This window comes from Pelophylax lessonae (genome assembly GCF_965119305.1).
Source record: "Pelophylax lessonae genome assembly, chromosome: 1".
Classification (NCBI taxonomy): Eukaryota; Metazoa; Chordata; class Amphibia; order Anura; family Ranidae; genus Pelophylax; species Pelophylax lessonae.
Window position 1 is genome coordinate 227,105,717 of NC_138768.1, and position 134,864 is coordinate 227,240,580.

A 134,864-nucleotide genomic window follows, 5' to 3' on the forward strand; every position below is an offset into this window, starting at 1 on the left:
TAAGTCTTATTTCTGATACTGTATTCTGTTAGCCATGAAGGTGCATTCTGTCATGTTTTATTAACATTACAGTCTTGGTTACTATATCCCCCGTTTCCTTTGTGAAAACTGAGGAGAAGGATGCATTTAAAACCTTTTTGCATTCTCTTTTGTAACCATATTCTGTTCATCATTTAATGTGTTCTGGTCTCACTTTCTTACTGTTTATATATTGGGGTTTTTTTTTTTACTCTCTTCCGCTATGACTTTCGTGGTCTATTTTAGCTGTCCTGATTGCGCTCTTACATTTTTTGTTGCATTCTTTGTATTGTTGGAATGCTGATAATGACCCCTCAGCCTTGTATTTTTCAAAGGCCTTTTCTTTTGCTTTTATATGCATTTTTAGGTTAGTTTAGCCGCCCAGGATTATTTTAGCTCTTTTAAATGTATTTTTCGTTGGAATGCACTGGCCAATACCTTTTATTTAGGATACTCCTAAAGCACTCTCATTTTTCCTCTGTGTTCTTTCTTTCTAGGATTTTATCCCATTTAATATCATCTAACAAAGAGCGTAGTTTAGGGATGTTGGCTCTTTTGAAATTCAGTGTCCTTATATTACCTTTGTGCTTATTTCTGTGTGTTTTTTACTGAATCGAATTGACCTGTGGTTGCGGTTTCCAAAGTTGCCTTGTATTTTCATATCCACAATCAGGTCTGTATTGTTTGTAATCAGTAGGTCTAGTAATGCAATCTCTATTGATGCATTCACCAACTGACCCGTGACGTTATCCTGCAAGACATTTAGGAAATTGCGAGTCTTAGACAAATGCGCAGTTCCTTCTGCCCAGTCTATATCTGAATAATTAAAATCCCCCATTATAATACATTTCCCAGCCTTGCCCCCATTCCAAGCTGTGATAGGAGGTCCGACTCCCCCTCCTCCCTCAGGTTCGGGGGCCTGTGGCATAAGCCCACCATTACTTTCCCAATATTTTCCTCCTATGGAGCTCCACCCACAAGGGTTCTACATCCTCCTTTTCTCCATTAGTGATGTCATTACTCATGTTCATTTGCACATCATTCTTGATATACAGGTATGCCTCTCCCCCTTACCCTCCCTATCTGTACGATATAGGAAATCCCCCTTAATGGTTGCCAGACAATCATGTGAGCTGTCAAAGTTTCTGAAATAGGGATAAGACCAGCACACAGGGCAGTAATCCAGGCACAGTAGGATAGGCAGCAATGTGTCAGCAAGGTTTATGTGACTCACTAGCTAACAACAGATACAGATAGGGTGTCAGGGAGAGGAGATTCAAACCCCTATGGCCAGCTTTACCCATTTCTTTGGCCAGTAATGTGCATTTAAAAGCATACTTTAATTGCAACAGGTACACTCCATTCAACTAATTATGTGACTTCTTAAGAAAACTGGTTGTGCCAAAAAATATTTAGGGACTTCCATAGTAAAGGAGGTAAATACTTGCTTAATCAAGATATTTAAAGTTTTTTTTTTTTATTCTTGTTAATTACTTGGAAAACTACAATCCCAATTTAAAAAAAGTTGGAATGCTGTATAACATCTACAAAAAACAATGCAATGATTTGCAAAGCTCATAACCCCATATTTTATTCCCAATACAAAGAAGAAAACAAATCAAAATGTTTAAACTGAGAAAATGTACCATTTTAGGGAAAAAATAAGAGAATTTGGAAAATTGATCACAGCAACACGTCACAAAAACGTTGACAGGGCAACAAATGGCTGGAAAAGTATGTGGTACTAAAAAGGAAGAGCTGAAAGATTAACTAATTAGGTTAATTGGCAACAGGTCAGTAACATGACTAGGTATAAAAAGAGCATCTTAGAGAATCCGGAGATGGGCAGAGGTTCACCAATCTGAAAAGCTGCATCCAAAAATTGAGGAATATTTTTAAACAGTTTGACAATGTAAAATTGCAAAGACTTTAAATATATCTTAATCTACAGCAGGGGTGTCCAACCCTTTCACCTTCCTGGGCCAAATTGGAAGAAGAGGAATTGCCTTGAGCCACACATGAAAGCTAGGTGTTGGGCGGTCCAGATGTAGAGCTAGCCAGCATGGAGCAAGGCTGGTAAAATTGGGGGCATTTGTGATAGGATGACTAGAATACCAAAGCCCAAGGTAAGTAAGTTGGAAAATCCAAATTGCAGCCTCATAACTACTAACAAGGAAACAGTATGCAACAGGACAAAATGAAGAGGCTTGTATACCAATGCTAGAAGTCTAGCTAATAAGATGGGAAAACAGGAGCTGCTAATGTAGGAGGAGGATTTCAAATTATATCTTTCTCAAAGAATATCTTTCTATTCTTCCCTACATCTACTATTATTATGTGGGGTGATCCCCATTTATTTACCCTACTTTTGTTACTGCTACCATTACTATTATCACTACTACTATGTTTTTTAGGTTTCATCAAGGAACTTACACCTGTAGTAGTGGACATTAATTAATCCTATCGATCAGACCCCTTGCACATGCAATCTGTATTCTATCTTTCAAGTAAGATATAATTATTTCTTGCTCTTATAAGGTATCTCCCATTTCCATATACCCCTCTATTACTAGTGTATCGTTAGTATGATACAATATACATGATTATACCTCTTTGTTGTAAAATCCTTATACTTGATTATTATATATACCTTCTTTTATCTTACATCGGTATAGATAGCGACCGGTGTTTTGGTTCCTTTTTATCCCTTGTGTCTGCCCAAAGCCAAATATTTGTCTTGTTTGCTTGGAAGAGCTTTGTCATTAGAGTTATATTTATGTGTACTTGTCTTTGTATATTGCATACCATGTGATATTATGTATAATTACTAATATGGTTTTTGTTTATTTTAAGAATATAATTGTCTGTATACGGTCCTGATGAAGCTTACTGTTAAACACGTCGACCTTTGAACAAACGTATTCTCATACCCACGCACTTGTTGATATGTATTTTATTTCTATTGTATACATGACTCACAATCAATAGTTATGTTCATTTGCATATATGCTTGGTGATCTGGACCTTCTTCTTGGTCAGTCTCACCATTTTATTGGTTATTGGTTTTAATAATTGCATTAATAAAGATTTTATATACCTTATCTACACCTGTCTCATGATGTGCCCTTAAAGTCCACACATACTTACTGTTGTTTCATACAAATGGCCAGGCGGAGCCTGGAGTTGTGGGAGGGGGAGGAGCCGCCTATTTAAGGTCAGGCCCCCCGCCTCTTCTGGGCTGCTGCAGGGTTTGTCATTCATTCCTGTCACGCCCACTGACAGGACCTCCAATACCTGGCTCTCCCTCAGCAAGAGCACCAGGCGGACGCTTCCGGGTCGGCCAGCAGGCACCCGGCATCCAGGTACACGGGGGGAGGCTGTGGCTCGGTCTCCCCCCCCCCCCCCCCCCCGCTTTCATCATCTCACCACCTGCCGCCCGCCATCCTCCCTCGTCACATCCCCCATTTCTCCTCCCGTCTGTGCTCATTTGTACCTGCCAAGAGACAGTCCGTGACCTCCCCCGTGGGGCAGGCGGCGCAAGGGGGATGACGTCATCCCCGGGTCCCCGCACGCATACCGCTCGGCCATCCGTCACTTCAGTCCCACTCACCGCTCTCCTGCAGCAGCGGTCAGCTCCATACGTCGCTCTCACAAGCAGCACCACCAGAAGGACGCTTCCGGGTCGGCCAGCAGGCTCCTGACAACTGTGCAAGTACCAGGGGAGGCTGCGGTTCGCGCCCCCCCCCCATCCCATCCATCCTCAGTTCAGGTGCCTGCCAGGGACAGTCATCTGCTCGGCCATCCTTCTGCCAGGTGGTGAGGGTAGAGGCTCGATCCGCCCCCCCCCCTTTTTTTCAGTCCAGCACCGTCAGCCACACGTCATCCCCGGGAACCAGGTCTCCGCCCCCCCGCACACATACCGCTCGGCCATCTGTCTTCCAGGGGCCATGAATGGCACAACAGCATGACTTGGAAACGTGGTCTGAGTTGACATTTGCATGTTTGCAAGATGACACACTATGCTATCACTCTTTAGCTCAGGTAGTTCTATGACATTTAAGCTTCCTCAAGCCATACCTGTACCTGCATATTCAATTGTACCTTGCAACCCTGCAGGCACTGTCTTATTGCAGCCTGGTGGAGGATCTCTGTGTTCACATCCTCCCCCTGCATGTCTTCCTTTGATACCGTGAGCAGTCCGCTTTGCTCCCTGTTCTCCAAATTAGCAGCCCTTCTGCGCTATCAGACACAGCACCATTTAGTCGTGGTACCAGATTCCACTGCATGGCCAGCATCCTGGCTGCGTCACCATCCCCACTTTACCTGTCTCAGTTGTAGTATCCTCCGGAAGTATCAGGTGTTGGTGGGGGGTTGCATGGTCTCTCAGTTCCGTTCCCCCAGCAGCTGTCCTCGTCTTCCCGGGTCACTTCCAGGGACCAAGTACACCTGCAACACAGAAGTTACCCAGAGCAATTACTGGGCAGCCACATCACAGATGGGGGGGGGGGGGGGCCCGATACCCGGCGCTGTGCCGACCACAGATCAGGAGAATCATGGGAAGACTCGGTAATCCTCCTCTGGCTTTTCCCCGCCATGACCATCCGGTCAAGTTTGCTGCTTTAAAAAAAAAAAAAAAAAAAAATTCTTCAAGCAGCCTCTGTGCCTTTTTTATGGTTACATCGTTCAGACTGGCACCTGCCTCATCCCTGCATGGTCAGCTTCCTGACTCGGTCACCCTCCTCACTGACCTGTCTCACCCCTGCATTCCCTGGGAGGGTTTACCAAGTACAGTCTTTCATGCTTTTTGAACAAACGTATTCTCATACCCACGCACTTGTTGATATGTATTTTATTTCTATTGTATACATGACTCACAATCAATAGTTATGTTCATTTGCATATATGCTTGGTGATCTGGACCTTCTTCTTGGTCAGTCTCACCATTTTATTGGTTATTGGTTTTAATAATTGCATTAATAAAGATTTTATATACCTTATCTACACCTGTCTCATGATGTGCCCTTAAAGTCCACACATACTTACTGTTGTTTCATACAAATGGCCAGGCGGAGCCTGGAGTTGTGGGAGGGGGAGGAGCCGCCTATTTAAGGTCAGGCCCCCCGCCTCTTCTGGGCTGCTGCAGGGTTTGTCATTCATTCCTGTCACGCCCACTGACAGGACCTCCAATACCTGGCTCTCCCTCAGCAAGAGCACCAGGCGGACGCTTCCGGGTCGGCCAGCAGGCACCCGGCATCCAGGTACACGGGGGGAGGCTGTGGCTCGGTCTCCCCCCCCCCCCCCCCCCCGCTTTCATCATCTCACCACCTGCCGCCCGCCATCCTCCCTCGTCACATCCCCCATTTCTCCTCCCGTCTGTGCTCATTTGTACCTGCCAAGAGACAGTCCGTGACCTCCCCCGTGGGGCAGGCGGCGCAAGGGGGATGACGTCATCCCCGGGTCCCCGCACGCATACCGCTCGGCCATCCGTCACTTCAGTCCCACTCACCGCTCTCCTGCAGCAGCGGTCAGCTCCATACGTCGCTCTCACAAGCAGCACCACCAGAAGGACGCTTCCGGGTCGGCCAGCAGGCTCCTGACAACTGTGCAAGTACCAGGGGAGGCTGCGGTTCGCGCCCCCCCCCCCATCCCATCCATCCTCAGTTCAGGTGCCTGCCAGGGACAGTCATCTGCTCGGCCATCCTTCTGCCAGGTGGTAAGGGTAGAGGCTCGATCCGCCCCCCCCCTTTTTTTCAGTCCAGCACCGTCAGCCACACGTCATCCCCGGGAACCAGGTCTCCGCCCCCCCGCACACATACCGCTCGGCCATCTGTCTTCCAGGGGCCATGAATGGCACAACAGCATGACTTGGAAACGTGGTCTGAGTTGACATTTGCATGTTTGCAAGATGACACACTATGCTATCACTCTTTAGCTCAGGTAGTTCTATGACATTTAAGCTTCCTCAAGCCATACCTGTACCTGCATATTCAATTGTACCTTGCAACCCTGCAGGCACTGTCTTATTGCAGCCTGGTGGAGGATCTCTGTGTTCACATCCTCCCCCTGCATGTCTTCCTTTGATACCGTGAGCAGTCCGCTTTGCTCCCTGTTCTCCAAATTAGCAGCCCTTCTGCGCTATCAGACACAGCACCATTTAGTCGTGGTACCAGATTCCACTGCATGGCCAGCATCCTGGCTGCGTCACCATCCCCACTTTACCTGTCTCAGTTGTAGTATCCTCCGGAAGTATCAGGTGTTGGTGGGGGGTTGCATGGTCTCTCAGTTCCGTTCCCCCAGCAGCTGTCCTCGTCTTCCCGGGTCACTTCCAGGGACCAAGTACACCTGCAACACAGAAGTTACCCAGAGCAATTACTGGGCAGCCACATCACAGATGGGGGGGGGGGGGCCCGATACCCGGCGCTGTGCCGACCACAGATCAGGAGAATCATGGGAAGACTCGGTAATCCTCCTCTGGCTTTTCCCCGCCATGACCATCCGGTCAAGTTTGCTGCTTTAAAAAAAAAAAAAAAAAAAAATTCTTCAAGCAGCCTCTGTGCCTTTTTTATGGTTACATCGTTCAGACTGGCACCTGCCTCATCCCTGCATGGTCAGCTTCCTGACTCGGTCACCCTCCTCACTGACCTGTCTCACCCCTGCATTCCCTGGGAGGGTTTACCAAGTACAGTCTTTCATGCTTTTTTTTCCTCTTTCTTTCCATATACATAGTTTCATTTAATTCACTGTTTCGTCATCGTCATGTTGCTACGTGATCATTTGTTTGTTCTCATGTGTCTTGTTTTTACGTTTCCAAAGGAAAAAAACAAAAAACCAAACCACCTCTTGTGGTAGATAATTCCACAATCTTGTAGCTCCAACAGTAAAGAACCCCCCACGTTGCCTGAGATTAAAACGCTTCTCCTCTAATCGCATTGTATGGCCTTGAGTCCTCATGCAATCCCTTCGACTGAATAGTTTTTTAGGGTTGGCGTCCACAGGGCATGTCAGCGGTTGAGTCAGGTGCTTATGTCATCTCACTTCAAGGCGCCAACCACTCGTTCACACATACAAGCGGCATGCACGATCATTGGGACGTTCAGCCAGCCTTTCAGACCCCTCACAGGTTATCACAGGCATGCTGTCTCACTTGGTCATACTCCTTCCATAATCACATGGCTTGGGGGGGGTAGTTAGGCAGGTCACTTTCACAGCTAGCCCGAGACCAACACCCATCCTCACGCGGAGGTACTACGCCCATCGGCCCAAATCATAGCTAGCGTCTCGGTTACCCCGCTAGTGTAGAGAGGGCGTCACCTTCCAGAGGCCCACATCCCGCCATTTCATTACTTGGCACAGCTCAGGGCCAACTCATAGACAGCGCCTCTACCTGTGGTGGGTTAGTCAGGGCCTCATGTCCCACTCTCTAGTACCGGTCCTCCGGGGAGAAAAATAAAAAAAACATGGGGGGGAGGGGGTCATGCCCGCCAGTGAAACATTTTCGTCTGCTTATGTCCCATGACCTTTTTCCTTCATGTTTTCCAGGATCTCACGTACTCAGACATAGGGGATAGTTCCTCCCCAAGTCTTGACGAGCCCTAGCCCATCAAGGTCATGGTCCTTCCCAAAGATCGCTGCCAAATTGAGATGGGAGAAGAAGTCAGTTTCCGGCCACCGCCGGGAAGGCTGTACCTTTTTAAGGATATTGACGACCAGTCCAGCTCCGCAGTCTGGGTCCGGCTCGCGGGGCAATGTGCACGATGCCTCAGCCCCGGACAGGGTATTGTGCACATCACACGGCATGGCATCCACCTCGGCATCCATCTCGTCGTCCATCATCATTTGCTCAATCAAGGATAGAGTAATTAGAAACTCTGGCTCCCGCTCCCTTGGCATCCTTGGGTTTCCCTCCCAGGTTGTCGCGCTTGCTGTCTCCCAGCGTGTCGTCGCAGGCACTCTTGCCTCCCTGGCCTCCATGGCTCACATCATCTCACCAACTCACATGGTCCCTCTCAGCGTCAAGTAAGACATCTGGAGGGCAGGGACGTTAATCCCATGACCCTGTTGCTTGCACCCCAGGACGTCGTAGGAAGTTAGACCTGTAACCGCGGTGACCTCTCCATGGTAATCGAGGCCATTGACCCCAGGTTGGACAAGGAATGGTCCATCCCTTGGACCATACAGGGACACGATTGATTTTCTTTTCCCAAGCCTTAGGGAGGAATTTGCATTCGTATTTGTACAAGGTGGTTGATTTGGGGCACTAGTATGGGGGCCCGGCTTTCCTATAATTACCATAGTTTCCGGCCAAAGCGGTCGCGTTCACCCAGTTCAACACCTGGGCAGACTGGGGTTGTTCTGCCGCTACTTCGCCGGGCTCGCTCCACCGGCCTGCGCTAATGGTGCCCCCCCCTTCTTTCCACCCCACTGGAGTGGCATATACTTGTTCATTCCACCATTCACAGACCACTCTCCAGTGTCCATGGACTGACGCGGCGGGCCATGCCGGGTTTGCGATTTTCTGGGGCAACAGGTGGCTCAGGGGTAGTTGACCGCCAGTAAACCTCAAATCTGCCATCTTTCAACTCCACTTCGGGCCCCCTTTTGAGTTTTCCCCCATTGTGGCAGCTGCCAGGGGAAAGGGGGGGTGCCTTTTGGTCGGGCCAACCGTAAGTGCTTCACCGACAACCTGACCACAGGCGTCCCCTTTAAAGATGGGTGGTTCTCCTCCCTCACCTTCATGAGTCGTGTCAGGAGGTCCTCTTGGCTGGCCTCCACCTTGCACTTCCACTTGGCTGCGAACACGTGCCAGGCATTCTCAACACAGCGGCTGCTGGCCTTTCTCGTTCCAATTTATAGGTCTTCTTCCAGGCACATCCCACGGCAGAGGGAGTCCAGAACGTTCTACCACCGTTCCAGGAACTCATCCTGGTTTAGCTGTTCTCATGGCCCACCGGCACAGGCTAGTCCAGTTGGCACTTTGGCCAATGCCAGACGCACTTTCGCGTGAGTCTGACCATCTTCGTCAGGTTCATCACGGAGGTCATTACTTTTTTTTTTTTTTTTTTTTTTAGGATTCATCGTCTTTTAAAGCATCGTCGTGGCATTTTTCTTCTTTTGCCATTTAAATCTTAAATCTGGTGCACAGTACCATTAAAACTCTACCTCTCGGGAGTACAGTTTTCATATCAACACGTACCTCCGGTCACGGTACATTCATGGCGCCAAGTCCCATCAAGAACTTTTGCAAGGCATCCTTCGGAAGGCCGCAAGCCCACGTTTTGTCAACCTATCGACGGCAGCAGGTTCCGGGCTTTATCCAACGTGGTGGTCACTAGACTGTTCAAGGCAGGGACCTACGTTACCATCAAGACAGTCATTCATCCACCCTTCCACGCGTTCCTGCAGCCAAACGAGTTCACCGGGAGGAACGTGCTCGGTACCACCTCATGTCACGGAGGGCAGGCGTAGTCTAGATGAACGAACATTTTTGTCCTGACACTTCTACAGTCCAAGACTACTCAAGCTGGGGCCACCAGTCAACATATCATGATGTCCCTCTCACCATGATTGGTGCTCTGTCCAGTTGCTGGGCCATCCTTATCCAGGTTGCCAGGGTAGGTCAGGGTCGCTCCCCTGCTGAGCCTTCACTGCAGGCCTCTCGCCATGCCCAGGTTCATCAAGTGCTTGAGAACCCCGCAGGGCAAGTGGGGGTGCGATCTCGCCTTCACCAGTCATTCTTTTCTGCTTAGGGGCAGCATTGGTGGCCTTCAGCCACAGCATTCCAGTGCACTTCATCAAGAGGCTGGGACGGTGGAAATTGTCCGCTTACAGCTGTTATGTACCCAAAGCAGACAGCGAGCTCAGACGTTCAGAGTTTAGCTGTATAACCTTCCGTTGCGTCACCTTTCCCTTGGGATACGACGCACTTGCATACGATGCACTTATATTCAAGGTTACTTACACACTCTCTCTTTTGCCCTCTTTATTTTACAGGCCTGCCCAAACAACGGTTTTGGCACGCTACAACCGTAGGTTATGTTATGTTAAATATGTTATGTTAAATATGTCATGTTCTCCATCTTGGCTCCGTTCCCTGACCACAACTGTTGTTTTTTGCATGTATGTACTTTACTTATACCTATTTACAGTCCATGTCTGGTCATGTGATCCAGCTCGCTGATGTCAGCCAGTGGTGGCTGCAGGGGAGAAGAGGGTGTGTCAACAAAGGGTGGGCCATAGAAAGCCTATGGGTGGGTGTCACCGCTCCAGGATATACTAGCCATTGTTAAGTGCTCTCTCACCTGCTGCCTGACACAGGGAAGGTCAGATGATTGGAAATGGCACATGCCCTGAAAAGAAGTAAGTATATACATCTTTCTTACACAGGTTTGCAAAGGCGTAAGGAGTGCTTTTAGGATTAGTTAGGTTTATCATAGAGTTCAATTTAAAGCTGAATTCCAGGTTTACTCTAACTTTAAATAGTTTGTTTGGGCTAAGGTATTATAGAGCACACACATCGGACGCAGCGGTTAGTAATGGAAATAGTTTGTGAGCCAGCTTGGCAAGAATTAACTATTTATAGTAAAAAAAAAAAACTGGAATTGAGCTTTAAGCTGCCATCAAATGCATGCTTTAACAATATAAAATATTTTGTACTTTTTGTACATTTTGTGATGTGCAAATTGTATGGTAACAATCCCAATTAAATCAGTTTTAATACTAGGTTGTAAAATATGAAAATGTCATGGGAAAATGGGAATAGTCATGCAAGTTGCATCAACCTTGCATGTAAGTATTGTGACAATTAACCACAGCACTATTGAAAACCTTTATATTTCTGTTCTCATAAGGAAAAGTACTGAACAAAGGGTATATTAGAAGGTATAATGTGTCTCCGTATTTCCCTTTCAAACCAAAAGAGGGTAGCGTTTTTTTTTGGGGTTTTTTTGGGGGTTTTTTTGTGTGGTTTATACATTCAGGAGTGGTTTTCTTAGAGTACTTTTGTCTTCAGGCAGAATTAAAACCATTCACAGTAATTCTTCTCCCTCCCCCCAACATACGCCTCCCATTGGCCTGCTTGTGCTTTTTGGTTAGTCACTGTTGGTTACTATCAACAAGTTGCTAAGATCAGGCAGCCAAGAATGTATTTTGTTCAGATGCTCTTGCTAGATGTTGTTATAGTTAACCTCTGCTGTCCACCTCTTTTTTATATTTAATGTGTCATATATCCTATGTAGTAATGACAATGAGGTTGATTTACTAAAGGCAGATATATTGTGCACTGCAAGTGCACTTTAGGTGCATTTGCTCTAGATCTGAGAGGCAGCTCTGTCGGTTTCTATCATCCAATCATGCACAAACAAACATGCAGTTTTTTTTTATTTTCCTTGCATCTGATTGTGTATATTTTGCAAATTGAAGTTTTACCTCATTTACTAAGATCTGGAGCAATAAAGTACACAGTTGCAATGCACAGTATATTTGTCTTTAGTAAATCAACCCCAATGTCTGAGTTAAATATGCAGTATGTAGATTTGTAATCTTTTTTTGTGCATAGACTGGTCCTTTTGCTGCCTTTTTTTTTTTTTCGCTCTTTTTCCCTGTTTGTTCCTAATGAGTAATAGCCTTTCTCCACGTTGCTCAAAATATTGACATATACATGCTATTTGAAATATTGTGTATCAGAGGTAAAAATGTTTTTCTTTTTTTAAATCTGCATTTGCTAAACCCCCGGTCTCTTCTAGAACACAGGTCCACATGCTGTCTTGGTTTAAATGCTGCCTATAGAGAATCGAGTGCACTTGTTAGCTAGCTCTTCCTTATATGGTTCTTTTCAGCAAGGCAGTCGTTTTCCATAAATATTTGACACACACACACACACACACAAAATCTTACTATATATACCCTTGCTGCATGCCCAGGAAAGCAATCTTTGAAAAAAAATAAATAGATTTTTTGTTTTTATTTTACTTCTAAGCTTCTTATTAGCATAAATTAAATTTATAATCCTAAAAGGTAGGCTAATTAAGCATATACATCTCAACAGAAAGTTTATATACAGTATCTCACAAAAGTGAGTACACCCATCACATTTTTGTAAATATTTTATTATATCTTTTCATGTGACAACACTGAAGAAATGACACTTTGCTACAATGTAAATTAGTAAGTGTATAGCTTGTATAACGGTGTAAATTTGCTGTCCCCTCAAAATAACTCAACACACAGCCATTAATGTCTAAATTGCTGGCAACAAAAGTGAGTACACCCCTAAGTGGAAATGTCAAAATTGGGCCCAATTAGCCATATCATGTGGCTCATTAGTGTTACAAGGACTCAGGTGTGAATGTGGAGCAGGTGTGTTAAATTTGGTGTTATCGTTCTCACTCTCTCATACTGGTCACTGGAAGTTCAACATGGCACCTCATGGCAAAGAAATCTCTGAGGATTTGAAAAAAAAAAATGTTGCTCTACATAAAGATGGCCTAGGCTATAAGAAGATTGCTAATACCCTAAAACTGAGCTGCAGCATGGTGGCCAAGACCATACAACGATTTACCCGGACAGGTTCCACTCAGAACAGGCCTCGCCATGGTCGACCGAAGGAGTTGAGTGCACATGCTCAGCATCATATCCAGAGGTTGTCTTTGGGAAATAGACATACGAGTGCTGCCAGCATTGCTGCAGAGGTTGAAGAGGTGGGGGGGTCAGCCTGTCAATGCTCAGACCATATGCCGCACTCTGCATCAAATTGGTCTGCATGACTGTTGTCCCAGAAGGAAGCCTCTTCTAAAGATGATGCACAAGAAAGCCTGCAAACAGTTTGCTGAAGACCAGCAGACTAAGGACATGGATTACTGGAACCATGTCCTGTGGTCTGATGAGACCAAGATAAACTTATTTGGTTCAGATGGTGTCAAGCGTGTGTGGCGCAACCAGGTGAGGAGTATAAAGACAAGTGTGTCTTGCCCAGAGTCAAGCATGGTGGTGGGAGTGTCATGGTCTGGGTCTGCATGAGTGCACTGGGGAGCTACCGTTAATTGAGGGAACCATGAATGCCAACATATACTGTGACATACTGAAGCAGAGCATGATCCCCTCCCTTCGGATACTGGGCCGCAGGGCAGTATTCCAACATAACGACCCCAAACACACCTCCATGACAACCACTGCCTTGATAAAGAAGCTGAGGGTAAAGGTGATGGAATGGCCAAGCATGTCTCCAGACCTAAACCCCATTGAGCATCTGTGGGGCATCCTCAAACGGAAGGTGGAGGAGCGCAAGGTCTCTAACATCCACCAGCTCCGTGATGTCGTCGTGGAGGAGTGGAAGAGGACTCCAGTGGCAATCTGTGAAGCTCTGGTGAACTCCATGCCCAAGAGGGTTAAGGCGGTGCTGGAAAATAATGGTGGCCACACAAAATTTTAACACTTTGGGCCCAATTTGGACATTTTAACTTGGAGGTGTACTCACTTTTATTGCCAGTGGTTTAGACATTATTGGCTGTGTTGTGTGTTGGGTTATTTTGAAGGGACAGCAAATGCACACTGTTATACAAGGTAGCAAAGTGTAATTTCTTCAGTGTTGTCACATGAAAAGATATAATAAAATATTTAAAAAAATGTGAGGGGTGTGCTCACTTTTGTGAGATACTGTACACATGAAATCTATTTAAATATGAGCATGAGTTGAAATTTAAATGTAATAAGGGAAAGCCTTTTTAACAGCTAAGTTGAAATGAATAACTACATAAGGTAAACAAAATATACAGTAATTTTGGTCGTATTTATAAACCGAACTTTTGCTGACTAGTGTAGCCATTTAAGTATCTTTTGGGGGCAAGAGCAAAAAAAGAAACCGGTTACCTACCAGTGTGGTTAGTCAACATACTAACATTTCCACAGAAACAACATTACTGCAGTCATACAATCTAACACTGTAAACTGGGCAAGAAAATATACATTACAGAAAATATTTGAATACTGCTCTACAACATCCTTTGGACATTAAAACTTCTGAGAGAGTTCCTTTCTGTAAACTTCATCCTCATCTTCACTCGATGTTGCCAGACTGTATAATAGCTGATTAGACGTATTATCTTGCTTCTCTGATGAAATGGCTCCAAAGAATAGTGTACAAAACTAAAAGAAAAAACAACAACATAATGACTTCAGCGTAGGCACTAAATTACAGGAAGACAAGCGTTATCCACTAGGTAGAGGACACAGGGGAAATGCCTGAACTGCATTTGTGGAAGTACCACTAGATGCTGCAAATAGGAAAAACAATAGCAGATCGGAAGTCCAAAAGACACAGAAATTGGTTGATATACAATTTTTTTTCATCAAATAATCTTTATTCTCCCATATGGACAAAGAAACCTACAGGTCATTATGTCAGCTATGGAACCATTTCGGTCTCTAACAGAGAGTGCAGTTTGCCAAATGGATCCTGTTAAGAAATTGGTACCTGTGTGTAATAAGGTTCTGATGGAAAATGGGAGAGAGTTCAGAGGATCTCTAAAGAATAGTTTTTGAAGCTTATAACACAGTGGTTATAAAAGGATTGTAATGACTGGCCTACAGTAGATGTGTCTACAGTGAGGAAGAAAGACGACACAGCTCCTGTCATTTTTGACCATTGGGTTATGCTGCCCCCTACAGGAGTGGGACACTAGACAGAAAAAAACTTCTGGCTACACCAATAGGCAGTCCCAAGGGGTATACTCCCTCTTCCTGCTATAGTCACTCAGTTTTTTTTTCTGCCTAGTCAGGAATAAGGTCCTAGTTCCTTACTGGGATCTTTGGTCCTGACAAAATATTTTAGATAGAAAATTTTTTCCTCCTGCATTTTTCCTGTGAGATCTACTATCAACTGTATTACTGGGTGATGGGCTGGATAATCGAGATCCAGTGGTCACCCCAGTCTGGCCAGCGAGCGTGTGCAGGCCTCAGCTCTGCGCTAGGTGGGACACGACATAGCCCCACTGGACGGGAGCTGGCCCTGCGAGTTAAACGTCTCGTGAGGTCGCATAAGACCTGGCCTCGACCTGAGTCACAGCGTTCTTCCTGGCCAACAGCCCCCCCAATTTGATGGAGTGGAGGATCTGTCTGGAGCGGTGCCCACCTGGTTCCTGGTATGGTTAGTACCTGTCCCCCTCTCTATCCCTGGAGGGTTTTGAGGTGGACGTGGGCCCCTCCTTGGCATGGACAGACCACCCGGTTCCCCTCCTTCCCGTAGGCACTCCCCCTTGCCAAGTTTCTCATCCTGCCCCCCTCCACATATGCTGGGGATGTATTTTTTTGTGGTGGTTTAACCACTTTCCTGGGGTGGGGGCAGGACACAAACTGGCAATGGGGGCGGTGACTGGATCTGTCCTGAGGCCTGGTCTCTCAAATTCTGGGTCCCTGTAGGCCTCGTGGCACCGTGCGGAGCTGCCATTTTGTTGTAACCTTGTGTATACCTATATACGCTGTGGTCAATCTGCATTGAATGGGGGCATGCTGTGGTCTCTCTGCATTGAAAGGGGGCACGCTCACACTATGGTCAGTCTGCATTGAAAGGGGGCACGCTGTGGTCAGTCTGCATTGAAAGGGGGCACGCTGTGGTCAGTCTGCATTGAAAGGGGGCATGCTGTGGTCTCTCTGCATTGAAAGGGGGTACGCTGTGGTCTCTCTGCATTGAAAGGGGGCACGCTGTGGTCTCTCTGCATTGAAAGGGGGCACGCTGTGGTCTCTCTGCATTGAAAGGGGGCACGCTGTGGTCTCTCTGCATTGAAAGGGGGCACGCTGTGGTCTCTCTGCATTGAAAAGGGGCACGCTGTGGTCAGTCTGCATTGAAAGGGGGCACGCAGTGGTCAGTCTGCATTGAAAGGGGGCACGCAGTGGTCAGTCTGCATTGAAAGGGGGCACGCTGTGGTCACTCTGCATTGAAAGGGGGCACGCTGTGGTCACACTGCATTGAAAGGGGGCGTACTATACCTTGATTACTGAAGGCCCCTTTCACACTTTTGTGACCTCAAAGTCACGCAATTTTTTTCAGCATTTTTTGCCGCAAAGCAATGCCTATTATATTTATGCATACATTTTGTACGGCCCCCGAATGATGTTACAAAAATCCAAATGGCCCTTGGCAGAAAAAAGGTTCCCCACCCCTGTGCTAAAGGATAGAGGTTTGTCTGAGTCGGTGATTCCTACATTTTTAAAAGCTAGGAAATCTACCGTTAGGAAGATCTACCATCGTGCGTGGAAGACGTACATTGCGTGGTAAGAGTCTCTTGGGGTTCATCCTTGTTCCTTCTCGGTGGCTCGTATCCTAATCTTTCTTCAACGTGGGGTCGAATGGAATTTGGCCTTGAGTACCATCAAGGGCCAGGTCTCAGCCTTGGCGGTCTTTTGCCAACAACCTTTGGCCACACACTTCCTGGTGCGTTTCTTTCGTCAGGGTGTCCAACATTTGGTTCCTCCAGTGCGGGCTCCGTTGCCGCCTTGGGATCTTAATTTGGTGATTTCAGCTCTACAGAAGCCTCCCTTTAGAAATATTCAGAAGATTACCCTGCTTAGGCTGTCCCAGAAGGTGGCCTTTTTGGTGGCTATCACTTCATTGCCCAGGGTGTCAGAACTAGCAGCGTTATCCTGTCGCTCACCTTATTTGGTGATTTACAAAGATAAGGTGATGCTTTGCCCCTGTCTGTCATTCCTTCCTAAGGTGGTCTCTGACTTTCATTTGAATGAAGACATTGTGTTGCCTTCTCGGTGTCCCAGGCCTGAAAATCTGAAGGAAATTGCCTTGCATGCCTTGGATGTGGTCTGGGCAATTCGGGTGTACCTGGCAGCTACAGAATCTTTCAGGAAGTCAGACTCTCTATTTGTGCTCACCGATAGACCTCGCAAAGGGTTGTCCGCTTCCTCTGTGACCATTTCCAGATGGATCAGACAGACGGCGGTTCAGGCCTATTCCATCAGGGGTCAGGATCCTCTCTTCCCTGTCAAGGCACACTCTACTAGGGCACTTAGTGCCTCTTGGGCCTTCAGGCGTCAGTGATGCAGGTTTGCAAGGCAACTACCTGGTCGTCGGTGCACACTTTTACAAAGTTTTATAAAGTGGATGTGTTGGCATCTGCGGATTCTTCTTTTGGCCCCAAGGTTTTGCTGGCTGCTGTTAAGAGGGCCTGATCCTCTTTGAGGGTGTATTGTTTTTTTCAGGTGGGCTCCAGTTGTTTTTGTTGAGCCCCTGTCGCCGGGTTAGCTACTGTTTAGCCTTGGGAATTTTTTCGCTGTTTTCCAACCCTGTTTGTTACTGCTTTAGGACGCCCCAATGGTCAAGAATGACAGGAGCGGTGTCCATCAATGAACGAAAATGGCATTTTTGACTTACCGTAAAATCCATTTCTCTGATGTTCATTGACGAACACAGCACCCACCCCTCTGTGGAGTTATAATTCTGACACTGCTGAGTGACTATAGCAGGAAGAGGGAGTATACCCCCTGGGACTGCCCATGGGTATAGCCAGACGTTTTTTCTGCCTAGTGTCCTACTCCTGTAGGGGGCAGCATTACTCAATGGTCAAGAATGACAGGAGCTGCTGGTGGGTGCTACAATTTTTGTCACATGGTTTTTGCGCAGAGATTTTCCAAACGCAATTTTTTGGGAAAAACAAAACACTTTTTTAAAATGTAATGCTCAAATACACTATATATTTCCCAATTGTTTGGTAAAATATAAAATATGAGTCGAGTGCATAGATACCAAACATGACATGCTTTTTTTTTTTTTTTTTTTATAAATTTAACATGACATGCTTTAAAATTGCGCACGCCTGTGCAGCGGCAACAAACTTTTTTAAAAGCCTTTACAGGTTACCACTTTAAATTTACAGAGGAGGTCTACTGCAAGAATTACTGCCCTCGATCTGACGTTTGCAGAGATACCTCACATGCATGCTGCACTTGCTGTTTACATATGACACCAGACCGATGCTTGCGTTCGCCTTTGCACGCAAACATGGGGGGACAGGGGTGCTTCAACTTTTTTTTTTTCATTATTTATTTTGCTTTTTTATTTTTTTTACACCTTCCCTTTAATTGTTTTTTTTTTAAATAATTGTTATTGTTATCACAGAGAATTTAATATCCCCTATGATGGCAATAAGTAATGACAGGTACTCTATCTGAAAAAAAATTGGGGTCTATTAGACTCTAGATCTCTCCTCTGCCCTTAAAGCATTTGACCACACCAATATTGATGTTATAAGATGCTTTCTCAATTTCCCAATGGCGCTGCTTATATCTGGCGAAACAGAAGTCATGACATGCTCGTAACTTTCGGTATCTTAGGCCATAGAGATGATTGGAGTCTCCATTCAGCTCTATGATCAGCTGACAGAACCACCGGCTGTAGTCTTGCATTACCCGGTGGGACAGGAGAGCCCGAGAAAACTGTGGAAGGCGGCGGAAGGGGAAGGTAAATCCAGAAACTACAGGTGTAGCCTATTGCCCTGTCACAGAGCTTATATATCATGACCTTATATCTGGCACGATTGCTGGGGAGAAACTGTTTGAAAAGAAGGCTGCCAGAAAATGTAATCAGGGACTCATCAACACAGACAGCTTGTCGGGGTGTATAAAAGGCTGCAAACTTCTGGTTGAAGTGATTTTCAAGGGGCCGAATTTTGTGGTGCTGGTCATATCCAGGGTCACCCCGAGGACGACAGAGTTAATTTTCACTGAACCGCAAGATTTACTCATATCTAGTCCTATCCATGGCAGCAGAGAGAACACGGGCATATGATTAATTGGGTCAGTGGACCAATATGACCGCAACTCACTCTTTTTAGTAATGCCCATGAGGAGGGATAGGGCCAAAAAGGTTTTAAATTCGGAAACAGTGGTACGTTTCCATGAAAATTCTCTGGCAAGGGTCAAATCTGGATTTGCAGTGATTAATTGATCGGCATATAAATTGCTTTGGTCCACAATAGATCTGTACAGATCTCCTGTTAAAAACAGCTCATAAAAAAATCAATGGGAGCACAATCGGCTGTTTCCACCTGAATTTCGGGTTGGCCAGTGAATGCGTACATACGCTGCAGAAGTGGTTGGCACCCAATCAGGATTTGCAAGCACATCAGGAAAGAAACTATGGGCTCTACGGGCCTGTCTTTGAATTATAGGGGGCTGCTGGAAACTACTTGTACTAGCCACCGCATCAGCTTGAACTGCACTTATGGGACTCGCCAGGTCACCAAATGTTACTGCAGTGCTGGTTTGACTATGTACTAGGTAACTGGTGCTTGCCAGTTCAGCAAAAGGTTGAGCGGCATTAGTACCGACACTCTGCTGCATACGAGAACCCTGCGGTTGTTGCACCTCAGCAACAGAAGAACGGGGTCGGGTACACCTGACCTTAGCAGGGACCACTACTCCTTCATCAGAGCTATCTGTCAGGGTGCCGCTGCTCTCTACAGGTTTGAATACTGAGCCTGATTCTGACAGTGAGGCTACCCCATCGCTCCCATCTATCATGCTCAGCATTGTGTAGGCCTCTTCACTAGTGTTCCTCTGTTCGGACATTTTGGCCAATAAATTTATAGGTACCTAGTGTGACTCACAGGTAAAAAGTACCTGGATGTCAAGGACTGTTTGAAGCGCTACCAAAAAATGTACCTGCTAGTGTTAGCAGAGATCAGGCCTGACTCTGCTAACGCTGTGGTTTAGTGTGCTGTGTATTGGAAGTGACAGTAATCTGCTGATTCTGCACTTTTTTTGGGGGGAGGGGCTAAACGCAGGTGCTGGCAGGTATTGTGGCTGATCCTGCTAACGCTGCATTTTGGGAACACTATACTAAACTATTGGGGACGCTAGTATAATTCTGATGAAATCAAAGATATTGATCCATTCAGACACTATACTAGTAATGGAGGTGTTTAGTGTGTGTGTGTGTTTCACTGGCAACCAAAGGGTTAAAATGTATTACTAAATATGCGGCGGGCAATCTGACGCTATTCTGTATTGACGCTAACTAACGTTAACGTAACTGATGTCACCTGTGACCCTAATACAGTGATCAGAAAAGAAAGATCTGTACACTATAATAGTGACACTGTGACAGTGCCATGAAGGGGTTAACTGGGGATGATCAGGGTGTTAAATATTTATTAGGTTTAGGGTACACACCATATATCCCCTAATAAAGATTTAACACCCTGATCATCCCCAGTTAACCCCTTCATTGAACTGTCACAGTGTACACTATATACAATATACAGATAATTTACTGATCCCTGTATTAGTGTCACTTGTGACTTCAGTTAGTGTGAGAGACAGTTAGTGGTAATTAGAGGGAGTCCCAGATAGGTTTAGGGTACTCACCATATATCCCCTATCTGGGACTCCCTCTAATTACCACTAACTGTCTCTCACACTAACTGAAGTCACAAGTGACACTAATACAGGGATCAGTAAATTATCTGTATATTGTATATAGTGTACACTGTGACAGGGAGTGAAAGGGTTAACTGGGGGTGATCAGGGAGTTAAATCTTTATTAGAGGATGTATGGCGGGTACCCTAAACATATCTGGAACTACCACTAGCTGTCTCTCACACTAACTGAAGTCACAAGTGGCACTAATACAGTGATCAGTAAATTATCTGTATGCTGTATATAGTGTACACTGTGACAGGGAGTGAAAGGGTTAACTGGGGGGGGGGGTTATCAGGGGGTTAAATGTGTGCCTATGTGTACCGGTGTCAGTGTAGTGCTTGTGTACTCACAGTTGATGTTCTCTCTTCTCATGTTGGAACCGAAAAGGGCTCCAGGAGAGAAGATTGCATCATTTCCTGTGCCTGTGTTTACATTACACAGACACAGGATGTTCTGCAATCGGTCAGAACCGATCACCAGGTCCAGGCCAAAAAGCATTGAACCCAATCAGAACATCGCAGGGATGGTGGGCGCGCCCCATAGCCCCATGACCAACCGACGTACAGTTACGGCGGTTCGCACATCCAAGCCACCTTGTTGCAGTAAATCTGCGGCGGGCGGTGGGCAACAGGTTAACTTGCTGCCACTGGTGGAGTACCATGCAAGCTCCATGATCTGTAAAGTCTTCTTACAAGTAATTTTCACACTTCCAGCATGGCAAAATATTGTATCAGTACCGATAAACAATCAGTAACCACCTTTTTATTTAAACTAAGGAATACCTTGTGATAAGATAATGTGTGACGCGGCTTCTCTTGTGTGTAAAGCCTGCCTGTGTGTAATTTAGAACTGCAGGTAATAGGTGGCTGCTGACTCCTAATACGCCCTGATAGGACACTTTGTTCATTGTTCTCGTCTACAGTAGAGCTTCCTCTACATTCATTTAATATTGAAGATGACCTAAATGGAAGAAAGAGAAAAAGCTTCATCAAAAGAAAAGCAACATTGCATCATTGATATCTATGCTTTTGTCACATGAGCATAGGGTAATCCAGGCCACTTCCAAAATGCTGTTACTGTGTGAGATTCGAGGAAGCTGATTCCTATTCCCATACTTGTGTGATACTAAACGGGGGTACCCAATAATTAGAGGAAAATTGTGAAATTAAACATAAATGACCAGTATTATTGATCAGATACAGTCATTTTGTGATCTTTGGTCATTGTAGATTCTAAAAGTTATAATTTGTTGTACTTTAGTGCTTCTGAATTAATCCAAAACCTCTTTAGCTTTCACACAATTTCACTGTAACATATTTTATAGACCAATGAGCTAATAACATACCACCACAATAAAAAAAAAAAAAACAATAAAGCTGCACTTACTTGGGGGAGTTGACAGGTGATTTCGGAGAAGTATTATAATTTACGTCTGCTAATGTTGCCAGAATAAAACTTGCTTCAAAGACTATATCATCTAAGCTGAAGACAATTGGTCTACATATGGAATGAAATAAAAAGTGACCAATTTACTGACGTATGGAAACTGAAAAGTAAACCCCTATGCAGCCAAATCACAAAACCTTTACAGCACACATTTTGCTTTAATATGCATTATTTGATCACCTGTGAAAAGAACACATTTAGGCGTTTATAAATCAGCTCATTTACAGAAGTTATTACTGTAATGATATCCTGCGCTGGATATACGAAAGCAACCATTTTGTTCAAGCAGCCATGACAGTTTAACAAAGCCCCTCACTCACCCAGCCCCCTCCTCGAATGCAGAGGGCTTCGACTTCAAAGAAACGGCCCTTCAAAGAACCTTATCTCAGCACAGACAGAAATCCTAGCAGATAGTGTTTAACAGGCCGGTCCTAAATCTGAGCAAATCAATTAAGGCTGACCAGGCTTGTGGCATTGTGGTGTCGTAAATGCCACAACAGCCAAGCTGTTCATTAGAACATCTAACAATCCATACCCAATTCATAAATGCAGACAGGAACATGACACATTAACAATAAATATATATTTGGACGAGAAATGTCATACTGATCGAATTAAGACCAGGCATGACCACCCTATCACATATAGAATAGAAGCTAGCTGTCAGACGCCTTACGGGTCAGAGGTTATTAGGAGATAGGCTGTGTTTGGTATCGATGGATATAAAATTCAATGCTGCACAATAAGCTATCAGTTTCAACAAGGCAACTGGTAGATGTTGGAAGATATGAATTATGTTATAAATCTGTCTATACGGGAGGTTCCTTAGTATTGTCGTAAACTTTAGGGCCGCCCATGGCCCCTGTGTTTATTGGTCAGGGACCTCTGTTAACACCCCCTGTGGTCTCAGAGAAAAAGAGAGAAGCAGATGGGGTTGGAGAGTTCTCATGGTAACATCAAGAAAGGAACATCTATCAAGTTTGGAGAACCGATCACACTGGCTCAGCTTCTGAAACTCTGATAATACTCAGGACATTGAATGCAAGTATACTTACTTCTCAATCCTATATCTTACTTTTCTAAATTGCTCAATTATGTCGCTATTTCTTTGAAACACTTTTTTCTGTAAATATTTTATTTGGACCAATTTTAACCTTTTTTTTTTATTAAACTTTATTTTGAAAAGTGTTATGCTTGTCCCTAAGCTCTTAATGCAAACTAACAACGAACCTGTCTCTTGAAGAGTGCTACTGTTTAGAATAAATCCTCTGAACTTTCCTGTCTGTTGTGACAGTGCGTGTTACAGATGATTATTCTTAAGTCATAATTGGTATTTCTAAAATTAAGAGCATCCGCTGGGCTCATCATAACATAGCGGTGGTGGCAGTGAAAGGGTTAATTGCTTAATTAGCCCGGTGACAATCGCTCTCAGCCTGCTGGCATTTAGATTGTGGTCCCGCAAGCTGGGAAATCTATGTGCCAGGTGCAGCTGAGAGTGGCATTGTTACGCAAGTGACGGTAGGGTGTGAGATTGCCTGGTTCTTGGTCACGAGTTAGTGAGAAGGGCTGGGATCTGATACCCGCCACCGTCACAATTACCCCATAGTATTAATGTAAACAGCACATGCAGTATCTCTTGGGCCCATTCACATATTCTTAAATTTGCCTATTCTTTAAAAAATCTGCTGTATAAATGTCTCAGACATTTGCGCAGATGTCACAAGTTTTGCCTGTTTATTTCCTATGATCATCCACTAGTCTAGTGGCCATAATGCGGTATTTTTCTGAAATACCTCAATCAGGAAAATACTTGAGTATGCCTACTAGAGGAATACTTAAAATATTCACACAGAATTGTTTTTTAAATACATTCCCTTGTGGGGGGGGAGTACACTGGGGACTGACCAGGATCAGTATGGGGGGGACACTGCCCAGAATCAGTATGGGGGGAGTACACTGGGGGCTGACCAGGATCAGTATGGGGGGGACACTGCCCAGAATCAGTATGGGGGGGAGTACACTGGGGACTGACCAGGATCAGTATGGGGGACACACTGCCCAGAATCAGTATGGGGGGGGGAGTACACTGGGGACTGACCAGTCCACAAGGTTTAGGAGTGAGTCTATGGGAATATTTGACCATTCTTCTAGGAGCACATTTGTGAGGTCAGGCACTGATGTTGGAGAGAAGGCCTGGCTCGCAGTCTCTGCGCTCTAACTCATCCCAAAGGTGTTCAGTCGAGTTGAGGTCAGGACTCTGTGCAGGCCAGTCAAGTTCCTCCACCCAAAACTTGCGCTCATATGTCTTTATGGACCTTGCTTTGTGCACTGGTCCAAATTATTTGGTGGGGGGGGGGGGGTTTATGGTATGGGGTTGTTTTCCAGGGGTTGGGCTTGGCCCCTTAGTTCCAGTGAAGGGAACTCTTAAGGCATCAGCATACCAAGACATTTTGGACAATTTCATGCGCCTAACTTTGTGGGAACAGTTTGGGGATGGCCTCTTATGCACTACTGCATAAACTGGCACCAATACAAGGGCTTATTAATGCGTAAACTGGCACCAATACTAGGCTTATTAATGCGTAAACTGGCACCAATACTAGGCTTTATTACTGCGTCAACCAGTATCAATACTAGGCTTTAATACTGCATAAACTGGCATCAATACTAGGCTTTAATACTGCACAATCTGGCACCAATACTAGGGGATATTACTGCGTAAAAAAGAACCAGTACTAGGCTTTATTACTGCATAGACTGGCACCAATAATAGGAGTTATTACTGCGTAAACTGGCACCAATACTAGGGGTTAGTACTGCGTAAATTGGAACCAATACTAGGCTTTATTACTGCATAAACTGGTACCAATACTAAGGGTTATTACTGCGTAAACTGGCACCAATACTAGAGGTTATCACTATGAAAACTGGCACCAATACTAGGGGTTATTACTGCACAAACTGGCACCAATACTAGGGGTATTACTGTGTAAACTGACAAAAATACTAGGAGCTATTACTGTGTAAACTGGCAAAAATACTAGAGGTAATTACTGCATAAACTGGCACCAATACTAGGGGCTATTACTGCATAAACCGCCACCAATACTAGGGGCTATTACAGCGTAAACTGGCACCAATACTAGGGGTTATTACTGCGTAAACTAGCACCAATACTAGGGGTTATTACTGCGTAAACTGGCACCAATACTAGGGGTTACTACTGCATAAACTGGCACCAATACTAGAGGTTATTACTGCGTAAACTAGCACCAATACTAGGGGTTATTACTGCGTAAACTGGCACCAATACTAGGGGTTACTACTGCATAAACTGGCACCAATACTAGGGCTTATTAATGCATAAACTGGCACCAATACTAGGCTTTATTACTGCGTGAACCGGTATCAATACTAGGCTTTAATACTGCATAAACTGGCATCAATACTAGGCTTTAATACTGCACAATCTGGCACCAATACTAGGGGATATTACTGCATAAACTGGCATCAATACTAGGCTTTAATACTGCACAATCTGGCACCAATACTAGGGGATATTACTGCGTAAAAAGGAACCAGTACTAGGCTTTATTACTGCCTAGACTGGCACCAATAATAGGGGTTATTACTGCGTAAACTGGCACCAATACTAGGGGTTAGTACTGCGTAAATTGGAACCAATACTAGGCTTTATTACTGCGTAAACTGGCACCAATACTAAGGGTTATTACTGCGTAAACTGGCACCAATACTAGAGGTTGTTACTATGAAAACTGGCACCAATACTAGGGGTTATTACTGCACAAACTGGCACCAATACTAGGGGTATTACTGTGTAAACTGGCAAAAATACTAGGAGCTATTACTGTGTAAACTGGCAAAAATACTAGGAGCTATTACTGTGTAAATTGGCACCAATACTAGGGGTTACTACTGCATAAACTGGCACCAATACTAGGTTTTATTACTGCATGAACTGGCATCAATACTAGACTTTATTACTGCGTAAACTGGCATCAATACTAGGCTTTATTACTGCGTAAACCGGCACCAATACTAAGGGCTAGTACTGCGTAAACTGGCACTAATACTATGGGCTTTTACTGCATAAACTGGCATCAATACTAGGGGCTATTACTGCATAAACTGCCACCATTACTAGAGGCTATTACTGCGTACACTGGCACCAATACTTGGGGCTATTGCTGTATAAACTGCCACCATTACTAGGGGTTATTACTGCACAAGCTGGCACCAATACTAGGGGGGCTATTACTGTGTAAACTGGCACCAATACTAGGAGCTATTACTGCATAAACTGGCACCAATACTACGGGTTATTACTGTGTAAACTGGCACCAATTCTAGGGGCTATTACTGCATAAATTGGCACTAATAGTGGGGGGCTATTACTGCATAAACTGACACCAATACTAGGGGGTATTACTGCATAAACTGCCACCATCACTAGGGGTTATTATTGCATTAAATGGCAATGCCAATACTAGGGGCTATTACTGCATAAACTGGCATCAATACTAGGCTTTATTACTGCGTAATCTGGCACCATTACTAGGGGTTACTGCGTATACCGGAATCAGTACTAGGCTATATTACTGCCTAAACTGGCACCAATACTAGTGGTTATTACTGCGTGAACTGGCATCAATACTAGGCTTTATTACTGTGTAAACTGGCACCAATACTAAGGGCTAGTACTGCGTAAACTGGCACTAATACTAGGGGCTTTTACTGCAAAAACCAACACCAATACTAGGGGGTATTACTGCATAAACTTCCACCATTACTAGGGGTTATTACTGCATTAAATGGCAATGCCAATACTAGGGGCTATTACTGCATAAACTGGCACCATTACTAGGGGCTATTACCGCATATACTGGCACTAATACTAGGAGCTATTTCTGTGTAAACTGACACCAATACTAGGAGCTATTTCTGTGTAAACTGACACCAATACTAGAGGTTTTTACTGCGTAAACTGACCCCAATACTAGGGGGTATTACTGTGTTAATTTGCACCAGTACTAGAGGTTATTACTGTGTAAGCTGGCACCAATACTTGGGGTTATTTCTGCGTAAACTAACACCTATACTAGGGGCTATTACTGCATGAACCGGCACCAATACTAGGGGCTACTACTGCATAAACTGGCACCAATACTAGGGCTTTTTAATGCGTAAACTGGTATCAATACTAGGCTTTAATACTGTGTGAACCGGTATCAATACTAGGCTTTATTACTGCATAAACTGGCATCAATACTAGGCTTTATTACTGCGTAATCTGGCACCAATACTAGGGGTTATTACTGCGTATACTGGAACCAGTACTAGGCTTTATTATTGCCTAAACTGGCACCAATACTAGGGGCTATTACTGCATAAATCGACACCAATACTACAGGCTATTACTGCGTAAACTGGCACCAATACTAGGGATTATTACTGCATAAACTGAAACCAATACTAGGGGTATTACTGCGTAAACTGACACCAATACTAGAGGTCATTACTGCGTAAACTGGCACCAATACTAGGGGCTTTTACTGCATAAACCGGCACCAATACAAGGGGCTATTACTGTGTAAATTTGCACAAATACTAGAGGTTACTACTACATAAACTGACACCAATACTAGGGCTTATTAATGCGTAAACTGGCACCAATACTAGGCTTTATTACTGCGTGAACTGGTATCAATACTAGGCTTTATTACTGCATAAACTGGCATCAATGCTAGGCTTTATTACTGTGTAATCTGGCACCTATACTAGGGGTTATTACTGTGTAAACTGGCACCAATACTAGGGGTTATTACTGTGTAAACTGGCACCAATACTAGGCTTTATTACTGTGTAAACTGGCACCAATACTAGGGGTTATTACTGCATCTACTGGCACCAATACTAGAGGTTATTACTATGAAAACTGGCACCAATACTTGGGGCTATTACTGCATAAACTGGCACCAATACTAGGGGCTATTACTGCATAAACTAGCACCAATACTAAGGATATTACTGCGTACACTGGCACCAATACTAGGCTTTATTACTGACAAAATTGGCATCAATACTAGGCTTTATTACTGTCTAAACTGGCTCCAATACTAGGGGTTATTACTGCGTAAACTGGCACCAACACTAGGCTTTATTACTGCATAAGCTGGCACCAATACTAGGAGTTATTACTGCGTAAACTGGCACCAATACTAGGCTTTATTACTGCGTAAACTTGCACCAATACTAGGTGTTATTACTGCATAAACTGGCACCAATACTAGGGGTTATTACCTTTTGTCTAGACAAGCGCATAAAACGGGCCCCATGAACACACTCACGCAGTCACACTCAAAGCATCTCTCATATGCACTGTGAAATTTTAGTGGTCAGATCTGTAGATGTTTGAAATATCCAGGGATGGCTCCCAATTTGTTCAGACCTTGGCTTGGTTGAAGGACAGATTCAGACCATGTGCAGAGTGATGTCTAGCTATGTCTGAAACTGTTTAACTGGAACAAACGTTTATATAGTGTCAGTTCAATGACTGATTATAGGGGGCTTGGTTCCACCAGTGAAATGTAACCAGGATGACGGTGTAAATGAACCACTGGGGTAAGATACAAGACCTTGTTGATCTGTGGCCCAGTCACTCCCTAGTCAAAGTACAGGGAGGCCAAGTTCTTTAGATAGTGTATAATAAGTCCCAATATTACAGAGATAATTCCAGTCAGTCAGACACTGTATAGACTGGCCACACTGAGGTCTCAGTGAGTTATTATGGGGTAGCAAAGGATATCAGAGTATAGGTTTATTGGATCCAGGGTATCGTAGGGTAACTCACCCGTCTTCCAGACCCAACCTTTCTCCTACCTTTGCTGTGTCCCCAATCTTACTGTTACTTCATTCCCATCTTTGCACGTCTCTTTTGGCAAAAGTGAGTGTCCCACAACTGTGGCCGAGAGGTATTGTTCTTGAGTCTTTAGACCGGTTCACTGGTTAGCGGTGCGCCGAATGGCAGTATAAGTCTATAGGCTGGTAGACGTGGAACGCAGGTTGGAGCACAGGGGCCCTTCGTGCTGCTTATGTCAACGCGATTCGCATACGTTGCATACGTTTCGTCAGGGCGTACCGACGCTGTTCACTTCCTTCAATTTATAGTGTAAATTCTTTTCACTTTATTCCAATCAGGTAAATGACAGTATCGGTAAGCATCATCTAGTGGTGATGGTTAGGAACCTCTATCACATTTCAGGAAACAGAGAAATAATTAACCAATCACAATGCATTATTCATCACGTATTTTCTCTATTCATTCTCATCACATCAACCCAAGCAGGCATTCATCCAGAATAATGGCAATAGTGGGGGAGATACCTCAGTCTCCTGCTATGTACAGCCCCCAGCTGTACTATCCTAAATCAGGAGAAAGGGGAAAAAAAGAGAAGAGGGAGGTATAGAACACACGGGAGGGGAAAAGAAAGAAAAAGAGAGAGAAAAAGGCAGGAAGCACAGAAAGGGAGGTCAACACGTAATAATTGTTGAAAACCTCACAAGATTATCTCCATGTTTATATTTAGGTGATTGGAGGAGCAGAGTAAATGCACGCTTGCCCTCCAATACATGCAATTTTTATATTGTAAATTGACCTCTTCAACGTTATAACTGAATTTTTAAAAACTGCTTTTGAATAAAAGGGATGTATTACACTATGTTGGATTCTATCTTTTCTGTTTATGAGCCATGACCCTGTAAGGATACATAGGAAGTGACCCAGTCTCCACTTAGCAGAATAAACTTGATAGACCCACATGCAATACTGTTAAGGGGTCCACATTATCTGGTAAGTGCAAGCACTTTTGGGGAGTGGCGCACCAAGCACTGCATGAGAAATATAAGAATTTTTTTCAACATTTCAACACTTTTGCACAGAAGCACCTTTATACTTAAATATTTAATGGACTTTCACTGGCTTCTTGCTTGTCATGTAATATTGGACTAAATTTTGCACATTGGAATCACATATTTTTTGCACTTTATATTGATGAACTTAATGTTATTGGCTGGATTATAGTTTTAATAGCCAATGCACTTTAGCACTTTTGGTTACTAATAAGCATCAGCACGCTGATTGCAGAACCTGATACAAAAAGTTTTTTTGTTTTAATGACACTGCGCTGCGGTTATAAGATTTTTTGATATTTTCCATGGGTGATGAACAGCTGCAGCAGAATTTATATATATATATATATATATATATATATATATATATATATATATATATTTTTTTTTTTTTTAAGTGTTAGGTTAGTACAATAAAAAAGGTATCATTGCATACTGCAAAATTCTCATATTTTGTAACCTTATTTATATATGCACTTTTGTTTTTTTCAGTTGTATGATATAGTGGTGAAAATTATGAGTACCCCCCCAGTTTTGACTGTGGCATCATATGTGCCCCCCCTATATATTGTTCCTAGAGTCGCCACTGCCAGCTATACAGTATAGTTGTGCTGGGCTTTGAATGAAGACAAACGTAGGAGAAGGAAGCTGGACACGGTGGGGGTGGAACTGTCAGTGTAGCTGGAAGTGCTTTGGGGTTTCAGCTTACAGTCTACAATAATCACTATACAGACAGACTAGTACAGGCAGCCATACTAAGTCTACATTTACTAGTCTGACTTGTCATTTGACTTTGGACACACAAAGTCGTATGACAAGTCACAGCCCATTGATTTCATCAGCACCCGTTTCCATCGATGCGACTTTGAAAATCAGCGATTTCGAAAAGGTACCTGCACTACTTTGATGCAACTTTTGATGGGCTTTTGATCCAGAGAGTGGAAAGTTTGATCAAAGTCGCACTCTAAATCGCAATAGTGTAAACATAGACTAAAGTTTAGTTTCCACTAGTGTGACTTGTCATGCAACTTTGGACACACAAAGTCGCATGACAAGGCACAGCCCATTGATTTCAATGCCACACATTCTCATCTATGGGACTTTGAAAATCAGCAACTTTGAAAAGGTACCTGCACTACTTTGATGCAACTTTTTATGGGCTTTTGATCCAGAGAGTGGAAAGTTGGATCAAAGTCACATCAAAGTCGCACTCTAAATTGCAATTGTGGAAACAAAGACTTAAGCTCAGTTTCCACTAGTGTGACTTGTCATGTGACTTTGGACACACAAAGTCACATGACAAGTCAAAGCCTATTGATTTCAATGGCACCCGTTCCCATCAATGCGACTTTGAAAATCAGCGACCTTGAAAAGGTACCTGGACTACTTTGATGCAATGTTTGATGCAACTGTGATCGAGAGAGTGTAAAGTTGGATCAAAGCTGCACTCAAAGTAGTCACACTCCAACGTAACCCCCCCCCCCTCTCAGTAGAAGCTGCTAGCCTAAACGAGTTATGAACGAGCCTAAAACAAGGCTATGAAGACAGGAGGAGATCATGTTCTGTAAAGGGTAGGAAGGATGAGGACGGGGCTGTGCAGGTCTAGGCATGGCTACCTAAAGGCCAGTACACACGATAATAAAATCGGAAGTAAAATATCGTCCGCCGAACGATCTGCCGATTTTCGGATCGTTAGTATGGTGCTTTCGATAGCTGATTACGAGTTTTCGGATGACAAAATCTGGATGCAGTGGCGGCCCGTCCATTACGGGTGCAGGGAGCCGGATGCATGGATTTCAATAGGGGTTTTTTTTTTTTTTTATGAAGCACGTGATTAGAGCCAGAGGCTCTAATAGGTTTAAAAATAGGGTTGACTCTGGGTGCAGAGCCCACCCAGTTGTATGGCAATAGCGAATAAATATTTGCTATTGTCACACTGATTCTCCTCCCAGCCAATCAGGAAGAGGGTTGTGAGACCCCTCTGCAAATTGGCCAACAGTAGAAGTGATCTTACTGGCCACTGGCCTGGAAGAGGTTGGAGACACACGGCTGGAGGAGAAGCACAGAAGCTCAGCCATCCAGCACTCCCGGCTCGGACAGGCGGAAGGAGGAGGTAAGGAGGCAGGCCGTTCGGGGGGGGGGGGGTGGGAATATGGTGTGTTGTTTTACCTGCTTGCCTGCCTGCCGCCTGGCCATCCTTCCATCCGTCAGGGGGAAGGGGGGATGGTGGTGCGTTGGTTTGCCGCCCCCCCCCCCCCCGAATTACCGAGCACCAGCCGCCACTGACTGGATGTGCAGGCTAGTAAATTTTTATTGTACGTGAACACAACATCCGATTTTCATTTAATTAGTACAGTTTTTGTCCGAGAAAATTGTAAGAGCAAGACTGCGCATGCTCAGAAACGAAAGAATAAATTACAAAACAATACAACACATGCAATCACTTTGGAAGTTGAATTCTGTTGTTAAAGAATTTTCGTATGAAAGTAACCTGTTCACTTTCGGTATGAGACTGGCATGCAACAAAAAATGAAAGAAAATTCGTCTGATAATCAGATTGTGTGTACAAGGCTTAAGAAAGGAGACAACTTTTTCAGGAACTGAAAGACAGCTTAGCAAATTCAGATAAAGGGAGATAGCGTTGTGATTGAAGAACAGGAAGACGCTATTTGTCTAGCTTGGATAAAACTTTTTAAGCTACACAATCATGTAACCAGAAAATAAATAATATCAAAGATAAAGTTATTTAACATACTATTAATAGGAAAATTTTAATTTTTGATTGGAGTTTGGCTTTAATGTACCTCCCAGCGAGGGTCTGTTAGTGATAGATTGCCCCCCACACTGTCAAAGTCCCACTTTAAGTCGCTGATCACCACCATTACCAGTAAAGCAGCAAAGCTGCGTAAATTCCAGTATATGTACCATTGTTTGTAGACTATAACTTTCACACAAATATACACTTATTGTTTTTTTATGTTTATTTTACCAAAGACATGTAGCAGAATACATTTTGGCCTACATTTATTTAGAAATGTTTATTTTTTTATTTTTATTGGATATGTTTTATAACAGAAAGTAGAAAATATTGTTTTGTTTTTTTCTGTTTTTTCTCGTTTATATAATAAAAAATAAAATAAAACCTGTGGTGATCAAATACCACCAAAAGAAATACCAATTTCATTTGCATACAGTGTTGCATGACCGATCACTTGCTAGTTGAATTAGCACAGTGATTAATAGCAAAAACTGCTCTGGTCATGAAGGGGGTAGAACCTTCTGGAGGTCAAGTGGTTAAAATGGATGGTCCAGCCTATAGGACATAATATAAGGGTTACCTGCTGGTTCCTGACCCTCCAAGATTTTTCTTTCAAAGAAGAGCAGCGGGGGGATATAATCAGAAAAATTAGAAGAACCCACTGGTAGCTGGTATTCGAACACACGGCTTCAAACAGAGGGAGAGATATGTGACACATATCCCCTTTCAATTACCGATGTAGAGTATTTACTACATACATTTTTGCACTTTTGAGATAAATGGATGGCAGTAAAAGTCTATAGTAAGATGTAGGGGGTTAAAGTGTTACTAAACCCAGATCCTGTATTCACTATATCTGGACTTCTTCAGTACAGAGAACATGGAGATGCAATAATTTTAGTAAATATAAACTGATAATTACCTTTTCTCATCACCTGTATATAGCAATTAGAGCAATCTTGTGACTTGTATCACTGAGTGCTGATAGATTGTTTTCATTTCTCCCATGATTGTCCTATCAGGCTTCAAGACCCTTAATTCTCTGTCTGAACATGTCTGGACAGTGCTGATTGGCCCTGTGCTGATCACATGTACCCCCCCCCCCCCCAAGAAAAAAAAAACATCCCTGAAACAAGATGTGACATTCCACCCACTGTGTTCTTTTTTAGTTACTGGGCATGGAGGAGGAGGGAGGGACTGGGCTGTCATTTCGGATCTTTATAAATGCCCAAATGCGTAATGTTAATACCATGTGACCTGAATAGCTCAGCTAAAACCAGGAAGTGTCCTATCCAGCAATAGAGACTAAACTGAGCATGTGCAGCTGAACTACACTTACTGTTCTTATCTGGACTTGTCCAGAGTGAACTTGCAGTAGGGGGGAGGATCTGTGCATACAGGATCACACGGCCTTTTTACACAATGCAGAGGATTAATCACTTAAGTTACACAGTGATTACAACAAGCATGCTATTCTGCATCTATAGACAGATTTTACTGTTGTGGGTTTAGTAACACTTTAGGCTCTGGCCACACCTTGTTCCCCAGGGTATAATTTGTCTTTTCCCTGGGTTATTAGTTGGTTGTTGGGAAAGAATGCAAGCAAGATGTAACGAAACTTGTCTGCAGGTCTGAAGCAGACCTACTAGCCAGGAGGCTTAATATTTTTTCTGTTGGCTTTTGTTTTGGACTGTGACTATTACCCCTGCGAAGGAACCTTTTGTTTTGGGTCCTGTTTTGTTAAAACATTGATCAATAAACATGGGCAGAAAGCCCTTAAACCCACTTGACACTTGGATTACCTCTCTTTGAGCTCCCTGCTTGAAGCTGAACCAAACTATATATAACACAATGCAGAACGGCTTCATACCTACTTTGCGCAGCCACAGATGAGCCATGTGTACAAAGGCATTGTGGTTGGCATCTGGCACAGGTTGCTTTGCCCCACTACTAATATAAGTGACAGCAATACACCCTGTGAGGTAACTGCTGTCAGTAACTAGGGTGAGCAATAGGGATGGGCTCAGGCGTGTTTGGATCATAGTCCCAACCCATCTGAGCAATCCCACCAGGAAGCCGTCACTGCACACCGCCTATCATAGGCAGCATGTGTATGTGCAGCTATGGGCCGGGAAAAGCCTCACTGCCTATGATTGGCAGTGTGCAGTGAGGCTTCCTGGCGGGATTGCTCAGGTGGGTTGGGACTATGATCTGAGCACGCCTGAGCCCATCCCTACTGAGAAAGTAAAAATCACTCCATAGGCACATCTTATTCTATGACTGCATTCTATGAGCCATTCAGGCAGTGTAGTCACTCTAGGTCAGGAAGTGCCAGTGTAGGATGAAACTGCAAGGATCACCAGGTCAAAATAAAGGAAAGGGAAAATAAGATCATTATGTACAGATACGCCATTATTTGATGACATTTAATTTTAAGGTTTAAATACATTTTACCTCTATGTCAAAAATACCAATTCCACGCTAATTTGATAATTACTGTATGTCTGTGAATTAAACATTTTAATGAGAGGTTTTATGATGGTCAAATAACGTAAATGTTTCTGTAAACGGACTCAAATGTTTCTCAGAAAGAATTTGTGAGGGATACTTGAGAGCTTTATGTAATATACATTGATCGTAAATATTTATGCACATACTCTCCCGGCTTGCTAAAGTGAATCATAATCAGAGCGCTGGTTGCCTCTGCAAAGGACAAGAATCCCTAGAAAAAAAGCAAAATAAATTAGTGTGTACACAACTTTTGCTTTGATATAACATACTGCTTCTTTTATTAGTAAGATCCAGTGGAAAAATGTGACAGAGCATATGAGGGTACACTGGAATTTGCCAGTTTGCAACATGACTAGATGTAGCCAAGCATTATTTTTGTTAAAGCAAAACTTTTTTTTTTTGCTCATTTTGAAAATTCCCTTCATGCGTATCTTTTTTCACTGAATTCTTCTGGACAAACACATAAAGTCCTAAGGTATTCTTTCTCTTCTTTTTCTTGCAGTGGAGCTTGGTCATCAATACTGCAGAGAGCAGCACTGATGTTATAACATCGGCACAGTTCTGTGCTGTATTGTAATATGAGCCCAGGCCAACCTGGTGATCCACCCCAAAAGAGTGAGTCTATGCACAGCTTGAATTTCGACTGATTCCTGGTGAATCGTTCGAATTTTAAGACACGAGTTTCCCTGTCGCAGCTTGACAAACTTCAATCGAACAATTGAAGGAGCACGGTGGAAAATTGTCAGCCAAACAGTGACTACATCCAATCAGATGCAGTCAATTGTATTTAAGGTATTCAGGTATTCAAACAGTTGCCAGCTGTCTGAATACAATACCTGGCAGGGGAGATTCCTCCATCCATGCTCGTTAGCATGTATGTAAAAAAATCTATTACATTTTTCTCAATCAGCCCCTGAGAAATCCATATGCAATATGGTTAGACTAAATTTAAGCAAATAATCTGATTCTCCATGTGAAATCCTGATGCACCTCCTCTCCCACACCCTCCAAGATCATACCCTGTGAAACTGCAACAATATGAAGAAACAAAATGAAGATGGTCCAATAACAAATGATCTCCAGACTCCAGCTAGTGTTTTTTTTTTTTTTTTTTAATCAAATGTACAACAGTCATCTAAGACAGTGTTTCTTAACCTTTTTTCAGTCAAGGCACCCTTTGAAATTATGGACAGTCTCAAGGCACCCTTTATAATTATGGACAATCTTGAGGCACCCCATTTTAAAATGTAAAACTATTCTAGTGGTTTTACATAATGCAGCAACAACATCCACACACGTAGGACACCCAACATCAGAGGTGATTTATTCTTCTAAAGCAAATATACTTTTGCAAACTGGTACTGACTAGTATTCTAATGTTTCTCTTCTCATTCATTTTTTCCCATCACTCAGCTATTGTGATCCCAGTGCTGACAGAGAGGGGCAGAGGAGGGTCCAAAAAGGATGCCGTGTAAGTGACCAACATCATCCTTATCAACTAATAATGTAATTGGTAGTTAGGATGCCAGCAGCTAGAAAGTCATAATGGTGTACAATGAAAATCTGTGACTTTGTGTAACTTTAAGGCAGGCTTCATCCATTTGCCGGCTTGTAAACATATTTTGGGAAACTTTTAGGCATTTTGCCAAGACACCTCTGAAGAGACTTCAAGACACCCCAGTGTGACTGGGCACCCTGGTTGAAAAAGGTTGATATAAGAAATGTCTTGAGGTGCCTACAAAGTAAGAGTGTCGAGTGATGCTTACTTAAGTAACTAAATAAACCCACAATAAGCATAATGTAAGTCCAGTTATATGTCTGCTCAGATATTTGTTTGATGTGCCATAATGTGTAGGCAACAGCTGGTGAAAAACATTTCTAAGAACTAGTTATGTTGCTTGTGTCAGACAAGTGTCAAATGTTTTTATTTTTTTACATGCACACGAGATCTGGCAGCTGGTGGCTAGGGCAATACATCACCTTCAAAATCAAGCCTTTAAAGTATGCAGTTGTAGTCATTGCTACAATATAAAATTCATTTTAAATTTATTGAATGAATAGAACAATGTTTAATCCCTCCTTGTACTTACCCTAAGTTCCTTTAAGCAAAATGTTACTTCAGAATCAGTTCCAATTTGGAAGTTAATAAATTCTTCAGGATTTAAATACACTTCAGTATGCATTACTTTTGAAATACCTAGATTAAATAACAAGGTAATTATGAGGGCACATATCTGCAACTCATATAATAGATCAAGTTTGGCTGAGAAGATTCAAAGTCAGGAAAAGAACTTTCATTCATATAAAGTCCCTTGAAAAAGTATTCACACCCCTTAAATTTTACACACTTTGTCATGTTTAAACCAAAAACATAAATTTATTTTATTGGGATTTTATGTAATAGACCAACACAAAGTGGCATATAATTGTGAAGTGGAAGGAAATGATAAATGGTTTTCAAAATTTTTTTACAAATCAATATCTGAAAAGTGTGGCGTGCATTTGTATTCAGCCACCCTGAGTCAATACTTTGTAGAATCACCTTTCCCTGCAATTACAGCTGAAAGTCCTTTTGGGTATGTCTCTACCAGCTTTGCACATCTAGAAAGTGAAATTCTTGCCCATTCTTCTATGAAAAATAGCTTAAGCTCTTTCAGATTGGATGGAGAGCATCTATTAACAGCAATTTTCTTGCCACAGATTCTCAATTGGATTTAGGTCTGGACTTTGACCGGGCCATTCTAACACATGAATATGGTTTGATCTAAACCATTCCATTGTAGCTAAGATTAGCCTGTATTTGGCTTTATCCATATTTCAATCAATTCTGACCAGCTTTCCTGTCCCTGCTGAATAAAAGCATCCCCACAATATGGTGCTGTCACCACCATGTTTCACGGTGGGGATGGTGTGTTTCAGGGTGAAGTGCAGCGTTAATTTTCCGCCACACATAGCTTTTTGCTTTTAGGCCAAAAAGTTCAATATTGGTCTCATCTGACCTGAGCACCTTCTTCCACAGGTTTGCTGTGTCCTCCACATGGTTTCTCGCAATCTGCAAACGAGACTTCTTATGGCTGTCTTTCAACAATGGCTTTCTTTTTGCCACTCTTCTGTAATGAAACCCCGGGTGTGAAAGGGGTTACAGTCGTTTAGGACATTTCATTCCTGAACACAAAGGCAGCTACCGGACACTCCACTCAGCCGAACAAGAAACCCATACGAATAATCCCCCCCCCCCCCAAGTACAAGACGAGGCTCTGTATTGAGGGTCAAGCCGGAATCAGACTGTTTACTTAAAAGGAATACACGCTTTATATACACGTTAGAAGTAATGCAGTCACTACATGAACAATGACCCAAATCCAGCCTCCAACATCACACAATGGTTACATAAAGAGTCCCCAATACACATTACTCTGAGTGTAATCTGCTCTACACTGTGCTGAGATAACATTACTCTAATTCCCCAGCAGCAATCACAATAGTTGTCAGCGGCATCTCACTGCTGCACTATTTTGATGATTGTCCCAGGCATCGCAATGGCCATTGGCGGGATTTTCCTTACTAACTCCATGGCAGCACTTTTCCTGTGGAGGAGTCATCTTCTCTGGCAACGTCCAGTTTTCCTTCCAGAACCAGTCCAACTGTCTTAGAGAAATCTCAGGCCAATCAACCCTCTTCAGACTCTTCCAAAAAAGGAGATGCTGTTGAGGATGACTATGACTCTTGCTTTAAGTAGCCAGAGATTATGAGGATGGAGTAGCTTCTGGTCTTGGATTCTGATACACAACATAAATTCCTCTTCCAGTGGTAGGTGTGGCTCTTTTACTCCTTCTATGAAGCTTTGAAACACAAATTCTAATATAATAATCCTCCTGCTTTGTTATCTCATTGCCTAGAGATTGCCTTATCCTGTAACTATAATATGTTTAAAATTCCAAATAAATAGATAGTTCCCAGACCAGACCTTTATCCCTCTTTTGTCCATCCTTCCACTTTCTCTTTTCTTCTCCTTTCCAAGCCTTTCCATCCCAAAGCAGTTTAAAAGAGTGTTTCCTAACAATTTTACTAGGAAACGTTCCTGCTCGCTACTATGTCTCATACCTGACAGTCTGCAATTTCTGTTTAGTAATGTCACAGACTATAGACCCTCCCAATCGTGTAATATCTTTTTTTGTTTTTGTATTGTTCTTGGACTGTACTTTACACTTTCTTATTGCACTCTGTACAGATTTGTATTTCTTTGTACTACTTCCATGGACTACTCTTGACAAAGATGACAAGGACCAACAGGTTGTCACAATTTATTAGGCATGTGGTCATGGCACTCTAAAGAGTTGTTTTCATTTGCATTCACCCTGTGCAGGGGGCATCTACTCCAGCAATGTCCCTTTTCTGGTTTCAGAGGCTTCTCAGGACAATCAAGCCCCTATAGTAGGGATCGACTGATATCTTTTTTTTCATTGCCGATATCGATATTTTGGTCATCGCGTATCGGTATCGGCCGATATTTTCGTACATTTAAAATTTTTTTTTTTTATTTGTACTCTTGTGGAGGGATCTGGGGGTCTAAAAGACCCCAAACCCCTCCTCTGCACTTAAAAGCATTCAAAATTTTAAGTTTGGCTGTTTTGAATGCTGTTATTTTTTTTTTTATTCTGGCGTCAGTACCTGGAAGTGATGTCATGACATCACTTCCGGGTTTTTGCATGGAGACCCAATCAGAGCCGAATGCGGCTTTGAACGGGTCTTCGGCGGCCGTGCAGGCTGGTTGCCCGGGCCTCCCGGTGGAACGGAAGACCCGGGCGAGATGCGGAAGGCGGCGGGAGTGGGGAGACCTCTCCTTCCGCTCCTTGTAATGACAGCCGAGTGGCTTCTCAGCCGCATCAGTTGTCATTACAAGACAGCCGACCGTCAGCTATGGACGCTGGTACCGGGGTGATGCCTCTATCTGCAGGCATCACTCCAGTACAAGCACTTTCTGAAATATCAGTAATATCGGCCACCTTGGTGGCCAATTCCGATATATCGGGGAAAGGTCATATCGGCCCTCGCTATATCGGCTTTGCCGATAATCGGTCGATCTCTACTCTATAGATATTACATCAAGAGGCAAGTGGGAACCTGCAGCCTTAGTCTATTCACAGAGGTAGAGTTGATCAGGACCTAGGCAGAGAGGTATCTTTCCAACTTTTCATTAATCTACATACCAAGGATTAAAGCAGAGTTCCACTCAAAAGTGGAACTTACGCTTATCTGATTCCTCCCCCTCTCAGGTGCCACATTTGGTGGGGGGGGGGGAGTGACAGGTACCTTGTCCCTACTTCCGTCGGACCTTGCCGTGGTGAGGTACGACAGCTGTTTAGCCCCCCTCCTCCTCCCTCCTCTGCTGCCGGGCCAGTAAGAGAGCGGAGCGCGCTTCGCGCATGCACAGTAGGAAACCAGCTGTGAAGCCGCAAGGCTTCAGTGCCGGGTTCCCTTACTGGCAATAGCAGCGGCAGCACCCGACAGCCGATGGAAACATCAGCTTGGGTGTCGACATCGCTGGATTCCAGGACAGGTAAGCGTCATAATATTAAAAGTCAGCATCTACAGTATGTACTCCGCTTTTAGGAACTCGGCTTTAGGAACTTCTAGGAGGACTCCATATTCCATGTCCCTATTGAACAATGAATGGTCTCTAGGAAAAAAAAAAACCCTCATATGTGGGACTTTCAACAGCAATGAGAAGTAGAAAAAAAATGTATGCCTTAAGGTACAGTCTGAAATTTAGCAAAAACCTACCGTTAGTTCACCGGTAACGGTACTTCCGAGCCTTCCAGGACGGCCCAACAGTGAGAGAAGACAGGCTCCTCCGTACCGGAAACACAATCAATTAAGATTAGTTAAAAGGCCCCACCTTTCCCTCTGGCCCTCAGTTGTAATAGAGTATCTTCCACAACCAATTTCGAGGGAAATGTTCTAACAATTTTATAGGTACTTATCACCTACATCTTTGCACAATATCATACACCCTTTTAACAAGGGCGGGTAGGCGGGCCGTCCTGGAAGGCTCGGAAGAAAGTACCGTTACCGGTGAACTAACGGTAGGTTTTCTCTCCTCCCCTTCCAGGACGGCCCAACAGTGAGAGGATAATAGAGATCCTTTTTGCCTACCTTAGGGTGGGACCACTGCCTGCAAGACTTTTCGGCCAAAGGCTAGGTCTTGTTGAGACAGTATTTCAAAACGGTAATGCTTCAGGAAGGTGTCATGACTAGACCAGGTGGCTGCAGTACGGATTTGTTCCCATTGAGCTCCTGCCTTCTCAGCCCATGATGTGGCAATGGCTCTTGTTGAATGCGCTTTTACTTTAGTTGGAGCAGGAAGACCTGATAACTCATAAGAGGTGGTAATTGCTTGTCTAATCCACCTGGCTAGTGAAGGCTTAGAGGCCTGTAATCCCTCCCTAGGCCCTGAATGAAGGACTAGGAGGTGGTTTTATCTCCTGAAGGTTTTTGTTCTTTCTAAATAAGCGAGAAGAGCTCTTCTCACGTCAATACAGTGGAATTCCCATTCCTTCTTGTTTTTTGGTTTGTCACAGAAAGAAGGTAGATTTATCTCCTGAGTCCTATGGAAAGAGGATGCTACCTTGGGTAGATATAAAGGGTCTGGTTTGAGGACTATCCTATCTGGGAAGACCAACATAAAAGGTTCTTTAATAGAAAGAGCCCGTAGATCGCCTATTCTTCTGGCTGTGGTGATAGCTAACAAAAAAGCTATTTTTTAAAGACAGAAACTTAAATGAAATTTCCTTTATAGGTTTAAAGGGGTCCTTAGATAATGCCCCTAAGACCCTGTTTAGGTCCCAAGGAGGGAACCTGTTTTTAGTAATAGGAGTAATCCTGCTCCTAGCCAACAAAAATCTTTTAATTAACGGCTCTTTTGTCAGACTGGTGTCCAAAAAAAACGAAAGAGCTGCTATCTGTACCCTAAGGGTGTTAACAGCCACACCCTTATCTACTCCATCTTGCAAAAATTCCAGAATAATTGAAGTAGAGGTAGAAGCAAAATCCTTTTGCCTCTGCCAGGCACAGAATGTTTTCCATATTTTAAGGTAAATTTTTCTAGTGACTGGTTTCCTACTCAGTAAGAGGGTATCCACCACTCTGTCTGAGCATCCCTTTGCTTTAAGCAATTGGCGTTCAGTAACCAGACTGTCAGTTGGAAGAATCCTGGATTCTGACACTGTACTGGTCCCCGAGACAGAAGGTCTGGGGAGATTGGGAGATGCCACGGGCAAGCCGCGGACATTGTTATTGGGAGTGGGAACCATGGTCTTTTGGGCCACCAGGGAGTAGACAGGATTAGTTTTTGCCCCTGAAATCTGCTCAACTATTGGAGGACTCTGGGAATCTGCATCAGAGGGGGGAAGGCATTGGCCAGCTTGTACTGCCATTGTTGGGCTAGAACTCCCAGCCCAACCATCTCTTTTGTCCTGGTTATGGGGAAGGAGTTCTTCACCTTTTTGTTCTGGGGTGATCTCTCGCCCCAATTCCCTTGGGCTTGCGCCCCTTCTGGGTGGGATCCCCCGCTTCTTGCTAGGTTGTTTTGGTTGGACAACCACTCCAGAGAGTTCTGGACCTGTGGAGTGAGGGTGAGTATCTCGTTTAAAGAATCTATTCTTTTGTCCCAATAGTACAGGTGGAAGAATAGTAGTTATTTTGCGTGGAATTGAGCCCACATAGTGGCTGGGATGCTTCCTAGCTTCCTCAGGTTTACTATCCGGTGATATTTTCCTGAGGGTTTTGGTACCACTAAGACATGGGAACAAAACCCTTGAAACCACAGGCCCTTTGGTACTGGGCCAATTACCAGTAATTCTGCTGGTTCCTGAACCTCTGGAAGCAGTAATAATTGTCCTTTTGCAGTTCCCTTGGGGACATGTGTAAGGATTACTGTTGGAGGGGTATTAATGCAGTTTCTAGTCGGTAGCCTATTTTTAGGATGCTGAGGGTATATAGAGGGACTGTCATTTCTTCCCAGCTGGGAGGAAACTGATTCAGTTTGCCCCCTACTTTGATTTTGGAGTCATTTTTTGTCCCTTGCGGTTGAGGTGGAAGAGGAAAAAGAATTGTTTTTTGATTTTTCCTTCCTGAGATTCCAGTTTTTTGTAGGTTCCCTTCCCCTACTTTGCTGCTTATTATCCCGGGGGCCACAAAATTTTTTTTCCTAGTCTCTTTAGGCTTTGTGGGAAATTGTACTCCTTATTCTGATGATTTGGAAAGGACTTCGTCAAGCCCTGAACCAAACAGGAGGGACCCCTCAAATGGAAGGCCGCAAAGCTTGGTTTTGGACGTGAGGTCTCCTACCATTCCTTAAGCCAAATGGCTCTTCTGGCTGAAGTCATGAGAGCCCCTGTTTTTACAGCGGCTTCTAAAGATTCTAGTGCAGCGTCTGCCAGATAGGCCACTGCCTTGGTTATCACCGACAGGGAATCTTGGATATCCTGTGTTTTTGTCTGGAAAAGATTTTTATTCAGTTTTTCAATCCAGAAAAAAGCATTTATTGCCACGCAAGAGGCAGTTAGACCTGAAGCCATTGCAACTGCATTGGAGTCCCAAGCTTTCCCCAGTAATGTCTCTGCTTTTCGGTTCATAGCATCCTTGATGCTACCAGCATCCAAAAAGGAGAGATCTGATTTTTTGGAGCCTTGTGCGAGGGGGGCATCTAGTTTTGGTCTTTTTAGGAATGTGCTTGAATCCTCTTTCTTAAAGGGGAATCTTCTCTTCCAAGAATTCCCTTTATTTAACCTGTTTTCAGGTAATTGCCATTGTTGAAGGATCAGATTCTTCAAAGAATGGTGAATATGAAAAACTCTAGAAGGGCTTTTCCCTATCCCTTTATAGAGTTTATCTTGTGCCGTAATTTCTTTAGGCAAATCAGGAATCTCCTCTGAAGCATATATGGCCTGAAGGAGACCCTGCATATTCTCTAATCCAAACAGGTTTTTTGCTGACTCTACCTCCTCAGAGGTATCTGAGTCCCTATTTCCCTCAACTTCTGAACAAGACGGGGAAATTGAGCGGTTATCTTCTGCAAATAGTCTATCCTCTTCTGTGACCTGTGCTGGGGGAAGAATTTGTATAACAGGTGTAGTGCCTGAAGGTCCTGCTCTAAGCAGAGGGCTTTCCTGATGCGAGGTCCCTTCCATTGAGGAAGGGCCTACAGGTTCCGCTCTAGTAGATATACCTAGGGTATACCGAACTGTCATCATAGTAGACAGCATTTCGTCTTGCATACTCTTAAAGTCTTTCATGAACTCTGAGGTTTCCCTTCCTGATAGTTTATGAATGCACCTATAGCAGAAGGGTTTAGTGTGGGAACTGGGCAACTTATCTGAACAATAACCACACTTCTTATGGACAGCAGGCCCTTGTAATGCCGGGATGGATGTAGCTTCTTGTGAACTGCTCTGGGACTCTGGAAGACAGGTAGACAAGTATTGCTCTTCCTTAGAAAAAAAAAGTATAACATGGGGACCATAGAGAGAACATAGTACGTTCAACTAAGGTCAGGGAAATGATACAAGTTCCAGGTACATTTTATGTCGGTAACCAGCAGACTTTTTTTTTTTGCATAGCCCCTTAAGGATACATGTTCAGCACTTACCCTGTTCCAACCTGGGTTTGGCTGCCGACACCTGGAGCTGTCTCTCCTCCTCCTTCCCCGTAGGATGAGTCGTGGAGGACTTAATTTCCACAGCAGGGATCCGAGCTCCGATAGCCTTAGATTCTGCTTTAACGCTAACGAGCAGCTCCGGCGTCTCCTCCATGTTCCTCTTCTTCCCCATGTCGCGCGCGTCTGACGTTGCCCCGGAAGTTCCGGTTTGAAGGCGAGGCTTGGAGCGCCCGCCCGGCGGGAAATTCAAATCTTCCGTGGAGGAGAGCTGCTGGTGCCGGAAACAAGACCTGGAAACACAATCACAGGTGACCGAGGACTTGTTCTGTGGGCAACCTGTGAGTTCCCCGGAGGGGAGGGCAGGAACTGCTCCGCTCGTAGGGTCCCCCAAGGGGAACCCGTGGCCTTCTGCTGAACCTGGCTCACAGGGTACCTTTCGACTCTAGGAGTCTGCAGGTAAGATCTTAATCGACGTTTCTCTTGTAGGAAGAAACACAATCTAAACTGAGGGCCACAGGGAAAGGTGGGGCCTTTTAACTAATGTTAATTGATTGTGTTTCTGGTAGGGAGGAGCCTGTCATCTCTCACTGTTGGACCGTCCTGGAAGGGGATAAGAGAAAAACTTTATTCACATCATAGAGTATATATACAACATATTACACAATGGTTAAAAAGGAGAAAAGACTATATTCCTAAAAAATGTGTATACATGATATACTCAGATTTCCATTATGGATTCCTGGACAGGGCACACCAGATGTTAAACACTCAACATGTTTCTAAATTCCCTTTTTATATTCTTTTTCAGGGGTGTATAGACATTTGGAAAATGGAGTTACTTTCTGTCTAAAGACGCTTGGGAATTAGGAAGATAGACTTCATTAAAAGTAAAAGACCTCATATACATATTGTCCTCCAAACATCCACCAAGGATTGAAGGGACCAGAGGTCCAATCTATGAGTGACTGGGTCGACCGGGCCTGAGCAAAGGAGAATTGTGAATCGAGTACTACATTCACATTGTGCATGCAGTGTCAGTCATTTTGAGCAGTTATTTTCAAAAATAGCTAAAGTCAGTAACTGTTGCCTATTCCTTAATGGGGTGCTGTATCTTAGATTCCAGAGGAAGCTAAGACTCCTAAAGTGGGATTTACCACTTGCCCTCAACCTCCTTGCCAGCTCCAGCTATGATCACTTTCAAGCAGGTAAAGTAACAGTGATTCATGAAGACAGTCTCTCTAATGGCTATCACCTCCAGCCAGGAAGTGTGCAGAGATCAGGACCATAGGCTACAAGTTCCCTTTTTGGTGTTCTGCCCAGCTTGGGTATTCCTTTACCCATTAAGGCAAACTATCCCAAAAAAAAATTAGTTCTCTCTGCATGCAGGACTACTAAAGATGACCAATTCTATTTGCTGGATGTCAGCATACTTCAAGTTTACTCGCAAGCTTTGGCTTTGTTAGAAATTTAGGCCATCTCATTGTCACTGACATGGCCCTCCACTTATACCTTTATGGCTCACTGTAGAGTGAAGCTAGCATCCCTATCCTGTTAATCTTGTATTAAAGTTTCTGTTAGCTACAGCTGTGATTGAAACCTTACTTTTTCTGCATTGCACCCTTGTTGATGGCTAATGGCTAGTTAAGCCAGCCATAGATGGTTCTTCTTGAACCGCCCGAGATTGAAACCATGTATGGGCAGGCTGAATGTACCCAAGTTGATCGATGTGATTATCACTAGCGGCTCTTAAAGCCGCTAGCAAAATTCACTGTGTTCTCCCAGCGGTTGCAGGTAAGAAATTTGCTCCATCTATGGAAAACAGAAAATTTGTATCAAATACTTACCCTAAGGCTGGCCATACATTATACAATTGTCTTGTACAATTTTCCTTTAGATTTACCAAAACCATTTAATATGAGGTCAAACCTAAACGCTTTCAATTTGTCTGCAGTCAGGCAGGCCCTTGCATTACACAGTTGGAGCTTAATTATCAAGGAAATTGAATAAGAAAGGTGTATAATGTATAGCCAGCTTAAAGCGGTACTAAAGCTTCTTTAAAAAATAAAATAAAAAATGTTCCCCCCTGCAGGTTTAAGCCACAACGTATTAGTATGTAGCGCATACTAGTACATTATGAGAGACTTACTTATCAACAGAGCTCTTCAATGCTGGGTTGTCATGGCTCTCCCGGGTCCCCGGAACTTCCATGTTAATCTGGATCTCCTTCCGAGTTTAGAATCTTTGACCGCTTGAATGGCCAGGCTGCGCTGACATCACTCTCATGCATGCACACGGGAATCACTTCACCCTGGCAAAGGTAGCAGGTCATAAATGCGCTCTGATCTGCTCATGGCCGGCTCAGATTGCATTACCCATGACAGGCAGGGGGGTATTTTATGACAGTAGAGACATATAGGGCCTCTTCTGTTTTAAAAGCCCTGCCTGTCAGCAGATTTTTTAGTGCTTGGGTTTACTACCAGCTTTCATTTACTGATTAACCCCATGGCAGAATAAGATATCTCTCATTTGCTGAGTAGGCTAGTTATGAGACATGTGCACTAGATTAGCCTCAACATTCATGGGAGAGGGGTCCTATGGGGTGGGAGCAAGGGTGCTACTCGTATGCTGCCAAGTTAATTAAGGAAATCTGCAATAAGTATTTGATAACAATTTTTCAATTTATTTGATGTCAGAAGTGCCGGAATGCAGCTGCCCAAAAGACATGAAAGACTTAAGGCTCCATTCACATGTAGGCGTTTTGAGGCGTTTTTGGGGCGTTTTTCTGCTCTAGGATCAGCTCTCAAAACGCCCAACAAGACAAATCCTATTCATTTCAATGGCCCCTGTTCACATCTGAGCGTTTTGAGGCTGTATACAAAACGCCCAACGCTCAAAAAAGTACATGAGCTTCTTTTTGGGCAGATTACAGGCGTTTTCCATTGATCTCTATTCAATCTAAAAACGCCTGCACAAAAATCGCGGTAAAAATCGCGGTAAAATCGCGGTAAAAATCGCCGCAAAAATCACGGTAAAAAACGCGCGAAAAACGCTACGCTCAGGTGTGAATGTAGCCTAAAGCATCTGAGCATCACAAACCAAAAACTCTGTTTTGTTTTTTTAATAATCTTTATTTTTATTGTTTATATAAGCAAATAACAAAAGATACAGTAAATAGAAAAACATAAAACTCAATCAGAACAGATAAGTAGGCTGATGAAGACCCGCCCTCAAAGGCTTACAAGGCAGTAGTCATTGTCATAACAAAACAGATACGTTTCAGAAGGAGGCCATCTTTCATGAACAAATGTAGATAGCGTACAAAAGGAGTGCAGTGGCCCCTCTATGGGAGCCGGCTGCCTAGGTTCATCCTGGTGCTTTAACAATAAGTAATCCAGCCATACAAGAAGGCACGACTCAAGAACTTGAAAGGGCGGGGAAAGGAGAGAAACCAAAGAAGGGGGAAAGAGAAGGGAAGGGAGAGGAAAAGGGGTAAAAGAGGGGGAATAAGAAAGTAGGAAAGAGGGTGGGTAGAAAAGAGCACTACGAAGACACAGACAGACAGTAGAACATCCTAGATCAGCGCTAGCAGTAACAGTAAAATGGCAAAATTCCTTCCCACAGGGGTCCACACAAACTAGTATAGGAAGATAGGTAAGTGAGACACAAAGGTAAGCTATTCCTCAAAGACTATAAGACACTGCCTGGGGCAAGACTAGGGCCCCCAAGAACGGGGGTAGACGTCGTGGCAGGAGCTCGCTGGGGCATCGGCACAGTGTCCGAGTGGATGCATAATGAATCCAGCTGGCCCATATACTGTAAAACTGCTCATAACGGTCCCTGCACTTCGCAACCCACTCCTCCGCCTCCGTTATACTATTAACTAGTCGGATCCAGTCGGACCGAATAGGGACCCAAGAGGACTTCAAATAGACAGGAATTCAGCAAATGAGGCAGGACCGACTTACGATAATGGCGCAGAGGAATGGCAGGTACATGAAACAAGAGGTGCAGAGGGGAATCATCCATCTCAATATACAAGACAACCTTAAACTGCTCTTGAACATCCTGCCAGAAGGGGCGGAGCAGCGGGCACTTCCACCAAATGTGGAGGAATCCCGCACCCCCGCCAGCAAGAGTCCGAGAGTGCTGGGAAAATTCTGGCCGGAACGGCTGGCACCCTATACCATCTAGTTAACAACTTATAACTGTTTTCTTGCATCTTAGTATCAACCAAACTCTTATGAGTAAAACTATACAAGTGACGCAGCTGGGTCTCTGTGAACGTATACTGCAGGTCCCTCTCCCACTCCCGAATGTACACAGGCTTGCCACCATCGTCAAGAGCCTGCAAAGAGCCCATACAATACCGAGATAGAGTGAGGGATCGGCTCAGCCGATATACACAGTTTCTCAAACGGGGTCATGGAGGACAGGGGTCTAACTGTCTGAGTAAGGCCGGTGATCAAATGGTGCAGTTGTCTATAGCGCCATTCTTCCATCGGAAAAAGACCGAACTAGTCACAAAGCCAGCGCAGGGATACCAGGCCCCTGCCTTGCACAAACCTCCCACAATGTACCTCGCCGTCATCCATCCAGGATCTAAAGTATGACACCTGTTCCCCAGGGGGGAACCACGGGAAGCCTCCCAGAGGTGCGAGCGGGGACACTGGCAGGGACAGCTCCTCGCGCGTGTTTAAACTATCCTACTGTTTAAGTGCATGCACGGTAGTAGGCAACACCAGATCTGAGAGACCCCGAGAATCACGGGGCAGCCAGGGGGCATAAGATGGGTTCCTATCTGCCAAAAGTTTTTCAAGGGGCACCCACGCCTTGGATCTGACATGATGGTGCCAGTCCAAGATCCCTTGTAGAGAGATGGCCTCGTAATATCTCCTAAGGGAAGGTACACCCAGCCCTCTCATCCCCTTAGATCGCTGCAGCACTCGAAGTGCTATGCATGGGTGTTTCCCCTGCCAAACGAATTTCAAGAACAAGGTGTTTGTTATGAGGCAGGTGGAAGCCTGTGGAAGCCTGTCGTGCAGAGAAGGTTTAACGTTGCCGGTGGGCGGAGCTTGGTTGGAAACCCGAGGTGAGTAGCACAGGCTAACCTGAGGTGTGGGGTCTAAGCGTCCACTGGTCTTCACCAGAGCCTCTGATGGTGAGGATGGATTTGGCTGCAGGTGGATACCAGGTCGCGGTCCCCAGGGTCGCCCCACCAGGGGGTAACTGGTCAAGGTCCGAAGGTGGATGAGCCGACAAGGAGAATCCAGAAGAGTAGTCAAAACGAGCAGGGATCAGGACAGGCAGCAAACAAGCGAAGTCAGGGACGAGCCAAAGGTCAACAGGTATCAGACAGGAAATCAACAGGAAGCAGGTTCAGAACACAGGAGAGCTGAAGACAACACAGCAAAGTGCAGTGCTGCTGAGCTGTTTAAATAAGGCAGCCTGTTTGCCAATTATTGCAATTAGTCTGCTCTAGGTTAACCCTTTAGGTTGCAGACTCATGACAGCACATGCTCAGGAAGCGTTCCTAACAGTGTTGAAGGCTGAAAAGAAAGATCTGGGAAGGGAGATCGGTATCATTTGCAAATAGAAAAGTACTCTCGGCAACACATTCATCTTCAGTATGCTGACTCGGCCCACCCAGGAAAACGTTGTGCGATCCCACCGTTGTAGATCAGCCCGTATCTCAGAGAGCAACGGCGCAAATTTATGAGAATACAGCTGGGAAGTATGGGGGGTCAATTTGATCCCAAGGTATTTCAGGGAGGAAAGGCACCATTCGAAAGAAAAGGACACCTGTAGCTGAGCGCGAAGTTCTTCTGAGACATTGAGGGGGAGAATTTCAGACTTGCTATAGTTTATTTTGAAATTGGACAAGAATTGGAACCCCCTCAACTCTGCCATAATATTAGGAAGTGAGATTTGCGGATAAGCTACGTAAAAACTGCACGTCGTCAGCGTACGCAGACAGTTTATGCTCTGTCGTGCCGACCCGGAAACCCTGTATGTCCTGGTTTAAACGAATCCTATTCGGGAGAGGCTCGAGGGTGAGTGCAAAAATGAGAGGGGACAGGGAGCACCCCTGTCGCGTCCCATTCTGTATGGAGAAGGGGTCAGAAAGAACCCCATTCACTCTCACACGAGCAGACAGGGAGCTATACAGCGACTCCAACCACCAAAGCATAGTCTGGCCCAGTCCCAACCTTGTCAAAATGGCATGAAGATATTGCCAATCCACCCTGTCGAGCGCCTTTTTGGCATCGGTCGACAACAGAAGACAGGGATGGCAGTCGGGCTGAGATCTAGCCCGGTTAGAATTGTCCCTAGCTTCCCTCCCAAGCATGAAGCCCATCTGATCGGTATGTATGACAGTCCATACAACGGGTGCCAAGCGGTTTGCCAGGACCTTCGCCAGGATCTTAATGTCAGTATTTAGTAAAGAAATGGGTCTACAACTACCAGGTAAGGAGGGATCCTTCCCAGGTTTCGGAATGGCCGTGATGTGGGCGGTAAGGGCTTCCGGAGGGACGAGAGTAACCGAAGCAAGGGCAATAAAATAAGTGCACTTTTGGCCAGAAAGGAGGGGCAAGAATTTGCGGTAATACGTGGCAGTAAAACCATCGGGGCCCGGGCTTTTGCCGTTTGGGAGGTCCTTAACGACCACCTCTATCTCCAGACCAAAAACTCTGTTTAATTAATTTTTAATTTTGAAAGCAAACTTACCTATCCACTCATATTTCCATGCTTTATTTTTCTTCTCAATCACTTTGAAAAACACCCCTAAGAATTTCTGGCAGTGGCCATCTTAAATAAGGGAAGATGATTCATATAGCATTTACTTCCTGGAATCCATCTCCCCTTAGCTCAGGCACGCAGGCAGGAGAGTGTGATTAGCTGAGAACCCCCTTTCCTGAAGACTCCTGGAATTTATGGCATAATTTGCCTAGGCCTGGAAACCAGGAAGTAACTGAAAAAAAGTAAAAAAAAAAAAGTTAAAACAAGTAAAGGTGATATGATATGAAGTTCACTATGTTAGGAGCTAACTTATCTCGTAAATTAGGTGCCTTTCTAAAAATTAAAGTGGGATTGTCAGGTAAAACAGTATTTAGGCCAGGATCCTTAGTAAGTATATTCAAATGCTGTTTAATGATGCATTTAACTTCCCAATGTTGGGTAGAAAAGTTAGTTATAAATGGACATACTATATTTTTATTGGTGTCCTTTGGTTTATTACCCAGTATTGAAGTCCTATGAGAAAGTTCTACCTCTCTCATAATACTATCGAGATCTTCTTCCTTATAACCCTTCTGAATAAAACGTTCCTTAATTAGTTAACTCTGGATACGATAATCGCTCAATGTAGGGCAATTCCTTCTCATCCTAACCATCTGCCCTTTAGGGATATTTCTTAACCAGATGGGGTTATGACAGCTGGTCAACGGAATAAAAATAGTACAGTCAGTACTTTAAAGTATGACTTTGTTAATAGTTTATTATCATGTACACTGATTGTTAGATCTAAAACGTTAATTACTAAGGGGGTATAGGTATGTGTCAGTATAATGTTGACATACTGTAATTGTCATTGAGAAAAGTAAGAAATTTATCTAAAGAGGTAGAATCACAGTTCCAAATAAATAGTATATCGTCAATATACCGTTTGTAAAATAACAAAACAATGTTTTCCATAAATCGTGTCATGTTCCCATCTTGCCATGAAGAAATTTGCAACACTGGGGGCAAACTTTGCTCCCATTGCTACACCCTTAGTTTGCAAAACAAATTTACTATCAAACCAAAAATAATTATGTGACATAGCAAAGTCAAAGAGATGTAAAATAAATTGTATAATAGGAAAGTAATCAGCAGCTTGGAAATAGAACTCGACTGCTTGTAAGCCATTATCATGCGAGATGCTAGTATAAAGAAAGGTTACATCTGCCATGACCAGATAGGCACCTGAATGAATGGTTATAGTCTCTAGTTCATTAATTGCTTGTTTAGTGTTTTTAATATATGACTGAGTATTAGCGACCGACGGCTGTAAAAAGGTGTCTATGTATTCCCCTATTATTTATACAAGGGAATTAATGCCACTAAAATTAGGCCTAGCTGGTGGTTTAGTGATACTCTTATGTATCTTTGGTAAATAATAAATGATGGGTATCCTCAGTGAATAAGGGACTAGATAGTCTTTCTCCTTTTTTTTTAGTATTCCATACTGAAACCCCCATTTAACTTTCTCCTGCAGTATCACTTAATATGTTATACATTTCAGTCATATATTCTACTTTATCCAGAAGAACAATACCTCCTCCTTTATCCACAGGTCTAATAATTAATTCTTTCCTTTCAGAAAGACTTTTAATACTGTGACAGGAAGTCAGGTAAATCTGTGGATGTAGTCACAGACAGGAGATACATTTCCACCTGGTTTAGAAAATTCACCAATTACTATAGGGTGTCGGCTGCAAAGGTAGCCAGGACAGCTTAAGGAAGTTGAAAGGCCTTCAACTGTTCGAAATGAGGAAGTTAAGGCCTCTATAATTTGTCCAAAGGAAGTCTAAGGATTGCTGCCTCCTGACGCTGTGTGGGCTGGGGAGAGGAGGACAGTCAGATGTGTGCCTCCCGACGCTGTGAGAGCCTGGGAGAAGGATTGCTGCCTCCTGACGCCGTGTGGGTAGCGGAGGACAATCAGATGGGTGCCCCCTGAAGCTGTGTGAGCATAGGAGGGGAAGACCTCCTGGAGCGATGTGCGCTGAGGAGGGTAACAAGTGTGAAGACTACTCAAGGATCGTTTTTATGTGAAAAGAAACCAATGGACATTTCCTGTGTGAAGGGGAAATTAATTAAGACGGCAGACTACTCCAGGTGAGGTCTTGGACTATTTATATGTGGAAAGAAATAAATGCACTGTTTGCTATGTGAAGAGACAAGCAAAGGAATGGTTGCTATGTGCAGAGACAAACAAAGGAAAGTGTTCTATGTGAAGAGAAAAGGGACATGTTAAATGGACATTTGTTGTGTGAAGAGAACAAACATGGACTATTGAGTGTCTGCTGTAGGATCAGCAAAGCTTGCCCAACAGTAGGCTGGAGACAGACTCCGTAGGTAGGTTCCTGTATGTGAGAAGGTAGCCGACCACAGTGGCAAGGATTTATTTTGTGTTTTATTTTATTTTGGATGTTTTTGCTGCATGCACTTGTTTGAAGAAAATTGCATGAATAAACCAAACTGTTTGCAACCACTTCTCGGCTATCTCCCTGTGTAAATGCACCCCCCAAAGGGGTCATCCATACCCGCCACCGAGCTAATCTCCCACAATACCTAGGGAGAGAGATCTCTCCTCATGAGTCTTTCTGAAAGGCATATTGTCTATATCCCACATTACCCAATCCTTAAAGACAATAATGGCAAAATGGCCACCCCGCCACTTCTGGTCACGGCTTTTCATGCAAAAATTAAATCCTGCAGATTAGGGACACAGTTATATAAAGGTATGCATCGATATCGGTGCCAATTATCCCTGTGACCATGTCCATTGGGACGAAACGCATCAGGGTGACTATTTGGCACTGATGTCCCTGCTGCTGTGCGATTCCGAGTCACCGTCAGCATTCCATGTGAGTGATATGTGATTTGCTTTTGTTTTGCACTGATTTTATGGTTTCTTTTAAATAAACGTACTGCACTATGATTGTATCTTCTGGCTCTGGCTGAGCTGCTTCATTCCTAGTTGGATATTTTTGTGGTGATTCAGCGGAGGTCTCTATTCCATCTGACATCCAGAACGATCCCTGGTCATATACGTTTAAGGCATTTTAGCTACTGTAATGGTAGTCATATTATCTGGTGAGTGTCCAATCTCTCTGGTGATGGCAGTGATTCACGAATGATATTTTCTACTGCACCTTGAAGTGATAGTCATCACATTTAAGATTTTCGCTTTGGACACTCAATTGCTTGGACTTTTGATTAAAAAAAAACAATATATATATATATATATATATATATATATTGTACTTATAGTGCGCTACACTGTTCTTATTCTTGTATTACTTTATGCTGGTTGAGTACCCCACATTAGTGTTAGCTGCTTAGTTCTAACACACAGCGCAGAAATGTTTTTTATTGTATTAAGTAAATGTGATATACCTTGCTCTTTATTTACTAATGCTAGAAGCATAAGGATTACAAATAGTCAATGTTGATTGAGACAGTAAGGTTCCACTTTAGGTGCCGGTTCACACTTCAGCAATGTCAGACATTGCATGTGATTCGCAGCGCACTGCTCTGTAAAATCACATGCGATGTCTATGCGTTGCAAATTCAGCCATACAGACTGTATGGCTGAATTCGCATCGCATGCAGACCAAAGTCGCACAGGACCCTTTTTTTGGTCTGCACCAAACTTGGGTGTTCACACCTATGCGATCCGATTCATGCCCGAACTGATAGTTCACACTGCGATATGCGAACTGATCTGGGCAGACTTGTATAAAGTACTCGAAATTTCTACTTTAGTAAAAGTACAAGTGCTCGATCAAAAAGTGACTTGAGTAGAAGTGGAAGTGCTCGCAGAAAAAGTTACTTAAGTAGAAGTACTAAAGTATTCAACATTTTTTTTACTTAAGTATTGCAAGTAGTTTTTTCAAAAAAATTGCTACTTAAGTACTAAAAGTAAAAAGTACCAGTAGTTTTGAAAAAAAATTTCTACTCAAGTACTGAAAGTAGAAGTACAAGTACTGTGTTATGTAGTTATTAAAGAAAGAAATCAAAAGTTTGAACATCATATTGTTTTTATTATTTCAAATGATTTATTCAAATGATTAACCTAAAGGACAATCACAATTCCTTAGGCTGTAACTTTTTGTAAACAAAAAACAGATAAAGTATGTCCCTCCCTTCCCCTTTTAAAGCATCCACCTTTTAAAGCCAGGGGTGGTCTCCTTCCTGAGCTTCCTCACTCTCACAGCCAGGCAGATCACTTGAAGTTGAAGGGCCAGGGGTGGAAGGTGGTGTTTTTGGTTCGTCCATTTTTTCAGCTGATCAAAAGGCAGAACAGGAGCATGCGCAGTCTTCTTAATCGCGTTTTGATTTGATTTGCTCAATTGAAGATGATGTGCCAGGCCAGCTTCATCAAACCTACAACGCTTAAAGTGAAAAATGCATCAAAAACTACTAACAAAGTGGCTGTGCTAAAAATGCTAATAAAGTGCCTGCAATTATATATATATATATATATATATATATATATATATATATATATATTGTGAGGGATTAGCTCGGTGGTAGGCGTATGGGTGACCCCTTTGGGGGTGCGTTTTCACAGAGATAGCCGATTAGAGGTTGAAAAACAAGACTGATTTATTCATGCAATTTACTTAACACAATTGCAAGCATCAAAACAGCCAAAATAAAATAAAAGACAAAATAAATCCTTGCCTCTGTGGGCGGCTACCTTCTCACGCTGGAACCTACCTAAGAAGTCTTTCCAACCTACTGTTGGGCCGACACTGCTGATCCTACAGCAGACACTCAAATGTCCATTTGTTTGCTTTTCACACAGCACAAACATTGTCCATTGAACATGTCCCTTTGTTTTCTTTCACACAGCACATGTTCATTTATAACAGGATCCTTTACTCTTCAGATTCTTCACATTGAACACAGTTCATTTAACAGGTCCCTTTACTCTTCACACTCTTCACATGGAACACTTTGTCTTCTCACCTTTGAGACGTCTTCACTCGTGGTTACCCTCCTTAGCTTCACATCGCTGTAGGGGGTCTTCTCCCATGCTCACCAGCTTGTCGGGAGGCACACATCCGACTGTCCCCCTCTCCCAGCCCACACGGCAACAGGCGGCAGCAGTCCTTCTCCCATGCCCACACGGCGTCGGGAGGTACACGTATGTCTGTCCTCCTCTCCCAGCCTACACGGCGACAGGAGGCAGCACTCAATAGATTTTCTCTGGACAAATTATAGAGTCCTTGATCTCCTCATTCTGAACAGCTGAATGGTTTTCAACTTCCTGCTGGCTCTCTCTGCAGCCAACACCCTATAGTATCAGTGAACTTTCAAAGCAGGTGGGAATGTGTCTCCTCTCAGTGACTACATTCCCAGATTTACCTGACTTCCTGTCACATACCCCCCCCTCTTGTTTCAACCCTAGGGTTGGGACACATATTTCCAGGCACGCATGTGTCAGGCACTGCTGACTCACTGATAAGCCTCCTATTATCCTCAAGCTTCCGGATGAAACTGTTTTGTCATCTTCATTGACAGATTTCTCATAAATGCCACACAGTTTGTCTCTCATCTCATATACACATTCTTCAACTGCATTTTTGGCATCATTTTGCTCCTTCTCGTTTCTGTCATCTTCATTGACAGCTTTCTCATAAATGTCAGACAGCTTGTCCCTCATAACCGTCTGTCCAATCCACCATGGAGGACCGTGATCCATAGGCAACTCAATTGGGCTAGTCTTAATGTCTACAACATTCTTAAGACGCCTCTCTCTGCAATCCATAAATGTTTTCCACAAAACTTTGAGAACCTTTGCTTCACTAAGCTTTGTTCCAAGTAGGGACTCTTGACATCCCTCTGTGACTTGAGTTGCCTCTCCATACATCTGTACACAATCATTGACTTTTTGTTGTAAAAGGGAATGATCTTCCTTCTTGAGCTTTGCTTGCTCTAAGATGCTGTGCAGAGGATTTTCCAATTGAGACAACAGGCTGTCACACATTTCTTCAAAGTGACCCCTGTTCCTTTTCCCAGAGATATCAATATCATTCAAACATTTCATATTCATAGGCAGATCTGAAGCATTTGCACTCATCAACTTCTTAAACTTTTCGCCCTCCTGAGCGAGTCGCAGTAAAGGCCTACTATTTGATTTGATATTCAGTTTATATTTCTTGCCAAACTCTTCACAGAAGTAGCCAACCAGAACATCATCAACTTTCCTTCCACCAACATCGGGGTTAAAGGCAACAACACAGTTGAACCCAGCGATCTGGGTGGTATCCATTATAGACCTCCTCTCTGCATCAGTGAAGAAGCATGGAACTGCAACACATTCTTTTACAGGTTTCTTCAATGCACTTTCTGCTGAACTATTTGACCGCTCAAGGTCACCTAGTTCCTTTTCTCTATCTGAATTCCACATGGAATGCATCTCAAGATCACGATCAAACTTCTGCCACCCGTCTTTCACCAGTTCCATTTTGGAAACACTCCCTGAAAGGCACTTATTCATTTGCTTCACGTTTTCACCAACAGCCTTAGTTTTCTCCACTAGGTTTTCAGCCTGAACTGAGAAATCATCACATTTCTTACTCAGCTCCTTTGTTTGCTGAAGTTCTAATGATACATTTTCCAATGCTTGAAGTTTTTGAAGGAACGGTTTATTCCAAAGGGGTGATTCAAGCCACATGTCGTCACATTTCTGAGGCTCACTCAGGACAGACCCCAAAACACTGATCCTTTTAAAAACTGCATCAGGCACACTATCCCCTCTTTGGGACAGATCCTCTGTTGCCTGGAATTCCTCTTCCAGTTCCTGCAACGGAATCTTCATCTCTTCTACTTGCTGTTCTAAGGCTCGCTTAGACTTTTCTAGCTCCTGAACTCTTTTCACAACATCATCCTTGGAGCTGACCAATTCTTCCATTTCTGTACGCAGCTGTTTGTTAACACTTTCTAGTTCAGCCTTACACTCTAGAGCTTCCTCCAAAGAGCGAGCCAAGAACAGGGCTTTGCTCTCGTTATCACGCACCTCCGTTTCTGCACGGGCGCGTTCTTCTGCATATTTTGCAGACACAGTCTTCTCTTCACCAAGCATCTGATCAAACTTCTTTTTCACATCTTCAACACACTGTAATGAACCAACGCTTTCTTCCATGCGTTTTTTCATATCCGCTATCTGAGCTTGCAATGTTGCGACTTGCTCTGATAGGTTTTTCTTTGCTTCCGCCTCCTTTTTTAATTGTTCCAGGAAGCCATTTTTCTCATCTTCCATTTGTTTGAGCTTTGTGCTAAAACTCAGCCTTTGACACCTCTCTTCCTGTAAGAGTTCCTGCGTGTCTTGCAGTTGCGATTCCAAGATAGAAAAATCTTCCGCAATTTCTCTAGATTTGCTGTCTGCTTGAGAAAGCTGATTTGTAACATTGTCCAACTCAACCTGCAGTCGGTTTGCCTTCTCTGACAGCTTAGCACACAATCGGTCACCTTCTGACACCTTGACTTGCGATTCCAGAAGCTGTGCCTCTACTTTTTCCCTCTTATGTTCACAATCTTCTTTTCCCTGCATAAGAGCCTTCACCTCATTGGCTAGCATCTGGGAATAAGAATGTAATTCTGCCACACAGGCTTCTTTCTCCTTTAACTGCTGCTGGATACGTTGGGCTTCCCCTTTCCAACTTTCACAGTCCGCACGCCATTCATTTACCACATTGCTTAAAGTAGTGAGCTCATACACAGTACTCAGTAATTTAGCCTCTCTTTCACTTTTCTCTTTGTCGTTGAGAGACAATGTCGCTTTCAGAGCAACATTCTGTTCCTGCGACTCCTGCAGGTCTATTTTTGTAACTTCCAAACACTGAAGACTTTTTTCCAGCTGATTACGCAACTCCAACATATCAGCCATACTTTGCTTCTGCAAAGTCTGAATTTCACTTTCCTTTTCCATGAGGATGGTATCTTTCTCCATTATAGTCTCTCTGCGTTTTTGCAACTCGACCAAAAGAAGAGCAGTGGATTCTTCCCACTGTAACACATGAGACTTGAGTAGTTCATTCATTTCCTGCAAGTTTCTATGCTCCATTTTAAGCAATTCCAAGGCTTGTTCCTTTTCTTCCATTTTCCGTTGCAAGGCATCCAACTCAGCCCTGCACACATACTCGGTTTCCTCCAAACCGATGGCCTCCATTGGCTGCTGGCGTCTCTGTTTCCAGCCTGCCATGCTCTCTTGATGAGCCTTTTGTTGAGCTGCAAAGCTCCGTTGTTTCAGCATCTCCCCCATTTTGGGTTTACTTTTCATCTGAGCACACTGCGTCTCCATAGCAGTTTCATCAGTGTTGCTAGGGACAACAACCTTCCTCTTTAGTAGACTCTCTTTAGGCATGGATGGGGCTGGTTCAGACGGTAACATCCCCTCCATCCATAGAATCCGGTCTCTCATTTCATCTATCTTTGCATTTTTCAGGCGTTTGGATCGCCCCATCTTCAATAACTCCACAAATTTTTCACAGTCCAGCAAAAAATTTTCAGACCACTGTCTCTTTAACACATGTAGTTTTTCTCTCTCTTGCAAGATCTCTTTTCCTGCACACACAGTTTGTGCAATCACTTGCACCAGACACAGCAAAGTTCATCAAATAATTTTGAGACCGCTGTCTCTAAAACACTTTTTTTTTTTTTTTTTTCTGTCAGGATCTTCTCTCCTGCACACATAGATTGTGCAATCTCATGCACCAGATAAAGTTCATCAAACATTTGCACTTCCTTGCAGGGATCTCTGCTTATGCCCACTGCATACCTCCACCATATGTGAGGGATTAGCTCGGTGGTAGGCGTATGGGTGACCCCTTTGGGGGTGCGTTTTCACAGAGATAGCCGATTAGAGGTTGAAAAACAAGACTGATTTATTCATGCAATTTACTTAACACAATTGCAAGCATCAAAACAGCCAAAATAAAATAAAAGACAAAATAAATCCTTGCCTCTGTGGGCGGCTACCTTCTCACGCTGGAACCTACCTAAGAAGTCTTTCCAACCTACTGTTGGGCCGACACTGCTGATCCTACAGCAGACACTCAAATGTCCATTTGTTTGCTTTTCACACAGCACAAACATTGTCCATTGAACATGTCCCTTTGTTTTCTTTCACACAGCACATGTTCATTTATAACAGGATCCTTTACTCTTCAGATTCTTCACATTGAACACAGTTCATTTAACAGGTCCCTTTACTCTTCACACTCTTCACATGGAACACTTTGTCTTCTCACCTTTGAGACGTCTTCACTCGTGGTTACCCTCCTTAGCTTCACATCGCTGTAGGGGGTCTTCTCCCATGCTCACCAGCTTGTCGGGAGGCACACATCCGACTGTCCCCCTCTCCCAGCCCACACGGCAACAGGCGGCAGCAGTCCTTCTCCCATGCCCACACGGCGTCGGGAGGTACACGTATGTCTGTCCTCCTCTCCCAGCCTACACGGCGACAGGAGGCAGCACTCAATAGATTTTCTCTGGACAAATTATAGAGTCCTTGATCTCCTCATTCTGAACAGCTGAATGGTTTTCAACTTCCTGCTGGCTCTCTCTGCAGCCAACACCCTATAGTATCAGTGAACTTTCAAAGCAGGTGGGAATGTGTCTCCTCTCAGTGACTACATTCCCAGATTTACCTGACTTCCTGTCACAATATATATATATATTCTTCTTGTATTCAAAATCATCGCCCACAGTATCAAAAATAAAGTGATATGTCTGTGCTAAATGCAGTGCAAATTATTCCCACAATGTAAATTTAATTCGTATAAAATATATATGACAATACCACAATAAAATAAGTTGTGATTGTGAATAAGTTAGGTGCAAGTTTAAGTGTGTAAACTAAACTTTATAACAAAAAGTCCATAACTGAATTCCAGTGTGCAATCTAAGAAGTGCTTGTCACTTGCTGTCAGATGCTTCCACCTTTCTTCTGTGATCTGCTCAAGTAAAGTGGTGGACTGGATAGCCTCTCTCTCTGCCTCTCACCTTAGTAGCACTGGCACTGCACTGGTTCAAAAAGCTGTCTATATTATTTTCATTATAAGAACTTGTCAGAACATGCTTCCACCACCTGTCCTTCACACTAGTAGTGCTCATTTGCTTTGCTCAAGTCAAGTGCCACTGCCAGTGGCCACTGCAGTGCGGGCACAGCCGCACAGGCAGAGGCAGGCCGCAGGAAGCACAGGCACCACCAACACAACACTTATGGTCCATGGACCATGGATGGTCGGATAATCATCATAGCCGTCAGTCTCACTCTTCTTGGTTCAAAAAAGCCACCCATGACCCGTGTGTATATAATATATTAATATTTTATATTGATTATTTGATTCTCAAATGGCACATTTGCCATGGCAAGGATAAGGCCCTCTCCACGGTCCACCTCACTCACCTCATAGAGAAGAAGATGAGATAACGAAGAAAATGCCCCGAGTCCTGCTCCCGCGTCCCGCCGCCCGTTTCACAACTCCTCTCAGTAAGGGCCCTAAGGGGTGGAGTCTGAGTGACACACAACACGTTTAGAGGCGGAGACCTCGAGCGGGGAGACGGCAGTACGGCTCCTCCAGTGTGGTCTCTTAACTTGATGATCATGACAGTGATTCTGCGGGCCGCGGCGCGAGCGAGGCTGTGGGATTGATTGAATTGAGTTGTGCTGCCTACTGCTACACGCTACCTACTACTACTACTACTAAATTGTGAGTCAGTATATTTTATTTCATTTTTATATATAAAAGCGGTATTGTTGAGCACTACTAGCCACTAGATCTCCTGGCTGTCACTTTGTCACATGTTGGGGAATCACAGCGGCTCGGCTCCAGAAGTGGCGGGTGTCCCCGTCATCCTGCCAGGGCCGCCTAATCTTAAGTTATTAATATCTTATGAGGAGAGGACCTATGGGATTGAGAATTGAAATAATTAAATATATATGGCTTTTTGAACCAGTGCAGCCAGTGCCACAGTGCCACCCAGACGCTATCCACCAGTGCCACCACCATTAAGTGTGTTGGTCGGTCACTCGAGCACTGAAGGAGGTGGAAGCATCTGACAAGTGAAGTGACACTTTAGATTTGCACACTGGAATTCATTTATGGACTTTTCGTTATAGATAGGTTTACACACTTCAACTTGTTGCACGCACCTGACCTAACTTATTTCATAACTTATTTTATTGTGATTTATTGTCATATTTTATATGAATTGAATTTACTGTTACATTGTGGGAATAATTATTTTCACTGCATTTAGGCTTTAGCACATTCATGTCACTTTATTTTTGATACTTTGTGGAGTGTGGGCAGGGCACTGGGGGCAACGATGATATTATATCGATTGCACAGGCACTTTATTCGCACAGCCAAGTTGTGTTTGTTAGTAGTTTCTTGATGCACTTTAAGCGCTGTAGCACCATTTATTTGTTTGTTTCATATTTTCTTTTTATTGGAAAGATTTGGTATAGCAGCTTTTATTATACACAGCCTTTATTTTCGCATGCGCTGATTTACAAATGACATTATACACATTTTTTTGAGCTTTATACAACCTGCCATCTACTGTTCTGGCAGTGGTAATTTTTTTAAAAGTAATGAGTAACGATGCAGCACAAAAAAAAAATATCGGAGTAGAAGTATTGAAATCATCGAAAAAATGTAGTGAAGTAAAAGTAGAAGTAGGAGAAAAAAATTCTACTCTAGGAAAGTACAGATACCGCATTTCGGTACTTAAGTACAGTACTTAAGTAGTTCTACTTCGTTACTATACATCTCTGGATCTGGGGGTGTCGTTAACTTTGTATTGACACCCCCAGCGATTTGCATATGTCAAGTGGATTCGCAGGGTTCCTGCATTGCATATGTGTGAACCGGCACTAAAGTGATTGTAAAGTCCCATTTTTTTTTATCAAACTAAAAAAGATGTTATATTTAAATGCTCTGTGCATTGGTAATGCACAGAGCGATCCCTTACCTCCTCTTCCGGAGTCCCCTCCAGAGCTGGAACAGTTGGGGGGAGTTTTTTTATCATTAATGCAGGAAACACATTAAGGTAAAAAAAACTCTTAGACTTTAAGACTACTTGCTTACAGTAGAACTATAGGCAAAACTTTTTTTCAGTTTGGATAGAGTGGTTTAAAACCCCTTTGGGGTTTGTTTTTGCCCTCTTTGTCCCATTGGAGAGATATACTTTCACTTCCTGTCCCATAGCCAAAACAGGAAGTGAGAGGAAATCCCTGCAAATGAAGGGAATTTCTTGGGAACCCCCAGGTCACCAGAACTAGTGTCCTCTTTGGAAGATTTTCCCTCAAATACATTTCTGGGGACAACCCAGAAGATTTTCTTACGTTCACTTTCAATGATAATGGTAAACAGGACAAACAGAGAGGGTGCATCCCCTTAATGCAACTGCAAAAAAAAAAAACTGACAGGGGTTCTAATTCATCTCCACTCTACTATCCAAAAATAAAAAAAAGTTTTGCCCCTAGTTATACTTTCAATAACTCGATGCAGCTTTCAAAATACTAGATGCAAAATTAGCATCCATCAGAACATTTTTTGTTATGGGAATAATTTTACAGTTATATACAGGGGAAAATATGTGATATTTCCAAGACGAGGCTGTCTATTTCTGCTTTAGGTTTCATCGTCAATAGAAAAATACTTTCCCCACTTGAGCAGGATAAAAAAGACATTCTTACACTATTTTCCTTTGACACAGCACGTGATTTTCTAGTGGGATTTCAAGTCTTAACCATTATAATTTACTCATATATAGGGCTGTCATTGTGGATTTCATTTTAAGCTTCAAGGCTGACATCCCAGGGCTACCCTTTATAATGATGCATAAATAGTGAATAGGGTATGGGTGGGTCAAAGCAGTCAACAATGAAGTTTGCTCCTATTTTCAAGAAAAAAAGTCCTAGGTCCCTCTGCAGACAATTCACAATAGCAGTTAAGAGGCGCTTGCCATAACAAATTTCTATTTAAAGTGACACTAAACTCTGGCTTAAAAAGAAAAAAATGTACTTAAGTATGTATTTCTAACCTAAAAAAGGAAATTAAAAAAGCTGCTGTGATCCAACATCCTGTTAAAGTGTGGCTATGACTTTTCCACATAGTCCCACTGTATGAAGGAACATTGCCACCCAATGACTTGCATTTCTCTAGATGGACTAGGGACTATGGGATGTGTAGGGTGCATAGAGCAGTGCACATGATTGCAACTAAACGTGCACTGCTCTTTCCAAAAAAAAAAGAAGTGAGAGGGAAAAGGAGATGTTCAGGAGATCACAGAGTACATTACAAGGCAGAGACACAGTAAAAGATGATTCAAAATAGTGAATGTGCATGCATAGTTGCCAACATTTGAAAAAAATTTCCAGGGACACTTTGCAGCGCAGCTATCAATTACTTACCACACCCACTTCCCTGAAGCTCCGCCCACTCAGCATAATTAATCTCCGCCTACTTATCAGATTATAAGGTCTACTTCATAAAGATTACAAGGAAATTGAAAAGGGAATTGAAAACTTGAGGCCAAAGTAGCACGTTGGAATAATTCTCCCATTCAGCAGCACTACTTCTGCCTAAAGTTTAAAATTCTCATCACAATTCCCTGCAATTCTAAAATGTGAAATGTGCTCAGGTCTGACTATACAAAAAATGTAATATGTAAATATAAATATAAATAAAGTGCAAGGTGTAAATAAGTATGATTATACTATCTGGTATAATTAGATTTTATCGTACTTATTTACACCTTGCACTTTATTTATATTTATATTTACATATTACATTTTTTGTATGGTCACACCTGAGCACATTTCACACTTTATTCACCTGTCTTTGAATTCAGCCCTCTGTAGGGTGATCATTTTCATTTACATAAAACAATGTGGCATCCTTTCCTTCCTAACACATTACCCAGTCCATACCAGTATAGATCCTAACACATTACTCAGTCCATACCATCCTCACACATTACCCAGTCCATACCAGTATAGATCCTAACACATTACCCAGTCCATACCATCCTCACACATTACCCAGTCCATACCAGTATACATCCTAACACATTACCCAGTCCATACCATCCTCACACATTACCCAGTCCATACCAGTATAGATCCTAACACATTACCCAGTCCATACCATCCTACACATTACCCAGTCCATACCAGTATAGATCCTAACACATTACCCAGTTCACACCAGTATAGATCCTAACACATTACCCAGTCCATACCATCCTAACACATTACAGAGTCCATACCAGTATAGTCCATACCAGTATAGATCCTAACACATTACCCAGTCCATATTATCCTAACACATACCAAGTCCATACCAGTATAGATATCCAGCATGAGATTTTTCCCATTGAGGATTAAGGTCTGTTTTCATTTTTTTGAGCAGTATATATATATATATATATATGCACACACATACACATACACAGATATGTACACACATATCTAGAGCTAGAAAACTATATATATGTATCAATTAACAGGTGTAAAAATTATATCTATAAAAAAACATTATTAATAGTAGTAATTAATGGAGTGTGAGGCCTCCAGCTTGTCGGAAGGTGCTCTGCCTCCCCCTGCTGGCGGATTTTGGAAAATGCACCATGCTGACACCCTGCCTCCGGTGACACGTTAAATTTGCGACAGACGGGAAGAGTTAGTGGGCACAGAGAGAGAGACAACCTGCTGCCAGAACTACAACACCTAGCTGGGGTGAGAGCGACTCTGTGTGGCACAAAATAAAAAAAATTTTTTTTTTTTTTTTTAAATGATTTACATTGTCCCTGATTAACAGGGACAATGTAAATTACCCGGGACAGGCTCCTATTTGCCGGGATTGTCCCGGGAAAAACGGGACAGTTGGCAGGTATGTGCATGGATTATTTATGTAAAAAAAGATATTGTTTATTGTCACTTTAATGTAAACTACCCACAGGTTTAAAGCAGTGCTAAATCCAAAAGCAAACATTTATTATACTGCACTTTACCAATCCTTAGATTGGCCATAGATTATGCAGCGTTCTTTCCTTCAACCACAGATTGAAGGAAAGAAAATAGCAGTAACTGTGTTATCGGGAAAACCATCCTGTGGCGCTATTGTATTCTAAAAGCGGGAGGTTTCCCCGCTGTTAGAATAAAATGATCACTGCTGAAGGCTATAGCTGGCAGCAGTGATCACATTAAAAAAAAAACAACAGGCTGGTTGTACTGAAGTTGATAAATAGATGGACTTCAGTAGAACCAACATGCATATAGATAAATCAAAATGTAGCTGGTTCCTGCTGGACTGGCCAAATTTCGATCCGTCTATGGCCGGCTTTAGATGTGGTGGCTGTATTCGTTTTCTTTTTTGAGCTTTCTTTTGATCATTTTCACCTGGTGATCTGGCCAACAGGTCTGGTGTTTTTTAACTGAACAAGCTGTCCTGCAGATGTAGCAGTTAGAGGGATGAGGCAAACGATTTACTACTGACAGGTATGCTTAAAGTGATCAGCTTTATTTATTTATTTAAAACCGTTATCCCAAAAGGAAAAACAAAACTGTGGCTGTAACTGTTTATAGAGGGTGAGCTGGAGTTTGGCTTCAATTTATTAGTGTATCTATAACTACTAGTACATCTGACACTCCCCTCCCCCTACAGACTGAAAAAGTTGCCCCTGTACTCTAAAGCCTCGTACACACGCACCGATTGTTGGCCGACCGATCGGCCGACTTTTGTCCAGTGTTGTTGTGTTGGTTGAAATGTGCTCTAGACTTTTTCGGCCAACAACAACCAACTTCAGAAGTGATGTCACGTGATGGTTTACTTTCCGTGTGTTTTTTCTTCTCTGAGCATGCCCAGTCTTGCTCATCTGATATTTGTCGGCCGAAATCTGTACTGACTGACGAACAATCGGCCGTTCTGTTGACGGCCAACAAAAATTTTATAGCATGCACACCAGATTTTGTTCGGCCGAAAAGTCGCAGTCGGTTGTCGGAAGCATTATACTAACAAGCCGACAATCGGCCGATCGGACGTTGGCCGAAAATTCACGGCCAACAATCGGTGCGTGTGTACGGGGCTTAATACAGGAGATGTGTAACTGGCCAGATCACCAGGTGAAAACAGAGGGGAAAAAATGCTGTAAAAAGAAAACTAATACAGCCCCACATCTAATGATTCGGAATCTGTAATATAGTATTGGAGGTATATCCCAGAATGCACTGGGAAACCAATAAGTGAACCATGAAGGCATCAGCCACTTACAGTTCATGTATATATATATATATATATATATATATATATACTGGGTATGTCTGCTGCAGACATCACATCTGGTGTGCAGCAGGAAGATGAGCAGGGACTGGAGAGAGAGGAGGATCAGCAAAATGGAGGATCAGCAGAGTTGGGTGATCAAAGCAGGAAAAACTAACAGATGTCACATGTGGCACACAGCATGGGAGCAATATAGCGGAGGTAGAGCTGCATGATTAATCGTTAAAAAATCACGATCTCGATTCACCAATCCCCCCCCACGATCTTAAAACTGCATTTCCTCAATTCTAACAGAGCTGTTCTCTGCTCAGCTGTCAAAAAAAAAAAAGGCTGTTAAGGCTTCTGGATACGTAACTACGTAACTATAAACACAATGCTTTACGATGTATCTTTTCATTCCTTTAGATGAAAGGAATGAACTTCCATCTGTAAGTGCCAGGTCACATATTTGCAATGCGGGAACCCTGCGAATCCACTGCGGGTTCCCGTATCGCATTCAAATCGCAGGCAGTTCACACTGCCATATGAGAATCGCTGGTGGTGTCAATACAAAGTTAATGAAACCCCCAGATCAGTTTGTATATTGCAGTGTGAACTGACAGTTAAGACATGAATCGGATCGCATTGGTGTGAATCACCACGCGATCCGATTCTGCTGCGGACCCAAAAAAGGGTTCTGTGCTTGTTGTGTCCGAATCAGATGCAAATTCAGCCATACAATCTGTATATCTGAATTCGCATCGCACAGACATCGCATGTGATTTTCAGAGTAGTGCGCTCCGAATCACATGCAATGTCTGTCATCGCTATAGTGTGAACCGGGACTAAGTGAGGGCAGTTTAACAAGTGTCTTTTCTGACACTTGTTGCTTACAAGTTAAAAATCAGTATTTTTTGCTAGAAAATTACTTAGAAACCCCAAACATTATATATATAACCCAATTCCTAAAAAGTTGGAACACTGTACAAATTGTAAAAAAGGAATGGGCTAATTTACAAATCTCATAAACTTATATATTATTCATAATATAATATAGATAACATATCAAATGTTGAAAGTAAGACATTTTGAAATCTCATGCCAAATATTGGCTCAGTTTGGATTTCATTAAGAGCTACACATTCCAAAAAAGTTGGGACAGGTAGCAATAAGAGGCCGGAAAAGTTAAATGTACATATAAGGAACAGCTGGAGGACCAATTTTCAACTTATTAGGTCAATTGGCAACACGATTGGGTATAAAAAGAGCCTCTCAGAGTGGCAGTGTCTCTCAGAAGTCAAAATGGGCAGAGGATTCCCAATTCCCCCAATGCTGCGGCGAAAAATAGTGGAGCAATATCAGAAAGGAGTTTCTCAGAGAAAAATTGCAAAGAGTTTGAAGTTATCATCATCTACAGTGCATAATACCATCTAAAGATTCAGAGAATCTGGAACAATCTCTGTGCGTAAGGGTCAAGGTCGGAAAACCATACTGGATGCCCGTGATCTTCGGGCCCTTAGACGGCACTGCATCATATACAGGAATGCTACTGTAATGGAAATCACAACATGGGTTCAGGAATACTTCCAGAAAACATTGTTAGTGGACACAATCCAAATTCGCCGTTGCCAGCTAAAACTCTATAGGCCAAAAAAGAAGCCATATCTAAACATGATCCAGAAGTGCAGGCATTTTCTCTGGGCCAAGGCTCATTTAAAATGGACTGTGGCAAAGTGGAAAAATGTTCTGTGGTCAGACGAATCAAAATTTGAAATTCTTTTTGGAAAACTGGGACGCCATGTCATCCGGACTAAAGAGGACAAGGACAACCCAAGTTGTTATCAGTGCTCAGTTCAGAAGCCTGCATCTTTGATGGTAGGGGGTTGCATGAGTGCGTGTGGCATTGGCAGCTTACATCTGGAAAGGCACCATCAATGCTGAAAGGTATATCCAAGTTCTAGAACAACATATGCTCCCATCCAGACGTTGTCTCTTTCAGGGAAGACCTTGCATTTTCCAACATGACAATGCCACACCACATACTGCATCAATTACAACATCATGGCTGCGTAGAAGAAGGATCCGGGTACTGAAATGGCCAGCCTGCAGTCCAGATCTTTCACCCATAGAAAACATTTGGCGCATCATATAGAGGAAGATGCGACAAAGAAGACCTAAGACAGTTGAGCAACTAGAAGCCTGTATTTGGACAAGAATGGGACAACATTTCTGCTGTATTCCTAAACTTGAGCAACTTGTCTCCTCAGTCCCCAGACGTTTGCAGACTGTTATAAAAAGAAGAGGGGATGCCACACAGTGGTAAACACGGCCTTGTCCCAACTTTTTTGAGATGTGTTGATGCCATGAAATTTTAAATCAACTTATTGTTCCCTTAAAATGATACATTTTCTCAGTTTAAACATTTGATGTGCCATCTATGTTGTATTCTGAATAAAATATTTAAATTTGAAACTTCCACATCATTGCATTCTGTTTTTATTCACAATTTGTACGGAGTCACAACTTTTTTGGAATCGGGTTTGTATATATATATATATATATATATATATATACATATATATATATATTTAGTAGAGACCCTAGAGAATAAAATGGCGATCGTTGCAATCTTTTATGTCACACTGTATTTGCGCAAAAGTCTTTCAAATGCAGTTTTTTGGGAAAAAATACACTTTCATGAATTTTAAAAAACTAAACAGTAAAGTTAGCCCAATTTTTTGTATAATGTAAAAGATGATGTTACGCCGAGAATCGTGACCTTTATTCTAAGCAAAAAAATTGTGATTCTTATTTTTCCAGAATCGTTCTGCTCTAGCGGGAGGTGAGAGTTGTCACTCTGGAGAGAGGGAAATGAGCGGCAGAGAATCAGCAGAGGTGGGGAACTAACAGGCGTTTGCCAATTTTCATTAACGCTTCAAAAACACATAAAAAAAAGGCCAAAACACATAACAAATGCAAGTTAAAGCGGTAGGCCCTTTTATAGATGTTACTAACCAATGCAAGTGTAAATGAGCTCTAAAGAGGTCGGTTTACTCTTTCTTTCAGGACTGAGTGAGTTGCGATGAGTTCCAATAAATATTAACAAATACTTGTGGTAGGTAAAGGGAGCGCCCAATATTCAATAAGAAGAAAAATGAGGTGAATATGTTGTTGTTTTATTGAAAGTAGCAAAACATGTTGCTGTGTAACTCCGGCAGTGGCAGTGTAGAGACAGCAACATTCTCATTTTGTGGTGTCACAGATACATCAGTGGGGTTACATCCTCACTCACCATTAGCTTACAGCAGCAACCCTGAAGAAAGGGTAGTTTTTGTTCCCCCAAAACACGCTGGCTTCATCATGTTTTGCTACTTTCAATAAAACAACGACATATTCACTTCATTTTGCTTCTCATTGGATATTGGGCACTCCTTTAACCTACCAACACAAGTATTTGTGGAAACTACCTTGAGGCCGTACCAGAGGTAGTAGCCCAAGCCCTTCAAAAGGGCTCACTGCCACCTTTCCATCCAGTTGGGCCAGATCCATCGGGAGCAAACTCTCCCAATCTGCCCCCACCATCACCCACTCACAGACCCTCTACTGAGCAAGTCAGTCCAGCGCTATCTTCAACCTTTAAGAACTAAATATTAACAAACATCTCTACCACTCTACCATGTAGCTAGCCAAAAAGCTGTTCTACAAACTCATAATGGTGAGGAAACAACATTCCCATGTTTATACCATAGCCATATTCTTCATACTTTTCAGTCCATATTGAAAAGAACAAGTTCAGGGAGACTGCATTGTTTAGAAAAGTAAGGTATTTATTCTTACCGATATCTTCCTCACTGTAGCTCTTTAATGTAATTTTCATTGGTGTTGCAATCAGAGTAACTTCCTCTTGGCAAAATGGAAAGTGAATTATCACATCAGATAAAACCCTGTAAAATAATTTAAAATGTTTGTAGGCCTCTCTATACCCCTATTCACCCTCCTTTTCCACTCTGTTTCCCCGTGAATTGTTTTTTTTTTTTTTAACCTGAGACTTTCCTTACTTTCCCATAACCCCCTTCCCCACTGACCCATCTTCACACCACCATAAAATTAATTTGGTATCTTCTTTTCCACAAAATGAACCTTCTGACTGAAGGATAAGATAAGAAGAAGATTAAAGTGGTTGTAAACCCTATTCATGAGTTCTACCTGGGTACATACAGTATCTCACAAAAGTGAGTACACCCCTCTCATTTTTGTAAATATTGTATTATATCTTTTCATGTGACAACACTGAAGAAATTACACTTTGCTGCAATGTAAAGTAGTGAGTGTACAGCTTGTATAACAGTGTAAATTTGCTGTCCCCTCAAAATAACTCAACACACAGCCATTAATGTCTAAACTGCTGGCAAAAAAGTGAGCACACCCCTAAGTGAAAATGTCCAAATTGGGCCCAAAGGGTCAATATTTTGTGTGGCCATACTTCATGTATGGCTGGCCTTAGGTCCCTTTCACACAGTCGAGTCCTTTCTGGTCAGTGAGGAATCTGTAAACAGGAATCTGCTACTGCAGAGCTTCCATGACATCTATGTCAGTTCAGGCATATGCTCCTGCCTGAAACTGGACTTATGTTAGATCTATGGGCAGGACAATGTAAACGGACGTGCTTCTGTTCAGATTCGTTCGAAAAACTGACACATCTAATAAGACCACCTGTGTGAAAGGACCCTAATGATGGGTACACATGGGCTGAAAATCGGACGAAAATGGTCGGTTCGGCAGGAAACGACCAACTTTTAGCCTGTGTGTACAGCTCCCTGTCCGACAGAAGTCTTTTGTCAAATGGACATACTGGAAGACCAGCATCCGATTGGTATCCAATCAGCGCTGGCAGCCAGTAGCAAGCTGTCATTTTTATTTTTTCATTCAGCCTGCTGGGTTTTAACTGCATCCCCTGACACCACCAAGAAGCCACATATAATATCAATTTTACATAATACTACTGAAGACTGTCAGAGACTGCAGACATACAACATCAAATGATTACAGTCTTTGGTCATGCAACTAATGTGGTTGGGGACACATTATATGAGATAGGAAAAGATCACTGGTAGTATAGCCCCTTTACAGTTCAATGCTTTCTCTTAGGACTACTAAGGACTACTGGGGTTAAGGGGCCACACAACAAGTACCAATGGGCTGCTGTTGGGGCACCAGAGACTAATATAATAACTTCATGGTGAAAAAAAAAAGAGAAATAGCCACGCTTGGTCACTAGGAGGTAGCCAGTACATGGGTAAATCAGACCAAATACTAAAATAACAAAATTGTGTACAGCGCCAAAACAATATAAGAAAACATTTAAATGAAAACTTAGTAGAAAACAAAGTCCATAAAGTCCATGGATGAGTGCATGAAAGCCAGTTATTTGTAGAAAAAGAAGGAAATCCAACACCAAAGAACTTCCTATCCATTAATTCCTACAGAAACCACGTGCTCTAGTGGAGATGTCTCCTTTACCGGAACTCTTGACCCCCAAGCTCAGGTTGAACGAATATCTCCAATGGTAAATGGCACCAGGTCAGACACACTCGGTCCAAAGATAATGGTATATCCAAATATTTCCATGGCAGCGGCTGTGAGCGTGTCTGCGTTCGGGCCGACGCACGCAGACACGCCCACAGCCACGGCCATCTTGATATCAAAGTTTGAGTCATCTACCAACATGTGAGTTTTTTATCCTGTATTGTTGATTTTAAAAAAATGAACGTACTACACCATCCGAGTTCCATTTGTTTTTGGAGGTATATCCTCAACCATCCTTGCAGAGGAACTCAGGAGGAGTGGAAATATTTGGATATATCATTATCTTTGGACCGAGTGTGTCTGACCTGGCGCCAGTTACCATTGGAGATATCGTTCAACCTGAGCTTCCAGTCTGGTCTATGCCTGTTTGACCTCTCTTAATTGGGGGTCAAGAGTTCCGGTAAGGAGACATCTCTACTAGAGCACGTGGTTTCTGCAAGAATTAATAGATAGGAAGTTCTTTGGTGTTGGATTTCCTTCTTTTTCCACTAACAACTGGCTTTTTATGCACTCATCCATGGACTTTATGGACTTTGTTTTCTACTAAGTTTTCATTTACATGTTTTCTTATATTGTTTTGGTGCTGTACACAATTTTGTTATTTTAATATCTTCATGGTGCCATATCATTTTGTACACTTATTGCAAGTACCTGGGGGAGTCCCCATTGGCAGAATACAATAGCGTGGCAGGGGAGATCCTTGCATCCGCATTCAGCTCGCTGGTTTAGCAGAAAAATAAAAATAACTCCCTGTGTATAGTGTATACCCTGCTTAATACAGTACTAAATAGCAAGATTGACAGAATTGGTGTTCTAAATCTTGCTGAAGCAATGTGAAATTTGGGGGTTTGGTATTTAAAAAGTTTATAGCTACCCTTAGATAAAATCCAATTTATCTATAAACAAAATGCATTTATAATACATAAGCAAAAATATACCTGGATGGAATTTTGAGTACATTAGGACACGATGTTTTGGAAAACACAGCTTGTTGTGACTCGCACTCTTCATAGGCCAAGTTATGAGTTTTAGTAAGACCTTTAAAATATGTTAGACACAGAATAATTCCAGAACTGCAGTGCCTTTTTATCTATTATGATCATATATATAGATATATTTATTATAGGATTTCTTAACGTCAGTTTAATTGCATGCAGGGCTGTGGATAAGGGAGTACCACCAGTCCTCTTGACAGGGGGGTCCAGGCAGCTGGGTGAATGTGGGCAGGGAGGGTGAAGAGGCAATTACTGAAACCAATCTCCTGTATAGCTTTGTCTGCAGCTGCTGAAAGCTGGCTTGTCCTCCTCTTTCACCCCCCAGCTTTCACCTGCTGCAGAGAGAGCCATACAGGGATCGGTTTCAGTAATTACCCCCTCCCCGCCACACTAATCACCCTCGCTGTGCACCATAAGTTTCCACTACTGCCCAGGCCCCCCTGTGTGCCCCAAAACCCCAACCTCACAGTGCTGCCAGCTTCCCTCCTCTCCTCATAGGCAGCTGCAAGCACACAATAGAATTATTCAGGATGGAGAGTGTCACATTTCTCAGCCTCTTCCTTTCTTGAATGAACACACTGTTCATTGAGTGATATCGGTACTGATCATTTAGTGTTTTTATTCATAACTGAAGCATAGTAAACTTTGTTTTTTTTGGGGGGTGGGGGGGTGGGGGGCTGTCAGGTTGGCTGTATGGGGCCCTGTGGTTCTAACAGCAGCCCTGATTGTATGTTATTTGTAAAAAGAAATACCATAGATTTAAATGTGTTCTACCCAGATAGCAAGCAATTGTGCTGCAAGGTTGAAAATGACTTGCTAAGCAATTGCTAGACTTGCCAGGCTTCACAAGTTTGTTGCACAATTGCAGCAAGTCCGCATTGTATGACTCCAGATGAACTTTCTTTCAAAACTTTCTGCAAGTCTGCTGCAAGTTCTGGTCCAGTTATGTTGTGCAATTGTCATTCCACCACAGGGGTCGCTGTGGCTGACTTTTCATACTGTAGACTTGCAGAGCTCTTGCTGTAGACTCAGCTCTGCAACTTTGCTCTTGCTAGAGACTTGCCACACACATTTGCTACAAATTGGAAAAGTGTCAACTAGATCTTGCGCTTCAAGTGCTCTGTAAAGGCCCGTACACACGTACCGATCGTCGGCATACAAACGTCGGCGGACGAAAGATCTGCCGATTGTACGCGTGTTAGTATGGTGCCTCCGACAGATGTCTGCGCACAATCCGCGGACAAAAGTCTTTCGTGCAAACATGAAAATTTTTGTCTGCGGACACCAGAACGGACGATTGTTCGCCTGTCAGTACAGAATTCGGCCGACAGACCGCAGATTTGCAAGACTGGGCATGCTCAGAAAATTAAAAACACAGGGAAAGTTAACCATTACATGACATCACTTCTGCAGTCAGCTGAAGTCTGCAGACAAAATTCTTGTGCTGTCCTTGTGCTGTCTTTGCACTTTTCAACAGACACCGACATCCCGGGGAGAAAAGACGAACATTTGTATGCCGACCATCGGTACGTGTGTACGGGGCTTAAGTGTACAACTTATCAGTGAAAATGTGCAGCAAATTAACAGACTTACAATTCAACACTTCGATAAATGAGTGGCAAGATATCCTTGATATCTGGGTATTGCATAGCTCCCATTTGTCCCTGATTTCAAGGGACTTCCCTGATTTAGAACAAAGTCCCTCTGTCCCTCTTGCCTCCTCATTTGTCCCTCATTTTGGTCTGATCTATATAGTTGTATTTAAAATGTACTATTTATCTTTCAAAAAGTGTTTCCCAGTGCTAAACTTATCATCCAATTTCTAAATTGCTGCATCTGTAAATGTCAAAAGCCAGTATAAAGAAATAGTAGTGGTAAAAAAAAGCACTAGTGGGTTTAACTAATATATATTTTTTGTATAATTATCCTTTATTATAGGCTTACTGTAGGTAAAAATCACAAAGCGGGCTTTACTACCACTTTAAGGGGACGTGGCAGGGGCTGTGTCCTATGCCCACATACTTTTGCTAATAGGTGTCCCTCGTTCCCATTTTAAAATGTTGGGAGGTATGGTATTGGCCTGCTACAAATTGGTTAAAATTTAAATATGACCAAATCAGAGCTACCAGGTTTCTCTGCAAAAGTGTAACTTCACAGTTTTTAAATAAAAACACAAAAATGTATACAAACACAAAAATAATATATTAAGCTGTCAAGGCTCTTTCATTTCTTGGCCTTCTAATGTTATTACTGGGTGAACACAATTGGGTTTATTTACTAAAGCTAGAGAGCGCAAAATTAGTCACATTTCTGCACAGAAACCAATAAGCTTCTAACCTCAGCTTGTTCAATTAAGCTTTGGCAAAAAACCTGTAAGCTGATTGGTTTCTGTGCGAAATTGTGACTAACTTTGCCCTCTCTAGCTTTAGTAAATAAACCCAAATTTGTCTGGCACTTCTGATATGGATATTTCAACCTTTGCAGAAAAGATCAATGCTCAAGGTACTTTAGGATTCATATAAAAACTGCTTACCATGTTTGCAGAAAAAACGGAATACCATATGAAATGAACTGAAATTTAAATAAATTTGGCATTTTTCCACATTCTTGTCCAATATGTTGAGATACCTAAATACATGCAGTAGTGACTGTAAAATAAAATGCAGTAGGTTGTTATTTTTTTGCTGATCAGTATATTTAAATATGCAAGTTGGCCTCATTCCTAGAGAAAAAGAAAATGTGTTACCCATGGATACAGTAGGCCAATGACAAATAACATGCTCGACCACAGCTGCCAGTACCCATGGAGGTGCAATGGAGGGGCCAGGACCCAACATTAGATGTTGGGGCACCTGTAAAGGCTGCAGAAAGGGTGGTAAAGTTGAATGTAAGGCTGCAAAGACATGGTTGACATATGCTACTGACTGCTGAGCTGCACACAACAGGATAAAGGAGATGTCTAACTGTCCCTTTGTCTAAAGCTCACATCAAAGCTCATTAGTGTAAAAGATGAGGAGAAGGAAAGGAGGAGGATATGCCACTGATTAACATGTATATTTTATACATGAAATATAAGTGCATATGACCCCTGGCTTGTCTGCTATATAAACATGATTTCCTTAAAGTATTCACTCCAAATGTAACTTCTGAAATGTTTTGCAAAGTAAGCCTTTCAGGGGGTCTCACGGCTGTTAAAGGGTAAGTAATCATTTAGCAAAGAAAAAAAAAACAACCTTTCTTCCACCCTTCCTATCAAATTTGCCAATAGAAGTATACACCCCAACTGCAAAACAAACCTATACTATCGTCCTCCACTTTTTTTAAGCCATCCATATGCATCTCCACTGCCAATAATGACTTTTGGTTGTGTAGTGATCCTGACCTAAACTAATATGTTTCTAAGGTAAGATACAGAGCTGGACTGCAAGCAAAATGTGTACATTTTAACACTTTTCCTGAGTGCCTGTGGGGACCACTTGGAACCTAGTGCTTAATAAGCGTTCTCTAAAGCTGCCCATACATTATGCACATTTTGTCCAGCTTCTGGGTTGTGTGACATACTTCTACTGAAAATTGTTGGACAAACAGCACCTGTATCCAAATCAGATGCAAAAGCTGTTCGTGTATTTTGAAAGCTGGTGAGGCCGGCTGTCAAAATGCAATAGCCAAAGAGATTTGTCCATGAATAGCATGTAGTATTAATGGGGGATTCTGTTGGAATTTTCAGGCTGCTTAAAGAAAAAAAATCTACATGAGTGTGGCCAGCTTAACAAAAAGGTTTTCTGCATGGAACTTATAAGGAGACATTAATAAAATTCTCAAATGCTAAATATGGAACAATTTCTCCACTGTTTTGTTACTAATTGTGTATTTATTTTTTCTGAGAACATATTCTTTACTTTAATTGATCTATTCTGCTTAATAGAACATAAACACAATTGTATGTTATAAATAATGCACAATTCACAAAAAACACAGATGGGCTAAATTATGAAAAGTGTTCTATAAGACAGTAGTACTCCACCAGGCCAGAGGCAGATTCCCTAACCTCACGCAGTTCACCCCAGCCCCCAAAGTGCCCCTCAACCCCCCACATTGCCCCAGGTCACCTAAGATCTCATGCCTCAGCCCCCACAGTGACCCTCAACTTCTCACAGTGCTATCCATCCTTCCACAGTGTGTGCCAGCCCCTGCAGTGCCCCCTAGCTTTCCAGAGAGCTTCCACTATCCCCAAAGTGCTCCTAACCCCCCAATAGTGTCACACAGTGCCCCCCCCCCCACCACTGTACTGCCCTCTAGTCTCCCGCAGTGCCTCTAAAAACCCCCTTAGCCTCCTGGAGAGACGGCTGTCCCCCTCCAAAGATTCCATCCTTCACAGTTGCCCCCAGAAACCTTATTCCCTATAGGGCCACCAAAGCTGCTGCAAATTCTTCTAACCCCATCCCTCTTATTGTGTGAGTATAAAATTTTTTTTGCTGTTGGGGCATGAAAGGCTTTGAAAGAATTTACTGGGCACTGGTCTCAGGAAGGTTGAAAAGCACCGCTATAAAAAAAAATCTCAATCAGCTACAATTGTCACAGGTCTAAATTTACAAAGCATGCACTTTGCCCTATTTTCAGCCTGCACTGCTCTATACATGTTACAATTATTTTAACTTTATTGAACATTCAAGTGATTGCTTTCAACATGTCATTGACCAGTAACACATGAACAATTTAGGATTTAGTTACCTTTAATGAAAATTTGCAGTTCAGCTTTAAAGGAACATCGCCTTGGCCTTGTTCATGAACAAATGGCCTTTGATAGTTTTGAAAAAAGAAGGAAGAAAAGAAGACGTAGGCGTATGCAGATCTGGAAGAATTGAGCACTCTCAAGGCAAGCTAGATATATAGAAAGAACCTAATGTTAAACAATGTATTTATGAAAGTTGTAAAAACAGCTATGTGATAATGGTAATGAAGCATACTAAGATTTGGGATTCTTGGTTATTTTTTTTAATCTTTTTAACAGAAATCTATAAATAACTGTGATCAGCCATACATTGTTAAAGGTAATCTGTCACAACAGTTTAACAGTTTATTTTTGCTAGGAATTTTTTTTGTTTATGGTAACAAGATCAAAATGGCATACAAAGACATTTCAGGCACTGGCTTGCTTAAGGAAAAAAATAGTAATTAGAAAGGTGCTCTGTCCTGTATTTTTCATTGTCGACATGTCACCTCCTCATTACTGTGTGATTTAACCCTCTAAACACAGCTCCACCACACCACAATGAGTATATGCATGCTAGTGTTCAGGGGGGCCTTACAACCATGGCTCAGCCACCTGGTTTTACTGCTCCCTAGCCCTTCTTGTGAATGAGCACCAGGAGGGGTTTGCCCTCACTATGAAGAGATTACCACTCGTTTCCTGTTGTGTCTCTGGGACAGAAAGTGAATGGAAATCTCTCTAACAGGGTGGCCAACTCTTCAAAAAATTAACAAAAAGTAAGCATGAATTGAGTGCTTTAAACTCACTTTTGAGAACTGAGGTCTAGCCTGCTTTTTTTATTCTATCTTTGTGGTGCAGGTAATCAAACCTGGGAACTTTATTAAGAAGTTAGTGAGCCTGCAATTGGATGCTGCATAAAAAAAGAATAGTGGGGCATGTAGATTCAACAATTGAGGAGTGCTAAATGCATCAGAGCAATCTGAAGAGTTTACTAGTGGAGCACACACAGTAGCATGCCTCACTGAGATATGGGTCTAACAGTGGCAGAGGAAAAAAGTACCCCAGCATTGCTGGTGTTAGTGGGAGGGAGACACAAAGGAAGGGGGGTTTGGGGGAAAAAGTGATAGAAAGAAAGTACAGGGAGAGACATATAAATGATAGGAAGAGAGAGAGGGAAGCTAAGCATTAGAATTTACTGCTGTATTTTCATTCAAAAACATCCAGATGCATTTTAAAATATATAATAAGCCAATAGATAAGTGATTATCTTATCACAATACAATTCTCACTACAATCAACCCAAAACTGAAATATCATTTTGGCTAGACTGGCTCTTTAATATGCCTTGGGGCCCCTTTACATTTTTACAGCACAGTAACCTGCATTATATTAAAGCAACCCATAAAAAAGTGTTTTTTTTTTTTTTTCACAAGCTGGACCAATGTACCTACAGTATATATAAAATATCAATACATAGAAGTCATCTTTAACCATTTCTGGACCTGAAGGTTTTACCCCCTTAATGACCAGGCCATTTTCTGCAATTTGGTACTGCATGGTTTTAACTGGTATTTGTGCAGTCATGCAAAGCTGTACCCAAACGAAATTTATGTCCTTTTTCCCCCCACAAATAGAGCTTTCTTTTGGTGGTATTTGATCACCTCTGTGGTTTTTATTTTTTTGCGATATAAAAGAAAAAAGACTGAAAATTGTAAGAAAAAATTACATTTTCTACTTTTTCTTACAAAAAATATCCAATTAACTCAATTTTTAACATACATTTAGGCCAAAATATATTTAGCTACATGTCTTTGATTTAAAAAAAAAAATCTCAAAAAACCCCGGTTCACACTTATGCGATGCGGGAAGGCTGCGAATTCGCAGCCTGTTCCCGCATCGCAAACGCACCCCTGGCAGTTCACACTGCCATATGCGATACGCTGGGGGTGTCAATATAATCTTAACGACACCCCCAGTTTGATCGCATATCGCAGTGCGATCTTAAAGTTCGCACAGGATCGGATCGCACAAGTGTGAACCACTGTGCGATCCGATCCTGATGCGGCTGCAAAAAAGGGTCCTGTGCGTCTTTGCTGCGGGTGCGGTGCGAATTTAGCCAAACAAAGTGTATGGCTAAACTCGCACCGCACAGCCGATCGCATGTAATGAAGGAGCAGTGTGCTCCCACATTACATGCGATCGCCGCAGCCGCACTAGTGTGAACCGGCACTAACCGTATGTTTATTGGTTTGCGTAAAAGTTATAGTGTCAACAAACTATGGTGTACTGTATATACTGGATTTTACGCAGCTTTCACTTTCTTACTGCCTATCTCATTTCTTTAATTGTTAAAATGGCAGGGTAGTACAACCCCCCCTACTTACCCCTTTTTGGAAAGCAGACACCCCAAGGAATTTCCTGAGAGGTATGTTGAGCCCATTGAATATTTAATTTTTTAAGTTGATCGACAGGACAACGCAGCCAACTCCGATATCCTACGTGCAGAAGTAATAGCAACCAAAAAGGCCACCATTGAGACAGAGTGAGCAAAGGAAGCCCCGACAGTACCAAATTTAGATCCCATGGAGGTACCAGGGATCGCACCAGAGGAGCCAGATGGAGAACTCCCTGCACAAAGGTGTGAGTCAGGGACTTCACCGTCAACAGCCTTTGGAAAAATATGGCCAAAGCGGAAATCTGGACCTTGATGGTGCCCAGAGCCAAACGTTGATCTACACCCAATTGTAGAAACTCCAACAGGCGAGACACAGAAAAGGAACGGAGAAAAACCCCCCTGGGACTCACTCCAAGTAATGTACGCCTTCCAAACTCGATGATAAACCTTCCCGGAAGGGAAGGCTTTCAACAGTGTTGGAATCAATGACTTCGACAGTCCTCTGTCCTTCAACACCTGGCTTTCAATAGCCAAGACGTTAAAGCCAGCAACTGTAAAACGGGATGGAAGATTGGTCCCTGAGACAGAAGATCTTCCCTGAGAGGACGTTTCCAAGGAACGTCTGCTACCAGCCTTACTAGGCCTGCGTACCATGACCGGTGAGGCCAGTCTGGTTCCACCAGAATGACTGGAATCCCTTCTACCTTTATTCTGCGTTGCAGTCTCAACAGAAGTTGTATTGAAGGAAAGGCGTAAATCAGACGATACTGACCCCAGGGGGCCACCAGGGCATCCGCAGCGTCAGCCAGAGGATCCCGAGACCTTGACATGAACCTCCGCATTTTCCTGTTAAGACGGGTGGCCAACAGGCCTACATTGGGAGTCCCCCACCGGAGACACACTTGATGAAACACCTCTGTATGAAGGGACCATTCTCGCTGATCCAACGTTTACTGACTGAGATAGTCTGCTTGCCAATTCTCTACCCCCGGAATGTGCACAACAGAGAGGAACGGAACATATAGTTCTGCCCACCTCAGAATGCCGGCTACTTCCCAGACAAAGTCTGATCGCCCGAATCACCAGGATGTTGATCGGCAGCATGCACTCCTCTTGAGTCCAAATACTTTGAGCCGAGTATATTCCCAAGACACCTTCCCACCCAGACAGACTGGCATCCATGGAAATCACTGTCCAATACAGAGGAAGACAGGACTTTCCTAGGTGAAGTGGCAGGGAGTGGAGCCACCATATCAGAGACCCCCTCGTACCCCAACTTAACAGGATCAGATCGTCCAGCGACTGCGGATTCTTGTTCCATTTGGCAAGAATCTCTCTTTGCAGAGGTCTGGTATGAAACTGAGCAAATGGAACCGTCTCAAAGGTGGAGACCTTTAGACCCAGCACTTGCAAGCAAGTTCTGAGTGACGAACGACGGTTGGAAAACAGGAGCCGAATAGCATCCTGCAACTTCAGAAGTCTCGTCTGAGGAAGAAACACTCGGGCCGGCGCTGAGTCCAGCGTCAGACCCAAGTAGTTCAGCTGGGTGGACGGAGTCAAAGCCGATTTTTGAAAATTCAGTGTCCATCCGAATTCCTGAAGAGTTCGCATAGTAATGTCCAAGTCGGCTTCTAGAGCCGAAGAAGACTCTGCACACAGAAGCAGATCATCCAGGTAACCCAGTACCACTTCTGCCGTAGCAAGGCCAGCACTGGGGCCAAAACCTTTGTGAACACCCAAGGAGCTGAGGCGAGACCCAAAGGTAATGCCACAAATTAATAGTGCTCCTCGCCCACGGCAAAACAAAGAAAACGCTGATGTCCGACATATATTGGAATATAAGGGTAGGCCTCCTTGAGATCGATAGAAGCCAAAACATCCCCTTGATGAAGGAAAGCTACTACCATGCGGATGGACTCCATCCGAAATTTCTGAACCTGCACAAAGTGGTTTAGAGCCTTGAGTTCCAAAATCGGGCGAACCTTGCTTTCCTTTCTGTGAACTTTAAACAGTTTTGAATAAAAACCTTGAAAACATTCCGACTCTGCAACCAGCACAATGACTCCTTGTGAGAACAGGTCCTGCAATGCCCATAGAGGCCCAGTAGCCGATTGTGAGACAGGCGCAAATTGGAAGGAAAGGAAAGGACCGAAACTCGATCTTGTAACAGAACGGAATCAACTCATGGACCCATTTGTCCTGAATGAGCAAGGTCCATGGGTCTGGAAAAAGATACTCCCCACCCCAGATGCGGGTGAGGGGGCCCCTTCAGACTGGGGAAGGTTTGTCTGCGGAACCAGCAGTGCCTGCTTTCGACTTATCATTCCAGGGTCTTTTGGAGCCTCCCGCGAAGTAACGGGTGGATCTCGAACCCTTTTCCTGTGATCCAGATGGACGAAAGTGGACCAATATGACTGCAACTTTGTAACGCTTCTGCGTTTTCTGAAACAAGATGGATTTGCAGCTGCAGAAAAACTCCACTCAGCAGTCATGTAGAGATACGTTGAAATACCAATTCCAACTCCCAAGACTCATCACTGTGGTCTGTCTGATTCAGCATACAAATATACACACTCAATAAGATGTTCCTTATGTGATAGATGTATATAGCAGTATAGTGGTGATGAGCTGAAGAGACAGGTATGAACAGTGACAATAGGTGAATAGCAGTTGAGAGAAATGTTCATGAGAGCATAGATGGTAACAGGTAGAATGCAGATAGGTTAGCAATCATGTATGGTAGTAGGTGGTAGGATAGCAGATGACATACAGGAGAGACTAACCCAGTGCAAGGATAGATGTTAGTAAGCTCAAGAGCTAGCAATCTAATTAGTGCAGATGATAGTAACAGTCCTTAATATGCAGAGCTAGATAGTGTAAGCTTAGTAGGAAGGTTATGGAGGATTCCCCTGCGGGGTACTTATCACTAATAGCAAGCAGTAGTAGAGAGGTTCGGTATGAGCGAGTGATCCGGTAGCGGGATACAGGGATCAGTAGCGAGGTTCCGACAGCGAGGTACGCTTGCAAGCATATGAGCTTCAAGGCAGGTCAGCAACAAGGCACATTGAACGAACATGTGAGTGAGAACGCCGGCGGTTGAAATAGCCGCTCTGCAGCGCTCAGTGATGACAGCATCGGTCTTAAAGGTGTATGCGCACCTACCAGAAGAGAATGGTGGGACGCATACACTGAAGTGGAAAGTGGAATAGGGGTACCAGAGGTACCAGAACATTACAGTACCCCCCCCCCCTTAAGGCCGGCTCCGGAAGGCCTCTAGAACTGGTTTTTCCGGGTATTTCGCGTGAAAATTGCGAATCAGCCTAGGGGCATGTATATCAGAGGTATCCAGCCAGGTGTCGTCTTGGGGCCCATAGTTCTTCCATCGTACTAGATATTGGAGTCTTCTTCTGTGGATACGAGAATCCAGAATCTCCTTTATCTCATATTCTTCTCCGCCTTCAACTTGTACAGAAGGTGGAGGTGGGATGGTAGGCCTTATTCCTTGGTCAGGAACATGGGGCTTCAGTAGCGACACATGGAAGATGGGATGTATCTTGAGGTCTGTTGGTAATGTGAACTGTACTGCAGCCTTTCCAATAAGTTTCCTGATTGGGAAGGGTCCCAAGAACAGAGGCCCAAGCTTTTTGCTAGGGATCTTTAATCTTAAGTTTTTTGTTGATAGCCAAACGAGGTCCCCAATAGCATACTGAGGAGAAGGTCTTCTACGAAGGTCATAGTACTTTTTTTGTTGACTATGAGCGTGTGAGATGGTAGTATTAAGTAAACCCAGAGAGTCTTTTATTTGGGAAAGATAGTCTGAGGCTACTGGGTTACTTGATGGAAGGATGCGTGGTGGAAGAATAGTGGGATGAAACCCATAGTTCAAATAGAACGGACTCTGTTTGGTCGTACTGTGGGTTGCGTTGTTGTAGGCAAATTCTGCCAGAGGGAGGAGATCCACCCAATCATCCTGTAGGTATGATGTGTAGCAACGTAAATATTGCTCGATGCACTGGTTGACTCTTTCAGTCTGTCCGTTGGTCTGAGGATGGTAGGGAGAAGTGAGCTTTCGCTCAATTCGTAGTATGTGACATAGTTCTTGCCAAAACTTGGAGATGAATTGTGATCCACGGTCAGACAAAAGAGTTTTTGGAATTCCATGTAACTTAAAGACATGTTTCATCAGTAGTTCCGCTGTTTGTTTGGACGAAGGTAGTCTGCGAATAGCAACGAAATGTGCCATCTTTGTCAGATGGTCCACTGACACTAAAATGGTATTAAATCCTTTGGAAGGTGGTAGTTCTACTATAAAGTCCAAGGACACAACTTCCCAGGGAGTCTGGGGTATTGGTAGACTGCATAGTAGACCGGATGGTTTTGTAGTGTCAATTTTGGACCTGGCACAGACGTTGCATGAAGAGACAAATTTTTGTATAGATGTCTTCATATCAGGCCACCAAAACTGCCTTGTAAGCAAATTAAGGGTCTTTGTCATACCCATATGTCCTGCAATAGGCACATCATGTGACAATTCCAAGATCTTGGTGCGCATAGTAGGGGGTATGTAGAGTTTGTCGTTGTAGTAGAGGAAGCCTTCTGCATCAGCACTTAGTTGTGGTGGAGGTGAATCCAAACCTATACTGTGTAGAATCTCTTCCTTCAAGGAACGGACAACCCCAATAATACGCTTGTAGGGTATTATAGGAACGGAAGGGATTTCGGAGCAATTATCTTCAGTTAATCGTGATAGCGCATCCGCTTTTTTATTCTTGTCTGCAGGTGTGTAGGTCACTAGGAAGTTAAATCTTAGGAAGAATAGTGACCATCGTACCTGCCGGTGGGAGAGGGTTTTGTTAGTCTGAAGATATTGAAGATTTTTATGATCTGTATATATGAGTATTGGTAATCGGGTGCCTTCAAGTAGATGTCGCCAATTCTCCAGAGCCAGTTTTATAGCAAGCAGTTCCTTTTCACCCACTGGGTAATTCACCTCTGGGCTGCTTAGAGATTTAGAGAAGAAGGCGACTGGATGGAGTGGTGAAGTATTCGTTGGTCGTTGGGAGAGTACTGCTCCTACTGCCATATTTGACGCATCTACTTCCAGAATGTATTGGAGGGATGGGTCTGGATGGCGTAGTATGGGAGCAGAGGTAAAGCTTGTTTTTAACAAGCGAAAAGCTTCATTTGCTTCATCTGACCATTTGAATGGTTTCTTAATACTTGTGAGTTGTGTGAGAGGTCTCACAATGGCAGAGAAGTTCTTGATGAACTTTCTATAGAAGTTTGAAAATCCAAGGAATCGCTGTAGTGCTTTGCGGGTGGTTGGATATAGTCCAATCCTGAATACAGGATATCTTACTCATATCCATCTTGATTCCTGTTTTGGATATGATGTATCCTAGGAATAATACTTCTTCTTTATGAAATAAGCATTTTTTTAGTTTCACGTATAGATTGTGTGTGAGTAATCTGGATAACACAAGTCTTACATGTTTTATATGTTCAGACAAGGATCGTGAATAAATAAGTATATCGTCCAGATATACCACAACACAGACATCAAGTAAGTCTCTAAAGATATCGTTTATGAATTGTTGGAAGGCTGCGGGAGCGTTACATAGCCCAAATGGCATTACAAGATATTCGAACAATCCGTATCTGGTTCTGAATGCTGTCTTCCACTCATCTCCATCACGGATTCGGATTCGATTGTATGCCCCTTTCAGGTCCAATTTTGAAAAGTAGGTAGCTCCACGCACTTGTTCAATGAGTTTAGGGATAAGCGGCAAAGGATAGCGATCTTTTACTGTAATGGCGTTCAATTGCCTATAGTCGATAATAGGCCTGAGACTTGAGTCTTAATTGCGGACAAAAAAAAGTCCTGCAGCTGTGGAAGAAGTGGAAGGTCTAATAAAACCTTTTGTCAAATTCTCATCCAAGTATTCCTTGAGATGGGAAAGTTCATCCTGTGAAAGAGGATAAACATGACCAAAAGGCAATTTACTATTTGGGAGTAGATCAATAGTGCAATCATAATCCCTATGGGGAGGCAGTACTTGAGCATTTTTCTCAAGAAAAACTTCGGACAGATCCTGATAGCATAGTGGTGCAATCTCATCTGACACCACAGACAGGATCTTTCCATAAGACGGGAGGTTACACGTACTCTCGCAATAGTAAGAGAGGAAGGTTAGGGTCCGTTTCTTCCAATCTATGGTTGGTTGATGTGTGTGTAACCAGGGAAGTCCCAAAACAATGGGAAAATGGGGCGAAGATAATAGGTCGAAGGTAGTGGTCTCCGTATGAGACTCGTTAGTGGTGACTAGGAGTGCTTGTGTCTGATTAGTGATTGGGCCAGAAGATAACGGAATACCGTTAATAAGACTCACAGAGACAGGCTTAGGTTTTGAAATAATAGGTACTTTATTTAAAGTAGCAAAACGTATATATCGATATAATTTCCGCAAGTTCCTGTGTCGATCATGGCTTTAGTGGTAATCCTAGTCTGGTCCCACTGCAATGTCAAACGAACAAAAAGATAAGGGTTAGTAAATGAAGTTGTCAATCCCCCTAGGAGGACATGTGAACACTCACCCTCTTTTTTGCGGACAAGGGGACAGACGCTTATCATGTGATCCGGGGATGCGCAGTACAAGCAAAGATTACTGGATCGTCTCCTGGCTTTTTTAGTAGTTGATAAAGGTGGGCGTATGGTTCCTACCTCCATAGGAGTAGGGTCAACGGCCGAAATCCGAGAAGGACTGGACAATGGCATTCCCATTTTTTCAGCCTTTCTTTCTCGCAGCCTCCTGTCTATGTTGATACTGAGTTGTATCAAAGCATCCAGGGTGTCCGGTAAATCCGCTCGGGCGAGCTCGTCTTTAACGGCTTCTGATAGGCCGAGTCTAAATTGAGTTCTCAGAGATGTATCATTCCACCCTGAATCAAGGGTCCATCTTTTGAACTCTGCTACAAAGTCTTCTACAGGTCTCCTACCTTGTTTCAAGGACCTCAATTGAATATCGGCAGTACTCTGCCTATTGGGGTCATCATATAGTCTAGCGAGTTCCGCTAGGAATAAAGCATAGGAGTTGAGAAGCTGATCATTTTTCTCAAAGAGAGAGTCTGCCCAGGCCCGTGGATCACCCGTTAGGTATGAAATAATAGTACAGACTTTGATATGATCAGTAAGGTAGGTACGAGGTTTTAGCAAGAAAAGTAACTGACAGGCGTTTTTGAATTCACTAAATTTTTTGCGATCACCTGTAAACACTAGAGGAGGATTTATTTTGGGTTCAGGGGGCTGAGCAGCGGCAAGTTGTGATAGACGGGTTACCTGCTGCTTCAGAGCCTGATTGTCTTCTTTTAATTCAGTAAGAGCGTGTATTAACGCAGTCACTCGTTGTTTTAATTGTGTCACTTGAGTGGGTAAATCTGCTGAATCCATTTTAGGTTCGTTCAATCCGTAACGCTCCTGCGTTTTCTGAAACAAGATGGATTTGCAGCTGCAGAAAAACTCCACTCAGCAGTCATGTAGAGATACGCTGAAATACCAATTCCAACTCCCAAGACTCATCACTGTGGTCTGTCTGATTCAGCATACAAATATACACACTCAATAAGATGTTCCTGGAGTGATAGATGTATATAGCAGTATAGTGGTGATGAGCTGAAGAGACAGGTATGAACAGTGACAATAGGTGAATAGCAGTTGAGAGAAATGTTCATGAGAGCATAGATGGTAACAGGTAGAATGCAGATAGGTTAGCAATCATGTATGGTAGTAGGTGGTAGGATAGCAGATGACATACAGGAGAGACTAACCCAGTGCAAGGATAGATGTTAGTAAGCTCAAGAGCTAGCAATCTAATTAGTGCAGATGATAGTAACAGTCCTTAATATGCAGAGCTAGATAGTGTAAGCTTAGTAGGAAGGTTATGGAGGATTCCCCTGCGGGGTACTTATCACTAATAGCAAGCAGTAGTAGAGAGGTTCGGTATGAGCGAGTGATCCGGTAGCGGGATACAGGGATCAGTAGCGAGGTTCCGACAGCGAGGTACGCTTGCAAGCATATGAGCTTCAAGGCAGGTCAGCAACAAGGCACATTGAACGAACATGTGAGTGAGAACGCCCGCGGTTGAAATAGCTGCTCTGCGGCGCTCAGTGATGACAGCATCGGTCTTAAAGGTGTATGCGCACCTACCAGAAGAGAATGGTGGGACGCATACACTGAAGTGGAAAGTGGAATAGGGGTACCAGAGGTACCAGAACATTACAAACTTACACTTTTTAGTAATGCCCATGATGAGGGATAGGCCCAGAAAGGCTTTAAATTCGGAAACAGTGATACGTTTCTATGCAAACTCTCTGGCAAGGGTCATATTTGGCTTTGCGGCGATTAATTGATTGGCATATAAGTTGTTTTGGTCCACAATAGATCTGTACAGATCTTCCATGAAAAACAGCTCATAAAAACCAAGGGGAGTAAAATCGGCTGTTTCCACCTGAATTCCGGGTTGGACAGTGAATGGGGGAAGTACAGGCGCTGCAGAAGTGTTGGACTCCCAATCAGGATTTGCAAGCGTATCAGGAAGGACACTATGGGCTCTACGGGCCTCACTTCGAATTATTGGTGGCTGTGGGACACTACTTGTGCTAGCCACTGCACCAGCTTGAACTGCACTTATGGGACTCGCCATGTCACCAAGTGTTACTGCAGGACTGGTTTGACTATGACTAGGATGTACTAGGCTGCTGGTGCTTGCCAGCGGTTGTTGCACCTCAGCAACAGAAGAACGGGGTCGGGTACACCTGACCTTAGCAGAGACCACTACTCCATCTTTAGAGCTATCTGTCAGGGTGCCGCTGCTCTCTACAGGTTCGAATACTGAGCCTGATTCTGACAGTGAGGCTTCCCCATCGCTCTCATCTGTCATGCTTAGCATCGTGTAGGCCTCTTCACTAGTGTACCTCTGTTTGGACATTTTGGCCAATAAATTTTTGGGTACCTAGTGTGACTCAAAGGTAAAAAAAAAGCACCTGGTTGTCAAGGATTGTTTGAACCGCTACCAAAAAATTTAACTGCTGGTGCTAGCAGAGATCAGGCCTGACTCTGCTAACGCTGCGGTTTAGTGTGTTGTGTATTGGAAGTGACAGTAATCTGCTAATTCTGCACTAATTCTGCACTTCTTTGGGGGGGGGGGCGCAGGGGCTAAATGCAGGTGCTGGCAGGTGTCGGGGCTGATCCTGCTAACGCTGCGTTTTCACACACTAAACTAAACTATTGGGGACACTAGTATAGTTCTGATCAGATCAAAGATATTGATCCGTTCAGACACTATACTAGTAAAGGAGGTGTTTAGTGTGTGTCACTGGCAATCAAGGGGTTAAAATGTATTACTAAATATGTGGCGGGCAATCTGACGCTACCTTGTTTTGATGCTAACTAATGTTAACGCTAACTGATGACATATGTGACACTAATACAGTGATCAGAAAAAATATCTGTACACTATAATAGTGACACTTTTAGAGGGCAATGAAGGAGTTAACTGGGAGTGATCAGGAGGTTCAATTTTTATAAGGAGATATATGGCGTGTACCTTAAACCTATCTGCGACTCCCTCTAACTACCACTGTCTCTCACACTAACTGAAGTCAAAAGTGACACTAATACAGTGATCAGTAAATTATCTGTATACTGTATATAGTGTACAGTACACTGTGACAGTGAAAGGGTTAATGGGGGGGATTAGGGGGTTAAATGTGTGCCTATGTGTACTGGTGTCTGTGTAGTGCTTGTGTACTCACAGTTGATGTTCTCTCTTCTCACGCTGGAACCGAAAAGGGCTCCAGGAAAGAAGATTGCATGATTGTGTAATGTAAACACAGGCATAGGACATTCTGCATATGGTCAGAACTGATCACCAGGTCCAGGCCAAAAATCTTTGGCCTGGACGTGATGACTGATCAGTACTGAACCGAATCAGAACATAGCGGGGGGCGGCGGGGGGCACGTGCGTGCGCCCCCTAGCCCCGCACGTGACCGACGTACAGTTACGTCGGTTTGCGCAACTGAGCCACCTTACCGCAGTAAAACTGCGGCAGGCAGTTGGCAACTAGTTAAAGATTTCTGTAAAAAAGCCTGCAACTAAAGAAGTCAGCGAGGTCTTGCTTTAAATCTAATTTACTGCCTGTTAAGAAATTGTAAATATTGTCCATAGCCTGGCTACAGATTCATTTTAAGTTTGTACTGAACAGCTGGTCTTTTATTCACACCATTACCGAGTGCCCTATACTACTCCTGGATACTACTATGGCTGTGTGGCTACCACTGCAGGAATACCACATATTCCAGGGGAATTAAATAAGTTTTCTGCTGCAGATTCCTGCCAGGTATGACCTCGTCTTACCATATGTAAGCTGTCAGCAGAGAACTCATGTCCCTCTCTCTGCCTGTATAGTGATTCCATTACAGGGTAATAATCCTCGCCATACACTTTGAGCTAAGAGATCAGAGCATGCAGCTCCAGCTTTCATGTTCTTTGTGTTGCCTGTCACAGACATGGCAGAACAGAGAACTGATCATACCAAATTAACAACCCCTTTTGTTAACTAGAAGCAGCATATGCTTCATGTTTAGAAGAAATGGTGCAAGCATTTGCTGTATCATCCCATTGTGTGCAATTAGCTCTCCTTTATTAACATTCATGGCCACTACTGTGTACATCATAATCTGTGTAAAGTACATAAAAATTCCTGAGGATCTCAAAAGTAGATAAGAGTATTACAGAAGGTAACACATTCAGTTTGATCACACTATACATGGGGTATTACTGCTGATGCATCATAATGTAAATATAAAGACCATTGACAATTTGACATGCATTTACTCCCAGGGCAAGCCCTCCAATGAAACAGAAAAAGGCCTTAACTCTACATGCATGAATCTGAATCTAATTCTAAACATTTCTGATTAAAAAATGTAAAAGAAAGCTGTAGTAAAACTTACACCATTCTCCAGTGGGTCAAACCACAGCTCATCACCAACTCGTGAAAGTGAGTGAAGTGCTTTTCCAAAAACTAACATCAAAGAAAGAAGATGGGATATTAAAATATCACACAATGAAACAACCTCAAAAATTATTGTTTTCAGAAAGACCTCTATTAGAATGACAAGCAAGATGTAAATGTGCCTTTTATCACAATTCAAAAGCACCAGTAACCATCATAACTTATCAAGAAAATTACCTACAAAATTAGATATGGGTCTACTGCAAATCAGGCTGCTTGTCATTATCAAAGTATGTGCGATAGCCTTTATATTTTCTTTATTTACTAATTTATTTTTAATATTTAATTATTATAGAGTGATTTCTCCTTCTCACCCTGTATTTGCATGCTAAGCTTTCTCTTACCTTGTCCTAAAGCTTGGAATACCTGTTCATTGCTCCTGTAAGGTCAGTACAGGGATTAAGACCTATTCAGATTGCTGAAGCCATGAGTAGGAATTGGATAGGGTGTCCTACATACATGGTCCTACTAATGCAGGACACCTCATAAGATCACATTTGCCCTCAGGTGATATGCCAATCATAGCACCTAGGGTTAGGGCTGGGTTGGTCCGGCGCTGACTAGCACTGAGTAGTAGGGTTATCGTTAGAGACAATGATAACCCTTCTCCTGACTGTACAGAATCATACAGGCCTGTAGTCCTAATGGCTGGCTGATAATGCATTTTGTGTTGTCATCATGTTACATGAAGTTCTTCTCACTTAGGGCTCTTTCACACGGCCGCTCCGCATGTCCGCAAATCATCCTATTTTTTTGCGGATGATTTGCGGACATAATGTAAGTCAATGGCATTGCGGATGTCAGCGGAATACCATCCGCTGACATCCGATTTTCCTCCTTTCAGTTCTGTTCCGTTTTTTGGAACGGAACAGAACCCTATTTTTCCTATGTGTAAAAAACGGAAAGGAAGGAAAATCGGATGTCAGCGGTGTCATCCGCTGACATCCGCAATCCACATAGACTTACATTATGTCCGCATATCATCCGCAAACGGATGGGATGATATGCGGGCACACGGAGCGGATGACACAAATGTCATCCGCTCCGTGGAAAAAAAAAAAAAAAAAGTCCAGCAGCGGACACAAACAGCGGAGCGGCCGTCTGAAAGAGCCCTTAGAGAATCGGTAGGTTTTTCTTAAAAAAATAAATCTGATTTACATAACTATTCGGTATGTTTGTACATTCTTCTTTGTTTTGAAAAATTTTAATTACTGACCATAGTTCTACACTGGTGCAATGCCAGACATCGCATGTGACTCGCACTGCATTGCTGTGCAGATCACATGCAATGTCTGTGCAATGTGAATTCAGCCATACAAACTGTATGGCTAAATTCACATCGCATTCGGACCAAACTCGTGCAGGACCCTTTTTTTTTTGTCTGCACCAGAATCGGATCGCATGGGTGTTCACACCCAGATGATCTGATTCCTGTCCGCATTCACAGTAAGCACTGCAATCTGCAAACCGATCTGGGGGGTGTCATTAACTTTGTATTCGTAGAGGGCAGTGTGAACCGCCGGCGATTTAGGTGCGATGTTGGAACTCACACTGGATTTCCCGCATCGCTTAAGTGTGAACTGGCCCTTAAGCTGAACTCTAGGCTATATTTAATGTCCCTGCAACAGGTGAAAAAAGAAGCAACTCAGTCTTTAACACTCACCTTCAATCCAAAGCTGTCTCTCTTTTTGCCACAAGAACCCACCAGTCTTTTGGAAGTTTATGCAGGATGTCATGGCCTTCATCCTGAGGGGGCATCAGCACAGGACCCATCATTCACTGTGTAATGGTGCAGAGAGCAGCACTGATACTAGATAATCACCTGATATTTTAACTAATAGCTAATCCTGTAGAAACCTTGCAAATAATTGGGCTATGTACATCCATTAAATAATCTTTTGTTTCTATTCTTTTTTCCTCTGGACTGTAAAAACCATAGATACAGAAGCTCTCTCATTTCTGGTGCCTCTTTTCTTTCTGACATACAGTATATTGTCAGACCTATTCGGGCTAAAAGGAATCATATGAGGCCCTTACATATTATTTTACATATTGTTATATGGGCATCCTGGCAGCCATCTTTGTCATGAGGTGAATGTAAGTTCATTATCCTTGAGTGTAGATTCTTAGTAGATTCAAATAGTTGAATTCAACTAAATTTCCCAAACTTTTATACAGGCAAACAGTGCCCCCTTTTTATGATGGCGAGATGGGGTATTTAGTAAGATGATGCCCCATCTGACGTGTTATCATGTGAAAAACAAAATCCAAAACCTACATTCCCAAATAATAAAAGTTTAATGTAAGCTGGGGAAGAGAGGAGAAGAGAATTGGAAAGATCAAGAGAGAGGAAGGAAGTAGGAATACTCTGAAGAGGTTCAGACACACTAATGGGAGACCTTTGAAGCTGATGGCAGGCTATTCAAAAGTGACATCCCAGGCAACAGACATTGAAGTTTTTGGTAAAGTATACATTTTCTAAAGGCAATGTAATTGCCATATACATCTGACTGAACCATTCGACATTTTTTTATAGCATCAAGATTTGAATTTAGATCATTCTAACTGCAGTATGACCGGTCTATTTTCCAATCTTGTGCGATTATACACGTATGTAGGATTCCCCTTGAGGCTGATTTCAGTTTATAGTAAATGGTGCAGTTGTGATGTATACTTAAAATAAATTAACTTAGTGGAAGTTATCTTCACCCCAAACACATTCTTGGCTTACAGCCAGTGCATGGTGTAACAATTTTTGTCCATGCATTTTAAATATTGAGTTGTGAACATCTGTTGGCTGAGAGGGATCACGTGTCAAATCTGTACAATTTTGTTTCCATATTTTGTGAGTTCATGAGAAGCTATTAATCACATTTCAGAAGTTATGGGTTTTGGTTACATTGATATTCTGTAATTATATCTTTCAATTGTATTTCTTACATTACCTGCATGATACATATTATTGAATTTTGTTCCACATTTTGTGTTTATCACCAGTTATATTTTGACATTATTCTGCACTGATTTTTATTTAATATATATATATATATATATATATTATTTTTGCACAAAATTGTATTCATCTTGTCTTCAAGTTAGCACCAATAAACGATCTCGAGGTTTTGTTGATTTATGGAAATAAGTTGAGAATCTCCTTCATTATAGATCCTTGCTTACTTGCTTAAATAGACACTGTTTATCAGAGCAGTATAAACATTCTGACAATATGATTTATCATATTATTATGTGTATTTTTTCTCCAATTTTAATGTATTAAATGTATTTTGTATTATTTACTCATAGTGGATACTTTGTATAACAAAAGAGATACAGGGGTACACTGATCAATCCTGTCGCAGAGCAAGGCGATGCTGAACAGCGGCAATGAGATGTGTGGCAGATACATATACTATACTATACAACACATACCTATACTATACAAACTACAAAAACAAAAAGGGCACAAACGCCTAATGCATTACCCCCAACAATTTATTAAAGAATTAAAAAAAAAAAGTCTGTGCTCTAAGGAAGGGGGCCTGTCTCCTAATATTATTTTGGCTACATATTGATCATGGTGGTTTCACGATCCTACATAAGTGTGACATTAGTTATTATTTTCCACATTTATATGCAGGATTTATTCACAGCAGCGCATCACATTGTTTTTTTTATATGTCTGTCCCTGAAATGCATCAGCTGTTGTCATCTGCAATGTTCCATGCAGATGGAGAGCGGACTTCTGGACTCTGTTTTTCATGTATACCACATTGGTTTGTGAGTCGTAAATTGTAACTTTTTTATTCTTTAACTACCTCAATACAGGGCACTCAAACCCCCTTCCTTCCCAGACCAATTTTCAGCTTTTAGCGCTGTTGCAATTTGAATGACAATTGCGCGGTCATGCAATGCTGTACCTTAACCAAATTTGTGTCATTTTTCCCCCACAAATAGAGCTTTCTTTTGGTGGTATTTGATCACCGTCAGGTTTTTTCTTTTTTGGTGCACAAATAAAAAAAGACGGAAAAGTTTGAAAAAAAAAAAAAAAGTTTTTTTGTTTAGGTTATAAAATTTTGTAAATAGATATGTTTTTTCCTGCACTGATGAGCACTGATGATGCCGCACTGACAGGCACTGATGAGGAGACACTGATGGGGTGGCACTGATGGGGTGGCACTGATATGCAGCACTGATGGGCACTGATATGTGGCACTGATAGATAGCACTGATATGCAGCATTGGTGGGCACTGATAGGCAGCGCTGATGGGCACTGATAGGCAGCACTGATGGGCACTGATTGGCGGCACTGATGGGCACTGATAGGTGGCACTGTTGGGCAGCAATGATCGGCACTGATGGGTGGCACTGATCGGCACTGATGGGGGGCACTGATGGGCAGCACTGGTGGGCAATAATGGGCACTGGTGGGTGGCACTGATAGATGGCAATAACGGCACTGGTGGGCAGCACTGATAGATGGCATTGGTGGGCAACACTGATAGGGAGGGCACTGCTTGCCATCCCTGGTGGCCATGGTGGGCATCCCTGGTGGTCATGGGTGGGCATCCCTCGTGGCTTAGTGGCACCCCTCCCCCCCCCCAGGGCTGCAGGGAGAAGAGATCGAAGCCTTTACAACAGCTCTATTTACATTACATGACGGCTGTGATTGGACACAGCCGTCATGTGATCAGGAGGGCCAATCACAGGGCCCTCCTGCTGAATGATGTTGCTCTGTGTCCGAGGGACACAGGCACATCGAGATCGCGCCGCTGCGCGTGCCCGCGGCGGCGCGATCTCTCTCCTTCTGAAGGACTTTCCGGAACGTCCATTCAGAAGGACGAGACTCCCACCCGACCGTATATCTACAATGGCCCGGGTGGGAGGTGGTTAACCACTTGCCTACTGCGCACTTAAACCCCCCTCCTGCCCAGGCCAATTTGCAGCTTTCAGCGCTGTCGCACTTTGAATGACAATTGGGCGGTCATGCAACATTGTACCCAAATGACATTTTTTTCATTTTTTTTTTCAAGCAAATAGAGCTTTCTTCTGGTGGTATTTAATCACTAATGGGATTTTTATTTTTTGCTGAAAAAACAAAAAAAGACCAACATTTTTGAAAAAAAAAAACAAAAAACAAAACAGTTTTTATAGTTTGTTAAGAAATTTTGCAAACAGGTAATTTTTCTCTTTCATTGATGTGTGCTGATGAGGCGGCACTGATGGGCCACGATAGGCTGCACTGATAGGCTGCACTGTTGGGCACTGATAAGGCGGCACTGGTGAACACTGATAAGGTGGCACTGATGGGTGGCACAGATAGGCACTGGTAGGTGTCACTGAAGGGCACTAATAGGCAGCACTCATGGGCACTTATAGGTGGCACTGATGGGCAATGATAGGCACTGGTAGGTGACACATGATGGGACACTGATTGGCACTGATAGGTGGCACTGGTGAGCACTAATAGGTTGCGCTGGTGGACACTAGTAGGTGACACTAGTGGGCACTGGCAGATGGCACTGGTGGGTACTGGTAGGTGGCGCTGGTGGGCACTGGTAGGTGGCACTGATGTCCCTCTGACAGCACCTGGCGAAAAAAAAACAGCTGATCGCCGGCTGCTGTTTACATCACGCGATCAGCTGTCATTGGCAGACAGCTGATCACGTGGTAAGGGGGCGGGACCGCCCCTTACTCCAATCTGTGATCAGGTGAGTCTCACAGACTCGCTGATCACAGAGCAAGCCGAGCCGCTCCACAGGGAGCGCGCATGCCGATTGTGCATGGGAGGGCGTCAATGTACGTCCTCCCGGCAATTTAGTCCCACACTGTAGCCGCCTTTCGGCTATAGCGCGGGCGGAGGAGGCTAATAAATAGTTGGAGGTAATACACTAGTCTTTTGCGCACTTTTTGTTCTTTGTATGTGATCCTCTGTGTTTGTGAGCGGAGGCTGCAGGGGAGAGGTTGGAGCTGTGATGTCATCCATAGGTTCTCATGACCCAGCTACTGTTGGCACATCCTCCTCACCCCTGGCTGTGGATAACGTGATCAGACCAGAGAGGGCTGAAAATTGGTAAGTATACATGTTAGGTAGCACAGTTGGGGAGAGGGGGTGAGCATTTCAGCATTTTAAACATAGTAAGTGTTGGGCAGGAATTCTGCTTGAATTTTTTTTCCTGTGAATACTGAAAGTTCAGGGAAGAAGCACTTAAAGAGCAGGAGCTGGCAGCATTAAAAGTTAAAAATTGCAGAGGCTTATTATACTAGGTTTCCTAACCACCTAACTACTGCCCCATAGCAGATACAGTATACTGATACAGGGTGGTGCTCTTGTGCAGAATCACATATATACGGGGACCCGCTTCTGCTGTGATTACTCACGGCAAAACCCGGTCTGCGGGTGACGGGCACTGGATGTCTGCCAGCACCCCCTGATCATTGGGCAGAGACACAGAATGGAGCTCTGCCTAAGTAAACAAGGCAGGGCTCTGTTCTGACATTCTGACGGGGGGAGGGGGGGTAGAGATGGATTTTGTGTCTCTGCAAAGTAAGGAATAAATCCATCACTTCGACAAGTAAAAGCACCTACCATAGTACACAAAAACACTGGCTAGGCACACAGTTAACCCTTTGATCGCCCCTGATGTTTAACCGCTTCCCAGCCAGTGTCATTAGTACAGTAACAGTGCATATTTTTTAGCACTGATTCTTGTATTGGTGTCACTAGTTCCCACAAAGTGTCAGTTAGTGTCCGATTGTCTGTCACAATTTTGCAGTTCCGCTATAAATCACTGATTGCCGCCATTACTAGCATAAAAAAATAAGTAAATACAAATAGAAAAAAAAATATCCCCCAAATTGTAGACGCGATAACTTTTGCGCAAACCAATCAATGTACGCTAAATGGGATTTTTTTTACCTTTACCAAAAATATGTAGCAGAATATTTATTGGCCTAAATTTATGAAGAAAATTCATTTTTTATTATTTGATGTGTTTTATAGCAGAAAGTAAAAAATGTTTTTTTTTTTACCCCCAAAACTGTTAAATAAAAAGGTGAAGAGGTGTTCAAATGCCACCAAAAGAAAGCTCTATTTGTGACAGAAAAAGGACATACATTTTACTTGAGTGCAGCATCGCACAACCGCGCAATTCTCAGTAAAGTAACACAGTGCCGTATTGCAAAAAATGGCCTGGTCATGAAGGGGGGTAAATCTTTCGGAGGTCGAGTTAAAAGGAGACAGGAAGAGTGTCTCTAAGTGCAGTAGTATTTATTGGACATTTAAATTCAACAAATGCACACTTACATGGAGTAGAATAAAATAAGGCTCATCAGATGGAAAAGGATCCGATAGTGGCGTAGCGCGGTGTGTCTGTGATCCAAGACCGGGGTCGAGATGGTGGCTGGAGGCGAGGAGAGTGAATGCACTCTGCGTCTTCCGAGTCAGCTGAGTGTAGGTCCAGCTTGGACCACAACATAGACAGCGGGTGACATCACCAAACGGGCAGAAGGGGAACACAATACGTTTCAGAGCATGTGCGACGACCCCACTGGGCATGCGCACTCCTTTTTAAGACACTACAGTCAGCCGACCCAGAAGACGCAGAGTGCAGGCACTCTCCTCACCTGCAGCCAACATCTCGGCCTCTGTGTTGGATCATGGACACACCGCGCTATGCCACCATTGAATCCTTTTCCATCTGATGAGCCTTATTATAATCTACTCCATGTGAGTGTGCATTTGTTGAATTTAAACGTCCAATAAATACTACTGCACTTAGAGGCGCTCTTCTTATCTCTCCTTTTACCTCAATCTACAGTCAACTTCACTCTACTGAAGAGCCTGCCCTTGCTGCATGTTACCTCCCGGTCCCCGGGTCCTCAATAGGCGGACTCTGGGCCGCGTCCAAACCCAGACGCACTTAGATCTGGACCGTGGTGGTCTGTGCTGCAGCTGCCTATTGATCACCGGCAGCCCGGCGTCTAGCAACCAGTGATGTCACACACCCGCCGCCCAGCATTCACAGCAGAGGAGGAACTTATTCCTCCTCAGGCCTAAGCACCCCCGCCACGCTGCATTCCGGGAGTTGTAGTCCCCCGTAGTAGTCTGTGGACACATGGAGCTGAGTGAAGCTGGGCTGCGGCGCCAGGCGGTGAAGAGACATCTACTCAGGGCACTGTGCAGCCACAATGAGAGACTGCACCTGTCAAATTCAAGCTGTGATGTTGGGAATGGGCGGGACTTCTACTCAGACCCGCCCCCTGTGTCAAGCAACACGTGCATAGGGAAGAAGGAGAAGGTAGATATGGCAGCCAGCAACAGAAAGGTATTTTAGAAAGGTAATCATGTGGAAGATGGGGGACCTTTGGGGAAGATGAGGGCAGAGGAGAGGTGTGTGTGTTGCAGAGGTTGTAGCAGCTGGGACAGGTGCAGTACAGAGGCATTTACATACATTCCCTACTATGGACAGCTTGGTATGAGAGTACAGTAAACCCCCGCTCCATCGCGGTTTCAGTTTTTGCGGTCCAGGTATATTGCGTTTTTTTTTTGTAATGTTATTTTACTATATAAATAATTAAAAATGAAATATTTTTGTGTTTTCCATAGCTCTTGCTATGTCTCTCAGTATCTTTTATGTGTTTAAATGAGACCTTAAAATGCTTCTACATGTACAGTGACAGTAAAATAAACATGCCTACAATGCATTTTAATAAGGTTTTTCTATTTCGCGGATTTTCACTTTTCGCAGCTGGGTCCGGAACGTAACCCCCGCAATGGAGGGGGGTTTACTGTATTCTCGATTTTTAACATTGGCCTCAATGAGAAATCTTGGTCAGCTTGGTATATCACTACTCCCAGTTTTTAACATTGGCCTCAATGGGAAATCTTGGTCAGCTTGGTATGGCACTGCTCCCTGTCTAACGAAGGTGCCACCTTTCACACTAAAGTTCTACCACATTTTTTGTGTATAGTTCAAAAGTTTTGGGGAATGCCTTATATCGTTGTTGGTGTTCTGTATTTGGAATTTGACGGTCACTTTTCCGGACCTCGGACTGAATGGAAAATTGGTAAATGGACCTTTCAATTTTATATTTGAGTACCCCTGTCCTAGTCCATGTGAAGTTCACTTATTCCCCCTCTATGAACTTTATTTATGGACTGATATTTTAACCCATTGGTGACTTTTTTTTGTTGCTGTCCTCCACCTTCAGCGCCAATTTTAACTCCGAAGTTCCGGAGGTCGAGTGGTTACATAAAAAATGCAGGTTTAACACTAATGTAATTGCTTTTCAGGGAGGCCTTGGTTTCCCATCCTAAAACCGTGGGGGAGGTCTAAATCCAGTCATATGCTCCACAAATGCCAGCTTTCAGAATAAAGCGCATCATTATGTTTTAATACCTTTTAAGTGTCCGCCAGGTATTACACACTTCATGATATGCTAACACTGCCCACAGAGCTCATTGACTACTGAGACAGAAAACCTCACAGTTCCGGGAGCTCTTCCTGTGACCAATGGCCTGGAATTGTCAACTTTTAGCTCAATAAAGCGCGGGAACGCTACATATGACAACTGCGCACGCGCAGGACAGCTTACGCCAAGGGCGCAGTCCACTCATGTGACAGCCGTAGACGTCACGCTTCATTCGTTCCTTTTTTTCATGTGACGTTTTATTAATTTGGGCCTATCTGGCGCTCCGTAGAAAATTCCTTAATAGCCTGTTCGCTGATTGGTTGTGGTAGCTGATTGCTCATTTGCTGTTCTTGTCGCCATCTTGTGATTGGAAGAGGCCTCTCTTTCCCCATTGGTCACCGCGTTTGTTCTTGCGGCATCCAGTGTGATTGCACGGCTCCGGGTTGCAGGATGGTAAGATCCCGGATACCCAGGGAAGGGACGGGGCATGGCCCGCTGCTCCGCTCTGTTATTACAGCGGGGCTTTTCAGGGGTGTGCAGTGTATAGTCCGGCAAAGGAGGTCCGCTTTGCGGCTACGGAGTGACTTAGGCCTGGGCTGTAGAGATGGGTGGTGCTGTCATATGATCTCAGTCACACTCATTGAATGGTCCCCGCAGGAAGTCAGCCGTTCATGTGCGATTGATCGAGTCTTATCCATATTCACCAACACTGGGAGCTCATCTGCTGGGCAACATTGGTGGGGGGTACACTGTGGGCAGCCAGGGACATTGAAGAACTGACCCCTGAATACAGACTGCTGTAAGAAGATAGGAACCACTACTGCTTCCTGTCTGTGAACAAGACCTCAGTTTAGGCAGGAAATGGACTCTTCCCAACAGAGGCGTTACTAGAACATTTAGGGCCCCCCCCCCTTTCCATCCGAGCCCTGGGCTTCCAGTTCTGGGAGAACCCTCCCAGCACCCTGCCTCCCGCGTGCCCCCTGGGGTGCGCATCCTACGCTCTGTGACTGCTGATCAGGGTAAATGGCCAATCACAGCGGCTCTCTACCATGTGATCAGCTGATCATAGGTAAACAGACTTGCCAGTTACCGGTAGTCCTTTTCTCCCACGCTGTTTCTGTGTGAAGAAAGGAGAGCTGTTAACTGACAAGACTTCAGTACATTGTGTACACTCATCATCAGTGTCCATCAATGCCGTCTATCAATACGCTTTATCAGTGCCTATCAATGCAATTTATCAGTGAACCCTATCAGGGCCCATCAATGTTGTTTATTAGTGTCCATCAATGTGGTTTATCGGTGCTGCCGATCCGAGCCCATCGGTGCTGCCGATCCGAGCCCATTGGTGCAGCCTATCCGTGCCTCCTCAGCAGAACTTTGAGCTGACAGTTTCTTTATCATACAGCTCAGAGCCTGCACTGACGTTCTCCCTCCTTCCTCGCACAGATAAGAGAGGAGAGAACCAATCGCTCCTTCTCCCTCCCCCTCCTGCACGTGCACTGCTTAAGTGTGAAGACCAGCAGCTGAATGGTCAAATTCAGCTGCTTATCATCACACTTCCTGCGGTGCACACAGGAGAAGAGGGGCGGGAGGAGGAGGAGCAGATCAGCTTTCTCCTTTCCCATCTATGCGAGGAAGGAGGGGGGAACTCTCAGCGCAGGCTCTAAGCTGTATGCTTTGCCCTGGAGCCAGCAGCCCCGCTGGGGCCCTCCAGCAGTTGTAGAACGCCAGGGCCCGGTCCCGAATGCGACACTGGTAGTTCTGCCACTGCTTTCCACACTGCAAGGGTTTAAAGCCCATTGAGTCCAGGGGGAGGAGGGCTAAGATGTAATACTTATCTCACTCATTATACTGAGAGGTTCCCTTCATCTGTGCCCCCCATCTCATAAAGGTCCGTCTCTAAGGCCCCATTCACATGAACGTGGGTTTTTTTTCACCTGTTCATTTGAAGGAGCTGCCCTACCCTTGACTCTCGTGCCAAAGAAGCGACTGTACCTTTTCGGCCGCTGAGCTTCATGTGTTTTTTTACTGTGTATCTTGATGTGTGCAAAAACAATGCTGGCCTCATTTGGGGTGGCATTAACAATGACTGTCTCTGAAAGTGTGATGTGTTTTTGCTAGGGATGCACCGAAATGAAAATTTTGGGCCGAAACCGAAAATGCAGGATGCCCTTGGCCGAAAACCGAAACCGAAAATGACTTTTTCCCCCAAAAAAATTTGAAATGGATAGAACAGGGACATAAACCAAAAACAGGCAGCGACGTACACCTAAACCTGTCGCTGCCACCCTGTCACAGTATATGTACTGTGATGGGTTGGCAAGAGGTTAATTTAATTACCAATGGTATTTGTATTATGAGGCATGAGGGGTTAATGTATTGTCACTGCTGGTCACTCATCTATTAGTGACTGACCAGTGGCAGGTAATTGACCCCTTTGTGCTGCATTAGTGCAACCAGTGTTAATTAACACTGACACTGGTTGCACTAATGCAGCACAAAAGGGGTTAATTAACTGCCACTGGTCAGTCACTAATAGATGAGTGACCAGCAGTGACAATACATTAACCCCTCATGCCTCATAATACTAATAGCATTGGTAAGCTGCCTCAGCTCCCCTCCCCCCTCCCCCACTGCCTCAGCGTCCTCCTCCTCGGGTGTCCTCTCCTGCATTCAAAAGTCCCGCCTCTGGCCGGCGGCACCGCCTCTCAATGATGTCCCTACTACTCTGTGCATTATGAATGGACATACTAGGCGGGGGGCGGGGCGAGCGGCCGCTATAGAGAGAACTATTGTGATCCTTCACTGTCAGCTCCTCACGTCTATGTATGAATGAGAACTGAACTGAGCTGACACCGGGCGGGGGGGCGGGCGGAGCGGCCGCTATTAGCTGTGACTATGTGAGAGCTTCTCTTCCTTGTCAGCGGAGATACGTGCCTGTCAGGGAAGTGAAGCTCTCACATAGTCACAGCTAATAGCGGCCGCTCCGCCCGCCCCCCCGCCCGGTGTCAGCTCAGTTCAGTTCTCATTCATACATAGACGTGAGGAGCTGACAGTGAAGGATCACAATAGTTCTCTCTATAGCGGCCGCTCGCCCCGCCCCCCGCCTAGTATGTCCATTCATAATGCACAGAGTAGTAGGGACATTATTAAGAGGCGGACGGCCGGCCAGAGGCGGGACTTTTGAAACCTGCCCTGCGCTGCGCTGCGCCCTCCTCCTTCCCCACGGCGGCCATTTTTATTTTCGGCACTGTTAACCCATTATCGGCCGAAATGAGAGAGGCTCATTTTCGGCCGATAATTTCGGTGGCCGAAATTTCGGTGCATCCCTAGTTTTTGCACTATGTGCGTAGGGTAGAGCTGCACGATTCTGGCAAAAATGAGAATCACGATTTTTTTGCTTGGAATAAAGATCACGATTCACTCACGATTCTCAGCACCACGTATATTTATACATTTATTTATTTATTTTTTTAGGGATTACATTTTCTGCACATAACACTACCTTTTCAGCATTTTTACTTGTGAATTATCAATATAATAATAATTAATGAAATTATTATTTTCATTATATTATTTATTATTATTATATATATATATATATATATATATATATATATATATATATATATATATATATTACAATAAATAATATAATGAAAATAATAATTTCATTTATTATTATATTGATAATTCACAAGTGAAAATGCTGAAAAGGTAGTGTTATGTGCAGAAAATGTAATCCCTAAAAAAATAAATAAATGTATATTATAATGAAATGAAATATATATATATATATATATATATATATATATATATATATATATATATATAATATATATTTCATTCATTACAATATACATTTAATTATTTATTTTTTGGGTTTTCCCCTCTCTCCCCCCCTCCTCTGTCCTTGATTACCTCATGGAAAGCTCATCATGCCATAATTTTCTCGGACCCGTGAAGAAATAGGACCTCGTCACTTGCGGGGACAGAGCAGGCGGGGCTGAGGTGGGACGGAAGACACCGTCGCGTCATCTGCAGACTTGAATTGAGGAGGCGTGACGGAGGTGCGGCCTGCCGCATCATCTGCAGAGTGCTCAATGGAGGAGGCGTGACAGAGGTGCAGCCTGCCGCGTCATCTGCAGAGCACTGAATGGAGGAGGCGTGACGGAGGTGCGGCCTGCCTCGTCATCTGCAGAGCGCTGAATAGAGGAAGCGTGACGGAGGTGCGGCCCGCCGCGTCATAGAGGAGGCGTGACGGAGGTGCGGCCGTGAAATAACCCCACCCCCAGAATCGCCGATATTCGTGATGGAGATCGCATAGGGGGGTGGATCGAGATCGCGATCCCAGAACGATTAATCGTGCAGCTCTAGCGTAGGGCAGCCCATTCATCTGAATTGGCTGCTGCTACGCATGACAGATGTACCAAGAAAGCATCTGAACCCTTTTTGGCATTGGTTTTGATGCACACAAACACGTCACTGGCCACGTTTGGGGTGGTGTTAAAGGGTAACTACACTTTTGTGGGGGGAAAAAATTGCAAATAAAATAATCTCACGTATACAATTGCGTTAAGTCCTATTGTATTTTAATGTTGTTAAAAAAAATAACTTTCCTTTTTTAATCTACAGCCTAAGTTTCTGTAGAGTGCAATGCAGTATAGCATTCTGTACACAGATTGTGTGGTTGGCTCACTGATTTTCTCAGAAGTCTGCACTAAGAGATAAGTCAGATTTTAGGCATCCTCTGCAATACAAGTGTAATTTTTGGTGAGATATCCCCAAAGGGAAATGGCATCTAAAGTTATGCAGACCTTGATGCTTTCCTCATTAGATCCTTGCAGGTGCGGCAGCTGATTGATAATATAGACTCGCTCTCATACAGATTCACTTTGTACATGGACACAAACAGCTATTTCTTCTTAATCTCTAAAGGTAGGAATCTGCAAAAAAAGTTTATTTTCTTTGCAATGTACATAGATCACCCAGAAGGGAGGGTTTTTTTTTTTTTTTTTTTAAATCTGCGAGTACCGATAGGTTTGTGGTGCAATTTCCATCCATGCAAAATGAATGGGCGCAAATCGCACTGCAAATAATCCCATGCAATTTGAACAGGAATGCAGTGTGATTCCTATCTGAACCGCATGCGATTTCCCCACCGCTCCTGTGTGATAACAGGCCTGTCATAGTAATTTCAGCCTAGGATCACATAGGAGCGGTGCAGGAAACCGCATGTGATTCTTTGCAGTGAGATTTGCGCCAATTCATTTTGTAAGGACATAAACTGCTCCTAAAGTATCGGTTTTTGATATCGGGAGCATTTTCACAGGTACTATTGGAAATACTTTATCGGTTCATCCCTTTTTTTTTTTTTTTTTTTTTTTTTTTTTTTTTTTTTAGCAAAAGTGGAGTTACTCTTTAACTATGAATGTTTTTTTTGTGCTACATGCACAGGGCAACCAATTCATTTGAGGAGGCTGTCCTAGGCGCAACTAACTTGCCAAAGAAGCTCCTGCACAATTTTTGGTCGTGTTTTTTTGCATTGTATTTTTTGTACTACCTGTGAACATGTGTGAAAACGTGCAATTTTACGCACATTTACAGAATGTGTAGATGTGAAAGGAGCTTGAGATGTTCCAGCCAGTATTCACATCGATGATAATAAAGGACCAATAGCCTTGCAATGTATGTGTGGACGTTGACAGCTCGGAGAAGGGGGGGGGGGATGTAATATTACAGCCTGTTCCTCTACCCCTAGACTTAGTAAGCATCGAACGCTTGCAGTACAGGAAGGGGTGCTAACTGCAAGAGTATTTTGTTATCTCAGAGTTCTGCTTTAACCTGTAATTGCTATAAGACACTGAGGTTTAATAAGATTTCCTACAGCTCTCAACATGGGGATCTTCACTGGGTGCTTCATAATTACTGGCAGTACAAGTGTACCAGAACTGGTACCTAGTAATGTACAACACTGATCTTTAGCCAGTATCCAGTGATGTACAGTGCTGATATTTAACCAATACCGAATAATGTATGACCTTGATCCCTAACCTAATAACTGGTAATGTATAGCACTGAGCTCTGACAGTACTTGGTAATGTACAGACGTGATAATGTAAAGTGCTGATCTCTGATCAGTACCCAGTAATGTACATCACTGAGTCCTGACCAATAGCTGGTAATGTATAGCACTGAACTGTAACGAATACCTGGTAATGTTTGACACTGAGCCCTAATCAATACTCAGTAATGTACAACGTTTAGCTGTAACCTATACCCGGTAATATACGACTCTAACCAATACTCAGTAATTTACAGCATTGGGCTCTAACCAATGCCCGCTAATACACGACACTGAACCCTAGCCAAAGCTTAGTAATGTACAGTGCTGAGTTCTAACCAATACCTGGTAACGTACAGCACTGAGCTTTAACTGATGCACAGTAATGTATGGCGCGGCCCTTGATATTGTATTCAGCTCCTTATTACAATAGTGGTAAAAGTGTTTCCAGTCATAATAGACATATGGGAGCTGTCATTTCTTTACTTCTGAAAAGTGCAAGCTCTGTCATATTTATGCTTTCTTTGCTGTTAGGTAAGCAGTTAAAGTCAAGAGTCTTTTTTTTTATCCTGTATACTTGCGCTGAAAAAGGAAATAGATGACAACCTGGAGTTTGCACATTTAGACCCCTTTCACACGGTTATCCCATCTGCCCGTTTTTTCATCCGTCTACTGACGGATGAAAACGGGCAGAGGTTTATTTCTATGGACTAGAGCTGCGCGATTAATTGTTTAAAAAATCACACTTGATTCAACCCCCCCTCACGATCCTAATCTGGCATTTCCACGATTCATGTAAGTGCAGAGAAGTTCCGTGCTCACAGCTGTCAAAAAAAAAAAAAACAGCCAGCAAAGTTTATCACAACATTGCTCAACTGAGATAAAAAGAAAAATTGTATCTTTTTTGGTTCTTTTAGATCAAAGACTTCAGTCCGAAAATGAGAGCATTTTACCCACTTAAAGACTAATGCCTCGTACACACGCAACTATTATCGGCCGACCGATCGTCCGACTTTTGTCCAAAGTGGTGTTTTGTAGGTTGGAATGTGCCTAGACTGCACACAAATTTTCTCGGCCAACAAAAATCTACTTCAAAAGAGATGTCATGTGCTGGTTTACTTTCCGTGTGTTTTTTCTTCTCTGAGCATGCCCAGTCTTGCTCATCAGATTTTTGTCTGCCGAAATCTGTACTGACTGACGGAAAATCGCTGTTGTGTTGACGGTCAACAAAAATTTTATAGCCTGCACACCAGATTTATTTTAGGTCGAAAAGTCGGAGTCGGTTGTCGGAAGCATCATACTAACAAGCTGAAAATCGGCCGATCGGACGTTGGCCGAAAATTCCCGGCCAATAATCGATGCGTGTGTACGAGGCATTAGCCTTTTTCTGACACTTGCTGCTTGCAAGTTAAAATCAGTAGTTTTTGCTAGAAAATTACTTGGAACCCCCAAACATTATATAGATATTTTTAGCAGAGACCCTAGACAAGAATAAAATGGCAGTCGTTACAATATTTTGTCACACTGTTTTTTTGTGCAGCAGTCTTTCGAACGTAATCGTTTTGGGGAAAAAATACACTTCAGTGAATTAAAAAAAAAAAAAAAAACTAAACCGTAAAGTTAGCCCATGTTTTTTGGATAATGTGAAAAATGAGGTTACGCCGAGAAGAATCGTGATCTTTATTCTAAGAAAAAAAAAAATTGGGATTCTCATTTTATCCATATTTGTGCATCTCTACTATGGACAAACAGATGAATAAATTGGTGTCCCATTTAGTTCTATTTCTTTTAAACAGAGCAGCCAACGTTCAGATCAGTTGGAAAGGATGTACACGGGTGGCATCCATATACATCCATTCCATTTATGTCTTTTTTTAGGCAGGAAGCATTTTTTTGTTTATACAATTGTCACCTCTGATTGGTTTCTGCAACAACTGATGTAAAAATGTCCTAAATGTGTTCTCTTTACGCCCATAATGAGTGAATATATTTTTTGTGAGGCTTCATTCATCACGAAGAACAGTTCAATAGATATTATGGCAAAGTGCTGTCAGTATATCCACAGTATTCTTCATTTTTTTTTTTCTGCTTTTAAAGGAACTTCTTAAATCATATTCTTTCTTAACATCCCAAATCGTTTATTATTTTTTTTGTATTCATTTTCCTAATTTGTCACCCATTTTCTTTTGCTTTCTTTTATTTAACATCGCTCATGTTTCACCCTTTCATACTCCCTTGTCTGCAATCAACTCCTCCATAAGCCTGGGCACAGAGTAAGTTTACCTCTAATCATGCACTAACACTGCTGGGGTGTGATTGGACTCCTATGTATCTTTCTGTCTATACTTGAAATCGTAATCCTTTCCTATCACAACTTAGCCATCTAATAACACTTGCGTTCAGCTTCCAAAGCCCTTTGCAGCCAACTGATTTTCTCTAGAAAACTAGTAAAGAATACACTTTAAGTTTAATGCTTCATCGTTGTTGGATTATATGTACAAAAATGGTGCATCAGTAACTAAAGACAACCCTTAGTAGGTGCTTCATTGAATTTGGTCTTATTTGGATGATACATTTCATGTGTGTTGTTTTTTATGTTCACTGCTTTAATTGCTTTAATTAATTGCTGTTCTTTGTTTGTCATGTGACTAATTTGCATGTCTAGGGTGGAAGAAATCTGTATCAGATTTTCCCGTAGAGCAGGGGTCAGCAACCTTTTTCCACTTAGGGGCCGGATTCAATGTATGTGAGTGCATGGAGGGCTGCATTCACCTGCTAATAAATGAAGATAATAATTATAACAAAGTAGTAATAACCGTACAGGTTTACCTCACTTTAAGGTGCTTCAGTAATACAATGCCAGCTCAACCTGAGGGAACATGTGGCTGGGGATTTGGATTTTGCTGCACCTCCCCCATCCTGGCACCCAAGGGTGGCTGACGCCAGCCAGCATGGTCTGGAGATGGGGTGCCTAATGCCTAAAAAGGTCCCCCCCCCCCATAGCAGTGTCCTCTATCCCCCTTCACATCACTCCCATAGTGTCCTCTGCCCCCCTCCCCCAATAGCAGTGTCCTCTGCACCCTACCCCACACACAAACACACACACTGTGTAGGTAGTACTGTCCTACTTTACACAGGTGTACAGCAGAGCAGAGATTGGCCATATCACAGGGCTGGATGGGGGTGGGAACTGCTGAAGTTACTTTAAAGTAAAAGTTCACATAAACAGGCTGGTGATTGGTTGCTAGGATCACCCAGCAAACCAATCACCTGCTGTTCACTGTGAAACGTTAACTCCAGCAGTTCAAGCCCCCATCCAGCCCTGTAATACTAGCAGCTATCCAATGAGGAGGAAAACTGCGAAAATGTCCAGACCGGGTGCATGTGAATTCATCAGGGGCACTGACTGGCTCTGACTGGCTATGAGCGGCCTGGGGGCCGTAGGTTGCCGACCCCTGCCATTGGGTCTTGATATTTGAAGGCATTGATCTACAAGAGCTGTAAAATGACTAATAATATAAACCTAAATTTAAATCAATATGTACGTGACTGAAATAATAAAATGGCCCCTGTATTAATATACTTAATTTTTTTGTGTTTTATTATTTATTTTTTTTTTTTTTTTACTGTAAATTCTAAAGATGCATCCACTCCATGAGAGATATTTTGGCACTTTTCATCGCTTTTTCATTGACTGGTTTGCACCTTGGAATTGTAGAAGTCTAACCTTTTATGTGGCGCATTGATCCTTTTTTTTGTAGTAAATGTTGACTGTGTAGAGATCTTCAGGTTGGATTTTTCCCAATATTCTAAAAGGGTTTGTCCGCATTAGGGGCATGTTAAGCAGAATTCAAGGAACCACAGATAGGAGCAGGGGAGGTAAGTAAAGGCACCTCAGGGTGCTAACAATACAGCACAGGATTTAGTGTGGGGTCTGATTTTTAAATGTAGGTTAACTTTAATGTGCATGCTTACCATGTTCAAATTTTCATTTTTAAGCTTTCTTTAACTTGGTAGAGTATACAGTAAATTACAATTCTCATGCAATAAACATTATGAATGGATGCAGCTTTTAATAAACACTGTCTGCTTTTGAGTGTCATTATATAAATATCTTGCATTTTTTTATGTATTTGTGTCTAATTAATGATTTTTTTTTTTTTTTTTTCCTTTTTAACCTCTGTAGTTGGTCTTGGTATTAGGAGATCTACATATCCCACATCGATGTAATAGTTTGCCAGCAAAATTCAAAAAATTGCTTGTGCCTGGCAAGATCCAGCATATTTTATGCACTGGGAATCTCTGTACCAAGGAGAGCTATGACTACCTGAAGACACTGGCCGGGGATGTTCACATTGTCAGAGGAGACTTTGATGAGGTTCTCATTATTTATTTTAGACGTTTCTGTTTACATATGTTTTGACTAACATTTAGACCCTGTTCACACAGGGGTGACGCTACTTGCTGGGGCGACCTGTGAAGTCGCGGTGCACGCGACATGCACGGACTTCATATCATTGAAGTCAATGCAGGTCGCCTCCAGGTTGCCCCAAAGTAGTACAGGACCCTTTTTCTAAGTCGGAGCGTCTTGTGTCGCTCCTATTAGAACGGGTCCTGTGCTAATCAATGGCGAGCGACCCACCGCGACTTGACAGGCGACCAAGTCGCCTGACAAGTCGCGCTAGTGTGAATGGGGACTTAATGGCCATGCATGGGATGCGATTGGTATACAATCTCCTCATGTGGAATGCAGAGCTTTGCATCGGATGCAGTTGGATAATTCTCATCCAGTTTTCTGTGCATCTTTGCCTATAAAGCTAATATTGATGGTGGTAACTTAGGATCCCCATAGACAGTTTGATCCCACCCAACATCCCCCGAATAGTGAATCTGTGATTGTTGTAAAGGGGATTAAACTGGTTTTAAAGCGGTAGTAAAGTCTATGTAATAAAGGCAAGAAAAACGGGTCCCCTTGCAGGTTTAAGTCACAGTGTACTAGTATGCACTGCATTATGACAGACTTGCCTTCAAACTTATCCCTCCAGTGCTGCGCTGACACGGCTCTCCCTGGTCCCCAGTGGATTCCATCTTCACCTGCTCTTCTTTATGTGTTTTTGTATCTTCGCCCCCTTGATTGGCTGGTCCAAGGTGATGTCACTCCCGCTCATGCACACGGGAATCCCATCTTTGCTGCACACAGAGTGGGCTTTAAATGTGGTCTGAGCTGCACGTGTGTGGTTTTCACTTTACTACCACTTTAAGAGACTGTATTGTGCACCATAAAGCAACAACTAAAGATCCGTAGATAGACAGCAGACCTTCTCCAACCTCATAAAGACATGCTGTTTTAGTGATCTACAACCTTGCGCCCCCAACTCCCAGCCCACTCCCCGCAGTTGATTGCCTTAAATGCCTTCTACATTTTTCGTTTGCTTGCTTTAGGAAATGTCCCTTACATATAACCTGATATTTTTACCTTTAGCAACAGATTTTTTTTTTTTCCAAGTCGGAGTACATTAATCTACCTCTTTCCCTTTTTTTTTTAATTTTTTTCCTCCATAGAACCTAAACTACCCAGAACAAAAAGTGGTGACAGTTGGGCAGTTCAAAATCGGCTTAATCCATGGCCACCAGGTCATTCCTTGGGGTGATATGGCTAGCCTGGCACTATTGCAGCGGCAGCTTGATGTAGACATAATGGTTTCTGGACATACACAAAAATTTGAAGCCTTTGAGCATGAAAACAAATTTTACATTAACCCTGGATCTGCAACAGGAGCCTACAGTGCTCTAGAATGGTAAGTTATATCTTGCAAGCTTTGGTTTAGAAGGTAAATTTAAGATGATGTTTACTTACAGCGGACTTCTATATAAAAGAAACAGAGAAGTGGTGGCAAGGGAAACAGCTGCATTTCCATTACTTTGGTTTTGAGCCATTACCTTTTTTGTATTGTAAATTTTACAGCTGTGTTTAGGTTTTACCATGTTGCCAAGCCAACGCCACCCCATATCCAGATCTACTGGTCACGTGTACAATGCTTTTGCAGGCTCCTGTGGAAGAAAAAATAACATGCGTTTTTTTTTTTTTTTAAATTTCCTTCAAAAAATAATTTGTATAGTGAAGTTGGCATTTAAAACTCTGTGGCCTGTGGCCCTAATCTTCACTCTGTTTTAGAACCGTAGCTTATGGTTCTGAATGTGTTGGATAGCATGTCCTCTCTGCATTCTGTGGTTCCTCCTACAAATGCTTGCATTATTAGGTATCCAAACATCTGGAAGCCCCCATTCACATCGGTGAGATTTGACAGGTCAAGTCAAATCGCAGCCTGTTGTCGGCAATGGGAGAGTCCCAAACGGTGCAATGCCGACTTTGCGTGCCACGCCGGTTTCCAACAGTATGAAATAAAAAATACAACCGGCGCTCAATCAACTCCAATAAATATAGAAATCATAGGAATAAATTAAGCATACACATCTAAATTGATACTAGGCAAAATAGCAACAAATCAATATAAATAAAGGTGATGTGATGATGTGCACAGTGACAGTAGTGCCAATAAATCACAATAAAAAGCAATAATATATTGATAAAAATAGATGAAATGTCATAAAAATAACGAATATTAACCAATAAATACTGAATAATATCAGAAAGATGTGTTAAAGTGCACAGTGCATAAATATGTAACCACAATGACATGAGTGATGAAAAAAAATCACTGAGGAGAAATAAATGGGGAAAGTGAACTAAAAAGTGCTATAAATAGATCAGATCCAAAAAAGAATGGTCTGATCACACTGAAAATAATGGTGCACAGTAGAAATAATATTCAGTGATAAAAGGTGACAAATACTGAATAATAAAGATATAAATGATGAAGCTCAAAAAGACACACAAATAATTTTTTGGGTGAATATATCCTATAAAAAAGCGCTGCACAAACTGTTGGCGCTATATAAATCCTGTATAATAAAAAAACATAAATGGAGATAAAAAAAAACGTTAAAAAATGTTCATATAGAACCAAAAAAGTTCATAGAGTGCTGGTGAAGAGATATTGCCGGAAGTGCGGGAAACTAGTTAAGCTGTGGTGGTGAGCATAAATCCATAAATGAGTGAAATGGCCGCTCACCTCCAAAACACTTTTAATGAGCGTTTATACCAATAGGTAACAGGGTCTCCAATGTAGGAATAAAGGTCCATTGATGGTCCTTTTTAAGGCAAGCTCTTTAGGTCCTTTGGAAAGCCAGCATATATTTGGGGTTCTTTTTCTGTTGCAGAATAAATCTGGGGCCAATCACACACCTCCCTGATGGTATGGCATTGATCCTGACCAAATCTCCAACTCCATTTGCAGAAATGCAGTCCCAAACTTGCAAGGAACCTCCCCCATGCTTTGCTGTTGCCTGCAGACACTTACTTTTGTACCGCTCTCTCCAGGCCTTCGGCAAACAAACTGCCTCCTACAGCCAAATATTTCAAGTTTTAACTCCTCAGTCCAGAGCACCTGCTGCCATTTTTTTTCTGCACCCCAGTTCCTATGTTTTCATGCATAGTTGAGTCACTTAGCCTTGTTTCCACATCGGAGGTATGGCTTTTTGGCTGCAATTCTTCCATGAAGACCACTTCTGAACTGACTTCTCTGGACAGTAGATGGGTGTACCTGGGTCCCACTGGTTTCTGCCAGTTCTATGCTGATGGACATTTTCCGATGTCCAATGGAAGGAACAATGACGTATCTTTCATCTGCTGCATTAAAACAACTTGAAAGTTTATTTTATTTTTTAATTAAAATAATGTTCTACACACTTGCTCTGTGCAGTGCTTTTGTACAAAGCAGTTCTGATCCTTCTCTTCTGGGGTCCCCCCGCCAGTGCTCCAGGCTCCTCCTCCTCAGCAAATGCGCCCATACAAAGGCACTTTCTATGAAGGCACTCGTGTGAGCTCGCTCCTGAACTGCCCTGTCTACATCTATTAACACAGATTTGGCTGCTCAGCCCCACCCCCTGCTTCCTCATCACAGCATGTGCTATCAAATCTGTCCAGTGAGGAGGAAGACAGCATAGACAGAACGAGTATAAGGGGGGGGGATCCTACAGCCCCCCCTAAAAGTGATTGTAAAGTCTCGTTTAAAAATAAATGCCAACATGTTATACTTTCCTGCTCTGTGCAGTGATTGTGCACCGCAGCCCGGATCCTCCTTCTTGGATTCCTCTTTTGTGCTCCTGGCCCCTCCCTCCTGTTGAGTACCCCCACAGCAAGCAGCTTGCTGTGGGGGCACCCAAGCTGAGTCACAGCTCCATGTGTCCATTCAGACACGGAGCTGCGACCCGCCCCTTCTCTCTCCTGATTGGCTGGCTGACTTTGACAGCAGCGGTAGCCAATTGTGTTGTGCCGTGCTGCTGTCTTAGCCAATGAGGAGGAGAGTCCTGGGCAGCTGAGACTACTGCAAGAACGGTGGATAGAGATGGGCTGATGTAAGTATTAGGAGGCTGCTGCACACAGGGGTTTTTTTTTTTTTTGGTATAGTAATGCATTAAGGTAAAAACTAAGACTTTAGAACCTCTCCAAGTTTCCTTGGCCGACCACTGCATCCTACTGTCCTCAACGTTGCCCAATCAATGGTGTCCTCAATGCTGAGAAATACAGGCAGATACCTATCCATCATGCCATACCATCAAGGAGAGGTGTGATGGGCTCCAAATTTATTCTGCAACAGGACAACGACCCCAAACATACAGCCAATGTCATTAGGAACAGACTTCAGTGTAAAGAAGCACATGGAGTCTTGGAAGTGATGATTAATGCCTTATACACACGCATCGATTATTGGCCGGGAATTTTCGGCCAACGTCCGATCGGCCGATTTTCGGCTTGTTAGTATGATGCTTTCGACAACGGACTCCCAACTTTTCGGCCGAATAAAATCTGGTGTGCAGGCTATAAAATTTTTTTTGGCCGTCAACACAACGGCCAATTTTCTGTCAGTCAGTACAGATTTCGGCAGACAAAAATCTGATGAGCAGACTGGGCATGCTCAAAAAAGGAAAAAACACACGGAAAGTAAACCAGCACATGACATCACTTCTGAAGTTGATTTTTGTTGGCCGAGAAAATTCGTGTGCAGTCTAGGCACATTCCAACCAACAAAACACAACTCTGGACAAAAGTCGGCCGATCGGTCGGCCGATAATCGTTGTGTGTGTACGAGGCATTAGCCTGCACTGTCCTGATCTCAACATCAAGTCTGTCTGGGATTATGTGAAGAGAGAAGGATTTAAGGCAGCGTACATCCATAGAACATCTGTGGTTAGTTCTAAGAGATGTTTGGAACAACCTACCTGCTATTTATTTATATTTTTACAGCAAAAGTGCACATTTACAAGAAATGTATGTTCTCAAAATATAACTTTTATATTGCTGAGCTTAAAAAAATAAATAAATGAAGGTTACATATACAGGCAGAGTGGCTTTCTCACTTGTGTGATAATCTTCACATGTACAGACTACAGTCTGGTGTTTGAACTTGGGGTTTGATCTTTGTCTGATATACCTCTGCTGGTATGGCTTGCTTCTCAAAGTCATATTAAACCCAAAAGCAAACATTTTATTATATTGCAGCTTGTCAATTCTTAGATGGTTAGTCTTCTTCCTTCCTTTCTTCTTTCCCACCAGTAAGTCTGTCTTTCAAAAGAACAAGCTTTCCTGCAAACATATAAGTTAAGTGTTGAGACTAACCATTTAACACTGGCACGGGTGCTTCCAATGATCCACTTTTATTTATTCATTCAAAGCCTTTATCCCAAAAGGAAAGTTTGCTGTAAGTGCTTGTGTAAATGCAATGTGAGCTAGAATTTTGGCTTGTATTTGTTCTGGTAGTCCATCTAAGGCTAGGTTCACACCTATGTGGTTGGTGCCGCTGCGGGACCCATACAAATTCCTGTAGCTACAACCACCTGCACAGCGAGATGTGGGACCCGCAGGTGGGTGCCAGTAATCCTAATGCCACACTCCCCACACTGGAAATTGCACCCGGTTCCCATGCAGGCTGCAATTTCAAAAATAGTGCAGGGACTTCTTTCCTGCGTTTCGCAGGGAACAGCAGCCCATTCAAATGAATGGGCTCTTGTGCCTGCACAGCCATTCGGATATGAACCTAGCCTAATACTTGCCGCGCCTCCAACCCCCCCTGCTGTCTGAAAGTGCTCCTTCATCCAGAGTGGGGGGCACTCAAGTACAGGAAATGTTTTACGCTTTTGGGTTTATTACCGATTTAAAGAGGAGCTCAAGTAGTTATAACCAGAAAGCACAGGCATACTCTACGTTTTTGCACTGTTATTTCTGAGTTGGGGGTCTCCAAAAACTGCCCGAGTGCAGCATACTGTAGCTCAATGATTCAGTTTCATGCACTTCTGCTATTTTGTGAATAGAATAAGTCCACTCTAATTTCATTCCTGCGTGATATTTACAGTATGGCTGAGTTCACACTGGCATTAAAAGCAGGCGTTTGAGAGGGATTAAAAATGCCCCTCCAATCCCTATGCACAAGATACAATAGACAGCACATTGTGCTGTTCACAGCATGAAGTGTTAGCGTTTAGTCGCTTTAAAATTAAACCATGTCGAGTCAGGAGGTGTTTGAAGCCTTTCGACGCCTCCCATTTAAGTCTATGGTCATGCTTTGCAAATCCTCTGCCAGGCAGTTGCGGGGGTTAAGATTGGCTTATTCACTTTAACGGAATAGGCCTTTCTGCAGCAGTTTTAACGCGCCTTAATGTTCGCCAGATGCTTCAAAACTGCCCATAGGGTGTTTTAAGGAGCATTTTTAACTCCTCATTAACGCTTGTAAAACCAATTCCAAAGCTATAGGAGTGTTTATTAAGCGTTAGAAATTTAGTCCAGTGTGAACAAGCCCCAAGATACACTAAATCACTGATCTGAAACTTTATATCTCTGCCTTGAATTTAATACTGATCCACTGGCTTCCTTATTTCAGAGTTGCTGACCCAGAGCAAGTATGAAGATCAGAAAAGCCAATGTAAAGTTAGAAACACTTACCTATATCTGACCTAAAGAATTTAATCCAGTGAGCGTAATTTAGTAAGGGAATTGGGAATCTTTAGGCAATACATTTGACCACGTAAATGTGAAGCATTTGCTTTCAACACGCTTGGATAATGGAAGGGAATATTTACACAATTTATTATGTGAAGATTCTCAACTCCTTTTATTAAATCGGCCTCATTCTCTGGAAATTGAACCTCAACTTTTAGCCATGTGCAATCTGGGAAAATCCGAACTTTTATAAATGACTGAATATAAACATATTTATACTGCCCCTATATAAGGATAGTTGTTGGTGTTTGGTGTCATGGTAGTTTGCTTAATGTCTAAATGAATAAAGACAATTCTTTAGTTCTAGATGTAAAACGATTTATTTTTATCATTTTGATGTCTTACAGCAACATTATTCCTTCCTTCGTACTCATGGATATCCAGGCATCAACAGTAGTCACCTATGTGTACCAATTAATTGGAGATGATGTGAAAGTAGAGAGAATTGAGTACAAGAAGTCCTGAAATAAGTAGTTTGTTTTTATGGCCTTTACACTTCATTCCCATTTATTATTGAATCAGTCTTCACCTCCTAAGCAGTTTAAGCCTTGTTATTCCTACTTGCAATGTAATTTTGTTTTTCATTCTTTGCTGCTGTAGTTTTAATGTAAACAATATTATGATTGATTAGTTTACATGTCATGAAATAAGTGTGCCACATAAAAAATACTCTGTAAAAAGGAAAACCATTTGTAAATATAACATTAAAGTTACCATCCGATGATATGTTACCATTAAAAAAAAACACAAATTTAAAATGGAAAAACTTTTGTCTTCAGCTATATTCTTATGTTTCTTGTGAATTATTTACTTGGGTTTCATTAGATATACAGAGGGATATTTACTGAAACTGGAGAGTGCAAACTCTGGTGCAGCTCTGCATCAAAACCAATCGGCTTCCAGGTTTTAGCCTAGGTTCACACTGAGGCGGGTTTGAAATGGGCGCACCATTTCAAACTGGCATTTTCAGCCTGACTTTGGGGATGTTTTCACAGAAATATGTGCAGGTTCCTGCACAGATGTCTATTGAAATCACCCCCTGACGTCGCCAAACGTAGTGCAGAAACTACTTTTGGGAATCGGTGCAGTTGCCGCAAAGTCTGCATCACACTGATGTGGACGGTGCCATTTCCGGCAATAGGCTCTGATTTGACATGTCAAATCAGCCCAATATGAACATGGGCTTATTGATAAAGCTTAATTGAAGCTAATTGGTTACTATTCACAGCTGCATCAGATGCTGGGTGCACCAGTTTTAGTAAATCTCTCCAACAGTGCATTTATCATATTCCAAAGGAGAACCTAAACAGAACAACGTACATTTTGGCTACTTCCAAGTGACATTAATCAATATCTTATTTTCCAAAATTCATGCATACACATTCCCTACTTAAAAGTGTTTGTTACCCCAGCACTTCATATTCCTGATATGTACAGTGCCTTGTGAAAGTATTCGGCCCCCTTGAACTTTTGCCACATTTCAGGCTTCAAACAAAGATTTACAAAAACTGTAATTTTTTTTGAAGAATCAACAAGTGGGACACAATCATGAAGTAGAACGAATTTATTGGATATTTCAAACTTTTTTAACAAATAAAAAACTGAAAAATTGGGCGTGCAAATTATTCAGCCCCCTTAAGTTAATACATTGTAGCGCCACCTTTTGCTGCGATTACAGCTGTAAGTCGCTTGGGGTATGTCTCTATCAGTTGTGCACATCGAGAGACTGAAATTTTTGCCCATTCCTCCTTGCAAAACAGCTCGAGCTCAGTGAGGTTGGATGGAGAGCGTTTGAACAGCAGTTCTCAGTTCTTTCCACAGATTCTCGATTGGATTCAGGTCTGGACTTTGACTTGGCCATTCTAACACCTGGATATGTTTATTTGTGAATCATTCCATTGTAGATTTTGCTTTGTTTTGGATCATTGTCTTGTTGGAAGACAAATCTCCCTCCCAGTCTCAGGTCTTTTGCAGACTCCATCAGGTTTTCTTCCAGAATGGTCCTGTATTTGGCTCCATCCATCTTCCCATCAATTTAAAGGCCAGATTTGTGCAGTATACGACTGATTGTTGTCCTATGGACAGAGTCTCCCACCTCAGCTGTAGATCTCTGCAGTTCATCCAGAGTGATCATGGGCCTCTTGGCTGCATCTCTGATCAGTCTTCTCCTTGTATGAGCTGAAAATTTAGAGGGACGGCCAGGTCTTCGTAGATTTGCAGTGGTCTGATACTCCTTCCATTTCAATATTATCGCTTGCACAGTGCTCCTTGGGATGTTTAAAGCTTGGGAAATCTTTTTGTATCCAAATCCGCCTTTAAACTTCTCCACCAGTATCCTGGACCTGCCTGGTGTGTTCCTTGTTCTTCATGACGCTCTCTGCGCTTTAAATGGACCTCTGAGACTATCGCAGTGCAGGTGCATTTCTATGAGACTTGATTACACACAGGTGGATTCTATTTATCATCATTAGTCATTTAGGTCAACATTGGATCATTCAGAGATCCTCACTGAACTTCTGGAGAGAGTTTGCTGCACTGAAAGTAAAGGGGCTGAATAATTTTGCACGCCCAATTTTTCCGTTTATTTGTTAACAAAGTTTGAAATATCCAATAAATTTAGTTCCACTTCATGATTGTGTCCCACTTGTTGATTCTTAACAAAAATTACAGTTTTATCTTTTGTTTGAAGCCTGAAATGTGGCAAAAGGTCGCAAAGTTCAAGGGGGCCGAATATTTTCGCAAGGCACTGTACCTGCTGTACCATGTACTTGTATGAAAAAGTGTCATGTTCTCTTTGTATTGCTTCCTTTTGTGTGATCCCTGATGTTCCTGCTAGTCCCCTTGCTTTGCTATTAAAAACTGACTACACTAAGCAGGAGAAACCACCATGGTCAAATCTGTAGCGATGATGGGAACTCTGTGTACTCTCTTCCCAGGATTGGACTTGTTCTATAATACTCGTAAATATTTGGCCGGCGACCGATCGGCCGATTGTAGGCTTGTTAGTACGATGCTTCCGACAGCCGTCAGCGCATTTTCGGCCGAACAGAATCTGTCGTGCAGGCATTAAAATTTTTGTTGGCCAACACCAGAACGGCCGATTGTTCGCCAGTCAGTACAGAATTCGGCCGACAATCAGCAGATTTGCAAGACTGGGCATGCTCAGAGAAGAAAAAAAAGACACAAAGTTAACCATCACATGACATCACTTCTGCAGTCAGCTGTTGTTGGCCGACAAAATTCGTGTGCAGTCTTTTTCACTTTTCAGCAGACAGGACAGCCCTGGACAAAAGACGGCCTATCGTTTGGCCGACGATCAGTACGTGTGTACGGGGCTTAAGTCACAAAAGGTCATTGTTAAGGAAGCTGGCTGTTCACAGAGTACTGTATCCAAGCATATTAATGGAAAGTTGAGTGGAAGGAAAAAGTGTAGTAGAAAAAGGTGCACAAGCAACAGGGATAACCGCAGCCTTGAGAGGATTGTGAAGCAAGGGCCATTCAGGAATTTGGGGTAGATCCACAAGGAGTGGACTACAGCTGGTGTCTGCTTCAAGAACTACCACATGAACCAGGACATGGGCTACAACTGTCGCATTCCTTGTGCCACTCCTGAAGTCAGAAGCGTCTTACCTGGGTTAAGGAGGAAAAAAAAAGGACTGGACTGTTGCTCAGTGGTCCAAAGTCCTCTTTTTGGATGAAAGTAAATTTTTCATTTAATTTGGAAATCAAGAGCCCAGAGCATAGAAGAGTGGAGCGGCAAAGAATCCAAGTTGCATGAGGTCCAGTGTGATGTTTCCACAGTCAGTGATGATTTGGGGAGCCATGTCATCTGCTGGTGTTGGTCCACTGTGTTTTATCAAGTTCAAAGTTAGCGCAGCCCTCTGCCAGTAAATTCTAGAGCACGTCATGCTTCCCTCTGCTGACCAGCTTTATGGAGATGTCGATTTCATTTTCCAGCAGGACCTTGGCACCTGTCCACACTACCAAAAGTACCAATACCTGGTTTAATGATCATGGTATTACTGTGCTTGGTTGGCCAGCAAACTCTACTGACCTATACCCCATAGACCAGTGGTCCTCAACTCCGGTGCTCGGGGCCCACTAACAGGCCAGGTTTGCAAGATAACTAAATTACATCACAGGTGATCTCATTTGCTGCTCAGTGATTGCAGTATTCTAGTCTGCATCTAACCAAGGTAATACTTAAAATCTGGTCTGTTAGTGGGCCCCGAGTTGAGGACCTCTGCCATAGACAATCTGTGGGGTATTGTCAAGAGGAAGATTAGACACCAGACCCAACTACGCAGACGAGCTGAAAGCTGCTATCAAAGCAATCTGTGTTTTCATACCACCCCATCAGTGCCACAAGCTGATCGCCTCCATGCCACGCTGCATTGATGCAGTAATTCATGCAAAAGGAGCCCAAACCAAGTATTGAGTGCATACTATACTGTACATGGACATACTTTTCAGTAGGCCAACATTTCTCTATTAAAAATGCTTTTTTTTTTTTTTTTTCTTGGTCTTATGTAATATTCTAATTTTCTGACATACTGAATTTTGGGTTTTCACTAGCTGTAAGCCATAATCATTAAAATTAAAAGAAAGAAATGCTTGAAATATATCACTCCGTGTGTAATGAATCAGCATGAGTTTTGCTTTTTGAATTGAATTACTGAAATTAACTTTTTGATTATATTCTAATTTTTTTTAGATGCACCTGTGTATATACAGCTGCAAGAAAAAGTATGTGAACCCTTTGGAATGATATGGATTTCTGCACAAATTGATCATAAAATGTGATCTGATCATCATCTGAGTCACAACAATAGACAATCACAGTCTGCTTAAAATAATAACACACGAAGAATGAAATGTTGCCATGTTTTTATTGAACACACCATGTAAACATTCACAGTGCAGGTGGAAAAAGTATGTGAACCCCTAGACTAATGACATCTCCAAGAGCTAATTAGAGTGAGTTGTCAGCCAACTGGAGTCCAATCAATGAGATGAGATTGGAGGTGTTGGTTACAGCTGCACTACCCTATAAAAAACACACACCAGTTCTGGGTTTGCTTTTTTTTTTTTTTTTTACAAGAAGCATTGCCTGACGTGAATGATGCTTCATACAAAAGAGCTCTCAAGACCTACGATTAAGAATTGTTGACTTGCATAAAGCTGGAAAGGGTTATAAAAGTATCTCCAAAAGCCTTGCTGTTCATCAGTCCAAGGTAAGACAAATTGTCTATAAATGGAAAAAGTTCAGCACTGCTGCTACTCTCCCTAGGAGCGGCCGTCCTTTAAAGATGACTGCAGGAGCACAGCGCAGACTTCTCAATGAGGTGAAAAAGAATCCTAGAGTGTCTGCTAAAGTCTTACAAAAGTCACTGGCAAATGCTAACATCTACAATACGTAAAACACTAAACAAGAATGGATTTCATGGGATGATACCACAGAGGAAGCCACTGCTGTCCAAACAAAACATTGCTGCACGTTTACAGTTTGCACAAGAGCACCTGGATGTTCCGCAGCAGTACAGGCGGTCCCCGGGTTACAAACATCCAACTTACAAACGACTCCTACTTACAAACAGCGAGAGACAACAGAAAGAGAGAGGAAATCTACCCCTAGGAAGGGAAATTCACTCCTGTAAAAGTTATCATGGGAAAAAGGTGTCGCCACTAAAGTTTTATCACCAATCCTTGTTTGCACAGCAACACAAAATTTTCAAAATCCAATTGTCACAGGGACAGAAAGGGAGTTAAAATATTCAGAACAGGGGCACAGACTGCAAAACAAACATTACAGGGGTGTTAATCCTTCTCCATGCTATCCAAAAAACGTAAAAATTATTTTTTTGGCTGGAGCTACACTTAAAAAAATGTACCTGTTCCGACTTACAAACAAATTCAGCTTAAGAAAAAACCTACAGTCCCTATCTTGTTTGTAACCCGGGGACCGCCTGTACTGGCAAAATATTCTGTGGACAGATGAAACCAAAGTTGAGTTGCTTGGAAGAAACACACAACATTATGTGTGGCGAAAAAGAGTCACAGCACACCAACATCAAACCTCATCCCAACTGTGTAGTATGGTGGTGGGGTCATCATGGTTTGGGGCTGCTTTGCTGCGTCAGGGCCTGGACGGATTGCTATCATCGAAGGAAAAATGAATTCCCAAGTTTATCAAGACATTTTGCAGGAGAACTTAAGGCCATCTGTCTACCAGCTGAAGCTCAACAGAAGATGGGTGTTGCAACAGGACAATGACCCAAAGCATAGAAGTAATTTAACAGAATGGCTTAAAGAGAAGAAAATAACGCCTTCTGAAGTGGCCCAGTCAGAGTTCTGACCTCAACCCGATTCAGATGCTGTGGCATGACCTCAAGAAAGCGATTCAGACCAGACATCCCAAGAATATTGCTGAACTGAAACAGTTCCGTAAAGCGGAATGGTCAAGAATTACTCCTGACCATTGTGCACGTCTGATCTGCAACTACAGGAAACATTTGGTTGAAGTTATTGCTGCCAAAGGAGATTCAACCAGTTATTAAATCCAAGGGTTCACATACTTTTTCCACCTGCACTGTGAATGTTTACATGGTGTGTTGAATAAAAACATGGCAACATTTCATTCTGTGTGTGTTATTAGTTTAAGCAGACTGTGATTGTCTATTGTTGTGACTTAGATGATGATCAGATCATATTTTATGACCAATTTGTGCAGAAATCCATATCATTCCAAAGGGTTCACATACTTTTTCTTGCAGCTGTATATCTCTGCTTGGTATCTTATAAATGACACAGAATATGAAGCGTTTGTGAAACCATTCAATTGGTACAGTGGACAATTCATAGTTAGAGGGTTATAAGGAAGTGTTACTGACCATTGGCAGAAAATATTTTTGCAGCAGGAGATTCTGCATGGCAGGTGTTTAACCACATCCCGCCCGCCCTATAGCCGATTGACGGCGGGATTGTGGTTGTATTATCCTGACCGGGCTTCATATGACGGCGGCAGGATAATACAGCTCTGCGCGCCCCCCGGGGGCACGCAGAGCGACGATCGGTGATGCGAGGTGTCAGCCTGACACCCTGCATCTCTGATCTCGGTAAAGAGCCTACTGACGTAGGCTCTTTACCATGTGACCAGCTGCGTCCAATCACGGCTGGTCACATAGTAAACAGGAAGAGCCGTTGATCAGCTTTCCTTAGTTCGTGCCTGACAGGCACGAGTAAAGGGGCGCCGATCGGCGGCTCCCCTGACAGGGGGGGGGGGTCGGCACTGGTAATCATATCATTGATTACCAGTGCAGACCCTCGGGGGGGGGGGGGTGCCACTAGATCCACCAGGGATGCCCACCCATGACCCCAGGGATGCCCACTATGGCCACCAGGGATGGCATCAGGGAGCCCCCCATTGCCCTCCCCATCGGTGCTGCCCACCAGTGCCCATCATTGCCATCTATCAGTATCGCCCACCAGTGCCCATTATTGCCCACCAGTGCCACCTATTAGTGCCCATCAGTGCCCACCAGTGCCGCCTATCAGTGCCCACCAATGCTGCATATAAGTGCTACATATAAGTGAGACCTATCAGTGCCACCCCATCAGTGCCTCCTCATCAGTGCCGGTCAGTGCAGTCTCATCAGTGCAGGAAAAAACGTATTTATTTACAAAATTGTATAACATAAACAAAACAAATTTATTTTTTTCAAACTTTTCGGTCTTTTTTTATTTGTTTAGCAAAAAAGAAAAAACCCAGAGGTGATCAAATACCACCAAAAGAAAGCTCTATTTGTGGGGAGAAAATGACATAAATTTGGTGTAGGTACAGTGTTGCATGACCATGCAATTGTCATTCAAAATGCAACAGCGCTAAAAGGGGAAAATTGGCCTGGGCAGGAAGTGCCCGGTATTGAAGTGGTTAAACCAGGGTGTAGGATGAAGTTCTGGAGCAGTCACCATTTAAAATGTTCCAATTAGCAGTGACAGTTGCCATTATTCCTTCAATTTGTAATTTACCAAGGAGACATTGATAATGTAGCTCTGTACAGCTTAAAAAAAAAAAACTGCTAAAACCATTACTCAGAATCATATTATTAGATCTAGGAGTCAATTCCCTTTCTCAGTTTCCATTTATCAAATGGGATATTTGTGTTTTATACAAAATCTCTTGTGATATATATAAAGTGTCATTTCACTACCTGTAAATATCGCAAAAATAAAAAGCGCAATATTTCATTGAAGTCAATTCACAAAAAAAAAATACATTTGTTATCTCGTGGTCTAGTCCTTTGCTTTTTAACAAATGTATTAACCTCCCTTGGCGGTATGATTGTTTCCGATTTTAAGTGCTGAAAGCGGTACCATTATTTTGCTAGGAATTCTTAAGGACGAGCAGCCCACACCAACTATTTACCTATGATTTTTTTTTTTACTGTGCGTTCTTCTTTATAACATCTCGGGTATGATAAAGTTTGAAACACAAAATCATAAATTATAATATAATAAATAACTATAAATAAGTTAAAGTGTATATATATATATATATATATATATGCGTGTGTGTATACATATATACGTGTATGTGTGTGTATGTGTATATATATATACACACATACACATACACATACACACAGATAGATAGATAGATAGATAGATAGATAGATAGATAGATAGATAGATAGATAGATAGATAGATAGATAGATAGATAGATAGATAGATAGATAGATAGATAGATAGATAGATAGATAGATAGATAGATAGATAGATAGATAGATAGATAGATAGATAGATAGATAGATAGATAGATAGATAGATAGATAGATAGATAGATAGATAGATAGATAGATAGATAGATAGATAGATAGATAGATAGATAGATAGATAGATAGATAGATAGATAGATAGATAGATAGATAGATAGATAGATAGATAGATAGATAGATAGATAGATAGATAGATAGATAGATAGATAGATAGATAGATAGATAGATAGATAGATAGATAGATAGATAGATAGATAGATAGATAGATAGATAGATAGATAGATAGATAGATAGATAGATAGATAGATAGATAGATAGATAGATAGATAGATAGATAGATAGATAGATAGATAGATAGATAGATAGATAGATAGATAGATAGATAGATAGATAGATAGATAGATAGATAGATAGATAGATAGATAGATAGATAGATAGATAGATAGATAGATAGATAGATAGATAGATAGATAGATAGATAGATAGATAGATAGATAGATAGATAGATAGATAGATAGATAGATAGATAGATAGATAGATAGATAGATAGATAGATAGATAGATAGATAGATAGATAGATAGATAGATAGATAGATAGATAGATAGATAGATAGATAGATAGATAGATAGATAGATATCAACAAGTGGGACACAATCATGAAGTGGAACGAAATTTATTGGATATTTCAAACTTTGTTAACAAATAAAAAAACTCTCTCCCTCGTACCTTTCTTTGATTCTTTATTTTCCCTTTTTTTTTTTTTTTTTTTCCCTTTCTTGTAGTTTTGTGTTTTGTTTTTCTTGTTTTAATAAATGAGGGGCAAACACGGGACGGACGGGCAACCTAATGGTTTATTTTACTGCCAGCCCGGAATATATGCAGTAGCAAGGTACAGTAAAACCTTGGTTTGAGAGTAACTTGGTTTGAGAGCGCTTTGCAAGACAAGAAAATTTTTTAAATAAATTTTGACTTGATATACAAGCGATGTGTTGATATACAAGTAGCGTCATGTATAAAAAAGAAGAGAGAAGCCTCTTAAGTGTAGCAATATGGTTACATTTAATGAAGGTTCAATATTTAGCAACTCACATGGTTGATGATTAAAACAGGCACATCTAAGTATGCAGGCACCTGGGGTAAAGCTGTCCACATAGACCGTCCTCCGCACTGCCATCTTCATCATCCCTTCCCCGCTGCACTCCACGAGTGATTCAAAGCCTCACTTTTAGATCACTCTACTGCAGGCTATTCTTTCCGGTCACGATTGCAGACTGACAGTGGTGAGAGCCGGTGGTTCAGAAGATGGTCTATGTGGACAGCTTTACCCCGGATGCCAGCACACTTAGATGTGCCTGTTTTATTCATCAACCATGTGAGTTGCTAAATGTTGAACCTTCACTAAATGTAACCATATTGCTACACTTAGAGGCGCCTCTCATCTCTCTTATATTCTGTAGCTCTGCTAGATTTTGCTTCTAATCCCCTTGGGAAGGTTGCATATTGTGGATGGACATTTTATGGTTACACAACCTATCACATTGCTATAATCTTTGTATATAGACTATAAACCGAAGGACTTGTGGAACGAATCATCTGAGTTTCCATTATTTCTTATGGGGAAATTCGCTTTGATATAAGAGTGCTTTGGATTACAAGCATGTTTCCAGAACGAATTATGCTCGCAATCCAAGGTTTTACTGTATATAAATTCAATATGAGATTTTTTTGTTTCTGGAGTCTTATGGAGGGGGCAGTGAGGATATAATTTACTTTTTTATGATTGCCTGGTTTCATAAGATGGCTCAGTTGGAATGTACTAATTTTTTGTTCCGTTGTATGCCCTTATGTGTTTTAAAATAAAAGTAAAAAAAAACAAAAACAAATAAAAAACTGAAAAATTGGGCGTGCAAAATTATTCAGCCCCTTTACTTTCAGTGCAGCAAACTCTCTCCAGAAGTTCAGTGAGGATCTCTGAATGATCCAATGTTGACCTAAATGACTAATGATGATAAATAGAATCCACCTGTGTGTAATCAAGTCTCCATAGAAATGCACCTGCACTGTCATAGTCTCAGAGGTCCGTTTAACCACTTTACCTCCGCTCACATGGAGGCTACTGCGGCAAAGTGCCGCGATCCCGTCCAGCGACGTAGACCTACGTCGCTGGACTCCGCCCCTTGTGGGCGGCGCTCGCGCACCGCCGGAGGCTCGCTCCCGCTGTGTTCATTCACAGCGGGAGTCGGGCCAGCGGAGGAGCAGCGGCGATTGCCGCTGCTCTGCCCCGATCGTCGGGGATCGAGTCTGGAGATCCGCCCGCTGTGTGTAAACACAGCGGGCGGATCTCCATAGTGACAGGGACTGACAGATCGGAGTGTTCAGCATAGCTGGACATCCGATCTGTCCTTCTGTCACACAGTCACCTCCCCCCCCACACGTCAGTAAGCACCAGGCATACATTAACCCCTTCCTCTCCAATAAAATTAACCCCTTTCCTGCCAGTGTCATTTTTACAGTAACAGTGCATATATATAGCACTGATTACTGCAGTAATGTCACTGGTACCCCCAAAAGTGTAAAAAATGTCAGTCAAGGGTCCGATCTGTCCGCCGCAATGTCGCAGTCCCGCAAAAAAAATCGCAGATCACCGCCATTACGCGTTAAATAAAAAAACACCAAAAATGACAGAAATCTTTCCCTTAGTTAGTAAACGCAATAACTTTTGCGCAAACCAATCAAAATACGCTTATTGCGATTTTTTTTACTAAACATAGGTAGCAGAAAACAAATTGGCCAAAAATTTAAAAAAAATTTGATTTTTACATTTTTTGGGGGGGAATTTCATATAAAAAAATGTGAAAAATATTGTTATTTTTTCAAAATAAACGCTCTTTTTTTGTTTATAGCGCAAAAAGTAAAAATCGCACAGGTGATCAAATACCACCAAAAGAAAGCTCTGTTTGTGGGGAAAAAAGGACGTAAATTTCGTTTGGGTACGGCGTCGCACGACCGCGCAATTGTCAGTTAAAGTCGCACAGCGCCGAATCGCAAAAAGTGGCCTGGACGGAAGACAGCAAAATCCTCCGGTGGTAAAGTGGTTAAAGCGCAGAGAGCATCATGAAGAACAAGGAACACACCAGGCAGGCCCGGGATACTGGTGGAGAAGTTTAAAGGAGGATTTGGATACAAAAAGATTTCCCAAGCTTTAAACATCCCAAGGAGCACTGTGCAAGCTGTAATATTGAAATGGAAGGAGTATCAGACCACTGCAAATCTACGAAGACCTGACCGTCCCTCTAAACTTTCAACTCATACAAGGAGAAGACTGATCAGAGATGCAGCCAAGAGGCCCATGATCACTCTGGATGAACTGCAGAGATCTACAGCTGAGGTGGGAGACTGTCCATAGGACAACAATCAGTCGTATACTGCAAAAATCTGGCATTTATGGAAGAGTGGCAAGAAGAAAGCCATTTCTTAAAGATATCCATAAAAAGTGTCCTTTAAAGTTTGCCACAAGCCACCTGGGAGACACACCAAACATGTGGAAGAAGGTGCTCTGGTCAGATGAAACCAAAATCAAACTTTTTGGCAACAATGCAAAACGTTATGTTTGGCGTAAAAGCAACACAGCTCATCACCCTGAACACACCATCCACACTGTCAAACATGGTGGTGGCAGCATCATGGTTTGGGCCTGCTTTTCTTCAGCAGGGACAGGGAAGATGGTTAAAATTGATGGGAAGATGGATGGAGCCAAATACAGGACCATTCTGGAAGAAAACCTAATGGAGTCTGCAAAAGACCCGAGACTGGGACGGAGATTTGTCTTCCAACAAGACAATGATCCAAAACATAAAGCAAAATCTACAATGGAATGGTTCACAAATAAACATATCCAGGTGTTAGAATGGCCAAGTCAAAGTCCAGACCTGAATCCAATCGAGAATCTGTGGAAAGAACTGAAAACTGCTGTTCACAAATGCTCTACATCCAACCTCACTGAGCTTGAGCTGTTTTGCAAGGAGGAATGGGCAAAAATTTCAGTCTCTCCATGTGCAAAACTGATAGAGACATACCCCAAGCGACTTACAGCTGTAATCGCAGCAAAAGGTGGCGCTACAAAGTATTAACTTAAGGGGGCTGAATAATTTTGCACGCCCAATTTTTCAGTTTTTTGTTAAAAAAGTTTGAATTATCCAATAAATTTCATTCCACTTCATGATTTTGTCCCACTTGTTGATTCTTCACAAAAAATTACAGTTTTATATCTTTATGTTTGAAGCCTGAAATGTGGCAAAGGGTAGAATAGTTCAAGGGGGCCGAATACTTTCGTAAAGCATTGTATATATCTTGTATGTGTGTGCGTGTGTATATATACAGTGGGTACGGAAAGTATTCAGACCCCCTTAAATTTTTCACTCTTTGTTATATTGCAGCCATTTGCTAAAATCATTTAGGTTCATTCTTCTTCCTCATGAATGTACACATAGCACCCCATACTGACAGAAAAACACAGAATTGTTGACATTGTTGCAGATTTATTAAAAAAAAAAACTGAAATATCACATGGTCCTAAGTATTCAGACCCTTTGCTGTGACACTCATATATTTAACTCAGGTGCTTTCCATTTCTTCTGATCATCCTTGAGATGGTTCTACACCTTCATTTGAGTCCAGCTGTGTTTGATTATACTGATTGGACTTGATTAGGAAAGCCACACACCTGTCTATATAAGACCTTCCAGATCACAATGCATGTCAGAGCAAATGAGAATCATGAGGTCAAAGGAACTGCCTGAAGAGCTCAGAGACAGAATTGTGGCAAGGCACAGATCTGGCCAAGGTTACAAAAAGATTTCTGCTGCACTTAAGGTTCCTAAGAGCACAGTGGCCTCCATAATCCTCAAATGGAAGATGTTTGGGACGACCAGAACCCTTCCTAGAGCTGGCCGTCCGGCCAAACTGAGCTATCGGGGGAGAAGAGCCTTGGTGAGAGAGGTAAAGAAGAACCCAAAGATCACCGTGGCTGAGCTCCAGAGATGCAGTCAGGAGATGGGAGAAAGTTGTAGAAAGTCAACCATCACTGCAGCCCTCCACTAGTCGGGGCTTTATGGCAGAGTGGCCCGACGGAAGCCTCTCCTCAGTGTAAGACACATGAAAGCCCGCCTGGAGTTTGCTAAAAAACACCTGAAGGACTCCAAGATGGTGAGAAATAAGATTCTCTGGTCTGATGAGACCAAAATAGAACTTTTTGGCCTTAATTCTAAGCGGTATGTGTAGAGAAAACCAAGCACTGCTCATCACCTGTCCAATACAGTCCCAACAGTGAAGCATGGTGGTGGCAGCATCATGCTGTGGGGGTGTTTTTCAGCTGCAGGGACAGGACGACTGGTTGCAATCGAGGGAAAGATGAATACGGCCAAGTACAGGGATATCCTGGACAAAAACCTTCTCCAGAGTGCTCTGGACCTCAGACTGGGCCGAAGGTTTACCTTCCAACAAGACAATGACCCTAAGCACACAGCTAAAATAACGAAGGAGTGGCTTCACAACAACTCCTTGATTGTTCTTGAATGGCCCAGCCAGAGCCCTGACTTAAACCCAATTGAGCATCTCTGGAGAGACCTAAAAATGGCTGTCCACCAACGTTTACCATCCAACCTGACAGAACTGGAGAGGATCTGCAAGGAGGAATGGCAGAGGATCCCCAAATCCAGGTGTGAAAGACTTGTTGCATCTTTCCCAAAAAGACTCCTGGCTGTATTAGATCAAAAGGGGGGCTTCTACTAAATACTGAGCAAAGGGTCTGAATACTTAGGACCATGTGATATTTCAGTTTTTCTTTTTTAATAAATCTGCAACAATGTCAACAATTCTGTGTTTTTCTGTCAGTATGGGGTGCTATGTGTACATTCACAAGGAAGAAGAATGAACCTAAATGATTTTAGCAAATGGCTGCAATATAACAAAGAGTGAAAAATTTAAGGGGGTCTGAATACTTTCCGTACCCACTGTATATATATATATATATATATATGTGTACAGTAAAACTGCAGGAAAGGGCACTGGGGGGCAAACTAATGTCAATTTATTTTATTTTGTAATGTAATCCAATAGGATTACAATATATCCGTGTGTTTGTGTGTTTTACTTTTCAAATTTGCCGCCGGTTCCACCCCCCTGCGAACGTCACGTCGCAGGAGACGGAAGCCGGGGCTCACAGCATCAGGCAGAAGATCTGGCTGCCGTATGCTGCAGGGACACATCGCGGGATCCCGGGGACAAGGTAAGTACCCTCTACCAGGATCCATTGATGCTCCCTGGCGGTACCCCGAGTGTGGCACTGAAATTTCACTCCGAGCCACACTCGGAAATACCGCTAAGGAGGTTAATAAAGAGTTGAAATATCTAGCAGTGCTGTTACTACCACTGCTAAATGTGAGGCGTACGGCATCAGTTTCAGCTGCTGTAGATGTAGGAGGGAGAAGGAGGGTACAGACTGTCTTCTGGTTCCAACCAAGTGCAGCAGTTTTCTGTGCATCACAGAGGAGGCAGGAGAAGTGGTGAGAGGTGCTGGTGTCAGTAAGGAGGTTTCCCTCTCACGAAGATCCAGCATCCTTTTTGGAATAAAATGCTAAAGTTAGATTCAGTCTTTTTTTCAGGTGTCCAAGAACATGGATCTAGCCTTTGAGGATATGGGCATGCTCAAAGGTGCTATGGATGATGGATTCCATGCCTAAAAGATCTTGGTAATCAACTATGTCTAATGTCTATGCTAAATTTAGGGCCTTAACCAACTCTGTTTGCAGGGCCTTATGGCTGAAGACCTGGACAGGAACTGATGCAACAGAGAGTGATAGTTTTAGCACCACAGAAGGAGGAGGCGCTGGGATCCAATTCACCCATCATTCCAGTAGTAAAGCCTTTGGGAAATTTCAGCTTGATTCTG

The 134,864-nt window shown here is 42.9% G+C and overlaps 2 protein-coding genes across 2 annotated transcripts; one reads left to right on the forward strand and one right to left on the reverse strand.

The window, feature by feature from the left end:
- Positions 1-13,881: 13,881 nt before the first annotated feature.
- On the reverse strand, positions 13,882-102,079 carry RAD9B (RAD9 checkpoint clamp component B). Its single transcript, XM_082257728.1, has 11 exons — positions 101,947-102,079; positions 92,486-92,556; positions 79,100-79,249; positions 76,902-77,016; positions 74,312-74,411; positions 71,625-71,731; positions 37,175-37,281; positions 35,231-35,295; positions 21,827-21,937; positions 21,223-21,400; positions 13,882-14,157 (listed from the first exon to the last, which is right to left on the reverse strand). The coding sequence occupies exons 1-11, from the start codon at positions 101,978-101,980 to the stop codon at positions 14,023-14,025; spliced, it is 1,173 nt and encodes a 390-aa protein (XP_082113854.1). The 5' UTR covers positions 101,981-102,079; the 3' UTR covers positions 13,882-14,022.
- Positions 102,080-102,255: 176 nt separating this feature from the next.
- On the forward strand, positions 102,256-119,666 carry VPS29 (VPS29 retromer complex component). Its single transcript, XM_082245923.1, has 4 exons — positions 102,256-102,412; positions 112,210-112,401; positions 113,586-113,821; positions 119,487-119,666. The coding sequence occupies exons 1-4, from the start codon at positions 102,410-102,412 to the stop codon at positions 119,602-119,604; spliced, it is 549 nt and encodes a 182-aa protein (XP_082102049.1). The 5' UTR covers positions 102,256-102,409; the 3' UTR covers positions 119,605-119,666.
- The last annotated feature ends 15,198 nt before the right edge of the window (positions 119,667-134,864 follow it).

Coding starts and splice junctions, on each gene's coding strand:
- RAD9B (XM_082257728.1), bottom strand. CDS start 101,980: ATGAAGTGTGTAATACCTGGCGGACACTTAAAAG. Junction 92,557..101,946: donor ACCTGGCGGACACTTAAAAG/GTATTAAAACAT, acceptor CTTTGATGTTAG/TTTTTGGAAAAGCACTTCAC. Junction 21,401..21,826: donor TCACCTGTCAACTCCCCCAA/GTAAGTGCAGCT, acceptor TCTTCCATTTAG/GTCATCTTCAATATTAAATG.
- VPS29 (XM_082245923.1), top strand. Junction 112,402..113,585: donor TCAGAGGAGACTTTGATGAG/GTTCTCATTATT, acceptor TTTCCTCCATAG/AACCTAAACTACCCAGAACA. Junction 113,822..119,486: donor GCCTACAGTGCTCTAGAATG/GTAAGTTATATC, acceptor GATGTCTTACAG/CAACATTATTCCTTCCTTCG.